The sequence below is a fragment of the Pelobates fuscus genome, chromosome 12 (assembly GCF_036172605.1).
Source record: "Pelobates fuscus isolate aPelFus1 chromosome 12, aPelFus1.pri, whole genome shotgun sequence".
NCBI classification, from domain to species: Eukaryota; Metazoa; Chordata; class Amphibia; order Anura; family Pelobatidae; genus Pelobates; species Pelobates fuscus.
In genome coordinates this window covers 37,173,969-37,296,289 of record NC_086328.1, presented here as the reverse complement: position 1 = coordinate 37,296,289, position 122,321 = coordinate 37,173,969, and the positions used below count along the sequence as shown (strand labels likewise).

General features: G+C 42.8%; 2 protein-coding genes across 2 annotated transcripts; one reads left to right on the top strand and one right to left on the bottom strand.

The window, feature by feature from the left end:
• Positions 1–12,928: 12,928 nt before the first annotated feature.
• On the bottom strand, positions 12,929–32,593 carry CFDP1 (craniofacial development protein 1). Its single transcript, XM_063437563.1, has 7 exons — positions 32,446–32,593; positions 31,180–31,309; positions 27,182–27,416; positions 24,444–24,568; positions 24,005–24,124; positions 22,172–22,330; positions 12,929–13,408 (listed from the first exon to the last, which is right to left on the bottom strand). The coding sequence occupies exons 1-7, from the start codon at positions 32,504–32,506 to the stop codon at positions 13,318–13,320; spliced, it is 921 nt and encodes a 306-aa protein (XP_063293633.1). The 5' UTR covers positions 32,507–32,593; the 3' UTR covers positions 12,929–13,317.
• Positions 32,594–51,841: 19,248 nt separating this feature from the next.
• LOC134578990 (cytochrome P450 2J4-like) lies at positions 51,842–121,831 on the top strand. The gene is made up of 9 exons (XM_063438116.1): positions 51,842–52,013; positions 61,933–62,095; positions 80,270–80,422; positions 87,283–87,443; positions 102,149–102,322; positions 110,003–110,147; positions 110,255–110,442; positions 112,644–112,785; positions 121,057–121,831. The coding sequence occupies exons 1-9, from the start codon at positions 51,852–51,854 to the stop codon at positions 121,236–121,238; spliced, it is 1,470 nt and encodes a 489-aa protein (XP_063294186.1). The 5' UTR covers positions 51,842–51,851; the 3' UTR covers positions 121,239–121,831.
• Positions 121,832–122,321: the final 490 nt, after the last annotated feature.

The following is a 122,321-nucleotide window of genomic DNA, read 5'->3' as shown; positions in this document are numbered from 1 at the left end:
GGGGCGGGGCTATATATGGCTGCGACCGTGTGGTTGGCGCCATATTGGTTAAGGGCAGGAGGACCTGGCGGAGCAGTTCCCGACTCGCCGCTAAGACGGTAGGCTCAGTTCATCAGCACGGTCGCACCGGTCGGGTGCTACCGCACCTTGCGGTGAGCCGGGGGCCGTGACACTGGCGCATTATGGAGAGATTGCTGACCATAATATAAGCCGATTTGTGGAGTACCTCAAACTACACAGCGAGGCTTAGTGCACTTCCACTGAGAGGAGAGGAGAGGTGGACGATCTCCCAGCCTAAAGCAACCTGAGCCGAAATGCTGGTGCCCTCTCTTCCCCCAGTACCGGTGGAGGTATCCCTGTCCTCAGTGGAGGGATTTTATGCGAATCGCCTGGAGATTCTTGGCCTAACAGGCACTGGGAGCTTTTCACAGCCTGCACTGTGACATTGTGCAAACAGCTTTTTGCACTTGAGCTTTCAACCATTCACTGCCTCCATTTTGGCATTTAAGATTAATTCCCATAGCCAATACCTAGGCTGCAAGCTTGCAGGGTAAAAATCTACATCGCAGCTCAAAACCTGTGAGGGTTCTTCTTTGGTGACAGATGCACCTGATGGGATTCTCCATGGACTCTTGGCTCAAGTACTAGCCAGATCTGTGGACGACGTTTATTGGCTCAAGAAATGACGTGGGACTGGTGTAACAGACTGTTTTAGACTTTCCTCTATGTTGGTTCAAAGTCATTTTATTTACCTCAAGCTATGTCTAAGGTTGGTGTTGGTTGAAGTGCCATCAGCTAGGGCTGGTTGCAGTATTTGTTTATATTTTTCCTTTTTAACATCTGCTCAGTATTTTTTCCAGGGTGCACCAGTGGCCTCCCTCTCTCATATTACATATTTTTATTGTCATTGATTCCCTCTATAAGCTACACATGCCACTAGACATATACTTGCCCATGGTTTTAATATAACGTGTTACTAACCAAATGGGCCCTTCACTAATGCTACCAACTAATTATTTGAGCATTTTCCAGCTATTAGTCACCTTTCTTGTTTGACTGTTAATAGGCCCAGTTGGCAAGATGTTTTTGCTACCAGCATTGTGGCACGCATATCCATTCCTTTATTGATGCTAAAAATAGGCAGTTATTAAATACTTCTAGTGATCTATTCCTGTGTCTCCCTCCTTGATACTCTTCTTCTGAGAATAATCTGTCTTTAAAGAACAGCCTGTCTGTGCTCAGTCTTTTACATCCACTTCTCTGTTTAGTAAGGAGAGACTGGAGAAGAGACCCCCATGAGTAGAATATGAAATTTAGACACTTTATTAGTAATTATAATGTGCATATCACTGCTTAATAATGTGGAACATTCTCAGTTCCTACCAAGATGCTGTGTGCATGTGGGTCGTTATGCAGATGCATTATTTTCTGATATTTTGTAGATGTTCCCCTAGTCTTGAACGTAGTGGATGAGAAGCCCTTCCTACATACCCGCACACGCATTATTACCAATATACATTTTTACTCTTACATTGAATACAATCTTTAAGTTTATAAGATTGTTTTAATTCCCTGAAAAGTCAATCTTCCTGGGGAATTTGACGAGTTCTACATGGCGCACAGAACTTGTAGGTAATAAAATTGTACTTGCCATTTTCTTTTTCAGGAAACTCTTAATTTTCTGTGTAATATTATTGTCTCCCCTATAATCAATCTTCGTTTTTTCCCCATTTAGTCATTGTAAAGACCAGTCCTTTTTTAAACTTGTTTATTAAAAAAGTTTATTGTTTATTAAAAAACAAAACAAAAAAAACCCATTAAAACATTATAATTTTATTTACTTCCTTTTCTATTAAGAGCTATTTATAAAAACTAGATGTGTGATATGTTTACTGAATTGAATGTCTACCTATATTCTCTGCATAAAAGTCAGGCTTATTTAAAGACAATTTTAAATTCCTATTTTGGAACATTTTCTTGATATTTATTTTTATCTTTCATAGGTACATTTCCCAACCAAGTGACAGCTGTCTTGTAAAATATAGCTATATACATCCACTTAAAAAAATGGTATGTAAGGTTTTTCTCAAAGGATCTCTTATAAGATCTAAAAAAATATTTTTATTTTTGTTTCTAAAATTAGTGATTAGAGAGATGACCCTCTCATAGAAATATAATCAATATACTTTGAAGGCATAAAAGGTTCCTGAACTTTTAGGGTATTCAATCTCGTTACAGTGGATCACACCATTGGACAAAGTTTAATCATTTAAATAATAAATCTGTTCTTGAAATATAATAGAGGGTTTTTAAAAGGAATGTCCATGCTGAGGCCCGTACTTAAATATGAATGTCAATCTGTTAATATACAATAATCAATTCTTGCTATTGTCGAATATTCTGAAAGAAAATACACAAAACGATGTTATAGTGTATATCAATTTACTACAATAATCTCCCGGCACAGACTACCTTCAACAAGGCTTTTCTTGTCAACCGTGGTTAGGAATAGACAACATTTTCACTCAGCTTTGGCTACATTCAAAAACCATGCTTGAGAACGATGAGATAATCCTAGTGCTTAAGCTTTCACGAGTGTATAATTAACTTGAATGTAAATTAATGATTTTATTAAGAAATGAAGGCTCATATTATGCTTCTCATTTATTTATTTTTTTGTTTAGCAACAAATGAAAGGTTAATACATGAGTCATAAACCAAGAGAGAAAAAATATGTGGTAACTGCAACATAAGAGCCAACGACTATCCACCATCGTATTTTATTGCTCCCCTATATTTGTATTTGGGCAATTTGCGAATATCCTCTGTCCCCATACGGGGTGATGTGTTTACTAAACTGTATACATTTTCTTTTCTTTTTTCTTAAAGATTGCATAGTCCCTAACTTCACAAAAAAAGCTATTAGTCTATGGTTACAAATATGCACACCATCTCCTGCAAACTAAATGGCAAGCAAAAAAAATACTACCAGTTTAAACTTAGGCACAAAGAAATCTAGGAACTACAGGCAGTTTAAGCCAAAAGGGCAAATGGTTATTTAACCTTAAAGGGACATTATTATTATTATTATTATTATTTTATTATTTATATAGCGCCAACAAATTCCGTAGCGCTGATTATAGTCACCAAGCCACTACAGTTTAATTTAGTGGTGCTGGTGTCCATAGCATGCTTTTCATTGTAAACGCTGCCTTTTCTGAGAAAAGGCAGTATTAACATTGTTGCCTTTTTACACCTCTAGTAGCAGTCACTCAAACGGCCACTAAAGATGCTTCCTTGTTTCTTAATCTCAGGCAGGACTGGAACATGAAAATCAGATCAACAAAATAATTATACGACAATGTATAATAAATGTTGCACTAAATACCATGTAAAACGATGACTAAAAAATATCAACGGGGATATCAGCCTCTGAGGATCATCAAACAAAGAGAAATAAAAAAAGGTTTGCACTTACGGCACAACTTTTCATAGACAATGCATACAAAAACAAAAAAAATAGTGCATTTTTTTATTCATATCTTCACTTCTTTTTTTTTTTCCTTGTCACAGATACAACCACTATATTTGATACAATATGTTATTGTCTCTACGATTTTTCATTTGTTTAGACAACCATGTGTAGAAATACAAGGAGGAGGAAGGAGATTAGACAAATAATTTTTTTAATGCTCTGCATCTGAAAAGTTGTTCCAGAGAGCTTAAACTAAGAACCTTAAAACAGGGCAAAGACTTATTTTCTTTTGTAATAGTCATGCCATGTAGATATAAATAGGATGTTTTTTTTTCTTGTTTTTGCACTGATAAAGTTGTGCCATATGTTGACACAAACACATATTTTATGTCTCTTCTTCTTTGTATTTGCTTATCAATATGGTTTTTGGTTTCTGTGTAATGTAATTGCAGTTGCCTGCCTGCCTGCCAGCCAGCCTGTGTGTCAGGCTCACAGCATATACTGTGCCCACTTGCCCAGTGCCACCACTCACTCACTGGTGTCACAATAGCTTGCTTTTAAACAAAACTAAACTTTTTGGACTGTAATATAATAGCAGTCAGTTTCCTTCACAAGTGTGCGTTTCAGGGCCTGCCAGGGCACAGTGTCACACCAGTGCAACTCATATCTGCTGTAACCGTAGTGTACATTTTTTTTTTTAAAAATACAAATTTGACTGTAATAGATTGAATAGCAGTTAGTTGTCTGCCAGCGTGTGTGTCAGGCTCGCAATGTATACTGTGCCCACTTGCCCAGTGCCACCACTCATATCTGGTGTCAAAATAGCTTGCATTTAACAAAAAAAATACTTTTTGGACTGTAATATAATAGCAGTCAGTCTCCTTCACTAGTGTGCGTTTCAGGGCCTGCCAGGGCACAGTGTCACACCAGTGCAACTCATATCTGGTGTAACAGTAGTGTACATTTTTAAAAAAAAAAAAAAATTTTGACTGTAATAGATTGAATAGAAGTTAGTTTTCTGCCAGCGTGTGTGTCAGGCTCGCAGCGTATACTGTGCCCACTTGCCCAGTGCCACCAGTCATATCTTGTGTCACAATAGCTTGCATTTAACATAAAAAAAACTTTTTGGACTGTAATATAATAGCAGTCAGTTTCCTTCACTAGTGTGCGTTTCAGGGCCTGCCAGGGCACAGTGTCACACCAGTGCAACTCATATCTGGTGTAACAGTAGTGTACATTTAAAAAAAAAAAAAATTTTTTTGACTATAATAGATTGAATAGCAGTTAGTTGTCTGCCAGCGTGTGTGTCAGGCTCACAGCGTATACTGTGCCCACTTGTCCAGTGCCACCACTCACTCACTGGTGTCACAATAGCTTGCATTTAACAAAAAAAAACCTTTTTGGACTGTAATATAATAGCAGTCAGTTTCCTTCACGAGTGTGCATTTCAGGGCCTGCCCAGTGCCACCACTCACTCATATCTGGTGTCCCAATAGCTTGCATTTAATAAAAAATAAACTTTTTGGACTGTAATATAATAGCAGTCAGTTTCCTTCATGAGTGTGCGTTTCAGGGCCTGCCAGGGCACAGTGTCACACCAGTGCCACTCATATCTGTTGTCACAGTAGCTTGCACGCATAGTATCACTAGGCAGCAAGGAGCAGGAAGGGACAGAAGGAGCGCAAAGGTAAAGTAGGAGAATGAACAGAAATGAGCAGGAAGGGACATCAAGGAGCAGAAAGGGTCAGCATTGAGCTGGAAGTGGCAGAAGGAGCACAAACATAAAGTAGGAGTCTGAGCAGAAATTAGCAGGAAGGGTTTGCAAGGAGCGGGAAGGGGCAGCAAGGAGCAGGGAGGGTCTGCAAAGAGCAGAAAGTGACCGAAGGAGCACAAAGGTAAAGGAGCAGAAAGAATCAGAAGGAGCACAAAGGTATAGTAGGAGAACGAGCAGAAAGGGTCTGCAAGGAGCAGAAAGGGATCAGAAAGAGAAAGGAGCCGAAGGGCGCAAAATAAGCAGAAAGGTAAAGGAGCAGAAGTAGCCAAAGAGGAGAGAAGACCGTGTCAGAAGAAAAAGAAGACTGCCAAATGAAGGAGAAGAAAAGGAGATTGGAGCAGGAAGCACAAGTGAAGTGAACCCTCCACTTTATTCTGGATGCCACATCATAAAGCTTTGATACCTGGGCCTGGCAGGGAAACTTTGGGCCTTCTCATCACCCCAGGTAAAAAAAAAAAAATAAGAAGTGTTAATGTGTTCACTTTTATTTACTGAGTGTAAGGAAGCACAGAGTGCCGCTGGGTAGGGGTTTCGCTGATTGGCTAGAGCGGTCAGCTGGCACTCTAAGCCAATCAGTAGCTCCCAATTCATAAAAAAGTAAAACATTTTTATAAACCGGGAACTAGCGATTGGCATAGAGCGTCAACTAACAACAGCCATTCTGCAGCATCCATGCCTGACGTCAATCTGCACTTCCTGACACTCCGTTTCAGAAGCCAAATACCACTGAGCGACCTGGAGATCTGGAGCTGGAGGAAGCCTTTGGAGTTAAACCATTTGAGAGCGGTTTAATCCCTTAAAAGAAAGAGATCACCCAGGAGCTTCCTGGCATCAAAGCATTTTCATTTAGATTAAGTTGTTATGGTGACCAGAATGTTCTTTTAATTTGTTTAACGGAATACTATAGGTTCAGGAATACAAACATGTATTCCTGACACCATAGTAGAGAAATCACCCTGGCTTTATGTGATAATGACTATGCTCCTTCCCTTTCATGACACTGGTCAAAAAGGGGCAAGCATGGATGTCTGTCTGTAGGTTCAAATTCACTTCTAAACTCCATTGTGGTGGCAGAGGGTCGACACCTAATAAGAAGTCCTTGAGATTTTTAGCTCTGTTGTCTTTTGCAGGAAATGCTTCCATTACTAAGCTTCTATTTTGATATTTTATTTTTTATCACATCAGAAGCTTGCATTTATTATTGCATATTTATGCTAAAACTTCTATATCCACAAAGTACAATACCAAATCATAATTTGTTGTTTCTTACCTTTCTCTTTTTTCCCTTAATTTAAGTTTTATTTAACAATTAGGTACAAAGACAAACACACTTAGACAAATGGTTTTAGAATCATAATGTTTGGGAGCATTGATATAGATGTAAATTTAAACTTTTTTTCTGATAAAGTTGATAAATAATTGTTTCCCAAAGATGTCGGATTTTCAGGCAATACCACCAAATGTGTTTAAAATCTGCTATTGGCTCAGACATCGACAACAACAAGTGGAGGAGGCTATAGAACATTTTTGCAATTTTTGGGGGGGATCCTATATGCCATCTGTTTAAGAGCTTATAATGTGCTTCATTTATATTTAAACAATGGCAAGTTTTGTATAATGTCGTAAGAGAATTGTTCCATTCTTTCATACTTATGTTTGTTTTCAAATCATAATTCCATTTCGCAATTGTCGGAGGAATTGGCTTTATCTGTGTTTTGTAGATTCATTTTTGAAATGTTTTAACTAAATGAGTATAATGTGCTTGTTCAAACATTTCTGTCAAAACCTTAACTGGAGACTCAAGAGGGTTGAATCTCTAATGATTTAAAAAAAAAAATATATATATATATATATATATGTAACGGATCGCCTGGCACCCCGACTGAGTACCTCCGTTAAAGGATGCTCCTAGCGCTTCCTGAGGACTCCAAGCACTCTGGCAGACACCACAATCACCGAACCGATGCAGCATATGGACCTTCTCAAGCATAGGAATGCTGTAGACCGTTGAATAGGAACCATACGAATAGGCTTACACTCCTAGCAGTCAACTGGAACAGCATGCAATAAATCCTTCCCCCAATAATGAGACGACACACGTTGAGGGTAAAAACAGGAACTCTGGACTGGCTCATCCAGCCTGGCTTTTATTACACTTGTACACTTACAGGCCACACCCAGGGGAGGCATAAAATAACCAATCACATACATGGTTCAGCCCACACATCCCCTCCCCTCAGATAACAGTAAACCCAATTATACAGTACACATTTTTAACCAAGTTCTGGATGTACCCCAAAAACAGGGGGTACACCTTTAAATCCAGCATCGCTGGATAGCCTTTATTCAGGGGGACAACATATCCAAAAATCAGTTCATTCGGATAAACAGTTCGGGAGATATAGGGTTCCAAAGATTTGACCGACCGCCTGGGTAAAGTATTCGAAAACAGTTCCATGCATTTTGGCCCTGCGGTCGGTCACAGACAAGGGAATGAAAACAGGCGAATTGCCTGTGTTATAGAGCCTGGAGAGGGTTTGAATGAATTCCCTTGTTTGTGGGGTTCTTTCTACCGAACGGCGGGCCATTCGGTAGTTTCTATACGAATTTCTGGGAGTATGGAGGTCTCAGCGGTGTTTGCCTAGTCGAGTGTCCAATTTTAGTTCCAGACACTCAACGGCAAAACACCGCTGTTTGGGAGTTTAAGATGGCCGACGCCACGTGTTCGTTTCCCGAATGGCGGCCACCCAGAGGACAAGGAATACATTACACTGATTGCCAATTACCCGTTTGCAACATTGTTGCAAACGGTAATTGGAGGCACACTTATTCCTGGGTGGCCTGGTTGTTCGGTAGTTTCACTCAGTATATTGAATGGAGTGATTCTACCGAACAATCAGGATGAATGCTGCATACATATACCCCGGTTAACTGAACACATAAATACATACATGATATTAAAGGCAGTATTACTGTAATATGCTCCACAGTCTTAAAGGTACAGTATCCCAAAAGTCCCAATATGTCCACAGATGATTTTAAAAGGGCCAGCAGCAGCAATATAAAGTACAACATGCCCAAATATAGTGCTTTAAACGTACCAATATTCCAGCAGGTAAGAGGCAGGCAGCCAGGCCCCTCCAATACCCAGTGGCGAGGCGGGTTCCGCCACAATATATATATATTTTTATATAATTTAACCATTCAGTAGATTGTATTCAATTTGAAGTTGTTCAAAATATTTAAAAATATTTCCTCTTATAAGGTTAGAGGTCCTTTTCTTACCTTGCTAGATCCATTATTCTAGGTTTGTATCTATCTTTAAATTTGATAATATATTTAAGTGTATAACTGGTATTTTTTTTATGTTTTATAACAATTTTTCTTTTTTAAAGTTGGGAAAATTTGTTGGACTATTAGTGAGTTTCAGGTTTTAATATAGTGGGCATTTTCTTTGTCTATTTACCATAGGAAGGATAGGAATATTTATAACCTCTGGTTAAGTTCTGTTCTCCAGTACACCAGCGTTTGTCCTTTGAATAATTCCTATTTACAATAAAAATTTGTGCCAATAAATTGGCTTCTGCAATGTCCTGGATGATTGGAATACTCATACCACCCTCATTTTTTTTCCCTTGACATTATTTTTCGTTTTATTCTAGCTTTTTTTGCCTGACCAGATACATTTAGTGAATAATGATTGTATTAATTCAAGCCAACTCTCCGGGACTCTCAGGGGAATCATTCTCCTAATATACAAAATTTCCATACGATATTTGCTTTTAATGTATTTATCTTCCCTAGCCATATTTCCAAGGTTTTCCATTTTTTAATTAGAGGTAAAAGTAGAAGATTAAGTTCCTGCCTAAATCGCCATGCCCAATAATATATCTATTCACTAACGGACTAGTAAAATATCCACATTGTATCCTAGAAGTGAGTTTTTCATATTTCTATCGGAGTTACAAGGGCGATAAATGTCTGCAATGTTGTCCCTGGTGTCAGACAGGACTATTTAAAGGATGTCGTTTTTGGGTTACTTCATTAATTACTGCATTGTGGTGAATCCATCTGACCTTTAGTCACAGCTTGGCAGCTTAAACCCAAATTTCCAGTTAGATTTTTAGTTTACCACAGTTTGGCGTTTACATTGGTTCTAAGCTGCTGTGACTGGAATCTTAACCGGTAACTGGGGGGAAAAATTGGTTTCTATATTTCAGGAAAGCTTTCTCAAAAAGCTTCTGAAAAATAATTATTAAGAGTGCTTTTCACTGATCCATTTTTTTCCATATTGATACATAGGAGGGCTCATCTAAAATATCACCTGCACCTGAAAATTAAGTTAAAGAGGAAGAAGAGACCAGGTAACTCTGTGCTCCACAGTGGCATCTACTTACACAGGAACTTTAACTCCCTAAGGACCGTGGACATACAAGGTACGTCCGACAAAAAAATAGATTACTTACCCGATCGCCGCCGTTCCCCACGCCTGCGATCGGCATTGCTCCCGGTCTGGGGGGGGGAACTGCCTGACAGCTTGGACAGTCCCCCCTCAGCAAGTTAGACCCCCACGTGCCATGTGATCACTCTGAAAGAGAGGTCACATGGCCGCAATAGGTGTCGGTATCTGCCTGCAGGGGGACTGCCTGGCCTGCTACTGTAAAATAAAAAATGTTTAGTAAATAAAATTAAAAAAAATATAGGTGTATATATAAGATATATATACATATTATATATAGATATGTTATACTAAGTGTATTTTTATATTAATATAAATACACACATATATATATATATATATATATATATATAAAATACTATATATATTGTGTGTGTATATATATATATATATATATATATATATATATATATATATATATATATTATAAATACCGACCGGGTTCCATTCCTACGACCCGTTGTAGAACGAATTGGTCAGTTAGTGAGGAGTAAAGGGATTCCCTGCTCTGCTGCGTTCTTCTATGTTCGGGGAAATATCCCCGAACATAAAAGAGCGCAGTAGAGTTGGTCAGTTAGTGAGGAGTAAAGGGATTCCCTGCTCTGCTGCGTTCTTCTATGTTCGGGGAAATATCCCCGAACATAAAAGAGCGCAGTAGAGCAGGGAATCCCTCTAATTCCTACGACGGCTCACACTTACAACCCCGCAAGAGAGCTGGTGGTAAGTGTGAGCAGTCGTAAAACAGGTAAGTCGCAAAACGAGGACCACCTGTAATATATATATATATATATATATATATATATTTATAATCAAAATACACTTAGAATGAAATATATATCTATGTATATATAAATTAATAAAAATACGAAATATATATATCCATAATTTCATAAATATACATGTAGACTTCAAATATATATATGTCCTGAAGAAAGTTCACAACGGTGGACTGAAACGTCGACCCTTTTGACACATTGAAATAAAAGGTTTTCTACTTTTTATCTATTGAAGTCCTAGAGTGCTGGCTTTTTTCGAATACTATATACTTGTGCAGCTGAGCACCGGACAAAACACTGAAGGAAAGCTGGAGTGCAACTCCCATCATTTTTGTATATATATATATATATATATATATATATATAAATTTCACATGCATATTAATGTAATATTTTTACATAATTAAGTAATTTTATTTATTAGAATTTGAGGCACCTGCCAGACAACCCAGGCTAAATAATTTAGCATAATTGTATTTTATTGGGATTTTTTTTTTTTAAATTCGGCATGCAATATCTATGGCCACTCATAATGTCATAAAGACTATCTCACAAGTCAGTGGGAATCACCCTATACATAGGTTGCCAAACAAGTAGCCTACAATAACTAAATGGCTTGGTGTTTCCTATACTTTGCTGATCAATATATAGGATAGTTTAATAATGTAAAAGGAATTGAACATATTATGTAAATTGCTTAGTTCAAGCTGATCAGGAGTAATAGAAGTTTTCTGCAATTCTAAATTAATATTAAAGAATAACATGTATTTAAAAATAAAAACGTGATCAATTCACAGCACAGAACTTTAGGATCTCTTATGGTCTATTCTTCTTTGCCTTTCGGAACACTACATGTATTCCATGGAGTGTAGTTCCGCTTTCGTGGTTTCCAATTAGGGTGGTGTTCCACTGCGGCTTGCGCGAGATGGTGTCTGCATTCTCAGTGTTGGGAATGCATTGTGCATTCCATTACTTGGGCAGTCCTTTCCATAAAGCATTTGGAACGCAATGTGTGTTCACTTACCTAAATAGTCTTTTAGTCCTTACAAAATAGAAAGGAAGTGGAACCCTATGCCAGAAACTACGTCACTGCCATAATTGGAAGCCACAAAAGCGGAACTACACATTGAGGAACGCATGTAGCATTCCGGAAGGCCAAAAAGGACAGACTGGAAGGGATCCTAAAGTGGGCCTTATAGAAAGAGAAACTTTTGGGTATGGACCTATACAAACTAAAGAAGCCATTGGATAAGGGCGAAACAGATCTTAGTTTTCCCAGGCACTAGCCATTGACTACTCGGATTTTGTGATTCATTGGCACTTTCATCAATAAAGGATTTTTTTTACCACATTAATGGCACAGGATTCCTGAATACTTGAATAATTACTTGATGTGCGTAATGGTCACCTGGAATCATGTGAGTGCATAGAAGCTATACTTACCTTGCTATTATACTACAGTGCTGTACTATGGGATTCTACCTGTTTACAAAGTTGCATAACACCAACTAGAAGATTAGGACCTCCTGAAATAGTTGTACTGTCCTAAACACTCAAGCCAAGTGCACATATTGGCTCTTAGTATGTGAGTGTGTTCCCAACATTTTCTATATACATAAAACATATAAGCAGGTTTTTCTGCACTATATTACTTTTTTTCACAGATCTATAGTGAAGTTGTATTTTAAGTGCTCCACCTCATGTATGTAATTTGCATTGTTCTTTTGGAAGTGGTTTTGGTGATTCCACTAAGGCGCTTTGAGCATTGAATATTACACTTCTATTACTGTGTATTTGTAACTTGTGACATGAGAGACTTGCAGGTGACATGCGTGCAAGCCATGTCAGCGTTGTGCCAAGTCATTGTTATGAGCTGGGTACTCTAATTTCCTGTCCCTTTGAGCTTTGTTTCAAAGGGTTTTTCATAGCACAATGACCACTTCAGTGATTTACTAGAGGTGTAACTTCTCCTTTGGCAGTTTGGGGGTTCATGGCAGGCTACGAGGATTTGATGTAGGCAGATATATCATTACATATCTTGCCCAAGGTCTCATACTGGTGAGGTGTTCTGACTGGGATTCAAACATAGCTTTCCCAGTAGTGAGATTACCATAGTACCGGCTCTCTGATAGGGCTTCTAGGAAGAGCTACAAACTCTGCTTTTAAACAGTCTTTTCATATTAAACATGCTGAAATGGTTCAGATGTCTGGAGTGTTCCTCTAACATTGAATTGAGTTGGCATTTTAATGTGAACTGCTCATCCAAATATCATGTTGATAATTGTGTTTTTCATGTTTCTATTACAGAGAGGAAATTGTTAAGTGGAACAGAAATGAATAAGAATGAAAGGAAATCTAAAGCAGATCTAAGACAGATAATCAAGAAGAAAGATCAATCAAATCAGAATAACTAATTTCTCAACAAAGACAAGAAAGTAGATAAATGTGGTTGAGAATTTATTTTCAGTTCTCTTTTTTGCACATACATACAAGAATTACACTTTTTAAATAAACTGTTATATTAAAAGATAACATGTACACACATTTTTTTTTGCATTACCCCTTTTCATACCAGTATATAATAAATTCCTAACCAAACCTTATTTTTGTAATCAGAAGTAAATCATAAAAAAAAAAGAAATTTAATGGATACAAGTTAAAATGTTCATCTTAAAGTCCAAGTATGTCTTTAAGCTCTGCTTCATGACGTCTCATAACCATTAACTTGCAGTTGTCTGTATAAATGCCGCTTTCCAGTTGGGAGGTAGTGGTCAGTGCATTTAAACAAAGAAAATTTTAATAACCGTGAAGTTTGAGTCTTACAAACCAAAAGCTATTGTTTCATGTTTTTAAGTCTGATCTCTCGCTCCAGTTCAAACTGTCTGTAATCAACTCTTTCCAAGAAAGCTTTTCTTTCGATATAACTGTAAAAAGAATAAATACAGAAATATTAACAGATATAGAAAAAGTTCAACATAGAATGGATAATGGTGCCTAAACTCTTTAGTCTTTGAGGTTCCCTTTTAAACCTAAGAAAATTTTTAGGGACCCATGTAACCTACTATTTGTAGTTTAAAGGGACATCTCATTGAAGTGGTTTGGGTGCAGTGTGCTTGCCTACCAGATAGCAACTAGAGGTGCTTTCAGGAGTTTAAAATGTATCACAACACTGATATAATCAATGAAAGTGCCGTTTGTGTGTGAAAAATTGCAAAAAACTTCACTTTCACTGACAATATCATTGCTGTGAAATGTTGTACTGTTTTGAAACACTAATATTTGTGTTCAGTGAAGTCTCCAGAGTTAAACAGTACCCCCCATGTACAGGTTCTAGGGTGTCTTGGAAGGTTATAGGGTTAAATACAGTGCTAGCTAATTAAATTATCTGGACTTTCTGCCTGGGTCGTCAGGCAGGTCCCTCAAATTGCAATCAACAAAATTGTTATAAAAAATTTGCACGTATCATTTAAATATATATACATATTTATATATTTGAAGTCTATGTGTATATTTATAAAATTATTTACGTAATTATGTATATGGACATATGTATATATCGTAATAATATATATATTATATATATATCATTTAATTCTAAGTGTATTTATTATAGGGATACATTTTATATTTGATTGCTTAAAGGGATACTAATTACCACCCAGACCACGTTCTCTCATTGAAAGGGTCTGAGTGCAGTGCCCAGAGTTTCCGGAGTTTCCGGAGTTTTACTTCATTAAACAACGTTGGACGTTCTCACACGTTTGCTTGAGGACACCTAACATTTCCAAATTCACCATAGGAAAGCACTGATACATTGCTTTCCTGTGGGGAAGGTTTAATGACCACGCGGCACTTGCTGCACAGTAATCCCCACTATCGCAGTGATGTCATTGGAGGAAGAGACCTAGCAAGCACCAAAGGTACCTGAGAGAGGTAAGTTTAAAAAAAAAAAAAAAAAAAAAAAAAAGGTTAAAAGGGACCCGACCAACAACAAGCGCAATGACTTATGGACTTGGTAGCTCATAACTACAGGAAAAGCGTGTCCGGGGAACGAAGACTCCCGAACAACGGATATGACTTATCGGGAGTTTCTCCTCCGCCCGATATGTCACTTCCTCCCTTCGCACGAATACAACGAGAGATACACAAGAACAAGGATTACATTCACCTGCCGAATGGCGCCCCTAGTGAAACAAGCTTTTCATTGGATCAAACAACTTGGGACATCCCCTTAAAAAGGGGAAGAACATGGAAGAATGAACGGATCGAGAAAGCCCAGATACCAGCTGAAACCCATTTTGGAAACCTTGAGGACTTCGTGATATACTTATATTCATTGCTATTTTTATAATTTACATAATTTTTCCAATATAATTAATGCAAACAATATTACACGATTATACATCTGTGTTTCTTTTCCACATATATGAAACTATTCATGCTGCATAATTTTATGAGTTGGCTTTGATTTGTTTTGTAAAAAGGAGGGTGGTATATCACCTAAACCTTGGAGAGAACTTTTATTTTTCATGGTTTGATTCCTTGGGGTTAATAGGAGTACCCACAGAGTGTAATAGCTGGTAATAGAATATGGCTTTATGTTGAAATTTACAATAATCACCTTTTTTTTTTTTTTTTAATTCTTTATTTTTGGTGCAGATTTGCATGTAACATCCGTATATACTTTTACACCATGGTTATATAAACAGGATAACATCGCATGTAACATTATGTCTTAGTAGTCATGTTGGGTTAGTGTATTGCACATTTTTATGGTTATGGTGGTCTGTTGGGTTATAACGAGCTGGTCACTATTAGGGGTATTTAACCCCTCCTTCGTGTAGTTCTGCGGGGATTGTGTGCCAGTGATGATGTTCGGTCGAGGTCATTGGGTCTAGGTAAGGGGAGAGTTGTCTTTGCAGCTGCGTTGCCGTCCTCTGGTGGGGGGTCCGTGAGTACTCCTAGTGCCTATATTGTTTTCGGGTAGGTTCCCCCTTTGAGGAGTGGGACTTCAGTGGGAGATAGTCGCTAGAGTGGGCTTTCCCTTATGGCCCAGTTCTGGAGTTCTGATCCCATGTCCCCTTACAGTACCGTCTTCCCTGGCACTTCTGTGCCCTGTGTGGGGGGGGGGGGGGTGGGGGGAGGGAGAGTCGCTAAGCGGTGTGCGCGTATTATGCGTGCTGTGTGAGTGTCCAGGCAAAGCATGTGTCGGTGGGTGTGTATGTGTATGTAGGTAAGGTAGTCGGAGCAGTATCACCAAGCATAATAAACATTTAAAAAAAAAAAACTATGATAGTCTCTTATATGTCTCTGCAGCTTGGGTCTGCTGTTTTCAGGTCGTCGGCCTCCTATCTCCACTGCGGGCAGATGAATGCGGATCGGTTGCAGAGTTCATTTGAAGCTGTGCGCCTGGCATTTCGTGGGTGGTGGCTTGACCAGGAGGCAAGTTCAGTGTTGGCAGGAGCGCAGGGGCGTCTGCGGCCTTGTAGTGCTTCCCTTCCTTGGTGACCCACATTATGTGTGGTGTTGCCCATCTGTAGGTCACCCCTGCTTTTTGTAGGGTCTGCGCGAGGGGCTGCATGGCTTTTCACCACTTCATTGTGGCCCTGCTGAGGTCCTGGAAGAAGGAGATTTTACATTCCTCAAAAGGTATATGGTGTTTTCCCTTTGATCGCCGCTAGTAGGCTTAACTTGGTAGACATCGATTGACATCTAAGGATGACGTCCCGTGGTGCAGTTTTGGGGGCCCTTACGGACCTGGTTATTCTGTATGCCCCATCAAATGTGAGGAATTTGGCCTCTTTTGCTGGCAGTAAGGATGTCACTAACCTTCTCACGAAGTGTGGCAATTCTTCTAGGGGTATTGATTCTGCTATTCCTCGCACCTTTATGTTTTTTCTCCTTCCCCTGTCATCCAGTATGTGCAGTTGCCTGTTCGTTTCAGCTTGTACATCTTGCAGGTTTTGCACCCTGTCGCTGAGGGCTTGCAGCCCCTTTTCCCTCAGTAGTTTGTGTGCGCCGTTTAACGGCCTGTACCTCTGTTGTGAGGGCTGCCAGGTCTGCCTCCCACATCGCCCTAAGATTATTTTGGAGGCCTATGAGCATATCTCGGAGTTCCCGTTTTGTTGCCGGGGCTTCTGTCACGGGTGGATATGGGGTCTCTCTGTGTGCCGGTGTTGGATTTCGGCTTGCGGTCCCGTCGTCGGCTCCTGAGGTCGAGGGTTCTCGGGAGAGTGAGACCTCTCGCGGTGCCGGTATAGTGGCGGGGGTTGCGTGTTGCAGCATCTGGCATATGTCCTGCTGCGTTCCAGTGGTAGTCGCGGGTGTCTTGATTCCTCCTGCCCATAGTGCCTGCCAGCAAGGTAAGGAGGTCTGGTTCGTCCCAATCCGGGAGGTCTGCGAGTGCGGAGGGCTGTCTACTGGCGTGGTAGGCCTTGGAGCCTCGGCTCTGTCGTTTTTTCCCCGGGGTGTGGAGAAAAGGCATCGGCAGGTTCGGGGTGATGAGCTGCTGCGTTATCTGTCCTTTGTTTGAACGGGTATGCAGTGATGCCGGAGATATTTGGTGGATTCTATATTATTTGTACGGAGTTCTGTAAAATGGCGTCTAGTCAGTTGCGCTGCTAGGCTCCGCCCCCACAATAATCACCTTTTTGATTCACAAAAAAACAAAAACATTTCCACTTGTATAAAAAAAAAAAGGTTGGAACCCATTTCAACAGCAAATGACGAGTCCTAACGCTATAGTCTTCCTTTAAGGAATGAGATGTTAAATACTTATCTAATTTCCTATCCAAAGAATTCTAACAACATACTGGGTTTGTGAAAGGTACACTTATGTAGCATTCACACTCTTCCAATACAATCAGTGTGACGAAAGCCACTTCCCCGCCTGGGTTTTGGAGAGGACTAATTGCCAACCTTTTATCCTGTGACTATGGCCCCTTTAATTTATTGTGGTTGAGAGACCCTATTTGTGGCCATTGGGACTTTAAACAATGGTTCTTCGAACTCCCGAACAGTCGAAGTGGCCGCCATCTTGTCCACATGGACCAAAACCACTTCAGGGGGTCTTAGCCGCGAATGCCCTGGAACTATTTTCAGCATGAAAACCTTGTGGTTCCCGGTCGATCCTCCAGCGGCACTTAGCCGCGATTCTATGGAACTGTTTTGGGCATGGGACCATGCTTGCACCTGGGCAAAAATATGACTTCTATAAAATTTTAGATTTCCTTATCTGATCTGGGTGATTTTTGGATATGTTGTTCACCCAGATCACAGCGATCAGGGGATGTAACATTTATGGGGATATGTTGTATTTTGGGGTACCTATGAGACTTTGTAGAATATGTGGTTTTGTATTTGACATTCTTTATTTTGTTTTATTAAAGCGTGCCAAGTACATCTATTACAGCTCATCTGGTTTCTGCATTGGTAATACCGCAATATAAATGGCAACATTTAAGCCATGGGTCGTCAACCTGGTCCCTACCGCCCACTAGTGGGCGTTTTAGGATTCCAGGTGGGCGGTAGGGATTTCAAGGTTTTGACGACCGGGCGGGCGGGTGCGAGCCGGCGGTACCCCTGCGACTGGGTACCGCCGTGACCATTTGCGGCCCTGGCCTGCGCGGCAAACCGCCGGGGCCGCATATGGAGGGGTCCATCGGGTGGCCCATGCTGTCAGGGCCACCCGATGGATGTGGATTGTGAGGGGCCCGGTCAGCGCTGGGCGCTTTAACAACGCAACCGGGCCTCTGTGATGACATCACAGAGCTGGGAGGAAGTGACTGCACGTCACTCCTCCCAGCTAACACTGAGAGCCGCGCGGGAGGAAGACCAGGGAGTCAGAGTGGGAACTCTGACTCCCATCCACCTGAGCCACCACTGGACCCCAGGGAAAGTCACCCTCCTGAATCTAAAAGGTAGGAAACAGGAGGGTGACTTAAATATAATGTGTGTGTGTTTGTATGTATGTCTTGTGTGTGTGTGTGTCTATGTATGTCTTATGTGTGTGTCTGTTGGTATCTGTGTCTCTCTATGTATGTGTCTTTGTGTATGTATGTGTCTTGTGTGTCTGTATGTGTCTTTGTGTATGTATGTTGTGTGTGTGTGTCTGCATGTGTGTGTGTCTATGTATGTCTTGTGTGTGTGTCTGTTGGGTGTCTCTATGTGTCTTGTGTGTCTGTGTCTTTGTGTGTGTCTGTATGTATGTGTCGTGTGTGTGTGTGTCTGTGTGTCTTGTGTGTGTATGTATGTGTGTCTTGTGTGTGTGTCTGTATGTATGTCGTGTGTGTGTATGTATGTATGTCGTGTGTGTGTATGTATGTGTCTGTATTTGTGTATGTGTCTGTGTGTCTTGTATTTGTGTGTGTATCTTGTGTGTCTTGTATGGGTGTCGTGTGCCTGTCTGTTATAGTGGACTATAGTAAGTGGGCTACCTAGCTCAGCCTTCCTACTGGGCATTGCTACAAGGAAGGTTAAATAGAAAAAATTGAGGAGGAGAGGAGATGAGCTGACGCACAAATGAGAAATCATATTATGCGCAAACAGAGAAGTCGTCTGAATATCACTGAAAGAGACCTTTGAACCAGATATCAAATATTTAGTCTCACAGCATCAACCTCAAGGATCTCATTAATCACTAGTAAAGGTAATTTCAATGTACTTTATTGTTTTCTCATTAAACTTTATAAAGTTAAAAACCTTATAAACCTGCATTAAGTAGAAATAAAAAGATAAATGTACGTACATTTATTTTTTTTAAAACACCCTCCTTTCTAAAAAATATTCTGCATTTGCGCGAAAACTGGTGGGCGGTAAGGAAATTTTTTCAACCAAAAAGATGCATTAGTGGGCGGTAGGTAGAAAAAGGTTGACTACCACTGATATAAGCAATTACAACAATCAACAAGAAAGCTGCGTTTGTTCTACATAGCGTAAACATGGTAGTAAACGTTTGTGATTATGAAATTGTGGCGTTAAACTCGTCTCATTATTGGTATAATACAATGGGAGATGTGTAAACATGTAAGTAATGACACTAATCAACGAGAGGGCTGCAATAAGTCCAAATAGCGTAAACATACCACAAAGTGATTGCTAATTTGTAGTGGGGGAGTTAAACTCGCCGCTGTATTGGTGTCTCGTCAGTATCAGCTGCTAACTTATGCCAACGTATGTGGAATATGTTTTTTTATGCTTGGGGATAATTACGTTACTCCATTGTCTACCTTAATTGTATCACAGGCAGAGGGGAGGGAATGTGTGCTGTATGTGGGAGTGTCAGGCATTGTTACATTGTTTCTATTGGTCTGTACAATGTGTGTCCTGGTGCCCCATCAGGTCCAGTGGGTGTTCCTCTGGCCTGAAAAGTTGTATAAAAATCCAACCTGTACCATTAAACTCTCAGACCTTCTTACCCTCAACTCGCAGCCTTGTCTCGTGTTGTAGGGAACAGCTATAATCACTACAGGCATTGCTGTAATCATTATACTCCCTTAGATTCTACTAGCTCTTGTAAGAGCTCTACAGCTGATCCTGCTATCCTCTCTTGGAGAAGAGGGTTACCCACTGGAACCTGGACCCTTGTTGTAGGTCTAGGGTGGGAAGAAGACAGCGAGACCCGAACGAAGCTGCGGCGGTTCGTGGGATATGCAGGGCTTTTGGTCCACGGTGAGCATTAGGAGCATCCGTCGGCGGAGGGTACGTCACAATCAGCATTATAATGGAGTGAATTCTGACACACAGCTAATCAATAAAGTCCGAACTTGAAAAAGGTTTCACACAGCACCAGGGCATGGTGCCAGTAAACTGCTAGCACAATAACCACTGCATTGTGCTGTAGTGGATATGATGTTAAAAGCTGGGGGGCGGGGCCTGACCTGCAAACAGAGCAGTCGCATGCTGGAGAAGCTCCCGCCAAACAAACTGCTTCAAAGGGAAAAACTCACCGTTTACAAGCCTGCAATGACACCGGGATACGCTACCCACGTCGGGGGCTACCCGGTGAATCACCCGATACCAAACCCGAGTGCATCCCACAACCGTGTATCCAAGGCGGCAGGCGGTAGCCTGCGGCGGATGGAGCTGGGGGGAGACGGCCGCTCTCCTCGCCCCTACCCTGCAGACTCCAAACCACCAGCTACCCGTCCCCCCCCCTCAGGACCGGTGGGGGTAATCCCGGTCCAAACTCTCCAGGCAGCGGGGCTGAGACGAGCGCTGATAACGGGACCGCACAGGCAGCCCTCTGCCACACGGGCCCTAAAGATGGGTGACGCCGCATGTAACCACAACCGCCACACAGACAGGCACCAAACCTTAACCAAGCTCGATGCCCTACTCGACGCCTTCTGTGCGAAATTGACCAGCAGAGAGCGACAAGCCAAGGCACCAGCGCACATACCCGCCGAAGAACTCGCAAGTCCCCACTGCAGACACACAGGCCCCCGCCTGAGGGGACCCACAAAATGGCGCCGGAGAAGGAGAGCCCTCCCGCTCGCGCTCACACAGGCAAGACCGCACCGCATACAGATCTCAGCCAGAGGCGGCCCACAAGCCTCTCAAAGCACCGGCTTGAAGCAGGGGCCCATAAAGCGACCACACACTAGCAAGCTACCCTCACAGCTCCGTACTAACCTGACACCGCAGAAAGCCCCAGAGAGCCAAAGAGGGACTCAACCTACCTGCGCCATCAAAGCGGACCTCCACAACAACGGACTGGTGAACCGACCGCTGGAACCAGTGATGCTGTACCCAACAATCCCCCAGCAGGATTTCCAAACACCTCTGACACCTCTCCCTACGCTGGGCATAGGTTAAAAGTGAACTCACAAGTTGGGACTAACAGAAGTCCGTACTCAAAACCTCAGCTGCAACGGACGCACAGCAACCTCCTCAACAAAAAATCACAGGCAATGCAGAACTTTACAAAGAAACCCACTGTTATGAACGTTTTTATTTAGTTAACAATCTCATTATATGCGTTTCCCACATGTGCAATGCCTTACTACTCACACTACTAACGCTCTCAATCACCCACTCACTTACCAAGGCAAAGTCCCCCTGCCTGGATACCCTCATGTATAAACCTTTTTACACACACACGCAACTCCAAAGCATGTAACATAGCAATGCCCCATCACACCTCTTGCTATTATGCCACTTAACCCCATGATAACCTCACCAGCTACACTAAGGGCACAGGGCAACAGGCAGACACCATACCTACGCTCAAACACTCAATCAGCCCCAGAAGCTCAGCTAACCTCATAGGCTTAAACCAGGATTAGTCTTGGAATGTTTCAGATCTTTCTTAACCTGTCTATCTTACTCTTCAAAACTATAAGGTTATAGCCAGTTCTTCCTAACCTGACCTATAAAATTTGTGCTGTTAACGCTTGCCATGCTACTGTTTATCTTGTATTATTCCATCGGCTTGTACCAGCTATCGTGGCGGTATAAGCATGTTTGTAATTCAAAGCACAACAAAAATAAAGAATTAAAAAAAAAAATAAAAGCTGTATCACTTTTGAACTCAGAGATTTGTAGTTATATTGTATGTCTAGTTAATATCTCCTGGTAGACATTGCAGAGGAAGAATGTGAAAGCATTCAGAAATCAGTCTCTAGTTGTGATTTTACTAGCTTAGTCTGTATAGTGTTCTTTACAATTTTTAAGGTTAATTTGCTTACCCATCCTTGCCCCTGTTATGGATGGCCAACTCATCTCCAATCCCCTCTTGCTCTTTGAATGTATCCCAGTCCAGCTTGGATTTCTCCAGGGTGCTCATCTTTTGTTTCTTGGAGCCAAGTTTCCCCAAAATACTACCCATGCCAATTGGTCTCTTCACACTACACAAAAAATGAAAGTTTCAAATATATCAAATATAACAGATTTCTTTAAAAAAAAAAACTTCAATTTCTTAAACATTTAAACCTGTTTAAAGTGATATTCTAGACACCAAAACAAAATTAGCTTAATGAAGCAGCTTTATTGTCTAGATCGTGTCCCTGCACATTGATCAGTTCTCTACCACTTATATAATTTGTGTATGCAGGCCTAGCCACGACTCCCATAGGCTCCATGAAAAAAAATAAAAAAATTTTGAAGCACACTGCCTACTTTAGAAGTGGTGATCTGTTCTGTTAATTTAAATTTTAAAACACACAGGAGGCTGCCATAAGCTCTAGCAGACAATGAACTAAAGCAGGGTATATGAAAATAAAAAAAAAACGTACTGTGCAATAAGGGAAGCTAACAAGTTGGGCTATTTAACTCCCTTTAACTCCTAAATGGCATTTACATAGGTCGGGACATGACCTATGCACTATACACAAACCCCTTTCTCCCCCATTCTTTAGCTTTGAATGAGACAGTTGTCTCACTCTGTAGACTGAAAAGCACAAAAAATATTTTTTATAAAAGCAGATACAATTTTTAAAAATTATTTCTTATGTTTCCACAACCACTCCAGAACGATACAGGGATCTAAACTATTGGTTTCCTATCCCTACAACCCAATGAATGATAAAGAACATCCCCATCAGTACTGCTGCTAAACGTAGGGCGGAGGGGGGAGAGAGAGAGGGAATAGATCATATTTACCTGCTTTTTTCAGACTGCATAGTGAGGCAATCTACAAGGCATACTATAAGTGCTAGGAATGCAAAGCTGTATTCTTGGCACTATAGGTCCCTCTGCCACCCCTCCTCCACCAACGTGAATAAAGGGTTAAAAACCATTACCTACCTTGACCGAGGGCCAATGTCCCTCGACACTGGATCGCAGAACCGCCTCCTCTGACATCCTGCAAAAAGCAGGCGCTCATGTGCATGAAAAAGCCAAATGGTGAGTGCGTGCATTTTAGGCCTCCCCATAGGAAAAAGCATTTAATTAATGCTTTCCTATGGGGGAATAGAGGACGCTGGTATGAGGACATCCAGTGTCAGATAACGGACCAAAAGTCCGTTAGCAGCCAGGAAGCGCCTCCAGTGGCTGTCTGATGGACAGCCATTGGAGGCCGACTTAGTGCTGCAATGTAAACATTGCAGTTTTTCTGGACATTGCAGAACTATATGCAATAGGGACACTGTACCCAGACTTAGTGCTGCAATGTAAACATTGCAGTTTCTCTGGACATTGCAGAACTATATGCAATAGGGACACTGTACCCAGACTACTTCAATGAGCTGAAGTGGTCTGGGTGCCTACATTGTGTTCCTTTAGGGATAGGAAAACTGGGGGAAACAGTATTGTGCTTTTTCATCTTTAGTAATCTACTTTTAACAATTACTAAACAAATATTAAGTATGTGGCTACCAAAATGTTATCAAGTCACCGGAAAAAAAAACTAAACATTCTAGTGGCAAAGAAATGCTTTTTTTTTTTTTTTTAAGCATTATATAGAGTGTGTGTTCTTGGATCAACAGCAAAAACAATTGTGAGAAAGGCTGAACTTGATGGGTGCAAGTCTCTTATCCATTTGCATATTGTCATTCAGGTTTTTTGTAAGTCTTTCTACTCACCCAGAGCTGGTTGGCACACTGGTTTTAGTAGGTGCTGGACTTTGCTCATGTGAACCTTTCTCTTGCTCTTTGATAAAAGCCTTGGCCTCTTTGGATGAGGAATCAACTTCCTTTGTCACTCTAACCACAAGAAAGTGCATGTTATAACACCTATTTTAATATATTCATATTTCATCAGTTGTATTTTGGTCTTAATTTAAATATAGAAAGAAAACAAACTTTACCATAAAGAAATAGGACCACCCTTAAAGGGACACTATAGTTACCAGAAAAAAGACAGCTTAATGTAGTTGCCTGTCCCTGCAGGCCTTTTAATGTAAACCTTCCCACGACGGCTCGCACTTACCACCCGCGAGAGAGCTGGTCGTAAGTGCGAGCCGTCGTACAAGGACCACCTGTATAACAAAATTGATACTAAAAATAATTAGTTTACACCCACCTTACTTCTTCACCTGCAAAATCAAATACTTTGGTGATTGTGACTTTTGCATCTTCTTTGGACTTGCTTGTTTCTCTGCCCTGAGCAGAAGACTTGTGAGGTTCCTTGGGTCTCTCTGCCTCAACCTAATATAATTTATAATAGTTAGAAAAATAAGAGGTAGCTTAAAAATGTTTGAATATATATTATACACACACACACACACACACACTGAACAAAATACTTTTATTTTTGCCTCCATTTTTCTTGAGCTGAACTCAAAGTTCTAAGATTTTTTTCCATGTACACAAAAGGCCTATTTCTCTCAAATATTGTTCTGTTAGTGAGCACTTCTCCTTTGCCGAGATAATTCATCCACCTCACAGGTGTGGGATATTAAGATGCTGATTAGACAAAATGTGCAGTTTTACAGTATTGGGGGTGGGTTCGAAAACCAGTCAGTATCTGGTGTGACCACAATTTGCCTCACGCAGTGCAACACATCTCCTTCGCATAGAGTTGATCAGGTTGTTGATTGTGGCCTGTGGAATGTTGCGACTCCTCTTCAATGGATGTGCGAAGTTGCTGGATATTGGCAAGACCTGGAACATGCTGTCGTATACGCCGATCCAGAGCATCCCAAACATGCTCAAAGGTGACATGTCTTGTGAGTATGCTGGCCATGCAAGAACTGGGATGTTTTCAGCTTCCAGGAATTGTGTACAGATCCTTGCAACATGGGGCTGTGCATTATCATGCTGCAACATGAGGTGATGGTCGCGGATGAAGGGCACAACAATGGGCCCCAGGATCTCGTCACGGTATCTCTGTGCATTCAAAATGCCATGAATAAAATGCACCTGTGTTCGTTGTCCATAACATACGCCTGCAACACCATAACCCCACCATGGGCCACTCCTTCCACAACGTTGACATCAGCAAACCGCTCACCCACACGACGCCATAAACGCTGTCTGCCATCTGCCCTGTACAGTAAAAATCGGGATTAATCTGTGAAGAGAACACCTCTTCAAAGTGCCAGACGCCATCGAATGTGAGCATTTGCCCTCTCAAGTAGGTTACGACGACGCACTGCAGTAAGGCCGAGACCCCGATGAGCATGCAGATAAGCTTCCCTGAGACGATTTCTGACAGTTTGTGCACAAATTCTTTGGCTATGCAAACCGATTGTTGCAGCAGCTGTCCGGGTGGCTGGTCTCAGACTTTCTTAGAGGTGAAGATGCTGGATGTGGAGGTCCTGGGCTAGTGTGGTTACACGTGGTCTGCGGTTGTGAGTCCGGTTGGATGTACTGCCAAATTCTCTGAAACGCCTTTGGAGACTGCTTATGGTAGAGAAATGAACATTCAATTCACCGGCAACAGCTCTAGTGGACATTCCTACAGTCAGCATGCCAATTGCACGCTTCCTCAAAACGTGCGACATCTGTGGCATTATGCTGTGTGATAAAACTGCACATTTTAGAGTCGCCTTTTATTGTGGCCAGCCTAAGGCACACCTGTGCAATAATCATGCTGTCTAATCAGCATCTCGATATGCCACACCTGTGACGTGGATGGATTATCTCGGCAAAGGAGAAGTGCTCACTAACATTTGAGAGCAATAGGCATTTTGTGTACATAGAAAAAATCTTAGATCTTTGAGTTCAGCTCATGAATAGTGATGTCCCGAACAGTTCGCCAGGAACCGTTCGCCGGCGAACATAGCGTGTTTGCAGTTGCGAACACGCACGATGTTCGGTCCGCCCCCTATTCGTCATCATTGCGTAAACTTTGACCCTGTACCTCACAGTCAGCAGACACATTCCAGCCAATCAGCAGCAGACCCTCCCTCCCAGCTCAATGACGAATAGGGGTCGGACCGAACACGCTATGTTCGCCAGCGAACAGTTCAGGCGAACTGTTCAAGACATCACTACTCATGAAAAATGGAGGCAAAAACAAAAGTGTTGTGTTCATAATTTTGTTCAGTGTACTTACCCCTGCTTCTCATGGTTTTCCAGAAAGACACAATTTTCTGGTCTGGTAGGTATATTTCCAGATTTGTTAGGAAGAACACTATACAATATGAATGTCCTGCATAGGCATTTATATCTTCTACATAATATACCAATCCAAGTAATGAAATTCTTCCCCTCTCTTACATTCACATTCCTTGTTATCTAGCAAGGGACACAGGGGAGCCTTCGTTAGGGGTGAGGTTGGCCTCCCTCTTTACTCCAATGTTATCAGGTACATTATGGAAACAACAGATTGCAATCACCCTCCAATAGTGGAAAACACAAGCAGACAAACTCTATGCTGCCGCCCAGCACACATCACACACACACAGCAGGCTCCTCAAGAAAAATCTATTGGTAGGTCAAAATGTTGTTCAGCTTGCTGTAGAGACCTCAACAAAATCTGGAGTGCTTTTTTACCCATTTATATGTGCTGGACATTTTTCTTTTTGGATTTTATTAATTTCAAGGGTGTGCAATATAGAAGACACTGCATGTGGAGGAGAGAGGACTCGATGCTACAGTGAAGTTCTGACAAACCTCATTTAGTGATGTGGTTATCCTAGATTGCAATTTTTATAAAATGCAAAGCTGCCACTTGAAGAATAACTATTACAGGCATAAAACAAGGGGCGGTCAGAGACCTCGTTATCAGTTATAGAAAAATACTAAAATATATACAAAAAAATAAAATAAACAAAAAGCAGTATAACATGTAGGAGCATTACAGTACATGTTTACCTGGTTAGGAATTGTGACAGGCCTAGGGGACGGGGGAGTCTTGGCTTTTTGACCAACATCTGAAAGGAAGCTTGACCAAAGATCATCTTCCTTTTTCTTTTTGAGCTCCTCTTTTTTCAGCTTCTTTTCCTCGTCAAATGCAGGTGCCTCATCTTCTTCAGAACAGTGTGCAGCTTCTTTTTCCTCCTCAGTTTTTTCCTCCGTGTTTAAGACTAATACTCCTTTCTTCCGTTTCCTGAGTAGAAAAGGCATTTACAGACTTTAAGGATCAGTATTAGAGGGCTCGATGTATAAAAATCAGTTTACATTTATGTCATAGTGTTTATGCAAAAACTATACAATAACGTTACAACCAAGTAATGGAAACAATAGCCATAGGCATTTATGTAATTTAACAAACCAGAAGTTCTAATACAATTAAAATAAGACACATTGAAAAATAAAATTAAAAAAGAGGAATACAGGTGATACTCGAAAAATTAGAATATCGTGCAAAAGTTAATTTATTTCCGTAATGCAATGTAAAAGAGGAAACTAATATATGAGATAGACACATTACATGCAAAGCAAGATAGTTCAAGCTGTGATTTGTCATAAGTGCGATGATTATGGCTTACAGCTTATGAAAACCCCAAATCCACAATCTCAGTATATTAGAATATTACATGCAATCAATAAAACAAGGAGTGTACATAGAACTATATCGGACCTCTGAAAAGTATAAGCATGCATATGGACTCAGTACTTGGTTTGGGCCCCTTTTGCAGCAATTACTGCCTCAATGCGGCGTGGCATGGGAGCTATCAGCCTGTGGCACTGCTGAGGTGTTATGGAAGACCAGGATGCTTCAATAGCAGCCTTCAGCTCTTCTGCATTGTTCGGTCTCATGTCTCTCATCTTTCTCTTGGCAATGCCCCATAGATCCTCTTTGAGTTTCAGGTCAGGTGAGTTTGCTGGCCAATCAAGCACAGTAATCCCATGGTCATTGAACCAGGCTTTGGAGCTTTTGGCATAAAAACCCCAAATCCACAATATCAGTAAATTAGAATATTGTGGAAAAGTGCAATATTCTAGGCTCACCGCGTCCCACTCTAATCAGCTACGTAAGCCATAACACCTGCAAAGGGTTTCTGAGCATTTAAATGGTCTCTCATTCTGGTCCAGTAGCAATCACAATCATGGGGAAGACTGCTGACCTGACAGTTGTGCAGAAAACCATCATTGACACCCTCCATAAGGAGGGAAAGCCACAAAAGGTAATTGTGAATGAAGTTGGATGTCCCCAAAGTGCTGTGTCAAAGCACATTAATAGAAAGTTATGTGGAAGGGAAAAGTGTGGAAGAAAAAAGGTGCACAAGCAGCAGGGATGACCGCAGCCTGGAGAGGATTGTCAGAAAAAGGCCATTCAAAAGTGTTGGGGACTTTCACAAGGAGTGGACTGAGGCTGGAGTCAGTGCATCAAGAGCCACCACACACAGACGGATCCTGGACATGGGCTTCAGATGTCGTATTCCTCTTGTCAAGCCGCTCCTGAACAACAAACAACGTCAGAAGCGTCTTACCTGGGCTAAAGAAAAACAGACCTGGTCTGTTGCTCAGTGGTCCAAAGTCCTCTTTTCTGATGAGAGCAACTTTTGCATCTCATTTGGAAACCAAGGACCCAGAGTCTAGAGGAAGAATGGAGAGGCACACACTGCAAGATGCTTGAAGTCCAGTGTGAAGTTTCCCCAGTCTGTGTTGATTTAGGGAGCCATGTCATCTGCTGGTGTTGGTCCACTGTGCTTCATTAAGTCCAGGGTCAACGCAGCCGTCTACCAGGAGATTTTGGAGCACTTCATGCTTCCTTCCACAGACGAGCTTTATGGGGATGCTAACTTCATTTTCCAGCAGGACTTGGCACCTGCCCACACTGCCAAAAGCACCAAAGCCTGGTTTAATGACCATGGGATTACTGTGCTTGATTGGCAAGCAAACTCGCCTGACCTGAAACACAGAGAATCTATGAAGCATTGCCAAGAGAAAGATGAGAGACATGAGACCGAACAATGCAGAAGAGCTGAAGGCTGCTATTGAAGCATCCTGGTCTTCCATAACACCTCATGAGTTTTCATGAGCTGTAAACCATAATCATCGCACTAATGACAAATCACGGCTTGAACTATCTTGCTTTGCATGTAATGCGTCTATCTCATATATTAGTTTCCCCTTTTACATTGCATTACTGAAATAAATTAACTTTTGCACGATATTCAAATTTTTCGAGTATCACCTGTATGTGTATGTGCACTGAGCACCGCTGATCAGCAATACAAAAAGTATACAAATGAAACCAGTAGAGATCTAAGAGACTAGAAGCTTTATGACAAGTTGTATCTCTAGCACCGGACCACAGTAGGCAATAACTCACTTTGTCTACTTTGTGTATAAGTAGTCGTGGTAGTGGTGTTGGTAGATCCATGGTTATCTGTTCTGAGTCAGAAGATTTTTCTACTCTCCTGCTTCCTAATAGGTGAATGAATGAAAGTGATAGACAGGACATCATATACCAAGCCTATATTAACATGTGCAGCTTAACTGGCTTTAGATCAGTAAGAGATGTGACACACTAGAATAAGGTTCTCTTGGAAAGGAGGTCCAAGATGCAGCACATGGGACACCTACTGTCATAACAGTTGCCAACTACAACTTGAGTGGGACCTGTAGTTGAAGCTCATTAACAACTAAATATCTCTCAATGGAGCATCGCCAATACTATGTAAGAAAAGAAACAGATATTTGGGGTGTGCAGAATAGTTTATCAAGACAAAGAGCCACATGATTTATAAGGGGTGATATCTGATATAATAACTAGAAAGAAAATATTTTAGAATATGCTATAAGAAATACACTGACACACCAGCACTTGTAGGGCGACTAGTTAAACTCCCATATCATCAACTCTTTGTGATTATCCTAGGCCAGCGTTTCCCAATTGGGGTTCCGACAAAAGTTTAAAAAAATAAAATTGTGGCGAGGGAGCAGTGATTTCCCTGCTCAGCTCCCTTCGCGCAGTGATGCTGGAGCCGGAATATCTGACGTCACTCTGGCTCCGGCATCACTAAGAGGTGCGCAAGGGAGCTGAGCAGGGAGATCACTGCTCCTTCGCAGCCCACACGCCAGCTGCTCAGCAGCCCTAGGGGAAGCTCGCCAGCCGCCCTACTGGACCCCAGTGACTCCATGCCAGCACTCCTAAATGCAGGGGGGCTAGGTGGATAAAAAAAAACAAAAACAAAAAAAAACACAATTGTATGTGTGTCGGTCAAAGAGTATATGTGTGCTTGTCAGTGAGAGATAATGTGTGCTTGTCAGTGAGAGAGAATGTATCTGTTCTTGTCAGTGAGAGGGTATATGTGTTTGTATGTGCGTCTGTCAAAGAGCATGTGTGTCTGAGTGTGTATTTGTGTGTCAAGGTTTGTATATGCCACTGTGTGTATCTGAGTGTGTGTGTATTTGTGAGTCAAGATGTGTGTGTCAGTGTGTATATCTGTGTGCCACTATGTGCCAGATACATATACACACACTGGCGCATATAATCATAGATATACACACCGGCACATACAAACACTTTGAAACATAGATACACACACACCTTGACACACAGATACATACACACTGCGTGTATCTGTGTGTCAGATTCACACACACTGACACATACAAACACCTTGATACACAGACAAACACAGATACACACACACACAGTGTGTCAAGGTGTGTGCATCTATGTGCCAGTGTGTGTATATGTGTGTCAGATATACACATACACACACTGGCACATACAAGCAGATATACACACCTTCACATACAAAAAAAAACAGCGCAATTTAAAAAAAAAAAAAAAATTGGGAACCCCTGTTTTAGGCTGTCAAATTACAGTTCATTGTAGTTTATCAATAACATATTGAATGAACTACTCTAAGAAAAAAATTCTGAACAGGCTTAAAAAAAGTTAATAAATTTACCTTGCCGAGATACAGTTGCTTTTTTTCTTTTTAGATTTGTCGTCTTCTAACTTTTTACTCCTATCGTCATCTTCTTCCTCATCATCCTCTTTTACTAGTTCGTTGACATCATCTTCGCTGTATTCGCCTCCTAAAAATGAAATTCACATTTTTATTTTTACACAAATTCTACTTGTTTATTACTGTTCCTAATATTCCAAAGAACAAAAACTATTTTCATGGTGTGAGCCACAAAGTAAAAGAAAGATTCCTTTAGCGAATTAATGCACTGAAGTGTTTATTAGTTGCTACCAATTTTATTTTTTACCTGGGGTCTGCTAAGCACAAAGATGGAATCTCTTGCTATGAACTTTCAACAGCTCAATGGGAAGCCAGCTGACTCAGCCTATCACCTGTGCTCAGGATTCCACAAAAACATGGTCTGACGCGGAAGAAAAGGGGTGAAGAGGGCAATGGGCACCAAATGGACAACTTTGGATTTTAAGGTAACATATCGCCAAACCATAATAATTTCCTTGAGATTAAGTTGTTATGGTACGTGGAGTGAGTGTTCCTTTAAGGGGCAAGGACATTTTTATTATTATTAACGCTCTTTCAAGTTTCCAGTAGTAGAGTACTAGAAATATATTGCTTCTTGATAGCACAGGATGTAGGATCAAGTAACAGATTTTGTATCACAGCATGAAGCATTCAAATGCTGCAGTAACCAACTCAAAGCAGACATTCATGGTTCCCCCTGAAATAGTCTGCCTGCTAAAGAATATGAATACTACAGACTGCAGGGAAGCACTTTTCATCATTAAAAAAAAAGAAGGGACTTGCAAGCCTAATTGGACATGAATGGCCTGGATGATGGGAGTTAGGCTGTAATCAGGCAGCTCTGTATGACTATGATGACTTTACTTAAACATTATTATGTTAATATTTATATACATGAGCTTTAACAGGCAGCACTCTTGTTGTATATCCACTCAAAGCACACTGTACATATTTATTAAAGTTAAATCTCAGCAGTCACTGCACCCCACATGCTGTAGATTACAAAGGACCCCATGACACCCAGACAGATACAATGAATGCGGAGTATCAATGCAAATCCTAACCCAGAGCAAATGAACCTTCAAGGATTAGCCCTCATGGCCCTAAGTGGTGCAACATATAAACAATGGGTCCCATCACTGCCAGGGCCACATGTAAACAATGCTCTCTGTGACCACCTGACCAGGAAACCATTGAATGTAGGGTTATATAGGCTGGTATACCTACCAGAGGGCACATAATCCTCATCTTCAGAGGAAGAGTAGTCCTCAGAGTCGCAGTCAGACATATCGAGCACCGAGCGCTTCACGATGGAGAGTCGAACTCAGTGAATGAGTGCCCTAAACGGACTCGCAACTGCGCATGCGTCGATAGACACGGGCTAATGCGCATGCGTGTTTGGCTATAGACAATGCGCATGCGCGGGTGGCTAGACGCTAGTGAGCATGCGCAGAGAAAACCAGCACGCGCTATACTGTGGGAGGAGCTTAGGCAGCTTTTCGCGCCCAAGTCGGAAGGCTACAGAGAGTTGGCTGCACTCTTTCATTTTTATTTCGTAGGCTTTACACAAGCTCCCTAGATTTATGTGTATTATCAATTTAGTCAGTCAGTATACAGTGTTTTTTTTTTTTTTTTAAAGTTGTTAGGGACGTTTTAAAAAAAAAAAAATTGGGAAGGGGGTTTCAGAAAAGAAAATGGTGTGAGTGGGAATTACCGCACAGTCATGAGGCGGAACACAGTATTTCTCCTGCTGTATGGTACATGACAGTCATATTGTCTGTAGAGAGGGACACAACATGACAAGGCCAAATTTTTTTTTTTTTTGTTGATGTTGATTTCTTATTTAGAGTTAGCTCCATTTTGGACTAACTTTTTATTCTAATATAAAAGTTGTGAGGCAGCACTCCAGGCCTTCAAATCTATATTGTTGCTGGCATATTAATAGTTTGGACAGTAAACCATAGGCAAACCACAAAATTAGTGAATCAAATTTGTGATGGTATTCCAGCTAGGCCCAAAATTTAGTAAGCCTAAAATCTCCATGTGGCATATACAAGTACAGGTATCTGTTAGTTAGTGTGTAAGGGTACAGATGGGGGATGCATTGCTTATAAAAAGCCTATACTCAATGTGCTCAGGGCTCAGACATTTTGAACATGAGTTCAGCTGAGACCCGATCGGTGAGTGAGAATAAAGACCTTTGCCTCCTGAACTGACCTGTGTCCAGACTATCTGTGTGTGGCTTCTTCAGTGTTCCCCTGTAACATATCTGCTGGGAAATCATTGCAGAGAACACGTAACGGTAAATATTTTTACCCACCTCTTCACGGCAACACCCCTGGACCGATACTGCGTGGACCTCCTTTAATCTCTGCGACATTGGGCCTTCTTTGTCCAAGAGACCATTGGCTTCTGCACCGTGGGTACCGGGGTGTCCCATTGATGAATTTTGAACCCTGGGTCCAGGAACCTAAGGTAACCCAGGTATCTGACCTTTTCCAATTGGAAAGAAGAGGCAGCTGATCCCCGCCTTAAGCTAAATGCTCTGTAGCTAGCCCATTTAGCATAGGGTCTGTTTGTCTGGCTGAATTCTGGTGTATATATGTTCAGTCGGATTCCAGTTTCTGGACTTGTTGAACTCTGTTGTAAATTCCGTTCAATGGATCTCGAAGTATGTTCTGAGTCTGGTTTCTGGACTAGTTGAACTCTGTTGTAAATTCCGTTCACAAGATCGCTGATTCTGGAGTGAGTAGACTGGTTGAATTCTGTTGTAAATTTAGTTCACTAGATTTCGAAGTGTGGAGCTATTTATGTAACATATTCCTCATTACCTTGCGGTGTTTGCGCCCAGCGGCCATTTGTCTGTACTAATGACTCTTGCAACATGTTAATTGACACCGGCCGCTGCGGATCCATGCCAAATTATACCCTCACGTCCGCCCACGTTAATGACGACAATGTCGGCGTAACGTCACGCGGGAGACGCTGTGGTGGAATCTCGGTAAAAATAAATTTAGTAGGCCGAGATTACCACGTGGCATGTGTACGTGCATATGCTGACGTATCGATCAGTTGGTTGCACGAGGCAAGATACGATCAGTAGTGTACGGAGCATGTGCAAGAATACAGGATATAGTATTCCCCTCCTCCATTGTGCTGGACAAGCCATGCGGTCAAACAGGAAGTTAATTCTTATTTGTGTTGATTGGTTAAGAGAATGTGCGGGTGGAGCTTAATATGGGAGGAGTTATGTGCCTATATAAGGAGCCTGCACTATTGTCCGGGGCTCAGAATTTGCTGTATTTTGGTGACGTTAGTCCCTCTGAGTCCCGATCGGTGATCCAATAAAGAATCTCTTCCTTCCTGAAGAAACCTGTGTCCATCTCTCTGTGCTTGGCTTCCGTCAGTTTCTCCGGTATCATTTGGTGCATTGGCCGGGAAGCTCATCGTTCAACGGTAGCTGAGAGGCAGAGGCGTGAGACGGTCTATCTTTGCCCACGTTCTCTACGGCTGCACCCCTGAACTTCTGCGTGGACCTCCCTTCGTCTCGGCGCCACTGGTCTGTTGTCCAGGAGATCATCGGCCTCTACGTGAGAAGTGCTGGGGTGTCCCCGTCGATGAGTGTGAACTCAGGTTCAGGAACGAGGAGGTAAGACAACTGCTGTTTTAGACGGCAGGACCCACTAGGGGTATACCGATTGTGCGGTAGGCCCAAAGGGGTTTTGAATCTGTGTATCTGCCCCCTCTGTCGGAGGGAAGGAGCGAAGGCGCACCGCTCGATCGAACGCTCTTTAGTCAGACCGTTTGATTCTGTTAGTCAGGCGGGGCTCTGGTGTAAATAGCCCTAGCCGGACACCGGTGTCTTGTCTAGACTAGCGTTCTAGGGTGTACATTTTGTTCGCTAGGTCGGAGGGACCGGGAGACTAAGCGGCGTCTGTGTAAATTCGGTTCGCTAGTTCTCATCCTATCTGGGCTAAGTGGGAAGGCGTGTAAATTTGGAACCCACTAGACTTTTGATAGTGCGACTAAGAGGCATCTGTGTAAATTCGGTCCTCTAGCTCGCTATATATGTGGTGATTGGGCAGTGTGGCTAACCAAAACGTATGTAGATTGTTTTTAGGTAGTCCATTCAAGGTACTGGCCAATAGTTTAGTTGGGAATTGTAAATGTGTTAACGATTGTTTAGTAAAGTGTATATCTTGTTAGATAGCGCGAGCTCAGCCGTCTAGCGAGAGTGTTCATAGTGTGTTGCTGTATTATAGTGCACGGTACCATAACCCTGTATATTTACTGACACTGTATATAAGTACTAATCATTGTCGTCCATTGCATGTTTAACACCATAACCACTAATAATTGTATTGTGACCTTAACTTGTGCTTTGACCTATGCTAACCGTACTGTAACCGCTATTTGTAAAAGACGATGTTACTGGGGTGTGTTATAGACGGGTAATTCATATATAGAGAATTATAGCGTGGGTGACTGTATAGTTACGCCAAAGGGCATAATATTGATTATATAGTGACTGGTGTAGCAGCTGTGTGTGTACGGGAATTCCCTGAGTGTTTATTGTTATTGTGTACGTTTCACTTGGTAACCGTACCACGTGGTGCTGTTGCCAGAGGAAACGGGTGTGACTGTTGAATAGTACGCGTGTATAGTATTCGTTGTCGACGACGTTCCATTGTTAAGTATGGGTGCGTCGCAGTCAACGATTCCGGATCCCTTAGGTTGTATGGTGAAGAATTTTAAAAAGGGATTTAAAACTTGTGATTTTGGGGTTAAAATGTCTCCTGTACGTTTGGTCACTTTGTGTACTAGGGAGTGGCCTACTTTGGTTGCGGCATGGCCGCCACGTGGCAGTTTGGATCCAACTCTGGTACAGCGCTTACACGTGGCTGTATCAGGTAGGCCTGAACTTTACGGGCAGTTTCCTTATGTTGATTGTTGGAGACAGGCCGTAAATGACTCGCCAAAATGGCTCCGGACATGCCACGAGGAGCAGTGTCGCCTCATGGTAGCTAGGACTTGTTCGTCCACTAGGACTGGTGTTAGGCCCATTTTGGACACGCCCCCTGAGTCCGAGATCCCTTTGCCGCCCCCTTACTTTCCGTTAAGAGGAAGTGACGCAAACGCAGGAAGTCCTGCAGCCCTCCCCTCATTACCCCCATCCACTTCCGCTTCCTCCTCCAGTACAGGATCCACCCCCCCTCGTACTAAATCTCCCCTTCCGGAATCAGAACCAACCCCCATTAAAACCGAATATCCTGATTTGGCGCCACTTCAGACTTCCGGTCAAGCTTCATCTAGCTCGACCCGAAGTGTTCTATTTACAACCTTTTCCCAAAACCAAGCTCCCACATCCCCATACCCTATTTCTCCCCGACTGGAACCTATGACTGACGCCCCTCCACGTAGCCCCATACAGACCCGACAGTTGACCGGTGCCCAACAATTAAGACACTATCAGATGCCTCTTCGTCTGAATCCTGGGCCAGCCTATCTCGATGCCGCAGGCCAAATGGCACATGCTGACCCAGTCTTTGTATACGTCCCATTCACGACAACCGATCTTTTAAACTGGAAGACCCACAATTCCTCGTATACTGAGAAACCACAAGCTATGACTGATCTGTTCACCTCAATAGTACAGACACATAACCCGACATGGGCTGATTGCCAGCAGTTATTAATGACTTTATTTAACAATGAGGAAAGGACAAGAATAAATCAAGCAGCCTTTAAAGCACTAGAGGATAAAGCCCGTACTTTAAACCAAGCCAATCCATCAGCATGGGCCGCAACACATTATCCCAACACCGATCCCGATTGGAACGTAAATGGTGCTGATATGGCTCAACTCAGAGCCTATAGAGACGCTATAATTGCTGGCATGAAAGCAGGAGGAAAGAAAGCCATTAACATGTCGAAGACAGTTGAGGTGATTCAGAAAAGCGATGAAGCGCCCAGTGTCTTTTATGACCGATTATTGGAGGCATACCGCTTGTATGCCCCCTTTAATCCGGAAGACGCAGATAATTCCCGAATGGTGAACTCCGCCTTTGTCAGCCAAGCTTACGGAGATATTAAGCGCAAGCTACAAAAGTTAGAAGGGTTTGCAGGTATGTCAATCACCCAACTAATGGAGGTAGCGAATAAGGTTTATATGAATAGGGAAACAGAAAGCAAGAAAGAGGAAGAGCGCAAGATGCGTAAAAAGGCTGATATGCTAGCGGTAGCGATCGCAGGCGTAGATAGATGGGGCCCAGATAGAGGCGATAGTAAGTGGAATGAGGAACCTCTAAGTAGAAATCAGTGCGCTTACTGTAAGGAAGAAGGGCATTGGAGAAATGAGTGTCCGCGAAGAGAACAGTCTGAGAGAGACAGACCTAGGACAGGTTATGTAAACTTTAGAGGCAGAGCGAGAGGTAGAGGAGGCCCCGGAGGGAGTAATGGTTATAGAGGGAGTAATGGGAACAGAGGAAGTGTTAGGGAAGACAGGTATATTCCAGCAGCGCAAAGGTCCCGCGATAGAGAAGGTAGGGACTTCGTAGGATTGGCTGACACGGTCATGGAGGACTATTGATACCGACCGGGCTCCATCCCCCTTGGTCGAGCGGAGCCTATGGTCGATGTATCAATAGGGGGGAAAAGGAGTGCGTTCATGATCGACACTGGTGCTGAACATTCAGTGGTGACTAATCTAGTTGCTCCTCCATCTGGAAGGACTATTACTGTGATAGGAGCAACTGGAAGAAGTGCTGAAAAACCGGTTCTTAAAAGTCGACTCTGTACATTGGGAGGCCACGTAATAAAACATCAATTCCTTTATATGCCTGAATGTCCAGTCCAATTGCTGGGACGTGATATGCTATCAAAATTACAAGCGCAGATTACGTTCCTACCAAATGGAACAACATCTTTAAAGTTTAATGGACCTTCAGGTATCATGACATTATCTGTACCAAAGGAAGAAGAGTGGCGACTTTATACAGCGTTGACTAGCCAAAACCCTAGGAGTGATGAGACATTATTTAACATACCAGGAGTTTGGGCAGAGAACAACCCACCAGGACTGGCCCGCAATATTCCACCTATAAAAATTGAACTGAAACTTGGGGTTTATCCAGTGAGCCTAAGACAATACCACATCCCGCAGAAGGCTAAGAAGAACATCCAATCCTATCTGGATAAGTTCATACGGTATGGTATCCTAAAATTCTGTACTTCCCCCTGGAACACCCCATTGCTGCCTGTTCAAAAGCCCGGTACAGATGAGTATCGACCTGTGCAGGACTTGAGAGCAGTCAATGATGCGGTTGTTAGTATACATCCAGTTGTACCCAATCCATATAACCTGCTTGCTTTAATTCCGGGCGGGGCTACTTACTTCACAGTCTTAGATCTCAAAGATGCCTTCTTTTGCCTCCGAATTGCCGCAGAAAGTCAATGTATTTTCGCTTTCCAATGGGAGAACGCTGTAACGGGCTCAAAACGCCAAATGACTTGGACAAGACTACCCCAAGGGTTTAAAAATTCACCTACCCTATTTGGTTCAGCCCTAAGTCAAGATCTACTGGATTTCGAGTCCATCCCAGGAGAGTGTGTCTTGTTACAATATGTAGATGACTTGTTGATAGCAGCAGTTACAAAAGAAATCTGTCAGCAAGCAACGCACGATCTACTGCACATTCTCTGGAAGGCAGGATACAAGGTGTCTAGAAAGAAGGCTCAGTTGTGTTTGCCAACTGTCAAGTATCTGGGATTCCATATCTCTGAAGGTCAAAGAATTATGGGGCCAGAGAGAAAAGAAGCTGTCTGCCAAATACCAATACCCAAGAATAGAAGACAAGTGCGAGAATTCTTGGGGGCAGCAGGCTTCTGTAGGATATGGATTCCCAGCTATGCGATACTGGCAAAACCTCTGTACGCAGCTATCAAAGGTACAGAGCACGACCCCTTCTTATGGACCCAAGAACAGCAAACGGCATTTGAAGATGTGAAGAAGGCTTTGATGAGTGCCCCAGCATTAGGTCTACCTGATCACACACGACCATTCTACCTGTATGTACACGAGCAAAGAAGAATGGCTGTGGGAGTATTGACACAGTACTTGGGATCATGGCAAAGACCTGTTGCCTACATGTCTAAGCAATTGGATGCAGTGGCCAGCGGACTTCCACCTTGTCTAAGAGCCGTAGCTGCAGCCGCCCTGCTAGTAGCTGAAGCCGATAAACTCACTCTGGGTCAAGAACTTTATGTACGAGTCCCACATGCAGTACAGACGTTGTTGGATTACAAAGGAAATCATTGGTTTAGTAACAGCCGTATGACCAAGTATCAAGCAATGTTGTGTGAAAACCCAAGAGTGCATTTAGAGACTGTAAACACCTTAAATCCAGCTACCCTTTTGCCACAACCTACTGAAAGTCAACATGATTGTTTGGAAGTAATGGATGAAGTATTCTCAAGTAGACCAGATCTTCGTGATTTTCCCATCCAGAACCCCGATGTTCAATATTATACCGACGGCAGTAGTTATGTGAAAGAAGGGATCCGCTATGCAGGATATGCAGTAACAACAATAGACAAGGTGATAGAAGCTCGGCCACTGGCGAAAGGAACATCAGCACAAAAGGCAGAATTAATAGCACTAACACGAGCGTTACAATTGGCTGAAGGTTTAAGAGTGAATATCTATACGGACTCTAAGTATGCGTTTTTAACCACTCATGCCCACGGAGCTTTGTATAAAGAAAGAGGACTACTGAATTCAGAAGGCAAAGAAATCAAATACGCAGCTGAAATCCTACAACTATTGGAAGCAGTGTGGGAGCCGAAAGAAGTCGGTATCATACATTGTCGAGCGCATCTGAGAGGAGATGGTGATGTAACCAAAGGAAATCGGATGGCAGATAGTGCAGCTAAGCGTGCTGCTGAATCAGGAAGACAGGAGTATGTGGGGCATATAGCTGCTCTAATACCAACTCCACTGTCTCAATGGACTCCAGTTTATACAGCTCAAGAAGAGGAGTGGTTAAAGACTGAACCGGGAAAGTATTTGGAGAACAAGTGGTATCAGCTAGAAGATGGAAGAATAGTCATACCAGCATCACTAGCGGTAGAAATTGTCCAAAATTATCACAACGGGACACATTCTGGGAGAGACAGTACTGAAGAATCTCTCAGAAAACATTTCTACATACCAAGATTGTCCAACTTGACTCAGGCCATTGTACGAAGATGTGTAACGTGTGCTAAAAATAATGCAAGACAAGGACCAGTAAAGCCACCAGGAGTCCAGTTTATGGGGGGACTCCCCATGTCCGATCTACAAATAGACTTTACAGTGATGCCTAAATCGGGTGGACATCGTTACCTGCTGGTAATTGTGTGCACCTATTCAGGCTGGGTAGAAGCATGTCCTACTCGTACAGAGAAAGCAGGAGAAGTTGTAAGATTCCTGCTACGAGAAATAATACCCCGATATGGACTACCCTGTTCTATAGGATCGGACAATGGTCCAGCTTTTGTTCATCAGTGCCTACAACAACTGACTCATATGCTTGGTATAAAGTGGAGGCTTCATACTGCATATAGACCCCAGAGTTCTGGTAAGGTAGAGAGAATGAATAGAACTATAAAGAACCAGTTGGCTAAAATGTGTCAGGAAACCCAACTTAAGTGGAACGTTCTCTTACCCATAGCTCTATTGCGAATCCGCAGTACCCCTACCAGAAGGATGGGCCTCTCTCCTTTTGAAATTATGTATGGGCGACCACCTCCCGTACTTGGTAACTTAAGGGGGGATTTGAGTCAGTTGGGAGAAGGAATTACCCGGCAGCAGGTTGTAGAGTTGGGTAAGACTATGGAGGAGGTACAGAAATGGGTACAAGATAGATTACCTGTGAATATTTATCCCCCTGTTCATAGTTATCATCCAGGAGATCAAGTGTGGATTAAAGAGTGGAATAATGTACCGTTAGGGCCCAAGTGGAGAGGTCCTTATGTTGTTCTTTTGTCTACCCCTACAGCGATAAAAGTAGCCGAAGTGACTCCGTGGATACATCACTCCAGGGTTAAGCCAGCAGCAGTCGATTCTTGGCAAGTTACAGCAGATCCAGAGAATCCCTGCAAGATCCGGTTAAAACGCACTACTCAGTCGGAGTAACGAGGAATCGTGTGGATTACAAATTTTATTGTTACAGGGATTTGGTGCGTGAGTGAGAAGGCCATAATAAAGCCTGTCCGCTTACCAACACATAGTATATAAGCCAGGAAAGTCTCGAAGGGACACCTGTGAAGACGAGCAGAACTCCATTCCCTGCAGCCCTCACATCCTGGAAGCTGAGGCGCCTTCGCACGGACGAAGACTGAGGATGACGGCGAAAGATGTGCTTTTGATAGTGTTTATTTATATGTGTTTTTATATTCAGGAAGGTAGAGGTACCGACACTCCTAGCTGTGAGGTATGCATTAAGACTACGAGAACAGGTAACCATATTTCCCAAACCCTAATCTGGCATTCACAATACGAGTGTAAAGGAGATGTATCGAGATGTAGATACTTAAATATAGACTATAGTGTGTGCCATTTAGGAGTAGGAGAACCTAAGTGCTTCAGTCCGGAGTATCAACCTCGTACAATTTGGTTGACTCTCAGGAATGGAGATCCTCAGGGGACCCTAATTAATAAGACGGTGTTAGAATCCGTACATTCTTCGGGTGTTCTGCTATTTGATGCGTGTAAAGCGATATCGAGTGGTAGAAAGCCGTGGAATGTATGTGGGGATCTTAGATGGGAGAGGACGTATGGGTCTAATGATAAATATATTTGTCCCAGTAGTAAAAATAAATATGTGAGTCCTAGATGCCCAAATAAAGACTATAATTTTTGCCCATATTGGTCTTGTGTGGGGTGGGCGACTTGGGGACAGACAGTAGATAAAGACATGATAGTGACTAAGTTGCCGACTAGCCCATATTGTAAGTCTATGGAATGTAATCCCATCCATATATTTATAAATAACCCCGATAAGTTCTTAGACAAATATGGCAATTTATTTGGGTTTCAGATATACGGGACGGGTTTAGATCCTGGGACATTATTGTTTATAGGGATAGAGACTGATACGGTATCCTCCCAAACTCATCAAGTATATCATTCCTTTTACGAAGAGATGAGTATAGATAATAAGATCCCCCATAATGCTAAAAACCTGTTCATCGATTTAGCTGAAAGTATTGCCGGTAGTCTTAATGTTACCAACTGCTATGTGTGTGGAGGTACTAACATGGGAGACCAATGGCCTTGGGAAGCAAAGGAGGTAATGTCCGGTTCTGAGGCAGTTGACCAACTAATATCTACACAAGCCGATTATCATATGAGTGTTAGAGGTAAATCTGAGTGGAGATTAAAGACCTCCATCATAGGTTATGTTTGCATAGCAAGGAAAGGAATAATGTATAATACTTCTGTAGGAGAATTAACTTGTCTAGGGCAAAAAGCTTATGATGATGATACAAAGAATACAACTTGGTGGTCGGCTTCAAATGTCTCAGAACCATCTAACCCGTTTGCTAGATACGCCAATTTAAAGGATGTGTGGTTTGATTTATCCATCACATCTACCTGGAGAGCCCCAGCAAATTTGTACTGGATCTGTGGTAAGAAAGCCTATTCGGAGTTGCCACAGGACTGGGAAGGGGCATGTGTGTTGGGTATGCTCAAACCATCCTTCTTCTTGTTACCGATTGAAACAGGTGAGACTTTAGGTGTTAAAGTGTATGATGTGAATCATAGGAAGAAAAGGGGACCCATAGAGATAGGCACCTGGGAAGATAATGAATGGCCTCCCCAGCGTATCATAGATTATTATGGGCCAGCCACGTGGGCTGAGGATGGTACCTTTGGTTACAGAACCCCTATTTATATGCTCAACCGTATTATAAGATTACAGGCGGTGGTTGAGATTATCACTAATGAGACTTCACAAGCGCTCAATCTTCTAGCGAAGCATAACACCAGGATGAGGACAGCAGTCTACCAAAATAGATTAGCTTTGGATTACCTTTTGGCAGTAGAGGGAGGTGTATGTGGGAAGTTTAACCTAAGCAATTGCTGTCTTCAAATAGATGACGAAGGGCAAGCAATAGCTGAGCTTACTAGCCATATGGTTAAACTAGCGCATGTGCCTACTCAGGTATGGAAAGGGTACAATCCAAGTAGTTGGTTTGGTAGCTGGTATGAGTGGTTTGGAGGGCTTAAGGCAGTGGTAGGTGGAGTCCTACTGATTTTAATGTTGTGTCTACTCCTGCCGTGTCTTATACCCCTAGTAGTCAGGTCTGTGCAAAGCCTGATAGGAAATATAGCAGAGAGGAAGGCTGCTGCACAGATAATGGCGATTTATAAGTATAAGGCTTTAGATCAGGGAGAACCAATGCAGGAAGATGAGTGTTAAAAGATTCACATCATAAGATAAGTCTGGTCTGGTTCAAGGTAACTTGCGGTGTATGCAAACCAAGGTTAAGTGATGCCTCAAGTAATTGTAAAATATCAAGAGGCATCAAAGGGGGGAATGTGGTGGAATCTCGGTAAAAATAAATTTAGGAGGCCGAGATTACCACGTGGCATGTGTACGTGCATATGCTGACGTATCGATCAGTTGGTTGCACGAGGCAAGATACGATCAGTAGTGTACGGAGCATGTGCAAGAATACAGGATATAGTATTCCCCTCCTCCATTGTGCTGGACAAGCCATGCGGTCAAACAGGAAGTTAATTCTTATTTGTGTTGATTGGTTAAGAGAATGTGCGGGTGGAGCTTAATATGGGAGGAGTTATGTGCCTATATAAGGAGCCTGCACTATTGTCCGGGGCTCAGAATTTGCTGTATTTTGGTGACGTTAGTCCCTCTGAGTCCCGATCGGTGATCCAATAAAGAATCTCTTCCTTCCTGAAGAAACCTGTGTCCATCTCTCTGTGCTTGGCTTCCGTCAGTTTCTCCGGTATCAACGCGTGCATGTTTTGTTGTCAAAGGCTGTTTTCGGGCCAATCAGAAATGTAAAGCACTTATTTAAGCTCCAATTTTCTTTTCCTCATTGCCCTGTTGTGGTTTCTGCCTGATGGTAATCCGAGAGTGCGGTCCTGATCTTGATATTTTGGTATTTGACTTTGACTTCGTTCTGACTTTCCTGATTTCTGGTATCCTTGACTTTTGTCTTTTTCTCATTGTTGTGTCTGATTCTGTATTCCTGACCTCAGCAAGTATTCTGACTATTCTTGGATATGTTAAGTCCGGCCATCCTAAGGTCCGGTTAGACGTTATGCTAGACGTTAGTAATTCTGGCAATTTGATTAACTGACCTCAAGTATAAGCTCTGTTCAGTTTAGAACATAGTCTCCAAATATACTGTTTAGTTAAACCCTGATGTGTATATATATATTGTTTAGCTAGATTCTGGAGTAAATGGTGTACAGCTAAACTCTGGTTTATAATGTGTATGTCTTGCTAAATTTTGATGTATATGCTGTTTAGCGGACTTTAAAGTGTAGATAGTATTTAATTACGCACAACACCATTACCACTGACACTATAACCACTGACTATTGATATGGAGTTGTAGTAATATTGGGCGATCGGGTGGTTTAGACGTTGATTAACTGTATAGATAATTGTATAGCTTTTGGTAGGTTTTGACTTTGTTCTGTATGTGTGAGATGTCATTAATATTGTGAAACGTGTGAGGATCCTGTGCGTGTGTTTTCTGGCATGGTAACCGCACCACTTGGTGTTATTGATAAGGAGATTTGTGTGTCAATTATAACTGTGTTTGTATCTTTGTACTGCTTTGAGTCAGACTCTCCGCTGAAATGGATGCGTCTGATTCAAAGATTGTTGCTCCTTTATCTTGCATGTTAAATCATTTTTCTAAGGGATATGCTTTTTGTGATTACAGTGTAATGCTGTCCCCAAAAAGGTTGAATACTCTGTGTAGCAGAGAATTGTCTGTTCTGGTAACCAGTGGCTCTCCTGTGGTAGCCTTGATCCAGATTTAATACAGCAGGTTCACAATGTTAAAACTAGTATGCCGGGGCTTAATGATTAGTTTCTGTATGTTGATTGTTCTAAGCAAATTGTTGGAAAACAGCCTAATTGGATCAAGTAATGCCACAAGGAACAATGCAGCCTCATGGTTGCCAGAACTCGTTTGTCCACTAAGGCCTCACACATTGATGGCAATGAACAGTTGCAATTGGGAGACCCTGTATTTTTATACATTCCCTTTACAGCTACCGATCTGTTTATTTGGAATAAAACAAGCGGCCATTAAAGCTCTTGAGGAGACTGCCCGTACCCAAAACTAAGCATATCCAGCGTCTTGGGCTGCTACCCATTTCCATAATACGGATCCTAATTGGAATATATAAATGGTGCTGATATGGCTCATTTAAAAGCCTACCAACAAGCTTTTATTACGGGTATGAAAGCAGGTGGGAATAAGGCTATAAATATATTAAGAATATCTGAAGTATTACAAAAAACTGATGAATCTCCCAGTGCTTTTATGAGAGACTTCTCATACAGACTTTGTACTCCTTTTTAATCCAGAAGCCCCTGAAAATTCTCATATGATTAATTCGGCATTCGTCAGCCAGGCCCAGAGTGACATTAAAAGGAAATTGCAAAAATTAGAGGGATTTTTGCAAAGATGTTAATAACACAGCTAATGGAAGTAGCAAACAGGGTTTATATGAATAGGGAAGCTGAAACGAAGCGTGAGGAGGAATGCAGGATGAAAAGAAAGGATATGTTAGCTGTAGCAATTACAGGAGTGGAGGTGAGATTAGGAATGACAGACCACAGTTAGGTAGAAATCAATGTGCGGATTGCAGAGAGGAAGGACAATGGAAAAGTGACTGTCCACAGATGGGATATATAGCAAGTTTTAGACAAGAAGAGAGTAGAGGACGAGGTGGTTATAGAGATGGCTATAGAGTAAGAGGAAGTCTTAGAGGGAGTAACAGAGGAGACGTCCAGGTAGGTACTATTCCCCTACTCAGAGACCAAGGAATAGGAACTTTGTGGGTCTGGCTCATACAGTCATGGAGGACTTTTAATACAGACCGGGCTACTTCCCCCTTAGCCTATGGTCGAAGTAACAATAGGGGAAATGAAGTCCCTTCATGATTGATATGGGTGCTGAACACTCTATTGTGACCAAATTAGTAGCCCCTCCCACTGGAAAAACTGTTACTGTAATAGGAGCTACTGGGAATGGAGCTATTAGACCGGTTCTCAGGAGTCGTACTTGTACACTAGGGGGCCATTTTGTTCAGCATCAGTTCCTACATATGCCTGAGTGTCCAATTCAACTTCTAGGATGAGATCTATTGTGAAAGCTTCAAGCACAGATAGCATTTCTACCCAATAGATCAATGCCCCTGCAGTTTAATAAATCACTGAGCATGTTAGCCATACTGGTGCCAAAAGAAGAAGAATGGCGTCTGCAATAATAACCCCAAATCCAAAGAGTGATGGATCATTATTTGACATTCCAGGAGTATGGGCAGAAAATAATCCTCCAGTACTCGCCCGTAATATTCCACCTATACATATTGAATTAAAACTTGGGGCTTATCCTGTTTGCCTCCGCCAGTAACATATACCCCAGAAGGCTAAAGAAAACATACAGACATACTTGGACAAGTTTGTGGACTATAAAGGTGGCCGAAGTGGCTCCCTGGATTCATCACTCTAGGGTTAAACCAGCAGCATCAAGCTACCCCAGATCCTGAGAATCCTTGTAAGATCCGGTTGAAGCGAACTACCCAGTACACGAAGCTTGATTAAAGTGACATAAGGAAGTATGAGACGATCAAAAATCGTGGTTGAGAACGATGTCAGAGAGCTGCAAGTAGGTGTTTTGACGGCCATAATAAAGCCTGACCACCTACCAACGTTTCATAGCCAGAGTGCCTCGAAGGGACCTCTGTGTAGGGAAGAGAGGATCAGACGGACAACATTCCCTGCAGCCCTCACAAGTGGGAAGCTGAGGTGCCGTCACACGGTTGTGGATGAAGACTTCCATTATAATGTATTTCTTTGTGTGTTTTTAATATATATAAGGAATGCAAAGGTGATGACATACAAGGCTGTGATAGTTGTATTAAGACTACAAAAACAGGTAACCAGATATCCCAAACTCTTATTTGGCACTCACTTTATGAATGTAAAGGATCTGTGTCTAAATGCAGATACTTAGACACTGATTATAGTTTGTGTCAGCGAGTTTCAGGTGAACCCAAGTGTTTTGATCTCCAATTCCGACCCCGTACAACCTGGCTGGTTCTTTGAAAATCCTACTCTCAGGGGGTATTGATAAATAAAAGTACCACCTCTTCCCTAGGCATCCTACTATTCGATGCATGCAAAGCAATTTCTGGTAGTGGAAAACCATGGAACAAATGTGGTAATCTTAAGTATGAACGAACCTATGGGTTTAATGATAAATACTGATGCCCTAGTATAAGAAATACTGACCCTGATTGTCCAAATGGGGGCTTTAACTTGTGCACATACTGGTCATGTGTAGGTTGGGTGATCTGGGGAAAAACATTAGACCACGACCTGATAATTCAGAGGTTACCTACTACTGCTCATTGTGAATCAATGCTCACGTAATGGTCTTTTGGAGATATGAACCTCTAGCCCAAAGATAAATAATTTGTAACCAGGTTGATGAGTTATGAGAATTCATAAGATTCAGAGTTCTCTCCTTACGCTTATCCTGTACGCATGATCATTTCTAAACCCCAGCAATTTATTTATATGTTTGGGGATCTTTTCGGTTTCCAAATATATGGTATAGGGACAGACCCAGGAGCCATCCTATATATAGGCCTTGAAACTGAGACCCAAACTCATCAGGTATTCCATTCCAGTTCCCCACACTGTTAATAACCTGTTCATTGATCTAGCTGAGAGTATTTCAAGTAGTCTTAATATAACTAACTGCTTTGTATGTGGAGGTTCAAATATGAGAGACCAATGGCCATGGGAAGCGAGAGAAGTATGGTACCCTGGTTCTGAGACAAATGAGCAACAGATGCCTTCCCACTCCAGTAATCAAGCAACCATACAGGAAAAATCTGAATGGCAATTAAAAGCCATAATACTACCTGGTGGTCTGCTTCAAATGTCTCAGAGCCTTCCAATCTTTTTGTTTATTACACAAATTTAAGAGAGGTATGGTTTGATCTATCAGATACATCTAACTGGAGAGCACCAGAAAATTTATACTGGATTTGTGGTAAGAAGGCATATTTAGAATTGCCACAAGATTGGGCGGAGGCATGTGTGCTAGGTATGCTCAGACCATCCTTGCTGTTACCAATCCAAACAGGAGAGACCTTGGGAATTAAGTTCTATGATGTAAACCATAGGAAGAAGCGAGTACCATTAAATATAGGTAATTGGGAAGATTATGAATGGTCATCCCAGTGAATTATTAATTACTATGGACCTGCTACTTGGGCTGGAGATGGTACTTATGGTTATGGAACCCCCATATACATGCTTAACCGCATCATAAAATTGCAGGAGGTGGTTGAGATTATAACTTATTAGACAGCTGAAGTACTTAACTTCCTGGCAAAAGAGAATACCTGTATGAGGTCAGCCATTTACCAAAATAGGCTGTCCCTTGACTATTTATTAGCAGTAGGAGGAGGTGTGTGCAGAAAGTTTAATCTTAGTGTTATGGTTACTCCCAGGCTAACTGGAAGCTGGACCGCTTGGATAGTCTGGATCCCAGTTTAGAGAGAGAGAAGCCGCTTTAACTCGATATCCAGAAGGATCCTGTAAGTGTAGAACAATCCCACTAGCTATTTTACAGCTAGGATACTCTTTCCCCACAAAAAGAGTCGAGGCTGCGATTTGAAGGTCAAACAAGAACTGATTTTAATGGCACACAGGGATCGGTATTTATGCAAAATCTCAGGTCCAGGGACAGCCCCCTCTGGACCTGATGGGATACAGGGATAACACAAGGGATCAACCAGTAAGAATGCATTGTATCATTTGAATTTGCTACCGCCCAGCTTGGAGATAATAAATCCAACGGTTACAGTAATACAATTATCTCCAAGCGCCCAAAACCCACGTTTATTTTACACACAGAAAACAGATTAAAAATACATAACATTAGCAGTTTAATATATACTTCGGTAGTTTCACCACTCATTTTGTAGCTCCGGTCAGTGTGCACTAGTTCACCAAATAGCGACTCAAACTCACGAACCCGCGCTGTATTTCGTTGTGATAAAGTCTGTTCGTGTATTTGGTCGCCGGCTGAAAATGGCGGACATGTTTTTAGGTGCAACAATAGGCAGCGGGACCTTGGCGTCAACTCGTGGAACTAATAACGGCCAGAGTTGTGCCCGAATCCCCGCTCTCTGGCTGGATGTTGTCGCTGTTCGGTATACGAAGTTAGCCCTCCGTGAAGGGGCACTTAACCTGCGGTTAACCGCAACATTCTACATTCTAATTGAGGCCACACGCCAGATTGAAGGTGGTCCCCGTTCGTGACTCTTTCGGTAGTTTAACCATCGGTAGATAAGGCACGAACGTATATATATATACTGGGGCCGTCAATTAGCCTGTGGTTAACTGCAAACCGCAACTCCCTGGGTGATCAATTGGTGGCACACACTCTCAGCCGGGTGGTCGACCGTTTGGTAGTTTGAGAGGTGACCGGGGTTAAGTGGTGGCACACTCCAGGAGCCGGGTGGTCGGTTGTTCGTTTAACGAACCGGTGTATATATATAATCCATTCGGGAGATGGTGCAGAATTCAAGTACCAAAGCCATAGTATCACAAAATAGTCAACATAATCCGGGTTTGTAACAGTTTAGTAATTGCTGTCTGCATATAGATGACGAAGGGCAAGCTGTGGTTGACCTTTCCAGCCACATGGTTAAATTAACGCATGTACCTACTCAGATCTGGAACGGGTTTAATCCAGATAGTTGGTTTGGAAGCTGGTACGAACAGTTTGGAGGTTACAAATTATTTCTCTTTGGGCTAGAGGTTCATATCTCCAAAAGACCATTACGTGAGCTGCTGTCTTCCTTTCTATAGTGCTCTCAATAACAGTAAACAGTAACACAGTAAAGGAGTTTAAGCATGCGTGGGATAGGCATAAGGCTATCCTAACTATGAGATAAGGCCAGGGACTAATGAAAGTATTTAGAAAACTGGGCAGACTAGATGGGCCGAATGGTTCTTATCTGCCGTCACATTCTATGTTTCTATGTTTCTATGTTAAAGGCACTGATAGGAGGAGTGGTATTTATTATTATAATGCTTGCTTCCATTAATAATTCAGTCCATAAGTAGTGTTATTGAGAGCACTATAGAAAGGAAGACAGCAGCTCACGTAATGGTCTTTTGGAGATATGAACCTCTAGCCCAAAGAGAAATAATTTGTAACCAGGTTGATGAGTTATGAGAATTCATAAGATTCAGAGTTCTCTCCTTACGCTTATAATCTACAGTTAAAATCGCTCGGTGTGCACAGTATTCTCATCACTGACGCCAAAGCACTGCCCACCCAGCCAAGCCTACACTGGCCAAGTAAAACAAGTTAGCTCCGAGGTATGCAACACCCCCCAATTCCCCTGAGGGATTGAGGAAAGCCAGCATAGGAGCGACCGTGCAACACTACAAGTGTACCCCCTACTGACAGGTACCCTATAGTAATCACCTGAAGTGGACCACCGCTCTCACTCCCCTACAACCCTACCTAGTACAGAACAGACCACTACCACACTAGCATCACACTCGACATAGCCAAGACTATCAAATCACCTAGTAGACCCATAGACATGACTTAACAGAGTCCCTGAAAGTCAAGAGGACTAACCTCTGGACATGAGACGTCCTAAACGATCAATGGTCGCTCTCTTAGGCCAGGATGCACCTCCCGCACCCCCCCAAAAGTTGTACATCCGAGAATAAAAACTTGTAAATATGAGGATATATAAAATTGCTAAAGGGCAATTTTGTTTCTCATATATAAAGCCCATTTTGATATCTTTATGCATACTGTACAGGGACATTGGTATAAATATGGTCAAATTAATCATGTCAATGAGATTGCTCTATTATTTATACATAACCCCTATTGTGTTTTTTCTCCTAAACAACATCTTCTGGCCAGTAGCATTTGAGGATCCATAAAATATTATAGGATTTTAGGTTAAATATTATAGGATTTTAGGGTAAATTAGTGTTTCTACAGTACAAACAGGAACCATATAGCTAGATAACTAGGAACCATGTTAGGAAAGAGAAAAGGTGCACTAGAGAGTGTGTCTATGCCGAATCTGGTACCATTATATCTGCAGTATTCTACCACCCCCATCAGGCTCAGTAAGCCATCGCCGAGAATGCAGAGAGTTTTTAAACTAAATAGCAGCAGTGAGAAAGCCTGTTAGTAAGGCAGTACACTATGTCCCAGTAAACAGACTCCATTCTGGGAGGAGGATAATCTGTGGGCTGTACTTTGTGTTTGTGTCAGCAGCAAGAACTTCAGCACTTTATAAAGAATCTGTAAACCCAGCCATCATGGAGCTCAGCACAGTCCTCTCTCTTGTTCTGGTCCTGTTGGGCTACCTATGGTGGAAAGTGACTCGCCCAAAGTCCTTCCCTCCAGGTCCCCTGGCTCTGCCCATCGTAGGGAATTTATTACAGATGGACTTCAAAAATCCCTTGCAGGGTATGAAGGAGGTGAGTGGGTACTATATGGGGAGATTGATCCTGCATAAAGAGTGTTATCATTGCATAAGTGTGCAAGAGAAGTGCGAAATGTTTAATAAGGCACTATATTAGTGAGGAACTAAGTATTATCAATATATAATAGGGCACTATATCAGTGAGGGACTTAGTATTGTCAGTGTATAATAAAGCAGTATATCAGTGAGGGATTGAGCAGTGTCAGTGTATAATATGGCACTATATCAGTGAGGGACTTACTATTGTCAGTCCTTGGTTCAATATAGGCACTTTAATGGAACCACAGCAACGTTTCGACCGTGAGGTCTTTATCAAGCTTGATAAAGACCTCACGGTCGAAACGTTACTGTGGTTCCAATAAAGTGCCTATATTGAACCAAGGAGTACCTGGACCCCTTTTATTTTATGTAATTGATTCTGGGAATCTGGTGTTTGGTTCTGGTACAGTAAGAACCCTGGCTCTGACAGATGGGAGTGAGTGCAGTTCCATACATTTTTCAAAAGGATTACTATTGTCAGTGTCAGGGCCGGTGCAAGGATTTCTGCCGCCCTAGGCAAAGATCCATTTTGCCGCTCCCTCATGTCACCCACTCACTGACAGACACACAATCACTCACTGACACACTCACTGACACACACACAGACACACACTCACTGACAGACACACACTCACTGACAGACACACACTCACTCACTGACAGACATTTACTGACAGACATAAACTCACTGAGTGACAGACACACACACACTGTCAGGCATACACTCACTGACAGACACACAAGCACACACTCACTGACAGATATACACTCACTCACTGACACACACTCACAGACAGACAGACACTCACTCACTGACAGACACACACACTCACTGACAGACATACACTGACAGATACACACACAGACACTCACTGACAGACACACACACTGACAGTCAAACACTCACCTCCCTGTGGTCCAGTGTGGGGCAGCTCCTCACTCCTCCCGCCCGCTGTTTAGTATGCCGGGGCCGGAATGACGTCATATTCTGGCTCCCGGCATCACAGAGCGCATGCGTGGGAGTAGTGAGAGGCTGCTAGAAAAGCCTCCCTCACCGCATGCCTGCCTGCTCCATCCCCTCTCCTCCCGTCACCGGCATTTAGTGGCAGAGCAGGCACCTGCCGTCAAGGTACAGCATCGGGGGCACCCTGGGCACCGTGTAACAGGGCTCCTCTCGGTGCCCCCACCTTCGGGCACCTTGGGGATTGGCCCGGCGCTAGAGCCACTCGCTCAAGAGCCACTCGCCCAGCGCAGCGGCCCCAGACAGGGGCAGCCCACCAGGCAACATCCTGGTACGCTCCCCCAGCAGGCTGGCACCCTAGGCGAATACCTAGTTTGGCGCCGGCCCTGGTCAGTTATATTAAAGCACTATGTCACTGAGGGTTTGAGCAGTGTCAGTGTATAATAAGGCATTATATCAGTGAGGAATTGAGCAGTGTTAGTGTATAATAAGGCATTATATCAGTGAGGGACTGAGTAGGGTTAGTGTATAATATGGCACTATATCGGTGAGAAATTGAGTAGCGTCAGTGTATAATAAGGCACTATATTAGTGAGGGATTGAGTAGTGTCACTGCATAATAAGGCACTATATTAGTGAGGGGTTGAGTAGTGTCAGCGCATAATAAGGCACTATAACAGTGAGAAATTGAGTAGTGTCAGTGTATAATATGGCACTATAACAGTGAGAAATTGAGTAGTATCAGTGTATAATAAGGCATTATAACAGTGAGACATTGAGTAGTGTCAGTGTATCATGAGGCACAATAACAGTGAGGGACTGATTAGTGTCAGTGTATAATAAGGCACTGTATCAGTGTGAAACTGAGTAGTGTCAGTGTATAATAAGGCACTATGTCAGTGAGGGACTGAGTAGTGTCAGTGAGTGTATAATAGGGCACTATAACAGTGAGGGACTGAGTAGTGTCAGTGAGTGTATAATAAGGCACTATATTAGTGCGGGATTGAGTCAGTGAGCTTATAATAAGGCACTGTATCAGTGTGGAATTGAGTAGTGTCAGTGTATAATAAAGCACTATATCAGTGTGGAATTGAGCAGTGTAAGTGTATAATAAGGCACTAAATACTAGTGAGGGATTGAGTCAGTGAGTTTATAATTAGGCACTATATCTGTGTGTGATTGTCAATTCTGTGCATATTTTACATCTGTCATTATTGTGCATTGCACAATGGCAATGGATGTATTGCCCTTCTCCCATGCAGGCAGAGCCTGCATGTGGATCTACCCTCCCTTCTTGACTGCAGATCTCCCCACCTTCCAACAAACTCAGATATTTTTTTTATATGTTCTCTCCTCCCTCCCCATCAGTACCTTCCCATTGAGAAACCAGGCGTCATCTGATGCTTTTAATGTATCAGTACCTCTCTAAAACAAAAGTAAAAAGATACTAATATTTTTAACTCTTTTTCAGCGCTGTCCCTTCCACGGCTAACTGGAGCTTCGAATATTGAGCAGAAGTACAGGGGCAGAGCAGTGGGTTATGGTCTTAAAAATGCCCAAACTACATTGTTTATCCATGATTGATTGTTAACCTCTTTAAATGTTGAACTACAAAATAAGGTGTATATATATCATGTTACTACAGAACATTGATTCCTTCCAGATTGCTTTATTGATTCCTTACAGAACACTGCATATTCTCTCTATACAGCTTGCTACTATCTACCTATACACATTCTAGAGTAAACTCCTTTATGAAAATATATATATAGTTTTTTTAATTCTTTATTTTAGACGTGCAGTGTTAAGTACAAACTTTTGCTATGACTTATAACAGTAGTTACAATGGTAAGGACAATGTGTTAACATATAAGTTCAAGATGGACTGCACTTTTTTTTTTGTAAAGAAAAACAAGCTTATTCACAGTGAGACAGTACCTGTGCTGTGAGGTAATAAGGACATGTAGCAACTGTAGTTTCGTTTAGTTATAGTTAGGTTTAGTTACAGTATAGTCTAGTCTATCAATGACACAGGTAATGCCCATATACATACAGGTAAGTAAGTTTAGCTAGTTAAGTCGGTAGGGCGGCAACAGTAACTGTGGGTCGACTAGGTCGGTTCTGTCTTGTAAGCAGTTTCTACTTCAATAATAATTCTACCGTATAAGCAGGCTTGGTCTGACATGTCATTAGAGCATCACTGAAGCATTACTATTACACAGAGACTATACAGTGCAATTATGGTAATGGGTTTATCTGTCAGGCTATTTAATCTACCAGTAGATATATCGAATAAATTATATAAAAGGGGGACAACAGGTCAACAGAAATTAAAGAGACTGAAAGTCCATGCCGTCATGCAGAAGTCATCTCTTGTGTGCTGGAGAAATATTTTGGCTTCTGTCCTCTGAGTAGCTCGAAGTCAACCGACTCCCGATCTGCAGAGCCGCTGGTGTTGCGTCTCAGCCGCTTGTGGGGCCCCGTGCCCATATGGTGATAGTAGTGGCTGGCTTACATGCTGTATCCAAGGCTGGAGTGGAGCAGGGTGTTGCAGTCCTCTGGACCCCGGGGTTGTCAGGTAAGTTTGAATGTTCTTGTTCTTCAGTTGTGCTTTATGTTCCTGGCGGTATTTCATGTGGGTGTTTGTCTTCTTGCGTTGGGGTAGAGAACGCTGCTTGGTCCGCCGCCATTTTGAGGACCGGTTTGCCGGGAGGACTTTTGGGTTCCTTCTCACTTGGTGAGGCTGTTTTTTGGGCAGATGGCTGCTTGGCAGTAGTGAGGCAGGTAGGTGTGCTCTGCTCTCTAACTGGTGCCAGAATTTTTCAAACAGTTGGTCTAGTCTGAGCTGGAGATCGGGCAGCTGTCTTCTTTTATCAGGGGTGCTCTGTACTGCCATTTTACAGGAGTTAATCTCCTCGTGTCACTGATCAGACATGCCTCCAGACCCCACAGCATGGCTGGTAGGTGCCGGGATTTCCCTCACCGGCGGGGGGGGGGGGGGGGGGGGGGGGGAGGGGGATTTGTCTGTGCTCTGATGGACCCTGTGAAGGTGTGGGAGCCCGAGGGTAGAGGGATCGGCCGCCTCCCTTTCTCCCTCGTGTAGTAGGCCTCCATCCACCCGAGATCCAGAACCGCCTGAGCCGGTCAAGCTCCGGTCGATTAATATGCGTGAGGGTTCATACAAGCGCTGTAGGTATTGCAATCTTCGATTTTTACTGAAAATCGTGGTTGGGCGATAGTTTAGTTAATTTTCACCCAGGAGCTCGGCCAAGATGCGTCCGGCTAGCTCGGCAGTTAGGCTCCGCCCCCCCAATATAAATATAGTTTGATCTTTCGTTCTTCCCCCCTTTTTTCCACACTGTATATATTGTTATTAGATCACTTTATACATCTCTTTATTTGATGCTAATCCTCAGCATGGCAAGCTTTGTCTCAATCTAGTGGTTATACTTAAGATTGTATCCACTTAAACCCTATCTATCTAAATCCGGCATGTCCAACCTGCGGGCCGCATGCGGCCCGGAACCGCAGGCAATGCGGCCCGCAGGCAATGCGGCCCGTTCGCCGCAGAACTAAACAAAGTTTATTCAGGGACCCGGTCAGACACCGCAGCGCTGGAGTAGCGGGCTTTGCTTTGCCGCAGTGCCGGGAGGAAGTGATTGCAAGTCACTTCCTCCTGGTGTATGAAGAAGCCGCGCGGGAGATACTAGATAGGAGCCAACGGAGACTCCTATCACAACCAGCCAGACGCCACAGAAAATACAGGGAATCCACCTCCCTGCACCAAAAAGGTATGTAGCAGATATTGTAAATTGGGATCTTTTGTGTAGATTTGAGGATGTGTTATAACTGTTTTTTTTTCATCAGTGTGTGTGTGTTACCAGAGTGTGTTATTAGTGTGTGTGTGTTACCAGAGTATGTTGTTAGTGTGTGTGTTGCCAGAGTGTGTTATTAGTATGTGTGTGTGTGTGTTACCAGAGTGTGTTGTTAGTGTGTGTGACCAGAGTGTGTTACCAGAGTGTGTTGTTAGTGTGTGTGTGTGTTACCAGAGTGTGTTGTTAGTGTGTGTGTGTGTGACCAGAGTGTGTTATTAGTGTGTGTTACCAGAGTGTGTTGTTAGTGTGTGTGTTACCAGAGTGTGTTGTTAGTGTGTGTGTGACCAGAGTGTGTTATTAGTGAGTGTGTTACCAGAGTGTGTTATTAGTGTGTATGTGTGCGTTACATCAGTGTGTTTTATGTGTGTGTGTGTTACATCAGGGTGTGTGTTACCAGAGTGTGTTATTAGTGTGTGTGTGTTATCAGTGTGTATGTGTTATTAGTGTGTGCGTAACATCAGTGTGTGCATTACATAAGTGTGTTTTATGTGCGTTACATCAGGGTGTGTGTTATCAGTGTGCATTACATCCGTGTGTGCGTTACCAGCGTGTGTTATTAGTGTGTGTTACCAGTGTGCGTATATATATATATACTGTATATACTCGAGTATAAGTCGAGTTTTTCTGCAGATTTTTTGTGCTGAAAAACCCCAACTCGACTTATACTCAAGTCAATGTCTGTATTATGGCAACTTACATTGCCATAGTACAAACAAGGGGCTGTGTAGGAGGGGGCTGGCAGAGAGCGTTTACTTACCTCTCCTGCAGCTCTTGTCAGCTCCCTTCTCCTCCACGCCGGTCCGGTCAGCTCCCCTGCATAGAGTGGGAAAAAGTTTAGGAGTATGCAGCAATGCCAATCATCCAGCTGCATTCTATATGTTGCACAATTAGAAACCACGTTGCGGCAATGGGTAACAGGAGTAAAAGCTACTACCTATGAAGCCCTTAATTACTTAATGGTCCTGGAGCAGTTCTTGCAGACCCAGAGCCCTAATGTACGAGAGTGGGTTTTGGAAAGAAAGCCTAAAAATGCTTTGGCTGCTGCAGAACTGGCAGATGACTATGCCCACATCCATGCACCCACATCCAGGTATGGACTTGTGTCAGCTGCTTCTTCGACCTGGAGAGAAGCTACCGTTCAATCACCACCTGTAAGATCTGCAGTGAGAACTTCACCGCCGACTGCCAGCGTAGCCGGGGCTATGTCAAGTGAGTCAGATGCCCGCCGTTGTTTTCGATGCAACCAGATTGGTCATCTGAGCAGGACTTGCCCCACTAGGAATATACCCTCACCAGCCCGTGGAGGGGCACCATCAGTTTTGCTTGTGGGTGGGTCTGTGGGGAAACGAGAGGATAACCTGCAGAGTGTAATTGTGGGTGACCGAGTGATCATGGGACTGAGAGATTCTGGAGCTTCATTCACCCTGGTGCGCCCTGAAGTGGTGAATACGGAGGTACCTTGATTGGGGTGCGGGCAAAGGTTTGCGGGAAGTGGGGATTTCGGAGGATATCCCTGTTAATGTTCTGTTGGGGAATGATTTGGGCTGGATGCTCTATCACTATGCTCCAGAGGACACTGTTTGTGAGCCAGAGGGACTGACTGCTCCACCTAAGGTATTGTGTGAAACTTTGGGAGACATTGTGAACTGTGATTGCTGGGAGGGAGAGCAGGGTGTGGATAAATATTTACCTGTAACTGAACCAGGGATGTCTACCAAATGTGAGATAGGGGTGAGTAGTGATGTGCCTGTATCAAAATACTGTGAGGCTGGGATGTCAGAGAGTAAGGGGGAGGAGGACGTTGAGAGCCAGGGATGTGTACCACTAGTCGCAGTGGTAACAAGTCAGCAGTGGGTCAGGGCTGCAGCAGGAGACTCTGAGGGGCTATGTGAGATTGTGAGAGCATGGCCTGCCTTAGGGAAGAAATTATGTGAGTGTGTGCAAAATTCTGTATCTGATCAAGGGGGGTCAAATGTGTCCTGTGAAAATGTATGGGAAAAGCCTTCCAGCGAGAGGGGGCTGAATGAATATATGTGCCAATATGTGCCTGAAGCCGATGTATGTGATGCACTGGGTGAAAATGTGAAGGGACAGCAAGGCTATGAGGGAGGGCAGAGGGTGTGTGAGCTTTACTCTGCGCCAGACTTAGACAGTTTCCAAAGTTCTGTATGTGTGATGACCTGGAGTGAAAGTGAGGGGCACGACAGACTCAGCCTGTGGGTCCAGGAAGGATGGCTGCAGGGAAACATACTGTTGGTGGAACCAGGAACCTTGTCAGTTTATCACAACTCACGCATACACCTAAGCAACTTTCTGATTGTGAACCAAAGGTTCAGAGTCTGATAGTGCAACAAGCCCAGCAGACAGACCCCAAAATGAAAGAGATGATGGGTGTTGATACAGCACATCTATCCTGGGAGTGTTCTCTGTCTGCTTTTTTGTGTGCTTACCGGGGAGTGCTGCAGAAACCCATTGGTTTCTTCCCCTTACAACTACTACATGAGCGCAGTGGGTGTGGTTTAAGGGATGTTACCAGAGAGCGATGGGAAATTGAAACAGGCAAATCAGGCATGTTTGTTGAGGATGTAGCTGTGGTATGGACTGATCACAACCTGCTGCAGGTGTCAGGTAACAATGATAAACTGCTCCGTTGGAGCCTTATCCTCCAACAGTATAATTTCACTGCCCAGCACAAAAAGGGCAGCTTGCATGGGAATGCCGATGGTCTGTATCGGCAACTAGAGGGTTAATGGTAGACAGATAAATCAGCCTGAATTTCTCTGTCCACCATCTTAAGGGGGAGGTGTCATGCCAAAAGCATGAGTTTGTGTTTGATGTGTGTTGATATATATTAAGAGTTGTTTTTTTGTAAACCTTGGGATGACATTTATTGTGGTCTTTGATCTGGCACCAGGCCTAGACCATAAAACATCTAGATAGCCATCACCAGAGCTGGACACAAGGAATTGCATAGAGTGGGCAATAAACTGCCAGACCAACCCCCTCTGATCCCTCCCTCCCCCAGGGGTCTGCCCACTGAGAAACAACTAGTTTAGATATATAATGAGGGTGCTGGACTATCCAGAGAGGTCAGTTATTCATTTGTCTTTGGTCAGCAACTTCTAGGAGACCTATACCATCTAAGACTCCCACAAGAATCATATATGGGGTAACTACATGTAAGGCATTTCTTGTGTTTTCTCCTATTTTATTTTATGTAATGTTTTGCAATTTGTTATCTGTATGTCATTTATTTCTGTATTTTGTACTCAGCACTGTGAATCTTTTTTGTCAGATTAAATGTTTACTTAATCAGCTTGTGTCTCTGTTCTCTATGAGCTTCACTCTCCAGAGGAAAGCTCAGGTAAACACGTTACCAAAAAGGGTTAACTATATGTGTTTGATCAGTAAAAGTAGAACTGTGATACTATAATTCTCCTGTGTGTGGGGTAACCTAAGACGCCCGGGTTTAAAGTCTTGGTGGTGGCAGTAAAGTGTGTACTAGGGGGTTAGTGTAGAAGGGATTGCAGGGGTTAATTGAGTGGTTGCTGGGACTAGCAACAGGTAACCAGGGGTCTGGTGTCATTAACCCTGTCACTTCCACACTCTCTCCACTGTCTCGGCTGGGCCTATAGCCCACGCTCGTGACAGGGACAAAGAATGCGACACATGGGGAGGCCCCATGCATTTTTCACACCAGGGCCCGGGGATTTTTAGTTACGCCTCTGGCCACATGTATGCATAATATCCTGTTTTACTAATACTGTGATTCTTAGCATTCTTAGGAAATTACCTTGTATCCCAGGCCTATCCGGCTCTGGCGCTGAGAGAACCTTGGTGCTGCTTACCTCTTCTCCTCCTGCAGCATCAATGAGGAGGCATGGCCTATAGTTGGTTATATCCAATGTTCCTCACAGAGAAGCATTGGGGATCTGATGCACATATGTGGTGAATCGGAGCTGCAGTCACCTGACCGATTTTTACAGCAGGAAGCACATTTTTTTTTGCAGCAGGAAACAACTCTAGTGGCTGTCAGTAAAAAAAACTGCAATGTTTTACATTGCAGGGTTAAACCTATAGTACCACTGCACGCAGGCCACTTCATTGAGGTCCTTTAAAATTAATTGTCCCGCTATTATTTTTCTTTTCTTTTTTTTAAATTCACCCTAGTTTTTTTTTTTGTTATACATAAGGAATCCTTTCTGATAAGTGTTGTGATCTTTGGCAATTGTTGATAAATGATGGGACTTAAAGGAACACTATAGTGTTAGGAATACAAACCTGAATTCCTAACGCTATAGCATTCTCCTCTGCATTTAGTTTCAGCCCCCTCACCTTAAATCTAAACAGAAAATATGAAGAAAGGATTTTACTCTTTTTTTTTTTTTCCCCAGGGAAGATATTCAGTCCTTGCATCTTGATCCGCCTCCCATGACATCACACCATCTCTCATCCAATCCAATCCAATGTTTCTCATAGAAGAGTATTAGGGCCAAAAAAGCACAAGCGCGTCCAGTGCTTCCTTACTTCAATTAAATGGAGGTTAGCTGTAAAAGTTAGTTTGACCCAATGGAAGCACAGCTTGTGTCTGTCAGGAACACATTTTAACCCTACATTGTATGCAGTGCCATATCTCCTGATCGCCAATATTTTACATTGCAGGGTTAAAACTATATGCTCTGAGCCGGTGAGGGGAGTTGATAGGGAGTGAGGAAGCTGACAGGGAGGGAGGAGGCAACTATAAAATTACTGCAGGGTATATGAGGAGGCAGGGAAGTCTGAAATTAGGTAAGAAGGCAGGTCTGCGGTGAGCTAAAATTGAGGGGAGACACAAGATTCAAGCTGAAACACTATTGGGGCTTCTGTGTCATGTGATCGAGTTTTACTCTGTCACTGCACCCGGGTCACTGCATTAAGATGTGACCTTGGTAACCTTTGTAGTCCTTAAAAATACCTTTCAGTTTAATAAAGTAAAAAGGTAAATTTTATTTCTTGAGCCTTATGAATTGTAACAGTACTAAACCTAGGCTTTATTTTAGTTTTCCAAGGTGTACGGCCCTGTGTGCAGCATATACCTGGGATTCACGCCAGTTGTGGTGGTCCGAGGATTCAAAGCTCTCAAAGAGATCCTTATGACCAGAGGTGTGGAATTTGCAGACAGACCACACAACAGAATCACACTTCGCATTACTGAAAAAAAAGGTAACTATTGTAGTAATATTAGTCAGCTCATTCAGCTTCTTCTTGCTGCAAAGCTACTAATCTTTTTTTTGCTTATTGCCTCCCTCTTTTAGTCACATTGTCAAAAATTGTCATTTCAGAATTTTTACCAGATAAAAGCTCGCTACATTTGCCAATATCATATTATCACAGACATATTATCATAAACCGAGTTTTATCACACAATCTCTATCGCTTCCACATTTTGGTTTTCTTGTGTATACACCTTACAAATGCATTTTTCTTACCCTTAAAACTTTAATAAATAACGTGTGGTGATGTGACATTATAGTTAAATGTGTGTGATTAATAAGTATAGCACAGAGATAATTTCTCTCAAATTAAAACACCATGGCCACTTCAGTGTTTTGAACTGGTCATGGTGCAAAGACTCTTTTCTTGCAGTGTTTCAGTGTGAAATGCTTCACATACTAACACATTTAATGTTGCAGCTTTCATTAGCCAGTCCAAAAAGAGAATTCCAGACTTAACTCTCTTTTTTTTTTATTATTATTATTTATTTACAGGGGAAAATGGGGGATTTATTGGTCAGAGGGTATAGAGGGGAGGGGTAGGCCGATATGCCTGCCGATCCCCTGATTTGCCTCCATATTCTCAATGTGGGTGCAATTGTGGGGTGAGATATATGATTGGCTCCCAGAAAGGTTGACCCCAAGAGGTGCCATGGGATCATATGGATTGGAGCTCGGAAGAAATAATCTTCTAGTATTACCCATTGTGTTTGGGGGTTTGGGTTAGTCCATTCGTAGACCCTAGTAAGTATAGTTGCTTTGTAGTGTTGGTACATGTTAGGCATGCTGAGACCGCCTCTTGGGTAAAAGACAAATGGTACAATGCAATATACACACTACTATAGATAGTGATTGTAGTGAAATATATACACAAATACTTAACTTAAATGTTATAATGCAGCCTCCCAAGATCGTTACCCAAAGAAGACGACCTATTCATATATAGATAACCACAAACAACACAAAAACTTCGGGATACAGCTGAGAATGATTCTAAAAGGAACATAAAAAATATACAACATAGTGAAGTACAATTAACACATCTTATGCGCTATATATGAATGCACTCACAGGATAGTGTAGAATATATCGCTCATAGGGTTCCTCCCCCGATAGATATGGGGGGCTGATGGTCCCTTGGCTCCTCGTAAGACTCCTTAATAATACTCAGGACTTCAAACGGGCAATGGTAGGAAAAAATGCTTTTATTGATAAAAGGTGAAAAATCACCATCAATAAAATATATTTAAATTAAAAGAAAACGGTATGGTCCTACGCGTTTCGTTCTGCAACAGAACTTCCTCAGGGACCGCATATAAAAGTAAGATCAATGTACAATCATAACATATAAAAAAATACATCCTATTCCCCCATCCCCTAGTCCTCTTTAAATAGGGCTAATCCCTATGTCCATTGGTGGTTCCGTGGGTGGTACCCGGTGTCCGTCGCTTGATTGGTCCTGTAGGTAAGTTGTTCAGCTGTTTTTCATCCTCCTCATATTGCTGGTAATCAAATTTGGCGCGTTTGGAAAACCGGAACCGGAAGTATGGATCGTACTGCACTTCCGCGTTCCACATGTGTTCCACGTGCGTTCCACCCGCGGTTAATATGCGTTCCACCTTCGTTCTGTTTCAACCTTTTTACTTAATCATAGAAATCAACAAAGAGCAGTATATTCTATCTACTTGAAACAGAACGAAGGTGGAACGCATATTAACCGCGTTCCACCTTCGTTCTGTTTCAACCTTTTTACTTAATCATAGAAATCAACAAAGAGCAGTATATTCAATCTACTTGAAACAGAACGAAGGTGGAACGCATATTAACCGCGGGTGGAACGCACGTGGAACGCATGTGGAACGCGGAAGTGCAGTATGATCCATACTTCCGGTTCCGGTTTTCCGAACGCGCCAAATTTGATTACCAGCAATATGAGGAGGATGAAAAACAGCTGAACAAATTACCTACAGGACCAATCAAGCGACGGACACCGGGTACCACCCACGGAACCACCAATGAACATAGGGATTAGCCCTATTTAAAGAGGACTAGGGGATGGGGGAATAGGATGTATTTTTTTATATGTTATGATTGTACATTGATCTTACTTTTATATGCGGTCCCTGAGGAAGTTCTGTTGCAGAATGAAACGCGTAGGACCATACCGTTTTCTTCTAATTTAAATATATTTTATTGATTGTGATTTTTCACCTTTTATCAATAAAAGCATTTTTTCCTACCATTGCCCGTTTGAAGTCCTGAGTATTATTAAGGAGTCTTACGAGGAGCCAAGGGACCATCAGCCCCCCATATCTATCGGGGGAGGAACCCTATGAGCGATATATTCTACACTATCCTTTGAGTGCATTCATATATAGCGCATAAGATGTGTTAATTGTACTTCACTATGTTGTATATTTGTTTAAGTTCCTTTTAGAATCATTCTCAGCCGTATCCCGAAGTTTTTGTGTTGTTTGTGAGACCGCCTCTTGCCTTGGCCCTTGTTAGGATATCGTATGAGATCCTCGGGTGTTTATGTGCCCATATGAATTTGGTAAAGATCTGTTTAAGTCTGGCGAAAAAGGGCTTTGGTATGTGGATGGGGAGAGCCTGGAAGAGATATAGGAGCTTCGGGAGGATGTTCATCTTTAAGATGTTAATCCTTCCCAGCCAGCTAAATTGCAGTTTGTGCCACATCGTCACATCGTCAGATCTTTAGTGATCGTTTGGAGTATTTGGGTGTAGTTCAGGTTCACAAGCTGCTGTGTGTCTGCGGTGAGGTGTACCCCTAGGTAAGTGATGTGGGATGTTGCCCACGCGAACGAGTATTGCCCCTTCAATATCTCCTGAAAATGCGTTCTTAATTTTAATGGCAGTATTTAACTTTTAGGGAAATTGACTTGGAAGTTGGATACTTGGTGGTATTGATCGATTTCCATCATTAGAGGTGTCAGGGTCGTGTCGGGGGAAGTCAGTGTGAAGAGGAGGTCGTCTGCAAAGACCGCTATTTTATATTCCTGTTGTTTGATGCAAAATCCCGTAATGTCCCTATTTTCTTTGATCCCTTATAAGAAGAGAAAATTGTGAGGATGAAGAGTAGAGGAGACAGGGGGCATCCCTGCCTTGTGCCGTTGGTTATATTCACCAGGTCCGACAGTTGACCATTCATTTTCAGCCTGGCTGTCGGGGTAGCATATATGGCTTCGGGAGTATAGTAATGTGTGCTTCTAGAGCTGCGCTTGGTAAAGCGTATTGGGCTGTGAGTGAGTTGAATGCTTTAAAGAAGGGGCTGGCTACCATGTCAGTGAAGATTTTAGAGTACTTGGCCGTGTACCCGTTGGGCCCTGGGCTTTTGTCTACGGGAATCGTGTGTACCGTCTTACGAAATTCCTCTTCTGTGAGAGGTGCTTCTAGGGATTGCCTAAAGGACCTTCTTTTTTATCCTGGGTTTTAGGAAGTTTTCTATTTCTGTTTGTGTCGGAGGGGAGTCTCTTAAATTATATAGGTCTGAATAGAATTTGTAGAAGGCTTCCATTATGTCTGGGAGGGTATGCGATAAGCCTTTACTGGGGTGTTTGACCTTAGTTATGTATGTTGCTTGACGGGTTTGTTTGAGGGCTTGTGCCAGTAGGTGCCCACATCGATTGCCCATTGCATAGTAAGATTGTTTCGTCCGTAAGAGTTTACGTCTGACCTGGGCATTTAATATTTGCTGTAATTCTGACATTTTTTGCCACCAATTCTGTATAAGTGTTGAATGTGGTGTTGTTTTTGTGTTTGTTTTCCAAGCTCCTGATCTCCTCGGTCAGTGTTTTGACTTTGGCTTTGCGTCTGTTTTTTGCAACGGGATGCTAGGGCTATTAGTTGGCCTCTGATTACACACTTGTGGGCCTCCCAGGTGATTGGGGGGGGGGGGAGTTGAGGGTTTGTCATTGTCCTGGAAGTAGTACCTGAAATCAGAGTATATCTGTTGTACCGCATCTGTGTCGTTAAGCAGTAAATCGTTTAGCTTCCATTGGAAGGTTTTTATCGGCAGTGAGGGTACATGGATAACTAGTGTCAATGGTGCATGGTCTGACCAGGTGATAGGGCCGTATGTGCAGGACTTCATGAGGTGCAGAAATCTATGGGGTAGAAAAAACATGTACAGTCTTGAGTATGTGTGGGTGGCTGGGGAGTAGAAGGGGTAGTCCCTACCCTGCAGGTTGATGATGCGCCAGCACTCAATGAGTTGGGATTGGTCTAGTAAGTTCGAGATCATGCGTCGGGAGTGGTTCTGGCGTGCTGTCACTGAGGAGGTTGTGTCGAGTGCAGAGTCTAGAGGTACGTTACAGTCTCCCCCCATAACCAAAATCCCCTCCGTGAAATTCTCAGTTAAGGTTAAACATTTCTTGAGATGTCTACATTGGTGTCTGTTGGGGAAATACATGTTGATGAAAGTAAATACATTACACCATACTTTACCCTTAACCATTACAATCCTGCCAGAATCATCGGTTTTATAATCCATCAATGTGAACAACAGCTGCACCGCGATCAGTATGGCCTCCCCCCGCGCTTTTGCTTCAGTGTAATTTCCGAAGAACCCTGTGGGATATTTGCGGCCTTAAGCCTGGACATTTCTAATAGTGCTAGTGAGTGCTTTTCAGGGGTGTTGAGGCCCCGAGCGTTCAGGGTTATTATGCGCAGGGTGGCCGTACCATCTCCCCCCTGTCCCCCAGTCCCCCGTCCCCCCCTTTGCCGGTCTCCCTCTCCATAGAAATTCTGTATAAAGACATTGGATATTTGTGCAGTTTTCCCTGTCATAGACAAACAACGAATAACAAAGTTAAACTATATACAAAAGGTTAATGGCTTAAGTACGTAGTGAATCGGTTCAGATATATCACTTTACGAAGGTCTCGTAAAGGTGCCCGTCGGTGGCTATCTCGGGAAGAGCAACTTTGTGCGCCCGAGAATCAGCTTGGCCCCGCGGAATAGGTTATAGCAACCTGGTAAAACGGTGTCAATTTTTAATGTGGAGTTACTCCATCTTACGGGTGTGGGGGGGGGGGGGGTAGGTGAGTAAGTGGCTTGCTATGGAGTTCGAGCCTCGAAGCCTGATATCCAGGCCCCATGTGAATATAACTCATGGGTATTTTGAATATTCGGTGAGCTTGTCGGATTAGTCGGGATTAGGCCTTATCGGTTATGGGCCATGACCAGGATAGATTGTTTGGGCTTGGTGGGCTCTGAGGCCCGGTCTGGCCCATATGTCCTTAGGGGGCAGGAGTAAGCGGCTCACATGTTGGGCACTGTAAACCAAGTAAGTTGGGTATACATACCAGTAGGTTAACAATACTCACTAACCAGTAGGGAGATCTAAAAAGGGTTCTCCCGGCGTTCAAATCACCATACTCATCACTTCTAAATCGTCCATTTTATCTCGTGGTAAATATAGTATCTCTCCGCTCTGCTCGTCAGTCCCGACTGAGAGTAAATACATCATAGTAATTGGAGGAATCTCTTAGTGGGGGGTCTATAATTCCAGTCTCATATGTGCTCCTTGCATGGTTTCTCCAGGGTCTGTTCGCCGTTTCTTCGCCATCTGTTGTCCCCTGTGTCTCTGTGGTAGTTGGGCCTGCAGGTGGGCCATACCAGTCCACTATTTGTGTTGCAGGGAGATCCAGGGCCTGTTGGAATACTGGTACGTCCAGAACGGAATGGATGCTTTATGTGGAGCCCTTATATGTGACACTGAGGGCAAAAGGGAAAACCCACCGGTATCTGATGCCCCTGGTTCTGAGCTGATCTGTGAGTGGTCTGAGAGACCTCCTGGCTTGTAGCGTTAGCCATGACAGGTCAGGGTAGAGGCTTGTCATGAAAGAGCAGCGACTGTGAAGATTGCCTGAGGGCGGCTAGTATGTCTTCCTTGCATTGATAGTAATGAAACCGGCAGATAATGTCCCTTGGTTTGTCTGCTGCTATGCCTTTAGGCTTTAGAGCTCTGTGTGCTCTGTCAATTACCATTTGGGAGTCCGGTGGTCTGTTCAATATAAGGTTAAATAGCTCTGTCAGGATTTGTGATACATCCTCTGAGTCTTGTTCAGGGAGCCCCCTGACTCTCAGGTTGTTCCTCCTCCCCCTGTTATCTATATCATCTAGGGAGCGTTGGAGGGCTATCAGGTGGGCATTGTGGGCTGCCATTGTGTCCAGGATGGTGTGCATTTGTGCATATAATACATCCCTATCATCTTCCAGGGAGTTCACACTGCCGCCCATGTGGCGTATGCCTGCCCTTAGTGCGTCCATCTTAGCTTGAAATGATACCTCCAATTTCACCAGCATGGTGGCTAAATCTTGCTTGTACGGCATGTTGCTCAATATATCTCTCAGCTCCCTGTCTTGTCTCTGGCTGAAGTTCGATTCCGCGCGGCTAGACGGAGAGGAGGCTGAGTGCGGTGAGTCCGGCGCCATATTGGGGCCTATCTGTTTTTCCAGCTGGAGTCTTACCGGTGCTGTTCTGTGAGGCTGTGGAACGTTTTGGATGTCCCATGATGTCTATTTCTACGCCCCCCCAGACTTAACTCTTAATCACTGTATATTCTACGCATAGGCACTCATTCATTGACTGACGGTATTCAACTGACGCTTTCAACCAATGAATGAACAACAGTATTGTCTTCCGTTTTCTGCATCTATGATCCAGGTTAATTGGACACTATAGTCTGCTAAAAAAAACCTTAGCTTAATTAAGCGGTTTTGGTGTATAGATCATGCCTCTGTATTATCACTGTTTAATTCTCTGTCATTTAGGAGTTAAACCAAATTGTTTATGCAGCCCTAGGCACACTTTTCTGCATGTGACTTACACAGCTTTCCTAAACACTTTCTGTAAAGAGTCATCTAATGTTTACACTTCCTTTATTGAAAATTCTGTTTAATTTAGAATGTATTATATCCTGCTCTGTTAATAGCTTGTTAAAGGGACACTATAATCACCAGAACAACTACAGCTTATTGAATTTGTTCTGGTGAGTAGAATCATTACCTTCAGGCTTTTTGCTTTAAGCCCTGTCTTTTCAGAGAAAATGCAGTGTTTACATTACAGCCTAGTGATAACTTCACTGGCCATTCCTCAGATGGCTGTTAAAGATCCTTCCTGGGTCATGGCTGCCTAAAATGCATCCAAACATTCAGTGTCTCCTCCCTCTACATGCAAACACTGAACGTTCCTCATAGAGATTCATTGATTCAATTCATCTCTATGAGGAGATGCTTATTGGCCAGGGTTGTGTTTGAATTGTGCTGGCTCTGCCCATGATCTGCCTCCTTTAGAGTCTCAGCCAATCATGTGGGGAAGCATTGTGATTGGATCAGGCTACCACTTCTGACGATGTCAGCAGACTGCTTGTTTTTCTAAAATGCATGCAGAGTTACAGCTTCAGGCTAGAATACAATAAGATTTGGCTATATTTATGGAGGCATGAGGGGCCCAGGGCCAGGGGGGCTAGATGGTGGTTTTAACACTGTAGGGTCAGGAAAACATGTTTGTGTTCCTGACCCTATAGTGATCATTTAAACCCTGCAGTAGCTTACTGTATATTATTAAAGATCAATTTACAATGTAGGAGATAACAACCTTTGAAATAAGTTACTTCTGAGTGAAAATGAATCCACTTTGTTTTCATGCAGGATATATCAGTCACAGCCAGGGAGGTGTGGCTAGAGCTGCATGAACAGAAACAAGTAATTCAACTCCTAAATGGCAGAGAATTGAGCAGTGAAACTGCAGGGGCATGATCTATACATTAAAACTGCTTCATTAAGCTAAAGTTGTTTTGCTGACTATAGTGTCCCTTTAATAGAAAACAGTTGTAAAAATAATAAGTTAAAAGTGTAAACACTTAGTAGATCGGTCCCATAGCAAATTCTAATGTGTTCTAATACAAATAAATTAACAATATTGTGCACAGCTATAAATAAATTATTAGCTGCTAAAAACATAAAAGATTATTCCTAAAATCTTAGAACAAATAGTAAATTGGAAGTGTAAGCGCTTAGTAGATCGGTCCCATTGTAAATTTTAATGGGTTCAAATACAAATGTATTAATAATATTGTGCAGAGCTTATATATCTATACACACCTCCCCAGTGGTGTGTAGGATATATATGTAGTAATAAATAGGAATATACCAATAAACATAAATTGTATAAAATAATCAAAATGTATTATGTTTAAAACAAGGGTATTCCTAACTATTGCTATAAATAGCTGCTAACACAGAAAAAAAGGGGTTTAATAAGTACCCATAATCACTAGATCTCTGACCTCTGTAATACCCCAAATGACGCCGTCCGCACCCTGTGCCAAAGCGGATCCTCCCACTACTTCTTGAAACCCTGTGAAGGTGGAGCATGTCGACGTCACGTCGGAATGTGACGTGGCGTTGCGTGCCTCCATGCACCTCCAGGTACTCCACGGTCCAGCTGCGACCATCACAACACAAACCGACACACACACACTTACTGACACACACACACGCGCAAGGGAGCAGTGAGGAGCAGGAAGACTTAGCTACCTCGCTGCCGCCAGTGTCCTGCTTCCTTTCCGGTCGGGTAAATTTTAGCAGAGTAGGCACCTGCAATGTGGAGAAAGCAGGTGCCTACTCTGTTTGACAGTAAGCATGTACTCGCGGTTCGCTGGGCTGCAAAGATGTTTATTGTGGGCCGCGAGTATTACATGCTTGCACTAGATGATGCAACAGAGTCAGTGATATTGAAAAAGTAAAGTGTTCCTGGGGAATATATTACCATTCCTTCACAGGCATCAAGACCCGTATGGCAATCGGAAACCTTATTCAAAAGCTTGTTCATGTGTCCAGATTGATATTTTTGTAGCAGATGGATCCGTTAAATGCCTCCCAGCCGCAGTGAAAGTTTCTTAGACAAGTAGACGGCTTTAGTATACACTGTAGATCAGGGTTTCCCAATTATTTTTTCCCTTGGTACCTTTTGACATGGCATAGCAAAAATTTGGACCCCCCCAAAAAATGTGTGCAGTAGAGTAGAGCCGCACAACCCTTTCAGTGAGCAGAGTGTAATGTTCTCTTTTGCTGGCAAATTCCTTTAATATCTGGTTTAATTGTTAACAATTGTATTCGCATGTCTGCAGTTGCGTCAAGTCAATTTCAATACTTTGTTTTTGTTGCAGAGTAAACTGAGAATCCAGTTTCACATAAGTACGTGCTAGCGATTGGCAATAGAACTTTGATTCCCGACTGCTGACATATTCTTCGCGTAAATCACCCCGAAAAGCAATAAGAAACTTGTTAAAATTTTTGGCTTAGTTGACTGTCAGACGTTATATCGATCAGATTCTCAAAATCTACATCAGAAAAATTGGCTGGCTTGTCTTTTATGAATGGATTTCGAACCCACTCATTATTGTTTTCATTCAAGAACGGAAAATACTGACTAATAGATGTGATTAATTGGCGAAGATGATCTACAATTTCATTGCGAATTTCATCTCCAAGTTAAATTTCTGATTCTTCAATAAAATCCTTAAGTGTTGACAAAGAGTTCAGATTATTTTGCTCAACAGATGAGGTCCAAAACTGCAGTTTACGAGACAGTGAAAATATTTTCTCTTGCATTAAAAATGTTAGTGTTTTTTCCTTGGAGTGATAAACATATGTCATTTCGTTTTGTGAATATGTCTGCAAGATATGCTAATTTGGATAACTACAAAGTGTTTGTTAATCGATCAGATAATCCACATTTATGATCCTGGAAATATGCAAACAACTCTTGATGCAATTCTAACAAGGACTTTACCTTGTGATAGCCAATGGACTTCTGAATGCAAAAGCAGAGCAGAGTGGTGACTACCCATATCTTAACCTATAATTTTAAATAGTCGTGTCTGTAATGGTCAACTTTTTATAAAATTTATAATCTGGACCGATTCGTCTAGCACAGTTTTAATTGAGATTGAAATATTTTTAGCTACCACAGCATATCTGTGAAGAACGCAGTGAGAACTGGTGCTGTTTTTTGCTACATTTCTTATTCGTATCACAGCGCCTGCCACTTTCCCAACCATTGCTTTGGCACCATCACTGCACACATCTACATATTTATCCCAATTTATAATGTGTGTGCTCATGAACTTCTGCATACAGTTAAAGATGTTCTCACCAGTGGTATGAGTTTTCAAAGTTTCACACAGAAGCAAGGCTTTTTCAATCTGTTTCTCAAAATTATATCTAACAAAACCCAACAAAATTGAAAGTGCTGCAACATCTGTGGACTTGTCTAATTGCAGTGAGTATCCTTCACATTGATGCAGTCAAAAAATTATTTCTGTATGGATGTCATCAGCAAGATCATAAATACTGCGCACAACTGTGTTGTTAAAAAGTGTCTCAGCTTAAATCTTTTTACTCAACTTCTCACTTAAAATACATGAAACTATTTCTTTTGAACGTGGTTTTATTAGTGATTCCCTAATTGTGTGTGCTTCTCCTGCAAGTGCTACGCGGTAACTCACTCTGTAAGAAGCCTCTATGGCTTTTGCATTAGCATTTTAAAATTTTTTGCTCATAAATTGTTTACTCTTCTGATACTCCTTTAGCTTTCGCTTAAAAAAGCCAATGTCTTTATCTTTGTACTCTGCGTGGTTTTGCTCAAAATGATGACGTAATTTAGCAGGTGCTAATGAACTGTTTGGCAATATTTTTTTGCAAAGTACGCATTGTGCTTCAGGACAATCTTCATTTCTGGCACTTGTGAATCCAAAGGACAAGTAGCTATCATCATATTTTCTTTTCTTTGTTTGAGAAGAAGATTGGCTGCATTGTGTGCTTTTCTTTTTTTCTTTGATTTGTCACTTGTCTCTGCTATTTGATGAACAGTAGGTACAACTATTTTGAGCATGTTTTTTGGATTTTTAGTTGTATCTTATTTCTCAGTTTCTATAAGTGCCGAACAGGTAGAAGTAGTAATACTTTTTCTCTGCAGAGTTCCCTGACTGAAAAGGATGCTGATTTTGATAACGCTCTTTGAAAGAACTGAACTTAAGCAGGATTTTTGAGTTAGACTTGTAACAAAAATATATGAACACTTTGAAAAAACACAGATTTCACAACCTGACTGATAACGCTCTTAGAAAGAACTGAACTTAAGCCTTTTAACGTCCCTTACAGAGCATTTTAATGTCCCTAGCACAGAATTTCAATTTCCCCTGACAGAGTCTTTCAATGCCCCTGACAGAGAATTTCAATGCCCCTACCTAACAGAGCTTTCTATGTCCCTACCTAACAGAGCTTTCTATGATAATAACAGAGCTTTAGCTATCAGCTCCACTCTCTATCACTGCTCTACCATGAGTGATAGAAAATGGCTGACGGCAGGGCTGGCTGACTGCTGAGCAAGCTGGCTGGCTGACGGTTGGACGGGCTCTCTCATGGACGAGCTAAGTGGCTGGCATGCTGATGGCAAGGCATGCTGACGGCATGTCGGGCTTAAGGTCGCGCTCCCGCAATCTCATATGAGATCACGGTTGTGCAACCTCTGCTGTTTCCGACCTATCGGGAACAGCAGGTAGCGGCGGCCATCTTGGATGTGGCAAAATGCCACGGAACACCGATTGGGAAACGCTGCTGTAGATAAATCACAGAAAGTATGTTGCAATTCAGCCTTATCTCCACCTGCAACAAGCCGTTTGCTTGGTCTAAGAAACTTTCACTGCGGCTGGGATTCTGGCATTTAACAGATCCATCTGCTACAAAAGTATCTATCTGGACACAAGAACAAGATTTTATTAAAGACACGGAGGCTCATATTATGCATAACTCTTTCTTTATTTCCTCAGCAGCAAAGATAGAGGAATATAAATATTGTCAAAATGAAAGAAAAAACTGTACAGGCATAACAGGCAGCCAATCACATAACAGAGGAAGTAGCTATATAAGTCCTGTGTCTCCCACAATCCCCCTCTTTCTTTGCTGCTTCCTCAGACAGCTAAGTACCTTGCTTTGTGCTCCTTATTCATTGTGTATTGTTTGCTCTTTTATTGCTAATTTACTGATATTTTATGATTTATCTTGTGTTATTATTGCTACTGCCTGCTTCTGTGCAGCAGTTATTTACTGTTTTCTCTCAACTACCCTTTGCGCTGGTGTATTTCTCCCTGATTGCTCACAACCTTCTGCTTCCCCCCCCCCCCGCGCGTCCGCCCTGCTTGCCGGCGGTGCCGCGCGGGACCCGGATCCAGCTTTCAGCCGCGGTTATTTCTAACACCTGCCGCGGCTGTCAGTATCTCGCGGCTCGCTCGCGGGCTGCCCGCGCGGGTAGGTGAAAGCCCCTTCCCCGCCGGGTTTCAGTCCGCGAGCGCTCTCTGCACGTGCGGCGGCCATCTTGGGGACGGTCCTTCTCCGTGTCGGTCGATCCCTCTGCTGCCGTGCGCTCTGCTCTGCCTCTGGGTCCCTGGGGTACACCAGTGCAAAGGTTTTCTTCTGTTTTCCCTATACTATTTTTCTGTGGGTTAATCAACCCTTGTTCTGTCACTTTGTTGTTAGCTTATACTGCTGGGATTTTACTTATGCTTTAAGTTGCCACTATGCAGGACAGGGAGGAAGGGCCTGAGGGCCTCACCACTGATTTTAACTCAGACAATCCTGTAGGGGCTAATGCTTCCCAGGAATTTCAAACCCTGCTGGATGCCACTATGGCTTCTTCCTTGCAGGCTTTTGCTTCAGCCATGGGTGCAGTGTCCTCCTCCTTTTTTCCCAAGCCCTGCACTCCTTACTTTTTGCCTTCCTGGCGGCCCCCGCCCTCCTGGGCGTGGGGACCTCCTCACCTACCCCGACTGTGCCTGGGGCCCGTAAGGCTAAGGCGAAGTCTAAACATGTCGACTCCCACTCCTCGATGCAGGTTCTACCTGCCATGAATGACACGCTAGAGGCGGTCAATGACAGCGCGCCTCCCACGCGCAATAGAGCCCCTGGCCGGGCTAAAAAGGCTAGATTATGGAATTGGGCTAAAGCCCTGGATGATGGGTCGGATACCGACCGGAGTGTGGAGAATGAGTCCGACGTTATGGAGTATGACTCCTATGATGAGGGCGAGTCGGGTGAGGTTTTTGCCCCTTACGGGTGTGACCCCTTCTGGGACCTCCGCCGCTGCCCATAGTCACGTGCTTGGCCCCACTGGGGACGCCAAGGCGCTGTTTGACCCTCAGGGCAACCCTCTATTTGACCCTGACGATCTCCGTCACCCTAGGTCCGCAGAGTGGGTTTCCCCGGACCATATCGCTCATTACGTGGCACGACGTATGCGTACCCCCTTTCCAAGGAGGGTCGCAATAAGTTACGGGCAGAATGCCCCAGGCCCTCTCTACCGGGCTCGGCCTGCATGACCCCTGACATTGATCCCCTGTTCAATTCCTGAACAAGTCAGGTTGGAAGCCCAAGAAGGGCTTGGACTACTCCCTTAAGGGGTGCCAGGACAAGATCTTGGATACCCTGGGCCCCCTGTCCAAATTATATGAGCTCCTGGACACCGCTAGAGCGGGCAATTCAGTGCTGGACGTTGACGTTGCCATAGGTTGAGTCCAGAGGGCTATCTGCCTATTGGGCAATGCCAATACTGCTATGTCCTCTGAGAGGCGTAAGGCGATCCTTCTTAAGATCGATCCCAAATTGGCTGCCATGACGGTGGCGGAACCAGGTCGACTGATGAGGGGGACGTTGTTCGGCACTTCCTTTGTGAAGGACCTGGGCTCATACGTTAAGACCTTTACGGCCATAGACAAAGCGCAGGCAAACATGAAGCGCATGTTTCCCTGCCAGAGGGAGATCTTGGGGCTCCAGTTACCCCCGTGGTGCCACTTCGGGCAGGCGTCCTTATGGTGAGTACCCCTTCTTCCCATCTCACTCATGTCCGGGTGGCGGGAAGGCTAGAATCATTTTACCGGGGGTGGGCGGCTATAACCTCAGATGCTTGGGTACTGCAATGCGTACGGGGTTACCGCCTGGAGTTGTTTTCTCTGCCTGTTCAGATTTCCATCCCCAGAGAACTGTCCCTCCCGCCGGATCGGGACGGAATGATTTCGACAGAAGTCGAGGAGATGTTGTCCAAAGGCGCTATAGAAGAGTTGCCTCTCGCCACTCCGGGCTTTACGAGCAATCTCTTTCTGGTGCCAAAGAAAGGGGACGGAGTCTGCCCTGTATTAAATCTCCGTCCTCTCAATGCATTCCTACGTTACCAACATTTTCAGATGGAAGGCATACATTGCCTCAGAGATCTCCTCCGGCAGTTGGATTGGTTGGCCAAATTAGATCTGAAGGACACGTACTTTACAGTTCCCATCGCAAAGGACCACAGGGATTACCTCCACTTCACCTGGCACGGGAGGCGCTGGCGTTTTACCTGCCTGCCTTTTGGTCTGTCCTCAGCTCCTTGGTGCTTCACCAAGGTCATGAAACCGGTGGTAACGTTCCTTCGTACGAGTGGAGTACGCCTGATTATTTACCTGGACGACATTCTAATCAGGTCACAGTCCAGAGACCAGCTACTACTACATTTGGACTGGACAACTAGGCTATTACAGAACTTGGTTTTCTTGATCATCTGGGAAAAAGGCCCTGACCCCCACTCAGTCCTTGGAATTCTTGGGTTTTCCGAGTGGATCCCATCTAGCGATTCCTGTACTTACCGGAATCCAAGATGAAGACCATCCAGAAGGAACTTCGGCGGGCGCTCCGGGTGCCGGAGTTGTCCATCAGACAGCCGGCCCAGGCTAATAGGCCTGCTCGCTGCCTCCATCCAGGCAATATTCCCGGGCCCGCTACATTACAGAGCCCTCCAACGCCTCAAAGGTTCGCACCTCCGTTCGGGCCGTTCTTACGAATCCAGGATACGACTGGACGAAGAATCCAGGGACGAACTGGTCTGGTGGTTGGCACACATGGAGGCCTGGAATGGATGAGCCATTTTCGGTTCCGTTCCGGACGTGGTGATAGTGTCCGATGCCAGCTTACACGGCTGGGGTGCTCGTTGTGGCGATGTTTCCACAAGAGGCGGATGGTCCGAAATCGAGAAACCGTTGCACATCAACTGCCTGGAGCTCTTGACAGGGACTTTTGCGATTCGCAGCCTTACCCCGGGTCGGGCGAACTGCTGTGTTCTACTCAAGATGGACAACGTGTCAGCTGTCCGATATATTAATCACCTGGAAGGTACCAAGTCAAGGATGCTGACTCTGTTAGCAAAAGATTTTTGGCAATTTTTACCTCTACTACAACGTCTCTGTGACGGCTGAACACATTTCGGGTCTGGACAATTCGGGAGCGGATTAGAATTCCAGACGTTTAAGTGACTCCGGAGATTGGCACTTGCACGTTTCGGTTTTCCAAAGCCTAGACAGTCTATGGGGACAGTTCACGATGGATCTGTTCGCTTCTCGTCTGAACACGCAACTCCCGAAGTTTTACAGTTGGAGACCGGATCCGGCTGCGGTGGCAACGGACGCCTTTCTCCAAGAATGGCCATCAGGCCGTCTGTATGCCTTTCCACCATTCAACATGATTGCCCGCACGATATCGAAATTGGTCTGTCACGGCTGTTACCTGGCGTTGATCACACCCTTTGGAGATCCCAACCGTGGTTTCCACGCCTGATGGAGTTGTCGATAGATTACCCTCGTCTGATCCCGAGCTTCCAGGATCTTCTTCTGGATCCAGACGGGAACTCGCGCGGGCTGGTGTTACACCACCAATTGCCTCTAGTAGCGTGGCTCCTTTCAGGGGATCTTGGATTGTCTCAAACGTTCCGCGATCAACTCTCCTGCTCCTCGATAACGCATGGGCTCCAGGCACAAGATCGGCTTACCGTAGCTCATGGAACTCATGGTCTCATTGGTGCATGGTACGAGCAGTGGATCCCATATCTGCCCCTCTCCATCTGATCTTGGAGTTCCTCACATTCCTGTTTGACTCGGGCTAGGCATACCGCACTATCAACCTTTGCCGCTCCGCTATCTCAGCGGGTCATAGTGGTTTGGATAGTTCCCCCGGCGGCAGACACCCTTTTGTATGTCGCCTCCTCAAAGGTATCCGCCTCGCCCGTCCTCCTAGGTCTCGTTTTTCTGCCTTCTGGGACGTCAATGTGATGTTGCACTTTCTCTCTGCATGGTACCCTAGCCAGGAATTGACCCTCAAACAATTGTCTTCCAAGTTGGTTATGTTACTCTGTTTGATCTCGTGTAAGAGGGTCTCCGACGTCAGGGCCCTTGACTGGGACGCCATTGTTTTCACCCCAGAGGGTGTTAGTTGTTTCAACATATCCAGGAGGACGAAATAGACTTCTAAGTCATTTGTGTATCCGAGATTCTCAGGGAATCCTGCACTTTGTCCGGTGGATTGCCTGAGGGCCTATCTGGAAGCTAAGCAGTCTCTGCGTTCATCAGATTCGCATCCCTTGTTCATTTCTTTTCATGCACCTCACCAACCTGTTTCAACGCCAACGCTGGCACGTTGGGTACGATGGCTCCTGTCTATGGCAGGTATAGACACCTCTGTCTTCACGCCTCATTCAGTTCGGGGAGCTATGGCTTCGAAAGCGTATGCAGTTGGATGTCGTTTGGAGGACATTATGCGAGCAGCGGATTGGTTCCGTGAATCGACCTTCCGCAATTTCTATTTCAGACCAATTGAACGCATCGCATCTCAGGTGATAGCACAGCTTTGAACTTGCATAATATGAGCCTCCGTGTCTTTAATAAAATTCCCAGATTTTACTAGTAACATGACGTAAAGTCATGATTTTATTAAAGACACGGAGGCGAGTATTATTCCCGCCCACCCTCCCGGTGTGGATTTGGGAAAGGAGATGCTTCGGTGCTATTCAGGTATGTTTTTTCAATTAGGTCTGTATTTATATCATGTATTTTTATCATGTTTTGGATGATCTTGAACGTTTTATGCTGGTTTCTAATTTTTATATATTTTCAATTTCAGAATCCAGTTTTTTTATGTATGGCTCCTCACGGTTATGTTTGGTAAGTCTACAGTTTTGAGTTTGGAAATTACCATATTTTTCTATCTTTTTTAGCTTGAAGTTTTCGCATTGTTTCCCGTTTCCTGTTTGGATCAAGTGGGACATAGTTTATCTTACCTGGTCTTCGGTTTTCGCAAGAAAGAGGGGGATTGTGGGAGACACAGGACTTATATAGCTACTTCCTCTGTTATGTGATTGGCTGACTGTTATGCCTGTACAGTTTTTTCTTTCATTTTGACAATATTTATATTCCTCTATCTTTGCTGCTGAGGAAATAAAGAAAGAGTTATGCATAATACTCGCCTCCGTGTCTTTAATAAAATCATGACTTTACGTCATGTTACTAGTAAAATCTGGGAATTTTAAATCATCACCTTCATAAGGATATTATCCAGCAGTTAAGCTTCCGATTGCCATACGGGTCTTGCTGCCTGTGAAGGAATGGTAATATATTCCACAGGAACCCTTTACTCTTTCAATATCACTGACTGTGTTGTGTCATTGGTACTCATTATCACTTATTTTTACTGTGTTAACAGCTATTTATAGCAATAGTTAGGAATACTTTTGTTTTAAACATAATACATTTTGATTATTGTATACAATTTATGTTTATTGGTATATTCCTATTTAATACTCCATATATATCCTACACACCACTGGGGAGGTGTGCATAGATATATAACTCTGCACAATATTGTTAATATATTTGTATTTGAACCCATTAGAATTTACTATGGGACCGATCTACTAAGCGTTTCCACTTTCAATTAACTATTTGTTCTAAGATTTTAGGAATAATCTTTTATGTGTTTAGCAGCTAATAATTTATTATTGTTTTACCATTTATCTTTATATTTTTAGTATTATTTACGCTTTTTTGTTTAAAATTTTAAAACTCTTTTATAAAAATAACATAAAAAATCCTGAGATGTGACTGTTCCTTCCAGACACTCAAATGTCAGTAAATCTAGTTGTCAGCAGGTACTCTCCAGAACTGAAAGGTTCAGGGCTGTCAGTGTTTATCAAGTTCCTTATTGCCTGTCAAGTAACTAGTGTTCATTATTGTTCTTTCTCCAGGTTTGGCGATGGCTCCTTATGGCCAGGCGTGGAAGGAGCACAGATGCTTCACTCTGTCTACACTGCGGAATTTTGGTCTGGGCAAAAAGTCCATGGAGGAGAGGATTGCCGAGGAAAGCTCCTATTTAATACAGGAATTTGAAAAGCACATGGGTAACTGACACATTCTGTCAATAGATTAAATGACTCAGAGTTTTCATATTTTCAATTCTTTTTGCAAAAGACTTAACCGCAAAGACTTGTTCATCTTTTTATACATCCAGAAAGATATATTCTGTACTATTTCTTAGTGAACCATCTTTACAAATGAAAAATGTGCATAAACAGAAATAAGTTGTAGATTACATCCTTTTTTACAGCTAAGTTTTCATCAGATAATCAGACATCAATTATTGCATTTCCCCACGTACATACACATACCACTATACATGAACTATAATCGTCAAATTCTGTCTGTTGTTTTTTGTTTTTTTTTAAAGGGATACTCTATATACCAAAACAACTTTATCTCATATGTTTGGTGTTTAAAGTGTCCTTATTTTAGCAAAGTTTGGTGTTCTTTAAAGGGATATTTTAGACAATATAATCTTTTCAACTTACTGAAGTGGTTAAGGTTTCATTGTGCATACCTGCACCCTCTTGATTGACAATCTGTCAATCAAGAGTAAAGCCCATACAGCTGGGGGACCCATAAGGAACTTGCAGGCACTGCTTCCCTGGACCAAGCACTCGCAAATCCAAATATTGTATCTATCTCTGTATTGATTGTTGCTGCACATAGCCACGTATACCCAGCACCAATTGTCAGCGAGACAGAAACGGCCATTGGACTAGCACAAGGGTAGGCAACATTCGTTAATCCAGATGTTTTGGACTATATCTCTCCTGATGCATTGCATACACTGTGGCTATTAGAGCGTTATGGGAGATGTAGTCCACAACATTTGGAGTGCAGAAGGTGGCCTACCACTGGCACTAGCAAATGTTCACTCCCCTACTTTCCACATCAGCACGCTGTGAGTACCGAGGTATAATTTCTGGCTGTTTTAATGAAAATGCTTTAAAGTGGAGCTATCATTTTGACAATTTAGTCCAGCAGTTCCCAAAGTGTGGGTCGCGACCCACTGGTGGGTCGCAGGGCGATTCCCAGTGGGTCGCGCTGACCCACACATCCAGGGCCGCCGGCAGTCAGGCAGACTGACACCAGGAGGGAGCCCGGCGGCCTGCCCTGTATGCCGCCGGGCTCCCTCCAATCAATCTGCCCAGCAGCTCGGGTCTGCAGCTCCGCCGGGTGCAGAGCTGCAGACTGTGTGATAGAAGTCTCGCGAGCTCCCAGAGCGTTACCATGGCAACACTCAGGGAGCTCGCGAGATTTTTATTACACTGTCTGCAGCTCTGCACCCGGCGGAGCTGCAGACCGGAGAGTTACCCCACTGGACCACCAGGGAGACACTGGACCATGATATACAAACAAAAACAACAAGATATGTGAACACAACCCAGTGAAAAGAAAATATAAATGAAAGCAAACCAGGACTTCCCCTATATCATAGGTGGAGTATCCAGGTAGATCCCCGAAGACTTCCTCTTGTCTTCAATAGGTATATGCAAATAGGATAGGGGACAATCTGCTAAATACAAATAAAACAAAACAACATAGCATATAACTGTGTGGAGACTGGCACTGTTATGTATTCATAATTGGTCACTCACAAATTTGTGGAGATAAAACAGCCTTGAGTGATATATTTTTCCTTCAGTGTCCAGAGTGTTGTCCCTCCTCACAATTTCATCAATCCATAGATGTATATATCTCAAGAAAGGGAAAATATATACAAAAAATGTAGTGCACTTCCAGAGTATGAATAAAAAAGGTATTTAATAACTTACATTCAAGTTTAAAACAAACAGCATGTCACCATAAAGCGTCCTACGCGTTTCGTCCTTAGCTTGGACTTCCTCAGGGACTTGGTGTCAATAAAGTGCAGTAAAATACAATAGCAGCAATAAATATATCCCTCCCACAGTCATTTTATACATCCCCATTCAGTGTTAAAGTTCTTTCAGCTGGTGTTCGATTTTCATTTTCGCGGCATGGGACCGGGTGACGTCATCGCGTACGTTGCGTGCGTTCCACTTGCGTTCCACTTGCGTTTCACGGAACCGGATGACGTCATCGCGTGCGTTGCGTGCGTTCCACTTTGCGTTTCACAGACCCGGAAGTGGGTCGTGATCGTTAGTCACTCGTTCTATTACACTGACTCAAAGTATATACAAGTGGGTGGACAAAACGGGGAGGGGGAAAGGGAAACAGTTAAAAGAGTTCTCTGGATGGCACTATCTTCACAAAGTAGATGTGAAGTAAAAAACGAAGAAGATATATATTTACATTACGATCTGAGATGTACATAGATGTAAAACAAGTAAAAAAACATATGTCTTTACATAGATTTGCATTCTTCATTTGTGAAAATGGGTTACATACTAAGAGATTTATAAACTCAGATCGTAATGTAAATATATATCTTCTTCGTTTTTTACTTCACATCTACTTTGTGAAGATAGTGCCATCCAGAGAACTCTTTTAACTGTTTCCCTTTCCCCCTCCCCGTTTTGTCCACCCACTTGTATATACTTTGAGTCAGTGTAATAGAACGAGTGACTAACGATCACGACCCACTTCCGGGTCTGTGAAACGCAAAGTGGAACGCACGCAACGCACGCGATGACGTCATCCGGTTCCGTGAAACGCAAGTGGAACGCACGCAACGTACGCGATGACGTCACCCGGTCCCATGCCGCGAAAATGAAAATCGAACACCAGCTGAAAGAACTTTAACACTGAATGGGGATGTATAAAAGGACTGTGGGAGGGATATATTTATTGCTGCTATTGTATTTTACTGCACTTTATTGACACCAAGTCCCTGAGGAAGTCCAAGCTAAGGACGAAACGCGTAGGACGCTTTATGGTGACATGCTGTTTGTTTTAAACTTGAATGTAAGTTATTAAATACCTTTTTTATTCATACTCTGGAAGTGCACTACATTTTTTGTATATATTTTCCCTTTCTTGAGATATATACATCTATGGATTGATGAAATTGTGAGGAGGGACAACACTCTGGACACTGAAGGAAAAATATATCACTCAAGGCTGTTTTATCTCCACAAATTTGTGAGTGACCAATTATGAATACATAACAGTGCCAGTCTCCACACAGTTATATGCTATGTTGTTTTGTTTTATTTGTATTTAGCAGATTGTCCCCTATCCTATTTGCAGACACTGGACCACCAGGGAATTAAATTAAGGTAGGACACAGCCCCCAAATCCTGACCCCTAATGTAAATAATTTTCTCCCTACCCCCCCCCCCCCAAACTGTAACCCCTTCACTCCCTGCCCCTTCCCCTCCCCACCCTGTAACCCCTTCACTCCCTGCCCCCTCCCCACCCTGTAACCCCTTAACTCCCTGCCCCCCCAACTGTAACCCCTTCACTCACTGCCCCCCTCCCCACCCTGTAACCCCTTCACTCCCTGCCCCCTCCCCACCCTGTAACCCCTTCACTCACTGCCCCCCTCCCCACCCTGTAACCCCTTCACTCCCTGCCCCCCTCCCCACCCTGTAACCCCTTCACTCCCTGCCCCCCCAACTGTAACCCCTTCACTCCCTGCCCCCCTCCCCACCCTGTAACCCCTTCACTCCCTGCCCCCCCAACTGTAACCCCTTCACTCACTGCCCCCCTCCCCACCCTGTAACCCCTTCACTCCCTGCCCCTTCCCCTCCCCACCCTGTAACCCCTTCACTCCCTGCCCCCTCCCCTCCCCACCCTGTAACCCCTTCACTCCCTGCCCCCCTCCCCACCCTGTAACCCCTTCACTCCCTGCCCCCCCAACTGTAACCCCTTCACTCCCTGCCCCCTCCCCACCCTGTAACCCCTTCACTCTCTGCTCCCTCCCCACCCTGTAACCCCTTCACTCCCTGCCCCCTCCCCACCCTGTAACCCCTTCACTCACTGCCCCCCTCCCCACCCTGTAACCCCTTCACTCCCTGCCCCCTCCCCACCCTGTAACCCCTTCACTCCCTGCCCCTTCCCCTCCCCACCCTGTAACCCCTTCACTCCCTGCCCCTTCCCCACCCTGTAACCCCTTCACTCCCTGCCCCCCTCTCCCCACTGTAACCCCTGCCCCCCCACACTGTAACGCCTGCTCTCCCTGCTCCCCCACTGTAACCCATTTTCTTCCTGCCCCCCCACTGTAGCCTTCTCTCCCCCTGCCCCCCCCCACTGTAGCCCTCTCTCCCCCTGCCCCCCACTGTAGCACTCTCTCCCCCTGCCCCGCCCTGTAGCCCTCTCTCCCCCTGCCCCGCCCTGTAGCCCTCTCTCCCCCTGCCCCCCACTGTAGCCCTCTCTCCCCCTGCCCCCCCACTGTAGCCCCCTCTGCCCCCACTGTAGCCCTTTCTCCCCCTGCCCCCTACACTGTAGCCCTTTCTCCCCCTGCCCCCTACACTATAGCCCTTTCTCTCCCCTGCCCACCCACTGTAACACTTTCTCCCCCTGCCCGCCGCCCACTGTAACCCTTTTTCACCCTGCCCCCCTACACTGTTACCTGCACACACACTCCCTACCACACGGTCACCCTCACCTGTCTCTGCGTGTATGTGTATGAGTCTCCTTTTGTGTCAGTGTGTATGTATTTGTGTGTCAGTGTGTATCTGTTTACATGAGTGTATGTGTATCTGTGTGTAGGAAAATAAGTGTCATTGTGTGTGTATCGCTGTGTCAGTATGTGTATGTGTGTGTCTCTGTATGTGTGTATTTGTGTGTCTCTGTATGTGTATACACTGCACACATACTCTATGCAAAAAACATGCTTACATCCAAACACACATTGTGTATATGTATATTTTATATACACAATATACACACACTGCATCCACTACACACGCACTGCAATCAAACGCAAACATTACATACAAACACACCCATGTATTAAAACACCAAAATGATATACGAACACCCCTTCATTCAAACACCGACACTACACACAAAAAGCACACCTACATTTAAAGTCCAGCACTACATTCAAACACCCCTGCGTTCAGACGCAAACATTACAAACAAGTACACCACTACATTCCAATGGCAACAGTACATACAAACACTCCCATACATGCACACACATACTTAAAGGACCACTTCAGCTTAATTAAGTGGTCTGGGTGCCAGGTCCATCTAGGATTAACCCTGCCTGCTGTAAACATAGCAGTTTCAGATAAATTGCTATGTTTACAAATGGGTTAATCCAGCCTCTAGTGGCTGACTCATTGACAGCTGCTAGAGGCGCTTCAGTGCTTCTTACTGTGATTTTCACAGTGAGAAGACACCAGCGTCCATAGGAAAGCATTGAAAATGCTTTCCTATGGACTGGCTATATGCGCGCACGGCTCTTGCCGCGCATGCGCATTCAGCCGATGACGGCTAAAGGAGGAGAGTCCCCAGCGCCAAGGGAGCCCGGCGCTGGAGAAAGGTGAGTTTTTAACCCCCTTTCTCTCCCTTCAGCCTGGCTGGAATGGGACCCTGAGGGTGGGGGCACCCTCGGGGCACTTTAGTGCCAGGAAAACGAGTTTGTTTTCCTGGCACTATAGTGGTCCTTTAATACACAAACATGCTTACATTTAAACGCTCAAACACTGCTCACAAATATAACCCTGCAACGATGGACAAATGGTAGATTCCCAGCAGGCATAGCATTGTTGAAGTTCTCCGACAGGTGGAGATCTACCTTTTGGCCACAATTGCACTAGAGGGGGCCCCAGAAAGCATACTTGCACAAGGGCTCTCTCTACATTAGTTCCACCATTGGGATAATCAATGTGAGGGGCCTGGATGAGCAGGACACAACGTCTGATTCTGACTGAGTCTGTGAGTAAGCAGTTGTATGCCTCTAAAACTGATTGACATGATATGCAAAGTTTCTGCCTCTAAAACTGCCATGATATATCAACATTATGCATCTAAAACTGCCATGATATGCCAAATTATGCCTCTAAAACTGCCATGATATGCCAATTTTATGCATCTAAAGCTGATTGCCATGGTGTGCCAATTGTATGCTTTTAAAGCTGATTGCCATGGAGTGCCAATTTAATGCATCTGACTGTTTGCCAATTATATGCCTCTGAAGCGGATTGCCATGATGTGCCAAGTTTGTGCATCTAAAAGTGATTGCCATGATATGCCAAGTGTATGCATCTAAAGCTGATTGCCATGGTGTGCCAAGTTTATGCATCTAAAGCTGATTGCCATGGTGTGCCAAGTTTATGTATTTAAAGCTGCCCTGATGTTCCAATTGCATGCCTCTAAACCTGGTTGCCATAGTGTTCCATTTGTAAGCCTCTAAAACTGATTGCACGGGTGTGCCAATTTTATGCACCTAAAGTTGCCATGATGTGCCAAGTTTATACATGTAAAACTGATTGCCATAATGTACCAATTTTATGCATCTAAAGCTGCCATAATGTTCCAATTGTATGCCTGTAAAGCTGATTGCCATGGTGTGCCAATTGTAAGCCTCTAAAGCTGATTGCCATGGTATGCCAACTGTATGCCTCTAAAGCGGATTGCTATAGTGTGCCAATTGTATGCCTCTTAAGCTGTTTGCCATGGTGTGCCAGATTTATGCCTCTAAAAGCAATTGCCATGGTGTACATCTAAAGCGGATTGCTATGGTGTGCCAATTGTATGCCTCTAAAGCGGATTGTCTTGGTGTTCACTTTTTCAAATATGCATTAAAAAAAGCAAGTGGGTCTCGAAAAATTACCATTTTGAAAAGTGGGTCTCGGGCCATAAAAGTTTGGGAAGCCCTGATTTAGTCACATGAAAAGGTGCATGGATGGTACCTGTAACATTTTAATAAGATGAAGTGAATATGGTACCTAACGTGTCACATTAAGGTTAAATATGATTTCCCCGGTATTATTCTTTGATAACCTTGATTTATGTTTTTCAGATATACCACTAGATCCACATTTTGCCATCGATAATGCTGTGTCCAACAATATCTGTTCCATTGTGTTTGGGAGACGCTATGATTATGATGACTCCCCTTTCCGAGATGTTCTTAACCTTGTCCATGAAAATATGACAATGGCCACTAGTATTTGGGCACAGGTGAATATATATGCATTATTGTAGATACGACCATATCATAAACAAAACGTGTGACTACTAACACTGTTATACCAATAGAAATTTGAGTAGGGTTCAGTTGTGACAAGATATGTAAGAACCAAGGGCTCAGCTACCCTACACCCTCAAGACTAGGTCTTTACTCTAGTGGTGCACGAAGACATAGATCTCTCTTTACTCTTCCTTCTTGCAGCAAACAACACTCTTTTACAGACTTAGCAGCACGGTAGGATTTTATACCTTGCACATCTATAACAAAGTGGCGTGCATACAGAGAACAATTAATAGAGATCTATTTGGGTACACAACCCACGACTCTTCTTTAGATGGTTAGATGGTTAGTGAATTTTGAGGGATTCCCTAAAGCAGTGGCAGAACTACCACCAATGCGCCTGAACCTTAGCCCGCAACCTCAGGGGGGCTCGTTATGTGGCCCATGCATTTTAGCCACCCCATGGCCTGCTTTGTTCAGAGACCTGGTCAGGCACCACGTTCCTTTAATAGCATGACCATGCCGCCTGTTCTTTGTGAAGCCGTGGTGCTGGGAGTAAGTGAATACAAGTAACTTCTTCATAGCTTACCAATGAACTGTGGAGGAGAGGGCGAGAGGAGAGAACATTAGAGAGTAGGGAGAGCAGGGCCAGAGAAGATGAGGAGCCTACAACAGACTCAGCCAGATACCACCTAGCCCCAGGTAAGCCACCCTCCTACACCAAAAAGGTATGGAAGCAGAGGATGGCTAAAATATGTAAACTGTGATCTGTATGTGTCTGTGTGTGTCAGTGTGTATGTGTGGGCCAGTGAATGTGCATACATCCTAGCAATCCAACACAAATTCTACATAAAAACACATACAACTACACCACTGCTTTCAAATAGCAACAGTACATTCATATGACAATACTACATACACAAAACACTTACATTCAGACACAGACTCTGCTCACAAATACAGCTCTTCAAGAATGGGAACTAGGGTGATCCGCAGGTGGCAAAGCATTATAGGAGTTGTACAACCAATGGGGATCTACCTTTTGGCTATGCTTGCACTAGAATGGACACCAAAAAAAATATTCTTCCAATTTCTTTTTCTTTTATCTTATGTATATCAAAACATATTATAAAAACAAACATCTGACAGATTTACAAAAATAAAAATATCACATAAAATACTAAACATGACCAAAATACAATAAGTTGGTTGATGCTATTCTGGATTTTCATTCTTACTTGTTTTTAACATGGGAGCTGCTATGTGTGAATATTAACTGTGTCGGGGAAATTTATATCAAACCATTATCTTATATTGAGATAGTTTGTGGTTAGCCCAGACCTTGTGTCTCCCAATATCTAAACACTTCTTCTGCTAAAATATATATATATATTTTTTCTGGTATTAGCCCTCTTTCCATTTGTAATTAGAAATGTATTTGCTCATTTAGAGAGTGCCATGTGGTAACTTCTTGACTTTTCCATCTCAGGGCGATTAGCATTTTTGCTCCTATTAAAATATGCAGAGCCAGATATTTGTGTATCTTATTCAGATTTGGCCAATTTAAAATTAGGAGAAAGGCTTCGTATTCTCTTCTGATTCCTCTAATCTCTAAGTTTTCCAAAGTTTAATTTTATACTCTTTTTTATACTCTTTTTTTTATTCTCTTTTCCATCTAATCAGAGCCTTTTTTTTGAATGATCATTTGTTATTTCGAGAAGATTGCATTTAATAAGCTTTCTGAATGTTATTTCGCCTTCCAATAATTAGTCTATTTTTTTTATTATTATTTCAATAGAATTCCTTCTTTCTTTTTTTTTTTATTTCTTTTTTTTTTCATCTTGACATAAGTAGCATGCAAAACAGTAGCATTTATGGCTTGTGCAAAAGCCCATCATTATACAAGATCTTGGAACATAGGTATATGTATGTCAGTACAAAAAGTATCAAAACACAGCAAAATACATTTAACACTTGGCTTATTTGGCCACTTGTCAAGGATTTATGTAATTTAACATCATTAGATCATAAACTTAGCTTACGTACTGATAGCTCCTCTTGTCTTTTATATTTTATTCTCTTATTATGGTGTAGTAGGGGTGTGTTTCGTAGCAGGTTACCCGTGTCCCTGTGTGATCTCTGTGTTCTGCCTCCTCGTTTAATCGGATGAGTTACTTGTGTCACTGTTTTTGTTAACTGTCCGTACACCATGTGGTAGTGGTTGGTGCCTTTTTCATTTAGCCTAATCTAGCTTGTATTGTTGTAATAAGAAAAAAAGAAAAAAACCTTAAAAAGAAAAGAGTGGGTAACAAGTGGAGATAGTGGCGTGAAAGATAGGACAAGAGAAAAAAGGGGGGGAGGGAGTAAGGTTATACGTCAAGTCGTTGCTTTCTGGTATTGTGCGGAGTCTTCTGGGGGGTGTCTATTGCCTCCCCAGGTCCTATGTGGCCCTTACGCTATTCTGATGTCCTACAGAGTCCCTCCATTTGAGAGATCGCTATTCTGCCATGGGTCCCATAGTTTGTCGAAGCTGGACATGGTCCCTTTTAGTCAAACGGTCAAGCTACCCATGAGGTATACCTCTTTAATGTTGGATATGACCCTCTGGATTGGTGGGAGTGTGGTTTGTAGCCATGTTTGTGCTACTGCTCTTCTTGCGGCTAAGGTGATCTTGTGGATCAGTTTCTGTTCCCTCCTCGTCCAAGCATCTACAGACCTATTAAGTAAGTATGTCCATGGGTTTAGGCTTGGCGCTCTGTGGAAAATGCGTTTGATCAGGTTGAATACTTTAGACCAAAAGGATTGTGCTTGGGGACACTCCCACCACATGTGAATATATCCCCTCCAGCAGATATCAGATGGTGTTTGTTTCATGTTATATAATTTTACGGGTGTGGTGTACCACCTAAACATTGTTTTATATGCCTGTTCTTGGAGGGTTACACAAATGGAAAGTGAGGTGTTTGCTTCCCATATTTCTCTCCACTCTACTCCCTCTAGTACTTCCCCTAGATCTCTTTCCCAGGCGTCCGTGTAAGCTAGAGTTCCCCATTCCCTTGTTTCCGAACAGATATGTGTATAAAGAGTACTTATTAAGCCTCGTTGTGCTGTTTCTTTGAGGCACATCCTCTCAAAAAGGTCTGGGGACTCCTGGCGCTCTGTAGCACCTGAGGTTGTTGCACATAGTCCCTAATTTGCATGTACCTGAAGAAGTCGAAGGAGGAGAGATGCGCTACTTGTGCTAGATGTTCGAATGTAAATAGTTGCCCCTGTGCAAACATTTGACAGATCCTTTGTATTCCCACCTTTTCTATGTTCGTAAAATCCCATGCTGCCATACCCGGGGGGAATGCCCTGTTTCTCAGTATAGGAGTCAATGGAGATGGAGAGGAGGCCAGTTTATATTTAGGTGCTTAGGCGTCCCATATTCTCAGGGAGTTTAATATAGCTGGGCAATTCATCCTAAGAATGGGTCTATCTTCCCTGGGAACCCAGATATGGAACTGCGGGAGGTCTGTCCCCATTAGTAGGGACTCCAGGTCTACCCATCTTCTCTCTTCCAATGATGCGTGCCACATGGCCACCTTTGCTAATTGTGCTGCCAGGTAATAATAATATAAATTCGGCAGGCCTAACCCCTCCATTTGCTTATGTCTATATAAGATATTCCTGGAGATTCTGTGGCGTCGGTTCTGCCATATGAAGGTTCCAATAGATTTTTGTAAGTGGGCTAGATCGGATTTAAGTAGTTTGATTGGTAGTGCTTGGAAGAGGAACAACATTTGGGGAAGGACATTCATTTTAACTGTATGTATGCGCCCGTTCCACGATATGGGACTATCTTGCCATTTTTCTATATCTCGTATTAGGGTGCGTATAAGAGGAGTATGATTCAATTGATATATTTTGGTTGGATCGCTTGTTAATTGTATCCCTAGGTACTTCAGGTGGTCTTTTACTATGGGTATGCTATATGTGGCCCCCAATGCCGCCGCGTCCTCCACAGACATGCCCATCGGCAGGGAGCTGGATTTGTCTAAGTTAGCCTTATATCCGGAGAAAACCCTGAACTGCAAGAGGGTTTCTTGTAATGCTTCCATGGATTCTTTTGGTTCCGTAAGGGTCAACAAAACATCATCCGCATAAGCGGATACAAGGAACTCCTGACCTCTTATCATTATCCCCTTTATGCAGGGATGTTGGCGTAGTTCTTGCAGCAAAGGTTCGAGCGTAAGCACAAACAAGAGGGGGGATAGAGGGCATCCCTGCCTTGTCCCATTCCCTAGTTTGGTTATACATTGCTTTGATTGAGGCCATATATCTTTCGGGAAAGCCAAGGTAGTCCAGGAGGCTGAACAGATAGGGCCACTCGACCCTATCAAAGGCCGTTTCTGAATCTATGGAGACGAGTAGAGTTGGTTTGTTTATGGCGTTTTGTCTCCAGATGAGGTCGATGTTCCGTCTGGTGTTTTCGAAGAGTTGTCTATCGGTGATGAACCCCACCTGATCTGGGCGTATCAGTGTCTTCAGATGGTGGTTGAGTCAGTCTGCCAGAATATTTGCTAGGATCTTAATATCTTGGTTGATCAGTGAGATAGGTCTATAGTTATCAGGTGATAGGGGGTCTCTGCCTGGTTTGTGAAGGAGGATTATGTTAGCCTTAGACATCTCCCCCTCAGATGTCCCGCTATCCATCAGGTGATTAAAAAGTCGTTCCAGTCGGGGTGAGAGGTCCTCTCTGAACGTTTTGTAATATGACCCGTCGAAGCCATCAGGTCCGGGGGCTTCATGCCCCTTCAGTCCCGCTATCGCTTTGTCTACATCTTCAATCGTAATGGGTTCGTTTAGATGGGTCGCAGCAGCCGTGGGGAGTCTTGGTAGGCGCAGGTCTTTGAAAAAGGCGTGCATGTTTTTCAACGCTGCTTCTTGTGCGGTTGAGTCTCTGGGCGTATGGTTGTACAGCTTTTTGTAGTAGTTTGTGAAAACTTTGGCGATATCAGTCGGATTAGTTTTAATAGAGCCATCCGTATGTTTGATCGTGGTGATGGCGGTCCGAGCCTGTCTGGGGCGTAGAGTTCTAGCTAGCATGGTGTCCATTTTATTTGATTTCTCATAGTAGAATATTTTAGTCCACGCCATTGCCTTAGCGGTGTCATCTAGTAAGAGTTCAGAGATAGACCTTCATGCCTCTCTCAATTGTTCAAGTAGTCGTCGTGTAGGTGTAGTCTTGAGAATTCCTTCTTTCTTTTAATGAAAAACCTCTCACTTTTAAGTAGGTGAACCGTTTGTTACTCAGGAGAGAGAACTCTTCTATGAGTTGGGGAAAATCTTTAACTTTCTCACCCTCCAATAGTTGGCTATACCTGCAAATGCCTTTTTGGACCCATCTTTTAAACCTAAATCTGGAATATTCCAGTCTAAACAAATTAACAAAATGTCGGGGAGAACAAAACAGTTAATACTCATCACCCAAATAAGTGGTCTCTTTTTGAGCCCATGAAAAATTATAGTTTAATTTTAAAAACAGTGTTTCTTCAACTGTTGCGTTAAATAACATAGCACAACTCTTACTAATATTTCATCTGTAATTTGATACTTGTCCATACCGTTCAATTTCTGATAACAAAAATCATAACGAGTTTATGGGGTCTGTTAGGGTTGAAACTATGTCATCAGCATAGAGGCAATTTTTTTCTTCCTTTAGTTCCATTGGGCAGCCTTTAATACAGTTATGTTCTCTAACTATTTGAGCGAACAGCTCTAAAGTAAGTATGTAAAGGAGGGGAGATAAAGGACAACCGCCACTTTTAACCGAAAATCATAGGGAGGATATACCTACAATCTTTGCCGAGGGAGAAACATACAGAGCCATTATAAAATCTAATATCCTTCCACAAATCCTAACTTTTTTAAAGTAGCTATCATAAACCCCCAGTTGACCCTGTTGAATGCTTTTTCCGCATCTAAAAACAGGGCCAACATGGGGGTCTTCTGATTATTTGCTAAATCTAATTTATGGATAAGCCGTCTAATATTGCTGGTAGAAGATCTTCCAGCAATGAAACCGACTTGATCATTATTGATCAGGCCAGGCATTACTTCCTTTAGTCTTGTGGCCAGTATCGAAGTGTATATGTTACAGTCAGTATTTAAGAGTGAAATTGGATGATAGCTACTTATCTTTTATGGTCCTTATCTACTTTTAGAATCAGAATTACATTTGCCTGCATCATTTCGCTAGGAAAATCTATAGAGAGTTAAAAACTTTTAATAATCTATATTCAAGTTTATCTTTTAAAGTCTTAAAAATTAGATTTGTGAACCCGTCTGGGCCAGGGGCTACGTTGTTTTTCAATTGATATATGTTTTTTCTTATTTCTTCTACCACAAATGGTTGGTTCAGAAAATCCAACTGATCTTTGGAAAGTGTAGGGAGCTTAATTGTATCCAAATATTCTGCAGTGGTTAAAGAAGATGATTCGAAATATTATAAAGATTTTTATAAAACCGACCAAATGCAGAGCCAATATCTTTTTTAGTTTGTATATCCTTCTCATTGCTGGTTTGTTTTTGAGTTTACTTGTGAGAAGTTTGTCTGCCTTATTATTTTTATAATGCCAAGCTTGGTCCAACCTTTTTAAGTTCTCTTTCATTTTTTTTTATAATGTAAATTGATTTTATTTTTAACTTCTATTATCTTATTAGTTATTATAACTGATGGGGTTTATTTATTTTCTCTTCACAATTGCTCAGTTGTGACAATTTGTTTATTTTCTCTTTTGTGACAATAAACTTTGTGACAATTCCTCTAGCTTGTTTGAGGAGCCTTTTGTCCATGTCTACATCAAGAATCATATTAAAATCTTTTCCTCAAGAAAATTTATGGAGACTTATTGGGGGCATATACATTTACAATTGTATATAACTTTTCACTTATCCAACATACTATAATAATAATTCTCGCTTCGTGATCTACCTCTAGCATAACTTTTAGTTTCTCTGAAACTGTATAGTACAGTACTGTACAGTACAGTACTCTTTTGAACATCAACGTCAAAGCACATTTTTTAGACTCCGTTGGAGTCCATACTCTGCCAACCAAATACAAAATGTTATATATATCTTGTAAAATATCCCTTTTTTATTTTATAGAGTTTCATTACTCTATATAATTTTGATGACTTCTAATCAGAACCAAGTAAAGAGAAAAATAAAATTAAAAAATCTTGATTTCTCACAATTTATAGTCTCAAACTTATTTTTCTACCCGACTTTAATTCTTAAGATTTATATGAACAGTAAGCCAGTTTTAGAATTTAGCCTTACTGTGAATATATGTGTCAGAAAAAAAGAAAAGAAATGCTGGTTTCATAATAGAATTTGAGTATTACTTTAAACAAGGTGTCTTTTTTGTATCTTCTAATCGAGTGGAAGAAGGGTGAGATGTCTCTCTATCCCTAGTTTCTTTTAGAATAGTGTAGGCATGCCATCATTATTTTACATTGTGTTTTCACTATTAAAGTGGGTGCCCATGAGGGAAAGTTCAATTGTCTCATATCTTCCCTTCTCCCTTCCCCTTCGCAAAGGAAATTACAAACTTATTCTAATATCCCAATATATTTTGAGTATAGTGTAATAATGTGTCATTTAATATCTAATAGTGAATGAGAGAGAGAGAAAAGTATCTCTCTCATATCCTTAGTTTCCTTCAAAATAGTGTAACAGTAATGTCATATTTTATCTAGTCTTTTAATTGCTAAAATAAAATGTATAAAAAAGAAATGTACAATACTCATATATTTCCCATATACTCTTGTGTGACTTTGCTTTTCCCTCGAATAGTGGAAAACATACAATAATACTTAAAATAGTAATTTAACAATTTAAGGGAAAACTTATGATATACTATCATCTACTATGGTATGGCATCTACTATTACCTTTTATAAAGGTAAAGGCAGAATAAAAAATAAAATAAAACTTACATCAATTACAGAAAATTGTTTTATTAAAAATTGTAATTTGACTATTAATGTAAACATTTGTGTGAAGCCTTATATATCTAGAAAATACGTCAAGTGTTTCTTTAATACGTTTACAATTTATAAAGAAATATGAATTATCTCAATTATCTTGTCTTTTAATTCCAGAGGGGGGGGGGGGGGAGAAAAAAAAAGTTTTTTATTTTTTAAATTAATAAATAAAGGGGGGGGGAGGGTAAAAAGTGTTGCCATAAACCTAATTTTCATTTTAATGTGAAAGCTTATGTAAGAAGTATCCCCCGCATCAGCATATTATTGGTTCCCAAAAATATTACGATCATGTATCCAGATTTAAATATTAATGTTGCATCTGAAATATCAAAAAGAAAATCGATTTTAGAAAAAATTTGAATGTTCATAACTCTTCTATATAAATCAAGTGTGAGTTCCAGCATTTAAAGTGTTATTCTTTTTTTCCCATCTTTCCCTCCTCCTTCTCATCACCCTTCTCCTTTTGTATCTGTCAAGTCTGTTTTTCCATTCATGCCTTAGCCTCTTTTGGCTACTGCAAGGATTTTCTACTGCCTTCATCTTGAATTTTAAGCATACTGGGAAACCCCAATTATAAGTGATATTTTTCTCAGGGCTTTTGTAATAGTTGAGAAGGATCTCCTGATTTGTCTAGTATAGTAGGATAGGACTTGAAAAATCTGAATGTTTTCAAATCTCTTTTCTCTTTCTATATTCATTCTGTTTGCTCTTAGCACTGCTTCTTTCTCTTCATAAGACTGAAAAGAGCAACCACATCTCTTGGGTATGATGGAGAAACAGATTTCGGTCTAAAAATACGATGCCAAAGATCTAATACTCAAACTGTTCTTTACATTTTTAAATTTAAATATATTCTCAAAAAAATCTAATAGGAAATCCTCCAATTTATCTTGGGGGATATTCTGTGTGATATTTTGAAAGCGTAGATTCAGGCGTCTAAATCTGTCTTACAGGTCTGAGATTTTTAGTTCCCGTGTGGCGACTTTATTTTCCAGTTTGATAATTTCTTCTGCATTCTCTTTGTTTTGCAGAGATGAATCCATTTTTTCTTCCATCTTTGTGACCCAAGTGCTCAGCTCTGTAATATAATTTTTGATTCCCTTAGACATTGTTTGAATCTCCACTTTTAGTTGTTCTAGAAGTTGTGATAATGCTTTTTCCAGCTGTAGAGGGGTGATTCCTTATTGCGCACTTCTTTCTGTGACTCCTCCATATTTGCAGTATCTATAATGCTATTTTCTGCTCCTTGTATATAGCGGTCTGCAGTGTTATTCAATACTGCTTTGTATGTGGTTGGGGGAAAAATGTTTAAAGAAAGAAGAACGACTAATTTGAACATATAGCACAAAACACAAATGTAATATACAAGGAAAAGTGAATTGGGGGGATTATTTACAGCATATATATTCAATAATGGCTCAAGTTAAAAAGGTGAAAAATATATAAGGTGAAAAGCTGTATGTAGCAAAAGAGCGGTAGAAATTTGTATTACTGGATTTCTATGAAGAAATATAGCCGTGATAGAAAAGGGGTAGTCACATGTATTGGTAGGTATGCTAATCTGCTTGTCAGGGGGAGCCCTCGACTGAGCAGGGCTCAGTATTGTCAAGAATTGTGTCAATTGACACGAGCAGGATAGCACTAGTAACATAGTATGGTATCACTGAATATTCACAGAAAAAATGTAGCAGTGATAGAGAAAGAGTGGCTGCATGTATACGTTAGTTTACTGATCTGCTTGTTAGGGGGGAACCCTCAACTAAGCAGTGCTAGGGATTTACGTACATTATGTCATATTACACCAACCAAAGTAATTGTACCGTGGTATGTAGGTGCTCCGCAAAACTAGGCAGGGGGAACCCTCAACTGGGTAGAGCTACAACCTGGGTACGTGTAGTGAAAAGTAGAGATACTTATGTTATGTAGATAGATACAGGAATATCGGTAATCTGCTGTTCCCTTTATATATTTTTCACCTATATATTCAGGGTTAACTTGAGCCATTATTGTATATATGCTGTAAATATTCCCCCCTCCCCCCACTCACTTTTCCTTGTATGTTACACTTGTGTTTTGTGCTGTATGTTCAATGTCATGTTGTCCCTGATCTTAGGTATCAGTACTTTGAGTGTACTATATGCTATCTGCATATATACACTCCAAATATTCAACTTAATGCTGAGCATTCATCGCTCTTGGATTAACCATTTGATATACTTTTTACCTTCTTCATTAAAAGTTATGTTTTAAGAAGAATTATCTTCTGAGCTGGGCAATTAGTTGTTCTTCTTTCTCTACATATTACTAACCTGGGTTCATGCCCTTCTCTCTTTTTGCCCTCATAGCCACACTCCTATTACTCCAGTTTTCTTTGAATTTTTTGGAAAAAAAATGTTGTTACAATCTTCTCTATTTTCTTTTTTGATCTTGATCTTTGCCTGTTCTTTTTTCCTTTTTTGTCTGTTTCTCAGGAGGTTTCTTGTTAGCCATTTCTTGATCCAATTTTGCAGCTTTTGTCTGATCTAGTTTGCTGGAAGCTGGTGATGTAGATGTATTAAACCTCGGATCATTTAGTCAATATTAATATCACCACAAACTCAGGATGGGCAAATAATCCTGAGGAAGCTTGGCGTTTGGATCTTTTTAGCTTCACGAGGTCTCCTTTTGGGGTCCTCGGCTTTCCATCGATGGCAGGTGGTCAGGCATTATTATGGCCATCAACCACCTACTTGTTGGTATCTTTTAGTTTTTTTTTGTTTTTGTTTTTTAACAAGTCATTTTTCCTTTAGAGTCAAAAGTTTGTCAAAATCAACAAATGTTACTTCCCATGTTGCAGAGCGAGTCTTGAATCTGGAACAGTGAATCCACTGAGTGATCTCTGCAACTTTCACAATGCACTATTGGGTATATGGTCTTGGTTGTCACATTGATGACCAGCTAGGCTTCTGGCCATCCTGACAAAATGTCTATTATAACTAGTGCATATCTGACCCAGCAGCTCTTTGTCACCTGGATTCTTGAAAGGGATAGTGAGAGTTAGCTAGGTGCTTAGGATTCTCCTCCTCTTCTGCCTGAGCTGTCCTTGGCACAAATAACACAGGATCGGCAGTAACTGATGATTAGAGGAGTAATTCTAGGTGCTTTAGAATATTTAGAGATCAAAGAGTTCATGAGGGTCTTGGATAGGTATAAAGTAAAATAAAAATTGGAATTCCACCAGCCTCAGCGCTCGAAGCTGGAGGTTACCACCTCTCTGCAAGCAGAGTTATGTGCACAATGAGGCTAGCTAGGCTATCAAAGTGACACCATGGGGAATCCCCAGGAAGCAATGAGACTACACCCCTCCACAGATTCCCCCCTCCTCTTTTTCCTTACAGCCACAGCCACGAGGCTCCTAAAAGAGGTAAACAGGCAAAGAAGACCCCCAGGAAAACTTCCACAGGTCCACCCCCATTTTTCCTTACAGCCACAGCCACGTGGCTCCTAAAAGGAGTAAACAGGCAACAGAGGACTCCAGGCAAATCCCCCGGGTCCACCCCCCTTTATCCCAAAAGGGGTAAACAGACAAACAGAGGACCCCAGGCAAAACCCCCGCAGGTCCACCCCCCTTTATCCCAAAAGGGGTAAACAGACAAACACTCTACCCGGGCACTTAAGCTAAAATAGGCCAATACAAACACACCCAGGCAACAGATAGACTAAATGCAGGTAAACAAGTGAGTAACAAGACACCGGGCAAGATATTACCTGTCTTTGATGTCCTCCCGGGAAGCAGTCACAGACACGTGGACGGGTCAATCAAAGGGTGCTGGAACATACCGGCTAGGCTCTGCAGAAGTCTCTACCGTGTAATCGGAGGTGATCAGTCTCCCTTTCCTTCCCCCCGGATTCCTCCATCCAACAGCGTCTTCCTTAGGACGGCTTACCGGCCAGAGGCCATAGCCCGATGCCCCACGTTCTGGGCGCCAAATTGATGTAGATTAATTTAGAAATAAACAAATATGTTTAAATGTCTATCTGTTCCTGTCCAAATCTGAGATGATTAAATTGCGTATACGCAGAAGTAAGTTCACACTGACACATGGAGTTCAGGTTAAAAGCACTTCAGAAAATTTAATGGCATCTGGTTAGAAAACGAGTATGCAGACCCTTTTAAAGGCAAAATGACATCATCATTGAATATCAGATAATAACAAATAAACATCATTAATTTGATTAAATGTTAAGTGGCTATGTCAATGCCCACCCATCAATATTATTAATTGGCTCAGGGATTTGAGTGACTAGCTAGGTGTCCTCCCACCGGGAGGTGGTATTGTTCTGGACACGGGTGTGGACAGATGGCTCAAGCGCCATCTCTCCCAGCATGAGGCTTACTCGGTGGGAAGGGGGGCTTGAGCGTCATTTTGGGCAGTTAGTGATGTCAGACTCGTGGTCAGGTGCACGGTTCTTTTATGAATAGAACATTTCATTAGTACAGCTTCTCATGGCCTTGGCTCTGGCCTTGGTTATACTTTGTTGCAAATTACAGGAGATTCAGCAATTCCTGGGTTAGTCATGTCTTTATGGAAAATACAGTCTCTGTTCATTGTATTAAATGTTGCTGGGAAATTCTGTCATGTAATGTTTAAAATGGAGAATCTGTCAGGTAATGAGGACAAAATGGAGGGTCTGTCACAGTGTGAGGTTAATAATGGAGTTAGTACAATAATTCAATACAGGTACAAATAAAGATATTTTTTTAATAATTCTACATCACTGGGATAAACTTGAACCAGAAACAAAGCTTTGGTGAGGTAGGGCAGTTTTACTCCTGTTATAGCTGCACTGGTTGCAATAATCATTAGGCTTTATATTTAGAGCCCCATTTCTCAAATTAGGAATATCGCACTAATGAGTCCGTTATTTATTTACCAAATTATGTCAAAAAAGAACAAAAAACAGAAGAACAAAAAACATAAGTTCAGGAGTATATTACTGTTACGGTTACCTCCAAGCTAGCTGAAGGCTGGACCGCTTGGATGTCCTAGTTCCCGAGTGTGGAGAGAGGGAAGCGCCGTTCCGTTCAGCATAACATAAGAATCCTGCGAATATAAAGCAATCCCACTAGCTAAGTACAGCTAGGATACCCTTGTTCCCACAAAACGAGTCGAGGCTGCGATTTGAGGGTCAAAACGAACTGGCTTTAATGGCACACAGACATCGCTATTTATGCAAAACCCCAGGTCCAGGGACAGCCCCCCACTGACCTGATGGGATACAGGGACAATACAAACAGTTGACCAATAGCATTATAGTGTATCATTTGAAATGATTGGAGAAAATGACTCTAACGGTTATGGCAATTTAATTATCTCCAAGCGCCCAAAATCCCACGTATTATTGTAACAGGTAAAACAGTATAAAAATACATAATTGCAACATTTTAATAGACACATTTTATATTCTACCATTTGTTGGATAGCCCAGATCTGAGCGCAGCAGATAGGCGAATAGCGTTCAGATCTCACGAACTGTATAGCCAGTCTTTTCCATACAAAGTCCTTTCGTGCCCTTTTGTCCCGAACACGAGATGGCGGCCATATTTTCTGGCGGGTGAATAGAGAGCGGGACCTGACCCTAAAACCCCTGGAGCGCGTAATGGATAAATAGTTGCGTGAATACCGCTCCGGGGATGGTTGTCCTAGCACTTTGTGAGCCGAACAGAGACCGCCATGAAGGGGGGTACTTAGCTTGCGGTTAACCGCAGACCCAACATTCTAATTGGGGCCACACGCCTGAGTAGGCCACCCTGAGGCAGTCAATTAGGCTTGTGGTTAACCGCAGACCGCAGCTTTCCGGTGGTTAATTGGAAGCACACTCCGTTTGTAAGGTGGTCGGCCGTTCAGTTGTTTCAGAGGTGAAAGAGGTTAAGTGGCGGCACACGCCAAGGGCCGGGTGGTCTTTGTTCGTATGCACGAATACATAGTCCTGACTGTTCGTGTAATGTGTTTATACAGTGATACTACCAAAACAGAGTATACGGTAACATAAAACAGGGTAATCCAGTAACTATCTGTAGAGCGCCCGTAACAATTACTCACAGAACCAATAAGGGAACTTCGTGGAGCGACGGGGATCTGCTGTAAAAAGGTAAAGATAATTTTTATAGCCAGATATTGGTAAGTTAAAAATCTCTCCGTCGGCGTCTCACGGACCTCTCTGTCTAGTCGGTGGTTTGTCATGCTGCTACTCTCCGTTTTTAAAGCGTGTCAACGTGTATCTTCTTGTCAAAGGAGTCGGCAGCCACTTTCCTCTCAGCAGTCTCTCCTTCGGCGTCCACCTGGGTCTCTCAGTTCAGACGGAAGATCGATACACCTCAGTCAGGTTGGCAGTTCATGGCAGTTTGTAGCACATTAGTCCCGGGTTCCTGGAGCATCTAGATTTGTGTCCTCACGTCATCACTCCTCGAGCTAATCGGATATTACAACTTGCCCCCAAAAATGTATTGCATCTCTACATTAGGTCAGCCACTGCCCTGAAGGACCTCTCCTTATCTTATCACATAATGGTAATGAATAGGGGAATGTCTTTTCTTTTAATGCAATGAATGGGGGAAAAATTGCTTAAAACTTTTCCGTTGATTTATGTGTGTGACTCGTGTTATGTCATTGAACCTTTCAGCTGTATAATGCATTTGGATTCATCCACTATCTCCCTCTGCCACACCAGAAGATTTTCAGAAATGTGGATACAGTTTTTGGATTCCTTGGGAATGTGTTAGAGGAGCACAGGAAATCAAGACAGCCAGGAGAACCTCGAGACTACATCGACTGTTATCTGGAAGAGCTAGACAAGGTACCGTGTGTGTATTTAACAAATGTTGAGCACATGCAAATGGAACCAACACTATTTTAATAAAAATATTTTAACCTTAATTCATTTTTTTTTACATTTACTGAAAATTGCTTTATACAGCAATTTTTGTCACTGGTTACTGTGCTTGACAGCCCTTTATAACTGTATACTGGGAATGATATGCCTTTGTAAAGGACCTAATACCATAAACTAAAGGAGACATGCAGTGATGCTATGTTTAGATGAGAAGCTGAATTGTACTAGTAGAGAAGATCACCCTGAATGAACAAAGCCGCTTCAATGTACGAGGGGGAAATGGCTCAACCTAAATAATTATCAGAAAAAGATATATCCCATCTATCTGCGTGGAATGCATGTAATCTGAATCCTAATTTACTTATGATGTAGACAGATAGTCAATATCTCGTTGGAAATCTTGAACGTACAGAAACATGCACTGAATATTGAGTTATGTAACATATGCTCAGCGCAAGGAGACAACCACTTGTAAAAGTCAGAGTTCGAATGTATGTACAAGACATAAAGGAGAATGGAGTGAGGTCTTGCATTGATATGAACGTAATTGAAATGTAATGTCGAATACCTGAAACCCAATACAGAGGGCAACCTAGATATATATTCCTACTGTATATAACCAGCTAACAGCCTCTACCTGACTGGTGACTTTATTGGTAAAAAATGTGAACAGTCACCATAAGCATAGAATAAAAGAAACAGTTATAGGTCCTACGCGTTTTGTTCAAAAGAACTTCCTCAAGGACCGCAGTAGAATTAAAAACAAATTACAATGTAAATAACATGTAAAACATATATGTTTTTTACATGTTATTTACGTTGTAATATGTTTTTTACATGTTATTTACACTGTAATTTGTTTTTAATTCTACTGCGATCCCTGAGGAAGTTCTTTTGAATGAAACGTGTTTTTACATGTTATTTACATTGTAATTTGTTTTTAATTCTACTGCGGAGAAGAAGATAGGTAAATCTTTAAGAGATTCATATATAGAACTTACTTTATTAGACAGGGAGAATAAAAAAATCCCCTTCTGAGTTAAAGACAAATAAAATTCGAGAAATACAATTGCAAGTAAAAATAATTCAGCAACTGTTGGCTGATAAATCATTATGGGTTATGCAACAAAGATTACATCATGGTCAAAATCGAGCGGGGAAACTGATGGCTAATAAGTTGAAACAAAAATTAAATAATGGTAGAATAAATAGATTATTACATAATAAAGAACTTTTTGTTTAGCCGGTTGACATTGCCGCATGTTTTGAGAAATATTACTGTGATCTTTATCATTTGAATTCCCCAAATATAAAATTCACTTTTCTAAAATTTCTCAAACAGAGTTGGCAAATTTAAATGAAGATATTACTGAACAGGAAATTAAATGGGCAATTTCAAAATTGAAATTGGGCTCGGCCCCTGGTCCCGATGGCCTAATTAATCAATATTATTTACTCTGTCAAGATGAGATTGCCAGTTACATGAGCCAAACATTTAATGAAATTAAAAAAGCAAGCCAAGCTCATTCAGAGCTGTTGGAAGCACAAATAATTAAAATTCCCCAAACAAATTAACCCCAGAATGCAGTGACTTTAGACCTATCTCGGTGCTTAACATGAATTTATGCTAAAATTCTGGCGGAAAGATTGAATCAATATATCCATAAGCTGATCAATTTTGATCAAACGGGTTTTATTCAGGGGAGGTTGGGCCCCGATAACATCAGAAAACTGTTAAATATAATCCCAGTGGTTAAATATAAAAACATAGCTGCAGTCTTTGTGGGACTCAATGCTGAGAAAGCATTTGACAGGGTGGATTGGGACTAGTGATGTCCCGGACGGTTCGCCGGCGAATAGTTCCTGGCGAACATAGCGTGTTCGCGTTCACGGCGGCGGGAGGGGGGAACAGTCCCTATTCTGCTCTGTGTCAGTGTGTATCAGGGATCCTTAGGATAGGTGTCAATCCATATCTGCCAAGTGACCATATTTAGGGGGAACAGTCCCTATTCTGCTCTGTGTCAGTGTGTATCAGGGATCCTTAGGCTAGGTGTCAATCCATATCTGCCAAGTGACCCTATGTAGGGGGAACAGTCCCTATTCTGCTGTGTATCAGGGATTCTTAGGATAGGTGTCAATCCATATCTGCCAAGTGACCCTATGTAGGGGGAACAGTCCCTATTCTGCTCTGTGTCAGTGTGTATCAGGGTCCCTAAGGACAGGTGTCAATCCATATGTCAAGGGTTTCTCCTTCTTTTATAGTTATTTTTTGTACGACTCTTTTTACTCCTCCTCTTTCTCCTGTATTTAGAGTGTCCCAATCCTTAGCATTGAAAATAGGCATATTTCATAGGGCTTCCCCATATTTTGGGGTTTAATGCCGACTAGGGTTAGGGGCAGCTGACTGTGATAAGTATAGGAAAATGGGGTATGAACTTGGAAGTAAATAATCGATGAAGACTAATAAAGGGAATAGCTTATAACCCAGTTTGGGTTATTATAAGTACTCATACATTGTCAATTGATAAACTGTTTGTTGTCTTTGTACTTTTGTATTATGTGTCAAAGTAACATTATTGTAAAGTTTTTTTTTATGTAAATGAATTTTATATACTTTGTGATAAAACTAATAAAAATATTTAAATATAAAAAAAAAAAGATAGAATGGGAGTGACAGGTGAGGCCCTCTCTATGCCACCATGCGATGCGCCTAACTGTGAATTGGGCCGATGGGTGTAATTCCTCAGAGTATGAGGATGGATGTTGGCCTCGCGGGACCATTAACGTAAGGCATAGAGGCCTGAGAAAGTATAAGCTATTGGACTCCTGGTGCCCTGCCAGCCAGCAATGAAACTCACTAAGGGAGGCAGAGTAAGGTATCGAAAAAGTATGTGTATTGTGACGTATCTGAGAACGAGTAATTAGAAATGGGGTATGACACCGAAGGTGGATTGGCGCAGACCTACAGGGGTAACGAGATTTAGTAAGAATTGTGGTATGTCATGTAAAAGTAGATATCCTGTTCTGCCTAACAGGATATGTAGCGATGTAACTTTCAGCCATAAGTAGGAGTTTGTGCAGTAAATTGTGGATACCTAGCACCTAACGATATGATGATGTAACGTACAAGTGTGAGATGTAAGGCCAGTGTGTGTGTCAATGAATGAGTGTGTGTCAGATCAGTGAGTCTGTGTGTTTGTCATTGAGTGTGTTTGACTGTCAGAAGAACACTAAAGGACAGGGAAGGGAGGGGACCATTAATGGACGGGGAGAGGGTCTGGTTAAGAGGCACATAGGTGAAGATGTTATGTTGGTGGGGGGGGGGGGCGGAAAAATACATCTACACCTGGCTGGTGTGGATAATCTGAGGGAGAACTACCCAATCTCGTCGCAAACAGTTTGGCAAATATTTTTGCATCAGTGTTGAGCAGGGAAATTGGCCTGAAGTTTTGGGGGATTGTGGGTGGTTATGATGTGAGCCAGTAGTGAGTCTTGTGGTAACGTCTGTGTGGATATCGCCTCTGTGAATGTATGCACCAGATGGTGTGCTAAGTGTTTTTGGCATCGCTTATAGTATGTGTTGTCTAGGCCATCGGGTCCTGGGGTTCTGCCCTTTGGCAGGTGTCTTATGATGGCTAAGATTTCTTCCTCTGAGATGGGCTTTGTTAGGGCTTTCGCCTGTTGGGTCGTAAATGTGTGGTGAGGTCTACCTTGGCCAGATATGAGTTTATGTGTTGCTGCGTAGGGTGGAAAGTGTATCCACTCGTGTCGAGATTGTATAATGAGGCGTAATACTTGGCAAACTCCTTGCATATGTCTTTGGGTACCATCATTTTTTCTCCCGTTGGGGACATGATAAATGGTATCTTTTGTTTCGCCCTTTATTCCAGTAGTCTCTTTGCTATTAGCTTACTGGCTTTGTTCCCCTGTGTGTATTGCCTTGCCTTTAGTCTCTAGAGCATGTATCCTGTTTGTTCTAGAGTTTTTTGGTGTATTTGGTTAGTGAGGTTAGAGATCTGTAATTTGAGGTCGGTTGATGGAGCAAGTTGGTTACGGGCATTCAGCTGATATAGGTCGTTTTGCTATTGCGTGAGTTGGGCATTGGATTGTTTGCGTAGATACAATGCCCTTCTAATGAATACCCCTCTAATTACCATCTTGTGTGCTGCCCATATTGTGCCCTGTGAGACTCTTGGGGTGGCATTTTCCCTAAAGTAATGGTGTAATGCTGTTTCCACTTCCTTCGTGAATGTGGGGTCATTTAATATGGATGCATTCAGCTTCCAAGGGCTGCGGTGTTTGCAGTCATATTGGTCTCTGACCGTCAATGTGACTGGTGCATGGTTGACCAGGTGATTTGACCTATCTTACAGTCGGAGGGTTGGTTACGCCCCCTCCTGTGTAATAGAAACCCATCAATTCTCGAATAGGAGTTATGGACATGGGAGAAGTGTGTGTAGGCCCGTTCCATGGTGCGGGGTATCCACCAGGTGTCATAGTAGTGGTGTAACGAGAGGAGTTTCTGTAGTTGATTGCATTGACAAAGGAGTATTTTGTACCTGGGACTGTGTTGTGAGATGTTAGTGTCTAATTTTGGATCTAGTACATGGTTAAAGTCTCCACAAATGATGGAAACTCCCTCTTGCGTCACATCTAGTTTGAGTAGTATGTGGGTCTGGAAAGTACGTTGATGGGTGTTGGGGGAGTACAAGTTTGTAATCGTGTAAGTTATGTTGTTAATAGAGCATTTCATGATGATGTATCTCCGATTTGTGTCAACATCTTGGGAGATCATAGTGAATGCTACATGTTTGAAAATCAATATGGAAGTCCCTTTGGACTTAGTGGGGGATGTTGCATGGAATTGGTGTGGGTAATCCGCCACGGATGGTTGTATGTAGTTAGAGCTATAGTGCGTTTCCTGGAGGCAGATGACATCAGCATCTGCGTGTTTTAGTTCCCTGTACAGTTGGTGTCTTTTAACCGGTAGGTTTAACCCTCTGACATTTAAGGAATATATTTTCATGGAGGTCTATACACTAAGTGTTCTGTGAGGGTCTGACTAAGCAGTAGATGCAGGTATAGGGTGCTCACTCGTCCCACCCGTGTGGGAGGGTAAGTTGCGGGCACACCGCACTCGCTTTCTATGTGGTGTCTGAGTGGTATAAAGTACTCTACTAGAAAAGGTAAGCCTTTTTGAACTTATGCATAGATGAGTTCCCTGTGGGCGCAAAGGAAGGGGTTGGATTGTTGTGGTCCAAGCTCGGCCTAGGTACCTCCTTCAGTACCTTTAGGGGTAGAAGACTTAGCTCCTTCCTGGAGGGTCGTAACCTCAGAAGTAACCCAATGTGTCACCTAACAAGGGTGTAGTGGCGTCTTGATTCTTAGGGTAGCTCTTACGTTCTTTCAGACGTTGCCCCATCCCTAGCCCGCTGGGGGGTGGGGAGGGGGGGTAGAGGGGACCTCTTCTTATTATATTCTATGGGCCTCATGCTCTATAGGTTTTTTTTTTTGGGGGGGGGGGGTTCAGTCCCACTACCCCCACCCCATCTCCCACATAAGGCATCAGACTGGCAGTACACTGCATGTGGTAAAGAACATAAAACTTAAAACTTGTATACAATACCCCTGCATAGTCAGTGCAGCAGGAAACGAACTGCAGGCGGCCATGAGTTTGTTGACTGACAGGCTCCCACCTCTTGCAGCCCAGTCCTTCGTTATGTGTGTTTATTTTTTCCTCCAGTCCGTGGTGGTGCGGCCCGGTCTCTGCGGACTTTGGTGTGTTCCCGGTTCATTCATTCCCCACCGTTGAAGCATACGGATTCCGTCCTCCAGTGTGTTAATTGACGTCACCTTTCCACCTCTGGTTACCAGGACTTTCACCGGGTACCCCCACCGGTAAGGTAGCTTGTGGAGTCTGAGATGTTCCGTGACGGCTTTGAAGTCTCTTCTCTGTTTCAGCTTGAATGTAGATATGTCCGCAAATATTAGTAGGTCTCCATAAGGTGTTGGGAGCTTCTTCTTTGTGTGGCTCGTTTGGAGCACCAGCTCCTTCACGTAGTAGTAGTGCATTTTTATGAGGACGTCTCTCGGGCTGTCTGGTGGTAAAAAGCTCGGCCAAGCCTGGCTGTCCTGTGATATCTGTCCATGAGTAGTTGGTCCTGTAGTATGTCAGGTGCCAGCAGTTTGAGTAGGCCATATAGATATGTTGTCAGTCCGTGGGTCCCACTTCCTCCCCCACACCACGGATCCGCAGATTATTGCGGCGGGCTCTGTCCTCCAAGTCTGCCATCTTCATCTCATATGTCTGCATTTCTGTATGTAGCCTTTCTAGTTCTACATCTATTTCCCCTTGTGCCTTAGATAGTTTGGAAGCTGGTTTCCAGTCTTGCGGACATCTCATCCAGCATAACTTTCATTACCTCTTGTTTGAGAGGTTTTCCCTGTCCGGGATTGTGCATTGGTGTTCCGCAGCCTCTTCTGCGCCATCTTGTGTATCCTCAGGCTGTGAAGTCTGCTTCCCTAGCGGCGTCCTTGTGGCGAAAAAGTGCTTTTTTCAGCCTTATCTGCTTGCCGCTTTCCCTTAAATTGGGACATGGTTGCTTGGGGTGTCTGTGGTATTGTGTTATTTAGTGGCTAATATGCCAGATTGCTCCTTTTAGGGTCACTTTAGAGCGGAGCGCTCAACACATGCGACCGCTAAGTACCGCTGCCAGGACACGTCCCCCCGCTTGTTTGATATTTAAGTGATCATTAATTTAGGTCAGAAAACTGCAAGTATAGCCAGTGCAATATCAAAATTGACCAGTAGAGGTCGACCTTAGACATGCAGTACGACCCCAACATACCGTTATTGAATTGACAGGTCTAATGAGTAACAGAATACTGCAACGCAGTGACAACCAGAAGTCATAACAAATGAATTTATACAAATGATCACTATGCTGACAAACCATAAAATCGTGACCCATGTACGTATAAAAAAGCAGGAATTAATACTTACATAAAACCTATAATTCCATACCACCATAATAGCCATAAACCATGAAATAACATATAAATTAAACCTATTTAGCGATCATCTACTTTAACCGATTGTTACATCCATTGACAGACGTGAGAATTGAGTGGATCGTGTGGTTTATCCAATTCATGTCTGCTAATTAGTACGTAAAGTACTAGCGTTAGTGAGGTAGCGCAGCTGACTTTGAACTAATCAAGAAGGATAGTTTGAAATGTGGGCATTTGTATGATTAATCGTATGTGAGTTTCAGAGTCTCATTGTGGTTTGTGTGTTTGTGCGGCATTCGTTTAACCCCTTAAGGACCAAACTTCTGGAATAAAATGGAATAATGACGTGTCACACACGTCATGTGTCCTTAAGGGGTTAAATTTGTGCATTAGTTTGTGAGAATTTAGTAAAGTATTTTGTGGAGTTAGATAATGTAACAAGTCATACGTGCGTATGAAATTATTAAAGCCGAACAGGCTATGTGCATCATTTGTATTTGCTATATCAAATACTCACTGAGGTTTATTTTGCACGTGGTTTTATATATGTATTTTTAAAATAGATCATTCCCTCTTTGTCTTCTTTCAATTGAACTTTGAATTGACCTGATCAGTGGGCTTATCTCTATTTAGGAAGAACAGCATAATGGTAAAAAAACCTTTGATATTCGGAGCCTATTTACTAGCATGGCAGATCTGTTTGTGGCTGGAACTGAGACTACATCTGCTAGCCTAAAATGGTGTCTGCTTTACATGATGGCGTTTCCAGATGTACAAGGTACAATCTCTCCTTAGAACTCCAGCATTTAGATCTGGTGCTCTAGAATACAAAGATGATTTATTTTCTTTTGCTCTGTTCTGACCATGTGAATTATTTATTTTTAGAGAAATGTCGAAATGAAATAGACAAAGCTCGGGGAGACAGAGACCAACTTAATTATGAGGATCGAGTGAGCATGCCATACACGCAGGCTGTCCTACAAGAGGTACAGCGATTTGCAAGTGTTGTGCCTTTAGCAATATCTCATTCATCACTACAAGATGAAGAACTGAATGGCTTTACCATCCCAAAGGTGAGATAAGACATGGTCACAATCAGGTTGGAGGGCAATATTATTTTATTGAATATATTTATTTAGATTCAGGGCTTACATATGAATTTGGCAGGGCTTGCAAACAGTTGGCACCTACAGCTTCAAACAAAATTGGACCAATTTAAATCTCAACCAGGATTTGTAAAATCCCTGTGTTCTCCCTATTTGCCATGCTTCCATTAAACCATGTGTAGCAGTTGCCCAGGGTAAAGCTTTGTTTTTAAAAGTAATAGTGTTAGTGAATGAATAAACTCACATTTATCCTATTTAATTGTGTCTGTTCCAGGCTGCCACTGTCTGTTGGTGCAATAGAATGACAGGATGCAAAAAGAGCACTAGCACTAGCCAGTTTTCAAAATTATGATGCTTAAAGGGTTGCTCGACCACTGCAGTGATTGCAAGTTGTCATGGTGGAAGTGTAGTATATGAAGCGTTTCTGCTTGAAACGCAGCACATACAGAGTAATTTGCACTTATGTGCCAGGGGCTAGTTATACTCCTGGCACACATGGCTTTGACGAGCCCGTAACTCTGTTCCGGGCTGCCTGATGTCAATTATGTGCATAAAATACATCCAACATCAAATACGTCTAATGTCCAACAACACGCTGGCAACGGAAGTATAGAGCTTCTCTTTTGCAGGCAGTGCCTGCAAGGGGAGGCATTTTCCTTCCTGCCACCCTCACTAAAATGAGCCCTCCTGCCTCTCCCCTTACTAGTGCTTGTTTTTGGGGGGAAGGGAAGGAGGGGCGTTTAATTACATTTCTCTACCCCCCTACCCCTCCTATCCCTTTGCTAGCCCAGATTGGGCACATGCGCTCTGAGCTCTGAACCTGAAAAATCTTCCAGTCACAGACTTCTCATAAGGAAGACACATGGAGATCCCTAGTCAACCAAGTGCATAATTTAGAGCAACCAGGATATAGTTATACTAGTCCAATAGGGTTCTATAATAATCTGTTATTGTTTTAAGCACTTTTCTTTACAAGGGTCCACCTTTTTTATACACTTAGCCTAAAAATCACCAGCTGATTAATGGATGTTATAATGTGGCTTAATCACGTTAATGTATCCTGAAAGGTTTTTAGACTGTCAAGTGCATTAACACACAACTATATCCATTATTTATATATACACTTGAGATATGAATAAGGGTAGATTTAGAAGATACAGAAGAGTTGTTTGATGTGAGATAGGGGTAATTTGCTGTAGAGATGAAACTTCATTGGGTAGCTTATTCCCTTGCTTGTTGAAGGGATATTGTTTTTGTTTTTTTTTAATTTGTATTTATTTTCTTCTTGAAAGTATGTAACCTGATGAAAACTCTTACAGATACAATTAAATATAAGCTATGAATCTAGAAGTAAGAGATTGTAAAAGGTCCAATATATTCCATTAGATAGAAATATAGAAATATCATGTGTAGATGGGAGAGGCTGAAGTGGATCTCATAGAGTCCATAAGATAGATGTACAGTTTTTTTTTAATAAAAAATAGCTATTTTGGCCATAAATTTGACATTTTAAAATCCATATACTTCCAATTTGACTGATTTGACTTTAGATTTGAAATTCCTAACAATTCTCACTTTAGTGAATAAGTGTTGTAGCTTCACATAGTTCTTACAAGCAGCTTTAGCTCTTATGTAAAGTGAGAGCTTGTAGATGCTGGTATTTGTTTTACTGGTAATGTACATTACTTACAACTACAACTGTTTACATGCAGTGTCAACTCCTAGTGGCGATTTTTCAATGTGGTTAGTTATTCTCACAATGGCCCCAATTTAATGTTTTTGGATAAACTTTTGAAATAACCACAGCCTGTTTGGGGATTTTTGTAGATGAATCTTTTGAATAGTTTTTCTAACAGACTGTAGTCATTTGAAAAGACTACCAAAAAATATTAACTGGAGGCCAATGTTGACAATGTCCTCGTTGAAACAAAGTTTGTCTTGCTTGGAGATTGATGCTGTTAAGATATGTTGTTGAAAATGTAATACATGGTGAAAAACAAGCAGCAATGCTAAGGTCACAGCACTTAAATGTGTTATGAAATGTATTATGATTAAGTTTGTGTTCTACTTAATTTTTCAGTTTAATAGTTTTGTCTGTCTGTACAGTAATCTAGAAATGTCGTGATATTACCATTACTGATGATGATCCAACATCTGATTTCTCTCAGGGAACAATCATTATCCCAGATCTGTCATCTCTTAATTATGATGAGACTTATTGGAAATATCCACATGAGTTTAATCCAGAGAACTTCCTGAACAATAATGGGGAATTGATTAAAGCAGAATCCTTCCTACCATTTTCTGCAGGTAAGTAGCTCAGTCACAGGTGGGTTGTGAAAAGCTAAGACCCATATTTACACTAACCGCATGACGTTAGTGTAAACTACAACAGCCCCCTAAAATGCAGCTTACATACATTATTCATGGATGTGATAACAGTAAACCAAATGCAACTGCTCATCTTGTTGTTCCTGCTTGAAAATAATAATGTGACAAGTAAAAATACATCAATGTCTTGGCAGGATCTAGAGCCGGAAATGGCCAATATCCTATTAAGATCTTAACCCCAAACATTCTTGTCGCCAGGGTTCCTCAGTGCCCTTGCACTTGCTGTAACTACACACTACCATCCATTCACATAGGTCAAAATACTCCAGATGGGGGGGGAGGGGGGTTGCTTGCCGGTTAATGGAGTAGGTCACACACCACAGATGCTCCGCTACTCCAGCCCACATAGTCCAGTATTACAGCTTTCCTGCCTAAAATCATGGGGAAGACATGACGCCAGGTGACCCCTGGACCCTCTAGCCAAGCCTCACCGAGACGAGCATCAGGCCCCATGGATGAATTCTTGTCCACTCTGGACGGCCTCAGACACACGCGGCCTGTGGACAAAATGGAAAGACTCGCAGCAGGGCTCATACCAGGGCAAAACCCTCTTGCAGATATTAGCCGAACTGTCGACAATCTCTGCCAACATGCTCACCAGGGCAGACAAAATGGCTCTGGTCACCGAGCTACGGTCAGTAATTAGAGAGGAAATTATCGAGGTCCGCAGAGATCTCACTGCCCTAGAGCAGCGGGTTACTGAACTAGAAACAGAAAACATTCAAGCCATTCAGCACTCACAAGCAACTGACTTAGCCACATCATGACAGGGTTCTGTTCTCCTGGACCTGCGTAGGCAATTGGAAGACTTGGACAACCGGGAAAGACGCAATAACATCCGCGTCAGAGGCCTACCAGAGAGCGAAGGAGAAGACCTCACAGACACCCTGAAGCAGCTGTTCGCGCAGATCTTGGGTGAGGAGGCCCCAGACGAGTTCCACATAGAGAGAGCACAAAGGGCATTGCGCCCCCCTAGGAGAGATGGCCTGCCATGGGACGTGATCTGCCTGTTGTCCTTCCATCTCATGAAGGCCATTATGAAAGCAGCCAGACCACACAAGAAGGTCAAGTGGCCTTATTTCAAGATATCTCAGCTATAACCCTGGAAGCGTGCTGGGCACTGAGGCCTCTCACACGCCTACTACAAGAGAGGAAAATTCCCTATAAATGGGGCTTTCCCTTCAGCCTCCAGGCCTTGGGCCTTCCAGCGGTTGCCGTGCCTAAGTGGATCCTGGAGGGTCCCCGATACACCCCAGCCCCCTGGGGGAGCTTAGGCAAGAACCCAGACGCCGGGATATCCCACCCCAGATGAGAGGTGGCCTGATCGGTCCCGAAGAATAAGGGGCACTCCAAACCCCTGGGCCCGACCCCTGTGGTCACTTGCTATTGTGGTCACACAGCCCTTTCCATATGCCCACCAGAGGCCCACCAGCCATTGCAGAGAAGGGGAGACTGGGGTTCGCTGATGGTACGTACTCTCCCTGTCAGACTCACGGATGCATTATCTCCCTTATCCAGCGGGTCTCCCGTTTTAGGTGTTGGACAGGTGGGGGCCAGGAAGAAGTGCACCGGTAATGGACTGCTGTTGGGTGGGGTGACATGGGTTTGATGGACCTGCCTGGGCAGGGAAAGGGGAGATAGCACACCCTAGCTATATTGCCCGGCCCTCTGAGATTTTCTCTGGCCTACTGAGACTGCCCGAATATTTTACCGACCTGAGTGACCCGGGCCCTGCAATACCACCGTACTATCAAGCAGTGTGTCAATCGAGCACACATGGGGCGGGCCTGTGGATCCTTCTGCCAGTTCAGAGGGGCATAGACTTGGGTTGCCCCCGGTGGGTCCCCTGGGCAGTATGCGAGGACACCGGGAGAGCCATAGATGCTGTGGGGGGGATGGGGTAACAGGCTTTGCCTTTGATGGTACAGAAATGTGAGCTTTTTGAATGTACCCCACCGCCCCAGGTCCACCTGCGCAAACGCTAACTTCCCAGTGGTCAGGATGAGTGACGCAGAGGTAGTCATGAACTGACGGTGTCCCTTCTCTACGGGAGGTTATCAACTGAGGGGTAGCTCAGACTTCTTAAGACTTAGACACACCAGGGGTTCTGTACATACGCCATACGACCCAGGGAGCCGACGCCATGAGGTTAGACGGTTAGTACAGGTCATAGACGTTCGGTGAGGGGTGACCCTCAGACCTAACACCCGGGACATCTGACTGGCAGTAGACACCAATAGTGGGACTCCACGTGGGCGGAGACTAGGGTGCCGGGCTCACACACCGGGGGATCCTTACACTCTTAAGCACCAGTTGTTATGCCAGGTTGTTGTTAGTTATCACGGTACTTAGCACAGTTTAGGACAGACAGGTTCAGGAGAAATAAAACAGTACACGTGGGCTGGATGGAAGCGACAGCTGCCCCGAACATCTCACCACTCAGACTCATGAGGTTACCACTACCCCCCACGTGACAGACCCCCTTGTATATTTGGTCAAAAGTGAGAGTGAAGAGGGTCCCCGGTGGGCTACGCACACACATACTCACATACCTGACCTAGGGTCATCGTTGCCTACATTACTAGTTTTTACTAGGTTTGAGCACCTACCTGAAAAAACCCAATTGTAGAACCACCCGTTTATGCCCAGCTTTCCCTCTCGCGCCTCTACTTCACCCGAGCCCTCAGCCTCCTCCTTTTTCCCCAGGGACACTACACCTCTCACCTCGCCTCCCGCCATGGCTTCCCACCATGGACTCCGACCATGGCCTCCCACCTTGCCTCCTGCCATGGCAGGCTTCCAACCAGACTCACTTCAGTGTTGGTCTCAAAATGTTCGGGGCTCAATATCTCCGAAAAACGGAAACAGCTCCTACGGACGCTATGGTCCCACAGGGTCTCAGTAGCGTTACTCCAAGAGACACACCTTCAAGGTGCAAAAGCCCCCACACTAGGCGACATCTGCTTTCCATCAGGATACTGTGCGAGCCACCCCAACTCCAAACGTGCAGGGGTGGCAATACTTTTTTCCCAGTCGGTACCGTTCCATTGCACGGCTGCACAAGTAGATCCCCTGGCAGATACTTTTTTGTGAAAGGAACGATTGCAGATCAGAGGTACACTTTTGCCACAGTCTATTGCCCTAACCGTGGCCAACACCTATTCCTAGCCAAGTCCCTAACCCTCCTAGAGAAATACAGGGAGGGACTACTAGTACTAGCTGGGGATCTCAACCTGCCGCTGGACCCCCGACTAGATACCTTGAGGGGTACCAGCACAGTCCCATCACACTGCATACGCCAAGCCAAGTTGGCTCTCGCCAGGATGGGTTTGTCCGATTGCTGGAGAATGGCACACCCGGAGGATAGGGACTACTCGTATTATTCAGCAGGCCATAACCAATACAGTCAAATCGACTATGTCTTTTTAGCACAATAATTCCTTTCCCTCCTGATTTGCACCATAGTGACTCAGACCACACTCTGGTTAATATCCTCCTTAAGTCACCCCTGTTCAAACCTAATGAATTCTAGTGGAAATTGAATGAAAATATGCTGACCAACACAACACAAACAACACAAGTTCTCTCCCAATACTTTGCCACTAACAATACCCCTGACGTGGCCCCCCTGGTGACATAAATGTGTAATCAGAGGACACTTTATCAAGGTGTGTACACAGCGCAACAAAGACTTTTCCAAACACATGACTGAGCTGACGCATAAGATTGCAACATTAGAGACACTGCACAAGCGGGCACAGACAGATGACATCTATTTACAACTTACAGACGCCCGCGGACCACTTAAGGAATTGCTCTCACAAGAATTGCTCTACATGATACGGAAATCTATTATTCTTTGAATACTCCAACAAGTGCAGTAGACTCCTTGCACGAACCTTGCAGCAGAGACAGAGACAACGCCACATACACCAAATTAAGAGACATGACGGCAAAACTACAAGGTTCCTCGATGGAATCCTTCAGGCGTTTTGGGGCGTACTATACAGATTTGCATAACCTACCCCAAACGACAAAGGACCACAAGCCCCCGGACCACCAGCACCCCCCCCCTTTTCTCCCTTTCTCGTCTCTTCTCGCTGGCTGCCCCCAGCACCTTGCACTCACACCTAGTGGGGCATCCCCCCTATACAAACCCCTGCTCATGCTGGGCACACATACCCAACAGTAACTATTAAAACTGGCCTGGGGAGTGGACACGGGAGTAACATATGCGAGACAGGTGGGGGAGGGGGAGGGTGAGGGGGAAGTTGGATGCACATGGAATGCATTGGTGGTGGCTGGGACCTGCTTCACGACTCGGCCCAGACAATACCTTGGATGAGCCCCATGGCCATGATTATTGTTGCTCGCAAAGGCCTTATACAAATGAAACGCATAAACTGTGACTTAGTCTTACTTCATTATGGTTCATGTCAGGCCAAAAACTTTAACGCTGCATGTTTGAACTTCTGCATATACCACCATCGTTAGAACGATACAACAAACTTGGACACATTATTGTCACTGTAACATATGTGGATGTTGACCCTGTACTACTTTAGTGTACTTTATTGATAAATGTTCACTTTTGCTCAAACGACAAAAACAAAAATAAAAAGATTGTCATAAAAAAAACACAAAATACTCCAGACTCCTGGCCATCCAAAGATGTTAAATTACCAAGCTTTTCTGCCCATCCATAAATGTCAAATCAACCCTTCCTTCCCAGTCAATTAAAGGAATTGCTGTCAAGTGCTGAACTACGTGTCCCATAAAACGGTTCTGGAAAGGGGGATGTTTAGGATGTACTTAGGCTCCCTTAGTGAGAACATCAGGGCCGGTTTGGTCATTCTTATGGTTAGTTAACTGCCACTAGTACGTAATAGATCACCTTAGAACTTTACTCCAATTCAGTTGTATATTGTGAGTTATTTGAAACTAAAATTGTAAAATATATTTCTGAGTCTAAATACCAAATGTCACCATGAAAACTGGTATGATATTGCTGAATGCTCTACATAGCACTTTGCCTAGAACTATTATAAATGGCATACTGAAATATATCTAACCCACATAGATTATCTCGTTAGATATCTCCATCATTATGCATTGTTCCCTGACTAACCAAGGCAGCATTAACTACAGGTTAGCTGGTTAAAGACAGAAAAATGTACTTCTTCATATATATATATATATATATATATATATATATATAGTATCACGTATTCACCAGTACATAAAAATGTGGTTAATGGCATTTAACGCCATGACAGGAAAAGTTGTGCCGAGAAGCATTACCGTCCTGACAGGAAAAGTTGTGCCGAGCGGCAATCATGCACATGGAAACCTGGTAATTGCTTTTGGGGTCTAAGGCCGGTTACAGCCAATCGGATCCACAGGAGGGGTATTTAAACCCAATTCTCCTTTTGCTCATTGCCCTGTTGTGGTTTCATCCTGATGGTAATCCGAGAGTGCGTTCCTGATCTCGATTTTCTGGTATTTGACTTTGTTTTGACTTCCCTGAATTCTGGTATCCTTGACTTTTGGCTTTCCCTCATTGTTGTCTGATTCTGTGTTCCTGACCTTGGCAAGTATTCTGACTATTTTTGGATATGTTAAGTCCGGCCATTCTAAGGTCCGGTTATACGTTATCCTTAGTCCTAGGTGTGACACAGTACTGCGTGCTGGATCAATGTAATCCTGGATCCTGTAATCCTGACATATAGTACCCCATCTTCACTATGGTTCCCAGTCATTTTCCTGTCCTCTTACTTGTAAGGATTCAACCCTAAGCTTTACTATTTTGTTTAATGTCTCACCTGGCTATCTTTTTTTTTATTTTTATTAAAGGAATGCTTTATATACTTGATATAACCGAAAAAGAAAAACATGCATGCATATTTTCTTTGGAGGTGTATAAAAAAACAGCCTGTAAAACTGCAAATCTGCTGTGTGCACCCCTCCCATTTATCCCTAGTACAGACTGTGCTGGTGGTTTGACTAATCAGATGGAAGGCTGTGAGACATGGAGTGGAAGACAATGACAACAGACGCCATTCAGGTAGTTGGGATGCTTGAGCAGTAGCAGTCTCTTTTCTCCAACATCAGGGAGTGAAGTAGTTGACGAAGCCCTTTGCCATTTTCAGCAACACCTTCATGGGCATTGGGTAAATATAAGGGTAGACATTGACTCTGCGGTTTATTTAACCCCTTAAGGACACATGACATGTGTGACATGTCATGATTCCCTTTTATTCCAGAAGTTTGGTCCTCAAGGGTTTAAAGAACCAAAAAGGAATCCTGAGTGCTCAGTTATTGAAGGATATGAAACCAACCTGTGCCCATATTCATACAAAATGTTTGCAGGCTATCTATGGAGCAATGAAAATATGATAACAAACCTTCTCAGACAGGATCAAGTTAAGTCTGTCAATGGTTCTGACAAAAATTGGAATCCTCTTTACTTTTCTAGATGTCACCATCCAGGGCCTCTAGCTCAAGATGAATTTACTTCTACTTAAAGGAAATATGTACCGGAGTTAGAACTTCCAATTCATTGCATAGCTTTTTAAGAAAGATTTAGAGAGAAGTCCTTCCTGTTGTTGAGAAAGGAGGCTCCCATTGTTTCAAAATTCCTGGTATCCCAGGGTCCAGTGTTCCAGAAGCTGAATGTCAAGTTTTTGTCAGCACAAGGCTCTTCAGAGCTCAAACATGATATCTATTTCAGTTTCCCCCATTTTGGGTCTTCTGCAGTCTGATCTAGACCGTGACCATAACTGTTCTCTAATGGTTTACGTTTCCACTTTAACAGCCTTTCTCTGGTAAGTATTGCCTCCTTTCGCAGGGCATTTATGAAATGAAACCTCATACACAATCATTTTTTACCGGTCTGGGATTTGGTGATTTTTCTGCAGAAAACTCTTTTTTTCAGTAGCTTTGGATTCTACCAGGAGAATATTGATATTACAGCATCAGTTGACTAATGACATCAGAACAACATACAACATATTCCACAACAACGTAGTCCCTTGGCTGCTACCTCAATTTCTTTCAAAAGTTGTGACCAGTTACCATCTCATTCATGAAGTGATTCTGCTATCCTTCTTCCTGGATCCTTCAAATCAGAAAAAGGGAGCATGGCATTTGCTGGATTTAGTAAGCTGCATTTGATGGTATCTTCAACATTCACCTGTGTGGAGAATGTTGTCAGGCATAAGTTTGTCAGGCATAAGTTTCATTATTCTTGTAAGTGTTCATAAAGGAGAAGCTGTGTGGCGACTGCTGTCAATGATAGCAATTGCATACTTTATGATTTGGCCATCATTAGCGAACCAAGAACAACAGTTAATGCCAGTTCTTTGCATATTGGACGTCTGTCGTTAGCACGCACAGCAATCCAATAGTATCCAGTGGTCGCATGTCCCCCTCTATTTCTCTTACACATTATCATACTATGAACAAAAGGGATCCATGCTGGAGAGATTTTCTATATATAACAGAATATAAATTTACTGTCCTTAACATCTTTTGCCATTTCATGACAGTAGGCCATGCAATTATGTCTGAGGAACCTTATTCATTGTTAAACCATTCAGACACAGTTTAACAACGAACAAGGGGAATGTGCCCAGGGTTTCCTGGCACCATAACCACTTTAGTGAGTATTAGTGGTTATGGTATCTACAGTGTCGATTTAATACTGCCATGTGTAATAGCCAGGAAAAGTAAGTCATGGTAAGTATAATTCAATTGCCTTTATTAACAAACAAAAAATATAAAATGTGTATTTGCCATAAAAAACAATGGAGAGAACAAATGAAATGTTTAATAACTTCGTTGAGTTATTACTCCATATCAGATATTTAATTTAAAAAATAGGATTTTTTATTAATAAAAATAAAAACAACCTATTTAAAAATGCAGTCACGTCATTACACTGACGCTTCTGGTGGTAACCTCTGGCAGCAAAGTTAATAATCATTATATGTTCAGAGTTAGTTACTGAAACTACACATACAGATTCAAAGCACCATGACCACTTCAAACAACTGAAGGGATCATGTGCTTAAAGTAACCCTTTTAGGTTGCTTTCAAGGGGATATAGAATCATAGAAAATGTGAAATTTCGTATTTAGAACTTTTTTATAACTGCTCTGTCTGTTCTGTTTTTTTTTCTTTTTTTCTCAGGGCCACGAGTTTGTCTTGGAGAAAATCTTGCTCGTATGGAAATATTCCTCTTTTTTACCACGCTCCTGACGCAATTTGAATTCCAATGGCCAGACCCAACATCAACTCCAGACCTCACATCAGTGTTTGGGGTCGCCCAGACCCCAAAACGTTTCAAAATGCGTCTGGTATCACGGAAATAAACGTAATATCTGCAAGATCAATTATAATTACCCTTCTACTGTCTGTAATAAATGCCTTTGCCAGACTCCTCTACCTTCCAGTTTCCGGTTTCATTCAGGATTCAGTACAAAGTTCTTGTGCTAGCTTACAAAGCTCTCCATAACCTTGCGCCTGCTTACATCTCCTCCTTCATTAGCAAATATGCTCCATCTCAGCGTCTTCGCTCAGCCAAACAACCTGTCATTGTCCTGTTTTTGCACCCATTCCTTAGACTCTGATTTGAAGGATTTCTCCATGGTTGCACCCTCTTTATGGAATGCCCTTCAGCGGGACATCCGATTCTCCTTCTCTTAAAATAAAATCCCTAAAAACACCCTTATTTAGGAAAGCCTATCAGCTCCTCTTAACTCTTTATTTGCTACAACTTTACTCTGCCATCTCCCACTGACTGTGCTTCCTTGGTCCCCAAGGAAATGTAAAACAGGAAATTCACTGAAATTAGATAGTTTCTATATGCACTGTACGTTTGCATTACAACATAATACACACAAAGGCTGCAATACATTTAATCTTGTATTTTAAATAATAAAAATTGATGAATGTTTTCATTTAAGGTGGCTATGACTTTTATTTCTTCTGCTTCCATTATCATGGAGTAGATTTCCTGTCTTCACATTGCATCCAATTTTTCCATTATCACTATAACAAAACTCTAATCACACATTTTAAAGATAGGCTGAAACCAAAATCCACCTGTACCTATTATTTGTAGTAAAGACCCTCTTTTTGTGAGAAGCCAGAATGCTTGAGAGATTTATTTTTGGTCCCGAATTTGTTTGTATTTATGAAATGGTTCTAAAAATAGCCTTTTTTTTTATTATTATTAGCACTGCTCATAGCCCTTTAATTACCGTGGCTGGCCTATTTTGCTCATACGCCGTATTTCTAAGTGTGTCCATAGCCTGCAGCGTTATAAATAAGGTTAGGGGCCACCTGAAAAAACCCTGGTGAGATTTTACTGCTTTTTTTCCCCATGCTGCAGGATAGATGTTGGGCTATGCCCACTGTACTGTGTGAGCAAGGCAATCCTGCTGATGTCAGGA

Coding starts and splice junctions, on each gene's coding strand:
- CFDP1 (XM_063437563.1), bottom strand. CDS start 32,506: ATGTCTGACTGCGACTCTGAGGACTACTCTTCCTCTGAAGATGAGGAT. Junction 31,310..32,445: donor TGAGGATTATGTGCCCTCTG/GTAGGTATACCA, acceptor TTTCATTTTTAG/GAGGCGAATACAGCGAAGAT. Junction 13,409..22,171: donor CATAACAGGGGCAAGGATGG/GTAAGCAAATTA, acceptor TTCTTTTTACAG/TTATATCGAAAGAAAAGCTT.
- LOC134578990 (XM_063438116.1), top strand. CDS start 51,852: ATGGAGCTCAGCACAGTCCTCTCTCTTGTTCTGGTCCTGTTGGGCTAC. Junction 52,014..61,932: donor CCTTGCAGGGTATGAAGGAG/GTGAGTGGGTAC, acceptor GCTTTATTTTAG/TTTTCCAAGGTGTACGGCCC. Junction 110,148..110,254: donor GGCGTTTCCAGATGTACAAG/GTACAATCTCTC, acceptor ATTTATTTTTAG/AGAAATGTCGAAATGAAATA.